We start from the raw sequence: 144,179 nt of genomic DNA on the forward strand, positions 1-144,179 counted from the left end.
AGCTATAGTTCATGAGGGGTGACTTGCATTGGGTGTAGGAACCCGAGCTATAGCTCACTAAAGGTGACTTGCACCGGGTGTAGGAACCCGAGTTATAGTTCACGGAAGGGTGACTTGCATCGGGTGTAGGAACCCGAGCTATAGTTCATGATGCGTGACTTGCGCCGGGTGTAGGAACCCGAGCTATAGTTCACGGAAGGGTGACTTGCACCAGGTGTAGGAACCCGAACTATAGTTCACGAGAGGTGACTTGCACCGGGTGTAGGAACCCGAGCTATAGTGCACGGAAGGTGACTTGCACCCGGTGTAGGAACCCGGGCTATAGTTCATGAGGGGTGACTTGCATCGGGTGTAGGAACCCGAGCTATAGTTCACTAAAGGTGACTTGCACCGGGTGTAGGAACCCGAGCTATAGTTCACCGAAGGGTGACTTGCACCGGGTGTAGGAACCCGAGCTATAGTTCACGATGGGTGACTTGCACCGGGTGTAGGAACCCGAGCTATAGTTCACGGAAGGGTGACTTGCACCGGGTGTAGGAACCCGAGCTATAGTTCACGAGGGGTGACTTGCACCGGGTGTAGGAACCCGAGCTATAGCTCACGAGGGGTGACTTGCATCAGGTGTAAGAACCCGAGCTATAGTGCACAGAGGGTGACTTGCATCGGGTGTAGGAACCCGAGCTATAGTTCACGGATGGTGACTTGCATTAGGTGTAGGAACCCGAGCAATAGTTCACGGATGGTGACTTGCACCGAGTGTAGGAACCCGAGCTATAGTTCACGAGGGGTAACTTGCATCGGGTGTAGGAACCCGAGCTATAGTGCACGGAGGGTGACTTGCACCGGGTGTAGGAACCCGAGCTATAGTGCACGGAGGGTGACTTGCACCGGGTGTAGGAACCCGAGCTATAGTGCACAGAGGGTGACTTGCACCAGGTGTAGGAACCCGAGCTATAGTGCGCAGAGGGTGACTTGCATCGGGTGTAGGAACCCGAGCTATAGTTCACGGATGGTGACTTGCACCGGGTGTAGGAACCCGAGCTGTAGTTCACGAGGGGTGACTTGCATCGGGTGTAGGAACCCGAGCTATAGTTCATGGATGGTGACTTGCACTGGGTGTAGGAACCCGAGCTATAGTTCACGGAAGGGCGACTTGCACCGAGTGTAGGAACCCGAGCTATAGTTCACGTAGGGTGACTTGCACCGGGTGTAGGAGCCCAAGAGCAAGATGAAATTTTGAATTGATGATGAATATTTGGGTATAGGATACCGAGAGCTAGAGGAATTGTCAATTTGATGATGAATGCTCAGGTATAGGATCCCGAGAACAAGATGAAATTTTGAATTGATGATGAATACTCGGGTATAGGATCCCGAGAGCTAGATGATGTTTTGAATTGATGATCTCGGGTATAGGATCCCAAGAGTCGTGCGACCTAATTTGGTCCTGAAGGCAGATGCCCCGGATTCAAAATGAATGCTAAAATTTGGACTAGGGTCAATTGCTGCAGTTTGGAAGCGAAAGACTTGAATAAGACCTGGGCCAGTTGCCCCAGTCTCAGGATAGATGGATCGATTGGTTCCTAAGCCAGTTGCCCCAACCCGTTTTCTTCTTCTTTCTCTCCTTTTTTTTTTTTTTGTAGATGAAACATGGATTGCTTAGACCAGGATGACAAGACAGGCGTGAATGAATGATGCTATGTGGGGGTACATGCATGCAAGATGTTTGATATGACAATGGAACATGGGGATATGCAAGCATGTTGCATGATATAATATGTATGCACTTTCCTGTGTAATACATGAAATGCATGACGATGCATGAACTTTCTTTTTCCAGTGTGCCTCTAATCTTGTCTATGTTGCTTCTGACCCGGTTCCCTCAAAACTTGCCCCAGCTTTATGGATTCATAACTGATCTTGGCCCAATTTCCTTAATGGAGGCGGTCAATTTGGCTCAAATGAAACTCCATCATAGAATCTATCTAGTTGAATGGATTTATAACAGCTCTTGGCCCTGTTTTCCTATTCATCCAGTCTGATAAGAAGGTGCTTGAATAAGTCCCACTGAAACTAAAACTTGTCCCAGATGAGTTTATCTGCCAAGGATCTTGGCCTGGTTGTTAGATTCTTCTTGAATAAGAAGATCTCTAAAGCCTGACATGATTGCCCCAGTTAAATTGACTGATTCTATGTGGATCGTATTTCCTCAACAGGGACCTCCTCTATAAGAAGCACACTAGTGGTTCCGAAACTCTTTGATTATCCATCCCATTGAAATGAGAAATGATTATGCAATTATGACATCAACTTGTGAAATCAAAAGGTCAACCACCCAAAAATATATGTTTTACCATGTTCCAATGCTATTACAAGAAAAATTCATACCAGTATTCAAAAGCCATATGATATTGATGTTAATTTACTGAAATGAATGGCTGATCCTTTCTTCGACTGTCCCAGTTTTATCGATGGCCATCTCTCTTCTTTTGTTTCATCCTACTGTGAAACCATTAGAAATTTCACATATTTAAACGTTGCCTTTAGTTTAGTCAAGTTCAACTCATGTTTTGATCTCAAGATGGTCTTTAAGACTCGGGACGAAATGTAGGCTGAGGGATACAGGTTTTCAGAATAAAAGGGAAACTAAGGCTCAAAAATACCACCCCAAATAATATTTTATGCCCCCAGTTCGAGTTGAGACGTTTTGCAAGATGTTGACCGAACTTGTTATTTAAACAAGCTGCCTACGTACCTTTTCAGGATCAGGTCATTACGTAGTTCAGACTCAGTATTGAGTCTGACAAATCATTAGAGACAACGATGTATACCAATCTGGTCAGGACTTCATTTGGACCGTAATGTAGGCTGGGGGGTTATTGGTTAAAGAAAGAAAGAGTTAAATAGGGCTCAAAATCATTATTTTCATCAAGGGTAATTTGGTCAAGGATCACATGCGTAGTATATCCCTTATTTTCTTTCTCTTTTCTTCTTTCTCTTTCCATTTGCTTTTACTACTCCCTTTTGTTTTTCTCTATGAAGGGATTTTGTCATTTTTGTTTGGACTTCATTTGGGACTGATTTCTTTTAAACTGCCCCAGTGTGGGGTGTGATCCTTTGATGGGTTAATCAATAAATAAATTTTTCAGGCTCAAAAGGGCTTGCAAGAGATTTCTTCTTTGAATTTATTTTAGGTAGCAGAAAAATGGTCTGCCATCATTTCGATAGCCCATTGTTGTCTCATATGACTTGCCAAACGCTAGGAGACCCAACCCAGGTTAACCTTTTGGTGAACTGGCTTTTAAGAAAAGACTAGTTTAACATTCAGGCTTAATTTGGTTAACAATTGGTAAATCAATATTCGGTTCTTTTTTAGGGACAGCTGGTCAGCCAAAGATGGTCATCTATCATTTGATCAAAACATGAATAGTGAATTGACTTGAAATTCTTGGCACAACACATATATTTGGCTGAATTCCTTCGAGATTCTTTATTTCTTCGCAACATCTGTCTTCATAAGGTGAGGAAAATTGTTTTATCTTCTTCTGATTCCACCTCTCGTGTTTGGTTTTCAAAATTAACATCACTTTATAGCTCATGAATATTGGTATTATTATTCTCCTTATCTTTACATGAAACATCAGCAAACAAATTTTTGGTCAACTGAACTCAGGACACAAGTGATATGAGAAAATGCATAATTCAATTTATTGATGAAAGGGAAATTGTCCGAGATAATAGTGTCGACAGACTACTGGAAATTAAAATGACATCATCACATGAAACAAACTGGATAATCAAAAACTTGCCCCTTGTGTACTTTTCCTCCCTTTGGGCTCTTAACGAGAACTCTAGGATCCATAACTTGACATATTCTTTTGCCTGACCTCGGCTCCCAGTCCTTCGTACAACATATTAACCATTTCTTTCCCCGTGATTGGGTAAGGGATCACTTTGGACTCCTGACTGCTTATCATCGAAGGCTATCCATCCAACATCTCTCAATGATTGCACTTTATACTTAAAGGTCCAACATTTTTCAATCGAATGGCCTATTGTCCCAGCGTGATATTTGCATCGAGCATTTGAGTTGTACCACCTTGGGTAAGGGGGTTGTATCAACATTCCTGATGTAGGCGCAACTAAATGCCTTTCGACCAACTGTGGGAATAACTCTGCATAGGTCATCGGGATAGGCTGAATTTCCTTTCTTTTCTTTTCCTTCGGAGGCATCCTTGGTATCTGTAAGTTACGTTGCTCCAAAGTTTGTGAAAGACTGAAGGAATCCATGTGCTATCTTGCACCCCTAGGTACTACGTTACTTGCCCACCTTTCTTTCCTTTCTTCAACCCCTTTCGAAGAACTTTGTCTTGGCCTTATATATTGCACTCCTTTTATTTTGAACGCTTCCTTAACCTGCTTTCTGGTGATCCTCAAGCAAGCCAAATTCTGAGAAATACCTCTGATTTGGTTGTCAACACCTTGGTCTTTGACAAAGTCATCACATAAACAAATTGTTTTTCCTTTTTCCACCCGAGGATGACTCTGTGTTGTCATTTCTTCTTGATCATAAGAGTACCTACTTGCCTTCTTCTCCACATTTCGTAAAGTCTGCTTTTCTGAAGCTATATCATTGTTATACTGAGCGATAAAGGCGCGAGTTAAATCCTCCCATGTGTGGATCTTTACTTGGTTATACCATCTTAGGGCTTCCCCAGTCAAGCTATCTTGGAAACACTGGATAAGCATATCATCATCACCACAATGCGCAACCATCTTCTGTAAGTACATCCCCAAGTGAGCTAGTAGACATTCGGACCCACTAAACATCGTAAAATTTGGGACTTTGAGCTTTGGGGGTAAGATCAAATTCGGCATCAAACAAGAATTGGAAGCATCTGACGAACTAGACATGTTTGCTTTTTGCATAGTTTGCAACTGTTCTTCCCAAACTTCATTCTTATGATTCATTTCTTGACGAGGTATCTGCTCTTTGCCCCTTTCTTCAGCTATTCTCTCTTCTTGAATATCAGGATAGATAAAAGGCGGAACTTGGACATCGCTCACCGGTTGGGGTCTCAAGTCTTGAGTTGCTAGGATAAATGTGTGCAGGCTTAAACCTAGACCTGACAACGACTCCATCGATTGTGGTTTGAATGAAGCCTTGTTTTTAACTGCCCGCTTTGGATGTTGTGTAGTTTTGCTCCACGAGGGGGCTACCTTCTCCATCTGATCCTTAATCTTTTGCACATCTTGATGGACATCTTCATGATTCGGTGCGGGAGAGCTTATCTGACCTACTAGATCCTTCCACATGATTCTAACCCTTTTCTAGGAACTTAAAAAAAAAAATGTATAAGGATCGTTCTGTTTCGCCTGCTTTTGGGAATACTGGATCTTGATTTCACCACCTTGGTACACTAGTTTTACAGAAAAATGGGGATATGATTACCGACTCATTAGATATGACTATGCATGCATGGTTATGAAAGTAAACATGGAATGATTAAGTTATGCAATGGGTGTTTATGCATGGGTGTACCTAGTGCACAAATACATAACAATAGGGATATTAACATGTATGCAACCTATTATGCATGGCTATGCGTGTGAAATTATGCATGAATGCATGGATGCCATGAATGTTCGTGCATGGATGTAACTAGTGCAATTATCCATACAAATAGAGATATGAACATGCATGTGACCTATCGTGCATGATTACGTGTGAAATTATGCATGAATGCATGGATGCAATGTATGTTTGTGCATTGATGTAACTAGTGTAATTACATATACAAATAGAGATATGACCATGCATGTGACCTATCGTGCATGATTACGTGTGAAATTATGCATGAATGCATGGATGCCATGAATGTTTGTGCATGGATGTAACTAGTGCAATTACTCATACAAATAGAGATATGACCATGCATGCGACCTATCGTGCATGATTATGTGTGAAATTATGCATGAATACATGGATGCAATGTAACCTAACTAACTACTTTGTCAGCATTCTAGAAAAAGTTTCACTAATGAGAGATTTCAAGATTAAGATAATCATTGATGGGCCAAAATTTCAATTCAATTCTTCCCTTAATCATTCTTTTCCTTGATGACGGTCCATGTACCTTAGATTCTATGAAGGGTCAAATTATGATCTGAGGTTGGGGTTGACTCAGGTTAGTCAACCCACTGGATTTGTTCACTACGGGCTTATGGACTTTAGCGTGCACTTGGGCCTCAAGTATATTAAAATATGGGCTTCAATATATTTCATGATGGGATCAGGCCTTAATTTTAAAAGGACTTGGGCTTGGATTGTTTAGAAAATATTGGCTCGGATTTTTGGGTAATAAGGCCGAAGCCCATTTTTGAAAATCCGGGTTTGATCCCTTTTGGAAAATCAGGTCTGGGCCAAATTTTTACTTAGGAAAAGGTTGGGCCTATACTTTGTATTTCTCAAAAAAAAATTGGGCCCGAGTTATTTGAAAAGAGTTGGGCCTACCCATATTTTAAAATGCTTGGGCCAAATGCTTCATTTTTGAAAAGGATGGGCCATGGTCTCATTATTGGGCTTTTTCAGAATACTGGCAAAGTAGTATGCATGTCTAAATTGATGTCAAATGTATGATATAATACAAAGTATCTCATAGCTTATATACAACACACTATACATGGAGAAGGATGTGGCTCCTATCCCAACCTAGGGTAGGTACGTATATATAGGGTCCTTCATGACTCTATCCTAGTTAAGGAAGACTATAGACAAGTATGTGTGGGTAAGCTCTAATCCCTATATACAAAGGTTCCCAATCTAACCTCCATCCTCACCCAAAAGGGATTTGGACAAAGTTTAAACTGAGTGGAGTGGTTCGCGGGTCCCCACAAGCCCTGCCACGTGGGGACAAACGCTATTACACTCCTATCTAATCCTAGTAAGGAAAGCTCGGGTATAGAGCGTGAAAGTGTGTGCATTTAAATTTAACCTAATCCCGCTATCCCCACATTTATTCATATGCTATAAAGAATATGGAAACAAGATATCTACCATTAATGTATTTATTCACAAGATATGGAAACATATTATCTGCCATTAACATGTTGATTCTAAAAAATTTGGAAACAAAAAATAAGGAAACAAAATATTTACGACTAGTATACAAAATATCTATAATTAATATGCTTATTCACAATATTTACAATTAATATGCTTATTCAGAATATTTAGAAACAAAATATCTACAATTAATGCTCAACAAATTAGGAAACAAAATATTTTTAATTAATTGAGGTTATTTACAAAATTATGGAAGTAAAATATTTACAATTAAGTAAAGTTATTTACAAATTACAATATTTACAAAATACGGAGTAATTAAAAGATTTATCAAATTAGAACTTGGGATAATTTCTAATTAAATAATGGCTCGACTCTCTAAGTCCCCAGCGGAGTCGCCAAGCTGTCGCGACTGTCCCGGCGAGCGCGTGTGCCCCGGGCGGCGAACTAAAAATTATTTTAATATTTTTAGGAAAAATATGGTGTAGGAGTCGCCACTAACCTTTAGTGCGGTTAGAACACATGATTACTACCCCGTTAGGGGTAGAATCGGTCTACATTACCAGAGTTGGGATCGGGAGTTCGGTTACGCGAGGGGAAGGTACGAGCACCCCCTACGCGCCCGTTCTTACGAACGGTACCTAATTAATTTGAAATTATCCCTAAGTTAATCTAATAATTCTTTAAATTACTCCTTTTTATGAATTTGTAAATACATGTAAAAAAATAAATAAGTAAAATAATAAATAAATAAAGCTAATATATACATATATGTTCCCTCAGAGCTTAGGGTACGTGATGCCCGAAGGCTCATACCCCCGCAATAAAATCATAGAGATACACCCACGCAAAAATAAATACTATAATATAAACATATACATAACATACTAAACACATAATTTAATAATAAACGTAATAATAGTAAACATAATAATAGTGAACGTAGTAATAAGCTAAAATACTACACCTTATAATGGACACTAAAATAATACTACAATATATAATACTAAATATAAACATATAATGTAAACAACGATATCAAACATACCATAGTACATGAAAATAAAAAAAATTACATAATAATAATAATACTAATAATAATAATAATAACAACTATATGCCATATATACTATATGATAATAAATTGCTATAACACCTAATGACTTGCGCTAATAACAAACCAACCTAATAGATAGTAATAATACGCGCATAATAATAATAATAATAATGTAACACATACCATAATAAGACATTGACATCCTATAAATACAATAATAACGACTTGGAAATAATCAAAACCCTAAAGTTAATATTCAATATATACACATATGGAAACAATTAATCCCTAATAAAAATAATAATAATAATAATAATATGGAAACAATTTGAACCCTAAAATAAATGTACGATATATGCACTACTAATTATGGAAATAATTGAAGCCTTACCATTAATATACAATAACAATGTGGAAACAAATTAAACCCTATAATGTACATGCAATATATACAATAATGGAAACTATTACACAAGCAATATTATGGGAAGTAATTTAAACCCTAGAATTAACAAATAACACACGCGACAATAATTATGGAAATAATTTTGAAACCTTACCATTAATATATAGTGACAATATAAGAGACCAATTGAACCCTAAATAAAGCATATGATGAACAAAACCCTAAATATACCATTAAAAACCCTAAATACAACACATAATAGTTTAATCCCTAAATACACAATATATACTAAAGTAAATAACATACCACCATCAATAACATAGTTAATTAAATGCTACAACAAACAATGTGTTAATATACACGCAATTTAGATACAAGGCAATAGACCACTTACCACTGCAAAATAAAAGAAATCCTACAACAATGGGAACAAATCAATTAATAATAAAATATATATATATATATAGACATGGGTATTAAATATGAAAACAATTAAAAATATGGACATGGGTATATATATATATATATATATATATATATATATATATTATCTACAACATAACAATAATAAGGGTAATTCGTAACAATAATTAACAATTATTAAAGAAAAAAAAATACCATGCAATATAAGTAATAATAATAATAATAATACTACACATAACAATATAATATTAATACTAACACAATAATAATATCGTTAAATAATAATATCATAACATCACTGTTGATAATAACACACAAATAATACCATAATATTGCTAATAATAATATACAGAGAATAATAATATTTAATATGATCAATATAAAAGAAAATATATATATATACCTATTAACACTAACAGTAATTAATATATATATATATATATATTTGTATATATATGCATAATATAAAAGAATATATATATATATATATATATATATATATATACATATTAACACTAACAGTGATATATACATAATATAAAAGAAAATATATATCTATATATATATATATATATATATATATATATTAATACTAACAGTAATATATGTGTATATTCCTGTGTGTTGTGTGTACAACAGTGTGTGCAGCGGAAACAGGAGGCAAAGGGAGGACTCACCGGGGGTTCTTGTGTTGCAGGGATGGCCGGAGGACTCAGCTGTGTTGCAGAGCGGAGGAAGCCAAGGGCTGGCCGAGGGTCTGGAGTCGACTGGTCTGAGGATTTCCCGACTGATTGCCTTGGAGAGGCCGGAGACAGCCCCAGCTGGAGCTGTTGCTGGTGTTCTGGTGCGGAGCTGGGAGCAGAGGTTCTCGACGGTTCTGGTTACTGTGGTGGTGGTCGGTGCAACAGGGGAGACTGGTGCCTTGGCCGCGGGGCAGAGCCTGGAGCTGGTTAGTGGTGGAGGGCGACGGCGAGTGCGGAGTGGTGGTGGGTCTGGAGCAGAGGGTGGTTTGCGAGCTCTCGGTTCTGAGGGCGACGGCGAGTGCGAAGTGGTGGTGGGTCTGGAGCCGTGGATGGAGTCGTGGCTGGAGGTTGGCCGAGCTTTGCTGGTGCGGGTGCAGCGGTAGTACCAGCCTTCCTTGCAGGAGGCAAAGGAGGAAGCAGAGGAGACGGAGAGAGGACCTGCAAGTGAAGATGGGCGCTGCTGTGTGCGTGGGCGTGATGATGAGAAAGAAGAAGAAGCAGCGGCTGCAAGTTTTTTTTTTTTTTTTTTTGTGTTTCTTTTTGGCTGTGCGCCCGGCTGTGTTCGCAGCGCAGCCTCCTCCTTCCCAAGACCCCCCTCCCCGGCCTCTTTTATAAAAAAAATCCAAAACCCTAGAGAGCCCCCTTTTTGTTTTTGTTTTTGTTTTTTCTTTCTTTTCATAATACTAAATAATAATAATAATGCTAATAATAATACTAAATAATAAATAACAATAAGAATAAGGAAACTAATAATAAGGAAATAATAATAAAAATAATACCATAATAATAAAATAAAATAATGATAATGATCATAATAAAAATAATAATAATAATAATTATAAAATAATAATAGAAACAATAATAATAGTAAAATAATTTCAAAAAGTAATATTAATAATAGAGAAAATAATAATAATAGATAGATAAATAAGAATAAAAAATAATAATAATAATAATAATAATAGTAATACTAATAATGGTAAAGTAATAATCGTAATAATGATAAAGATACTAATAATAATAATAATAATAATAATAAAGTAAGATAATAAAAATAATTATAATAATAGTAAAAATAATAATGAAGATAATAGAAACAATAATAATAATAATAAAAATAATAATAATAATGATAATAAAGATACTAAAAATAATAACGATAACAAAATAATAATAATCATAATAATAAAGACAATAAAACTACTACTACTAATAATAATAATAAAAATAATATTGGGCCTGGGTAAAAATGGGATGTCTACAGTTATACTATGATGATACTGGTCTCCTGAGCTAGGATTCCCTACATTCTAGACATCATCATCTCTACCTTGAGTCTCTAGCTCCACCTGCACCACATGCTCTTTTGTGCTGCGAATTTCTAGCACCTATTTCTCTTCTTCCTAAGTACGATGTAACATGAATTTCTAATCAAAAATCACATCTCTACTGATCACCACTGTTGGGGATGTGGCTCATATTTTGAGTGGAAGCGCATGCACTGAGAAAGCTTCGTAAAGCGAGGAACAACAGCAAGAGAGGAGGTTGCAGGACGAGGGATAATCGTCAACGATTTAGGCTGTAACCGTTAATGGTTTTAGGTAGAATGCAAGGGACTACTTCTTAGCTTCAAACTATTGATGGTTTGGCCTAAACTTTTGACGGTATTAGTCGACTCAAGTCACATAATTAAAATCGGAATGCCAGTAGATTGGACAAATCGGAGGTTTTTCCTCTAGGGATCACTACAAGGATGGTTTAGATAGGATCTAAGGTTCCAGTACGCTTAGGGTTCATATATAATCAATTTTTTGTTACCCTAATGTAAGCTTCACATTGTTCATGATGAGAATCAAAGTTGCTACTCTCATGGACGTAGGCAAATTACCAAACCACATAAATCTTATGTCTTTTGATTTATGCTTTTGTTCTTCTTATTACTTTGTATTTGCTTCTTTAGTATTGTCCATCACTAAGTGATTGCACTGGTTATTTATTGATTAATTCATAAGTATGTGAAAAGAGAACTTCCACTGTGCATCCATGGACAACAAGTTGTATCAGATTTATTGGTTCACAATGGTTGGGATCTCTTCAATGAAGTTCGATGTTAACAAGTTCAATGGAACTGAAAATTTCAGACTTTGGCAGAGGAGAGTGAAGGACTTGCTAATGTAGCAACAGATGGTGAATGCTCTATATGGAAAGAAGTAGGACAACATGAACAATGCAACTTGGAAGGAGCTAGAAGCAAAGGTTGTGTCCAATATCCGGCATTGTTTAGCCGATGACGTGATGTCTCACGTTATAGATAAGGAATCACTGACTGCGATTTGTCTGAAACTTGAAATCCGGTACATATCCAAGTCGCTTATGAACAAGTTGTATATTAAGAAAAAGCTTTATTGGCTTAAGATGGCAGAGGCTTCAGACATGACTTGGCACATCAATGGATTCAATCAAATCATTAGTGATCTGAAGCGAGTTGATGTTAAGTTTGAGGAAGAGGATAAAGAATTGATGCTGTTGAATTTCCTATCGACGTCTCCTATATATGAAAACCTGGTTACAATGCTAACTTGGGGGAAAGAAACACTGGAGTTGGAAGGCATCACAAGTGCATTGTTAGGGTTCCACCAATTGAAGAAGGCTAGCAATGAGGGTTCATATGTTGAAGGGCTCATGGCGAAGGGGAATTAAGATCGTGGGAGAAGTAACTTTCGAGGTGGATCGAGCAGCCATAGGGCTTGGTCCAAATGCACTAAAAGGAAGGACGTGTGGTGTTTTAAGTGCGGTAAAAGAGGGCACATAAAACCTGAGTGTTCGGAGAAAAGGAAGGGAGTCGCTAAAACTAAAGAAGGTTCATCAAAAACGATGAATGTAGTTAAATGAGACTTTGGGAGCAATGACGATGATATGCTCTCGGTTTCATTGGGGTCAGATGAGTTTGCAGATTCTTGGATCTTGGACTTAGTGTGCTCTTATCATATGACACCCAACAAAGACTGATTCACTATGTACAAATTCATTAGCTCTGGTTCCATTATGATGGGGAACAATGCTACATGCAAAGTGATCGAGATGGGTAATGATAGAATCAAGATGTATGATAGTGTGGTGAGGACGTTGTGTGATATAAGGCACATACCAGAGTTGTGGAAGAATCTGATTTCGTTAGGCACCTTGGATTATAATGGGTTCAGTTACAAATCCGAAGGTGGGGTAATGAAGGTGAGCAAGGGAGTTTTGACCATGATGAAGGGGAAAAGAGTGTTAGGTAATATATACACACTAATGGGTACCACAGTTGTTGGTGGAGCTGCAACCGTAAAATCTGAGTCTGACAATATTGTTCTGTGGCATATGCATTTAGGGCATATAGGTGAGTGTGGAACGAAGGACCTTCACAAGAGAAATGTTCTGAAGGGGGTAAAATTATGTAAAATGGAGTTCCTGCAAGTACTGTGTGCTTAGGAAGTAGAATCGAGTTCAACTCATGACAGTCATGTACAAGACGAAGGGAGTTCTGAACTACATTCATTTGGATGTTTGGGGAACTGTAAGAGTGGCATCACAAGGGGGACATGTGTATTTCATGAGTTTATCAACAATTACTCATGGAAGGTCTGGGTTTACTTCATGCAACACAAGTCGGAGACGTTTGCCAAGTTTAAAATGTGGAAAGCTGAGGTGGAAATTAGACCAAAAGAAAGATCAAGTTCCTTAGGACAGCCAATGGAACTGAGTACACAAACTCAGGTTTCAGGGAGTTCTACGAGCAACATGGCATAAGGAGGCATTTTACAGTACGTCAAATACCAAAAAAAAATGGTGTGGTAGAAAGGATGAACCGAACCCTAGCTGAAAGGGCTCAGTACCTTAGGTTGCATACTGGGCTTGCCATGAGTTTCTGGGCCGAGGCGGTTAGTATGGCTTGTTTCTTGGTAAACAAATCACCACAGGCATCACAAAATGGGAAAGTTGTTGAGCAGGTATGGACAAGTAACAAGGTAGACTACTCTGGATTGTGAGTATTTGGGTGTCCAGCCTATATGCACATTCCTGGTGAGGAGATATCAAAACTTGAGGCGATGTTTAGAAAGTGCATCTTTTAAGGATATCAAAAATTTGTGAGAGGGTTCAAGTTGTGGGATCCAATGGCAAACAAGGTGATGATCAATAGGGGCATGGTTTTCAATGAGAAAACTATGTTACAGCGTACTCCGGAAGAAATGGAGAAAGAAGTGCCAGAAAGTTGCAGCAGCAAAAGCATGCGATTCAGGTGGAGTTGGAGACTCAGGGCAAACATGCAAGGAGTCCTAGCCTGAGAGATTAGTTGGTGGTGTAGGTGCAGTCAGAAACTCAGGGTGGAGATGACAATCTGTTGACTCTATGAGTCCAATCCGGTTTTGATAATGACAAATCACTTGGTATTTGATCTGTGCATTAAGATTGTGAACAGGAACTATATTAAGCATGCACGGAAGCATAACAAGTCATGGAAGCTATGAAGATTAAAGTATACACATCTTGGCAAAATCCCTGGATCTAAAAGAGTCGAAGAATGAAGATGCAAGCCACAATTTCAAGAACGTCATGGGAATGAGTACTTAGACCTAATGTATTTACATTTCATATGATTTAATTTGAGGCTCAACATATACCCTAGAATGACCTTACGACTCATGCATCTTATGAACAACATTAGGGGACATTCATGGATTTAGAAATATTTTTAAAACCCTGGAATATATTTTTTATAAAAGAGCCAAGAAAGAGAGCAAAGCATAATTTTAAACTAGAAAGAAAAAATCCAGGATTTGGTAACTTCGGTAGCTTGAACTCAACGTTCAGTCACCTAAAGAATTTCTTTAGGAGACCGAAGAATAAGTTCAGTCGCCTGAAGAATTAATGGTGAAACACAGAACCTGACCGAGACACCTCAGTAGACTGAACTCAACTTCAGTCGCTTGAACTCGTCACTTCAGTCGCCTGACCCTGTGTCCAGGTTAATTTTTCGAAGCTCTAAAGAACTTCAGTTGCCTGGGCTTTTAACCTTATTCACCTGAACTTGCGGGAAAGTTTAAAAATCTAATTTTTAAATGAAAGAACACGCGAGTTATTTCTTTGATCCAACGGTTAGGATTGATTCTAAGGGTAAGGCACCTATTTGTACATCATCTAAACCCTAGTTCTAAAGCTAAGACTTTTGGAAGAGAAAAGAACAAACCTTTCGTAGAGATTGCACGTTTAGCACAACTTTGAACACACTGCTGAAACATTTGCCTGGAATTTCAGCATTCTTACATCAAATCTGAGCTAAGGCTATCTCGTTTGTCAAGAAGCAATCTAGCTATCATTGTGGAATCAGTTTGGTATTGAGGTTTGGTAAATTGATCTACACGTAGATATTTCTTCTTATAGAGTTCTTCATATAAATTGATTTGCTTGATTGATATATATTTTTCAAAGAACTTCTCATTCCAAAATCTATTGTTAAAATAAGTTGAGTGATTGATAGTGAGTATACTTTCATATAGATTATTTAGATAATCTCACTACTTGATAAAGGGTTCCATCATTGATTAAATAGTTTTGATTCAAGTGTGTATTCAGTTAAAAGATCTATATTTTAGATATATTAAAACACTTAATTAAATATCCTTGGTATTGATAAATATTTATTTTATTAAGGGATATTTTCTTTGGAAAACTTTATACTTAGTTTTTGATCTTTGGAAATCATATTATATATATATATATATATATATATATATATACATAGATTTGGGTATTAAAAAGATTGTGCTGTGATTGAATATTTGAAAGAAATCTTTTTGACTGTAATTGATATAATATTCAAGATAAAGCTTTTGATGAGTTCACATTAGATATTCATGCATTTTCTCAAAGTGAACTAGAACCCAAATTTTCTCCAAAGTTTTTAATTATATCATTACTTGGGAGTTTTGGTAAAAAAGGGAAATTGTGTGTTGAAGCATATTCATTCATTAACAAGTGTATCGTTATTTACATTCTAAGCTTCAAGTTTCATCATATGATTATGTATTAGGAATTTAAATTGTACTCACTAGTTTTGTTAGAAGCAACAGATTTCATTGTCATCACAATTCGGGTAGTGAACCGGGTTTGAGGAGAGAGTTGTGTCTCTTGTAAACAGCGGAGTAGAAGGAAGTGTACCTCTTGGAAGCAGCGGATGTAAGGGAAACTTCATCCCAATTTAGGGAGCATGGATTATAGTGGAATCCTTGAGCGGGTTGCTCAAGGCAAGGATGCAGGCCGGGTTGGCTGAACCTCGTAAAATCACATTTGCCTTCTCTCTTCCCTTATCTTTTTAATTTTCACAACACACTTCATTACTTACATTGCATGTATGTTTGTTGAATAATCTCACACGAACTTGATAATTAATTGTTCAAATTTAGACATAGGGACCAAGTGGTGAATAAGTTTCAAAGAATTTTTAAAATACCCAATTCGGGCCCCCCCCCCCCCCCAAAAAAATGGGATTACACCTAAATCGACATTTGGTATTAGAGCGGGTTTGCATAGAAATCGACATTTGGTATTAGAGCGGGTTTGCATAGACTCAAAAGTTCTTGTGTAAAAAGATCACATGGCACACACTGGTGTAACTCCATTCGGTGAGGGACAATCTTATCTCAGTCCTCCAATATTTTATGGTGGAAATTTTTTGGCTTGAAAACTAAAAATGAGTGTTTTTATAAAATCAATGGACTGGAAGGCCTGGCATGTAATAGTTAAAAGAATTTGTGTGTCTACAAATGAAAATGATACTAGTTTAATACATGCAAATTCAAATGCCATGGATATACTTTATCGTGCTTTAGATTGTAATATTTTTCATGAATTTATGGCATGTACATGTGCAAAAGATATTTAGGAAGAACTTGATAGGAAGTATGGAGAAACCCAGGAGAAAGAAACCACCACTCTGGGAATGTCAAGTTCAAATGATCAAGAGGTGGCAAATTGTAAACAAAATGAGTTAGTTGAGGAGGAGGTATATGTATCTCAGCCTATTTCATATAATGATTCACTTATTGATTCCTGTGATGGTTTTTGTGATAAATCTAATAATAAATCTTATGAAAAATCATGTGATGAATCCTACGTCATATTATGTAATGAATCATGTGTTAAATCATATGTTGATAATTGTAATAATAATTCATGCAGTGTCCCTTGTGACAATATTACTATTGATGCATGCAATAATTCAAATGATGGATAATATGACAATTCCTGTAATGAATCATGTGTGGAATCATATGTTGATAACTCCATTAATAAAGCTTGCAATGATTCATGTGATGTTTATTGTAATAAATTTTATGTTGAATCACGTGTTAAATTGTACCCTGAAAGCATGCCTTCATATGGAGATCTAGAAAAGGCCTTAGTTAAAATGCATAAGCTTCTAACTAGGATATCTAAAAAGAAAATGTGTTTGAAAAATGAAAATGAAAGGATAGTTGAACAATTAGAGGAATTAAAAGATTATCATGCTATTCTAGAAAAGAAAAAAATCATGAAAATTCTGAAGATCACCTATTTAGATAGAAAAATAGATGAACATGCTGAAACAATTTCCAGGGTTACAAGTGAAGATAGTTTAAATAAACCCTTAAAAGTTAAAAGAAATTATATTTCCAAAATGGGTTCGGATGTATCTCAAAAATTTCATAGCTATGCCTCATTAAGTAAGAAGAAAAGAAATAAGCATACTTTCCCACAAATATACAAAACTTGCTTATTATGTAAACTCAAAGGGCATACCCGATATAAGTGTCCATTTAGAGGTGTCTGAGACAAAGATAAGAAAATGACATGGGTAATCAAAAAGGGTTCAAATTGTAATTACATGATCATTTAATTCTTTCTTTGTTTTTAGGACTAGTTATAGGGTAGGTGATGACTAAAAGCTTAAAAATGGTTAGTATCTAAAAAAGTCAAAAGTTAGTATATGCACTTACTATATAAATTTTTAAATACTAAGAATCTTGGAAAAGCAAGCCAATATGATTTCTTATAAGTAATATATCCAATTTGACTACTTAATGAATATATATATCATAATGATTGGGTAAGATATAAAATATTGGTTAAAGCATGCTAACTTCGATTTGTTCAAAGTAAAAGGTTGAAGGATTAACTGTTAAAATATCAGGAACCTAATATCCTTGTAATGAGTAACATAAATCATAATATTGAAGAATAAATCCACTTCCAAATGGATTAAAGCATCATTGTATTCTTATTGCTTAACCCGTGCTTAAATATTAAAACCTTAAGTTAAGCAGATCATGTCCATTGCATAAGACTAAACCTTAGGAAATAAATCATATACTAAGCATCATCTAATCCTAAACTCATCCTTGGAGTCTTAAATGCCTAAATCAATCATCACTCTAGCCACAAGCACTAATAATCATAAATTCCATATCTATCAAGTGCTTATTAAAAGGCATTCTATTATAATCAAATCAGGGGCATTCTCTAAGGGAATCAAATTGTTTATCAAGACATTTTTAATAAATATTCCGTTTGTACTTAAAATGTAAAATTCCCTAATTTTGATTTATAATTAAGTCATTTCCTCTACAAGAAATCTTTACCATACCATGGTCATATCCGGTAAAGATTCATCTATTATAGGGTCGTATCCTTGCTTAAAATTGAAGACATACTTATAAGGTACCATCCAATAATTGGGAAATCAGAAATACCTAAAGATAAATATTCAAAAATTAATATTCTCCTAAAATTGCTCTTTGGCCTATGTAGCTGGATATATTCACTTCCACGAAAATATTTTGAATATTGTCCACACACAATGAATATTCTTCCGAACTTAATGATAATTAAATTGTTAAGAGTGTTTGCAAAATCTCACTTCACGAGCTATCTAACTTCAAGTCAGATCTATTAGAAGATTCTAAATATGTCAAATGGCTAAGCTATATGTTATAGGTTTCAATCTATATGATGATGCAAATGACCAGGAAATCTGTGCATTGAGACCCATAAGAAAAGAAGCAATATAGGCTTGTGACCCTGAAGTAAAATTGTTTATGACTTTTTGGTTCCCTAAGCTAATGCAGGTAAAGTCAAGTATAACTCATTCAAGATCTTAGAACACTCGGCTAAACTGGTGAAGAATGATTACAAGAAAAAGACATTAGAATATGATAAGTGTATTACTGAAGGGGAGTAAATTAACTTGAAAAATACTATGACTCTAAAACATAAGCATAATCACATTTCGAATCATATTTTGTATTTACATCTGGTATCAAATCATGAATGATATGTTTCTTGTGTGATATTTGATACAACATGTTAACCACATGATTTTTGTTTTAAAAACTATACTAAACTAAACTTGTTGCATGCTTGAAAATATTTAGGAGAGCTGAGCTCCATTCCTAAAGAAAGAGAATAAAGAACTCATGTACATTATAGTATCACTTTAGTTGGCCTAAAATATTTTACAATAATTTCTTTTATGGCTTTGAACTAGTAGTGAAATTAATCTTTGATAAGTATAAGCATTTCATTTCATCTACGCAAGTATTTGAATTCATAGGGGGAGCATCTCAAAATAATTTACTATCTTATTGTGCTTACCAATATTTCTTGTGCTTAGATGTGCAGTGAACTTTCTGTAGCATGCACTCAATCATGATGATTCTATTGAATACTCTAAATGAAAAATACATTGCTTTGCCGAAAATTTCTTGAGTTAACCATATGATCTTGTTTTAAAATGCATTGATATAATTAGGATCTGTGTAGTTAGTCTTTCTGGTTATAATTCTTTTCGGAATGTACTTAAAGCAAATATCTATAGTACAACCTGTTTTGAAGATCCAAAAGGTGAGAGATATATACTGGAGTAAATTTTTGATGAGAACTAAAGCGGGGGATATTTTTTATTGCATAATCTACAATGTATATGAGCTTAAATAAATAAAATAAGGGAGAGCTTTTCTGAGCTAGAATAAATATAGTTGCCTAGAAATATAGTAGATGACTTAATTCAGGGGGAGCAACGTCACTTAATATTCATGATTGGTAAAAATTTCAAATTCGACTCACTTGTTCCCACTCAGTATCACCTTAATCAACATTTGGTATCCTCACATGAATCAATTTGAAATTTGACACTCTGTGTATGTTCACAATGCAATTTACATTTCACAACACAGATTTATGCATTAACAAGGGGGATGGTTGAGGTCAAAAGGGGGAGAAGTAAAATTTTTCAAATCTGATGGTTGAATAAGTTCAAAACTTTAAGACTTAAAAGGGGAGAAATATATAAGACTATGTCCACTCATTTATTAATATTGTACACCTTTTTGTTGATGTCAAATGGGGGAGAAGAGTCTGACTTTAGGCAAAAATAAGAATCTGGTTTTAGGCAAAAATGGTTGACAACACTAAATGTGTAAAGGGGGAGAAGAATCAGGTTATGAGAAAAATCAGACTATAGGAGAAGAATCAGGCTAAACAACTTGTATATGAACAGGAGCATATTTCATTTGGAATCAGGCTAAACAACGTGTGTATGAACATGAGCATATTTCATTAGACATGAGCATATTTCACTTACTGAACATTTGATGATTTATTTAAGGGGGAGCCTTATTAGGCGTAACCCATTTTATTCTATATTTTTACTCATGTATTTGTCATCATCAAAAATGGGGAGATTGTTGACTTTATGAGTCCAATCCGGTTTTGATAATGACAAATCACTTGGTATTTGATCTGTGCATTGAGATTGTGAACAGGAACTATATTAAGCATGCACGGAGGGATAAAAAGTCATGGAATCCATGAAGATTAAAGCATACACATCCTAGCAAAATCCATAGATCTAAAAGAGTTGAAGAATGAAGATGCCAGTGACAAGTTCAAGAACGTCATGGGAATGGGTACTTAGAGCTAATGTATTTACATTTCCTATGATTTAATTTGAGGCTCAACATATACCCTAAAATGACCTTACGACTCATGCATCTTATGAACATCATTAGGGGACATTCATGGACTTAGAAATATTTTTAAAACCCTGGAATATATTTTTATAAAATAGCTAAGAAAGAGAGTAAAGTAGAATTTTAAACTAGAAAGAAAAAATCCAGGATTTGGTAACTTCGGTAGCCTGAATTCAACGTTCAGTCGCTCGAAGAATTTCTTCAGGAGACCGAAGATTAAGTTCAGTCGCTTGAAGAATTAATAATGGTGAAACATAGAACCTGGTCTAGACACCTCAGTAGAATGAACTCAACTTCAGTCGCCTGACCCTCAACTCCAGTTGCCTGACCCTATGCCCAAGTTAATTTTTTGAAACTCTAAAGAACGTCAGTCGCCTGGGCTTTTAACCTCAGTCACCTGAACCAGTAGGAAAGTTTAAAAATCTAATTTTTAAATGAAAGAACACGTGAGCTATTTCTTTGATCCAACGGTTAGGATTGATTCTAAGGGTAAGGTACCTATTTATACATCATCTAAACCCTAGTGCTAAAGCTAAGACTTTTGGAAAAGAAGAGAACAAACCTTTTGTAGAGATTGCATGTTTAGCACAACTTTGAACACACTGCTGAAACATTTGCCTAGGATTTCAATGTTTTTACATCGAATCTGAGCTAAGGCTATCTCGTTTGTCAAAAAGCAATCTAGCTATCATTGTGGAATCAGTTTGGTATTGTGGTTTGGTAAATAGATCTACACGTAGATATTTCTTCTCATAGAGTTCTTTATATAAACTGATTTGCTTGATTAATATATATTTTTCAAATAACTTCTCATTCCAAAATCTAATGTTGAAATAAGCTGAGTGATTGATACTAAGTATACTTTCATATAGATTATTTAGATAATCTCACTACTTGATAAAAGGTTTCATCATTGATTAAATAGTTTTGATTCAAGTGTGTATTTAGTTAAAGGATCTATATTTTAGACATATTAAAACACTTGATTAAATATCCTTGGTATTCATAAATATTTATTTTATTGAGGGATATTTTCTTTGGAAAACTTTATATTCAGTTTTTGATATGTGAAAATCATATTCTATATATATATATATATATATATATATATATATATATATATATACATAGATTTGGATATACATAGATTTGGAGATATTACAAAGATCGCGTTGTGATTAAATATTTGAAAGAATGTTTTTTTATTGTGATTGATATAATATTCAAAATAAAGCTTTTGATATGTTCACAATAGATATTCATGCATTTTCGCAAAGTGAACTAGAACCCAAATTTTCTCCAAAGTTTTTAATTATATCATTACTTGGGAGTTTTTGGTAAAAAGGGAAATTGTGTGTTGAAGCATATTCATTCATTAACGAGTGTATCATTATATATATTCTCAGCTTCAAGTTTCATCATATAATTATGTATTATGAATTTTAATTATACTCACTAGCTTTGTTAGAAGCAACTTTGAGTGTTTTACATATTTCATTGTAATCACAGTTCGGGTTGTGAACTGGGTTTGAGGAGAGAGTCGTATCTCTTGTAAGAAGCGAAGGAGGAGGAAGTTGTACCTTTTGTAAGCAGCAGATGTAAGGGAAACTTCAACCCAATTTAAGGAGTAGGGATTATAGTGGAATCCTTGAGCGAGTTGCTCAAGGCGAGGACGTAGGCCGGGTTGGCTGAACCTCGTAAAATCGCGTTTGCCTTCTCTCTTCCGTTATCTTTTTAATTTTCGCAACACACTTCATTACTTACATTGCATGTATGTTTTTTGAATAATCTCACACGAACTTGATAAGTAATTGGTTAAATTTAGACATAGGGACCAAGTGGTTGTTAGCTATACCGGGATACCAAGAGGGGGAATGAATTGGTATTTTTAAAATTTAAGCTCTAGGTCGATCTCCTAACACCAGTATATTCACAACCTTATGGTCAATCTAGTGCAAGAAATGTAAAAGTATACCAGAAAGTAAATACAGCGATTTAAACAAACATACATGCACCAAAAACCAATAAAGCAAGGGTGACAAGCAAAAATGTTATCGAGGTTCGGCCAATTGCCTACGTCCCCGCCTTGGCTAATAAGCACAAGGATTACCACAATAACTTGCTCACTTAAATGGGTGGAGCGACACCAATACAAACCAGGTCAATTACGACAGGGCTAACCTCAACCTTTACACCAATCCTTACCGGGCTGGATTACTGCCCCCTCAAGCCACGCGTGGAATCACTCTAATTTACAATCAAATGGTACAAACAAAAGTGCTTTCACGTAAAGCATATATGTACCCAAATGTGTTCAATCACATACACATCAATAGCATGAATATAGTGTAAGCTCAGTGATGCAAGATTTGTTCAATCAATACTCTACACAGTATAATCAATATCAATCTCAAAAGTATTCCATACAATACAATCAATATGATGCACAAGAGTATTCAACACAAGCAAAGTCTTGCAATCTAGATAAAATATTTCAATAGCACATCAATATTTCAAGTACACTAAACAGATAATCAAACTAGTTCCAAAATGATTTCCTCAATGAAGTAAGCGGCACAATACTAGTTTGAAAGATTACTTGCTTGTTTGAAAAACCTTTGCACACCAAAATAAAAGCTATTGGACACTTGCAATGGGATGCAAATATCTTAAGCTTCTTTGGTTTAATCCCACACAAGATTTATAATGGAGAAATCCGTGGGATAAACCTAGGCTAAGCTTCCAAAGAAATAATCTCAAGCACACACAAAAATGGAGTATTAGCAAGGAACAACAATCACAATAACACAAGAGATATTCTCACAATCTCAGATTTTATCAAAGGGATGTAAGATTGAGATTATTGTGGGCAAAGGGAGATTTTTTTAGTAGAGAGAGTTTTTAGCTTAATCACTTTGCTAATCATACTCTAATTGTGCAAATGGACTCATATTTATAGCCAGGTGAAAAATTATTACCGTTCGGGATATAATGGGCATTATTAAAGAAGTCCCAAAAGATTAAAATCTAATTAGCCCGAAATAACCTTGTTTTACCATGATTAATTTATTTTAACCGGTTGGGGTTTGGATGGCTGAACCTAAGTTCGGTCGCCTGACAAGACACATACCAAAAAGTTATTCAATGTAGTTCGGTTGCCCGAATAGAGCTTTGGTAGCCCGAATCAAAGTCAGTAGCAAAGCTACGTGACTTCGGGTGCCTGGTCAAACGTTCGGTGGCCCGAATCCCTGTGTTCGGTCGCCCGGGGGTATTTTTGAACTAAAAATGTCAGTAGCCCGAGTTGGTGAACAGTCCCTTTCGAGGGTTTCTGGCGCCCAGGGAAGACGTGTGCATTTGGGCTTCGGTCACTCATTGGATGGTCAACATTTTGACTTTCAAGTTCAGGCGCTCGAGGAGTTTTGTACTCCAAACGTTTGGTTGTCCGAGCACTCTTATCTTGCCTAGTTTGTTCAATTTTAAGCACAATTAAAACACACTCATTTATTTTATGCCATCTGTGTGAGCGTTGGAGCCTAGGGTCTTGCTATGGTCTAATTGAGCTTACACTATATCCTGTATACATGATGTGTAGGTGATAAATATACAACCACAGACTAGGTTACTATTACAGACCCATATAAATTATTACAGACCGATATAAATTACAATTACAAATTACAAGTCTTCGCGGTCTTCTTGTTTCTTCAAGTGTCCTTCCTTGGGATATTTATTTGACCCTGCACAAGCACTTGACAATCATCAAATGTCAGTATTTGTCATCATCAAAACCGGGTGCGACCTATAAGGTCAACAGTGGTGAACAAGTTTCAAAGAATTTTTAAAATACCCAATTCACCCCCCCCCCCCTCTTGGGATTACACGTAAATCAACACAATCTTCTAAACACAGGGAGTCCTAGCTCGAATACTAGAAGTCGCGTCATAACATAGTTGTATATAGACCCAGACGTGTCATCAAGCCAACCCCCCATGTACGGTTTTTACGATCTGGTGTCTTATGTGCTTATCACTAGCAGCGAGGATCCTACTACCTTTCAGAAGGTCATGCATAACTAGGAGAAAGGTTGTTGGATAGGCGCCAAGGTGGAGGAGATGGAATCGTTGCATAAGAACCAAACGTGAGACTTATTGTAGCTTCCATCTAGGAAGCAGGTGATTGGATGCAAGTGGATATATAGGAATAAGTTTGAGAAAGGGAAATAGAGAAGTACAAGGCTCGCTTGGTAGCAAAGGGATACTCACAGAGAAACGGAGTAGATTATGATGAAATCTTCGCCCCTATAGTCTGACACACTTCCATCAGGATAGTGTTGGGACTGGTGGTGCAACATAATATGCATCTCGAGCAGATGGACGTAAAAATGGCGTTCCTCCATGGTAATTTGGAGGAGCTGATTTACATGACACAGCCAGAAGGGTTTAGCCAACCTAGACAGGAGCACTTAGTCTGCAAATTGAAGAAGTCATTATACAGGCTAAAGCATTCCCCAAGGCAATGGTACAAGAGGTTTGACGCCTATATGACTCGTATTGGCTCAAGGACGTGTGAGTAAAATTGTTGCGTCTATGTAAGGAGTCTTGTGTATGGGTCTCTCATATTTTTGTTGTTGTATGTTGACATGTTGATTGCTGCTAAAGACATGACCAAGGTAAATTGGTTGAAGACTCAAATAAGAAAAAAGTTTGACATGAAAGACTTGGTTGTAGCTAAGAGGATACTTGGCATGGAGATTCACAGGGACAAAGTAGCAGGGAGACTATGGTTATCTCAGGGTAGCTATAAGGAGAAGGCTCTGGAGAGGTTTAGCATGGCCAATGCGAAGCCAGTGAGCTCGCCTTTGGCAAGTCATTTCATGTCGTCTACCGCCCAATGCCTAAGGACAGACAATGAGATTCGTGAGATGCTAAAGGTCCCCAATGCTAGTGCAATGGGGTGACTAATGTATGCCATGGTGTGTATGAGGCCAAAACCAGCACATGCTATTAGTGTGGTGAGCAAGTTCTTCTCGAATCCAAGTCGACAACACTAGGATGTTGTCAAGTGGATTCTCAGGTACTTGAGGGGCACGACAGGATATGGCATTATGTTTAGCAGACAATAGAGTGTTCCATCAGTGGTAGGGTACGTGGATGCTAACTAAGCAGAAGAACTAGATGGCAAGAGGTCTACTGATTACGCGATTAAATTGCATAATTAGGTATTTTAATTCATGCATTGAGACTTATATTTTTAATTAAATACCTAATTACTCTCAATATTTTAACATTGAGTCCTATTTATAATATTTAGATTTTATTGAGTAATTTATGACTTTTTGGTATTTTTTATCGCATGGCAATTATTGGAAGCTAAAATCAATGCTACTTCGTGATCTGTGTGTAATTCTCTCATTCAAGCTCCGATCAAGCCGATTCAAAATTTTGTGGAAATCTGAGGAAATTATCTACGACCTTTGTGTTTCGATCTTTGAGAGATACAAGCTCTAGGATGGTCAAAAGTGGGTTCGTTTGTTGGGAAATAGGGGGGGGGGGGGGAAAAAGGAAAGAAGAAGCAAAGAAGAAAAGAAAAATAATAAATATATAAATCTTGATTTGACTTGGCCATGCAACTGGGTCCTTCCATTTAGTGCACTGGGTAGGGCTAGGGATCTCTCCCTCTTTATATACTTTTCTCCTTTCTAACACACAGACCCACACCCCTCTTCTCTTACTCTCTACCTTCTCCATTCTCTCCCTCACGCATCCTCTTCCTCTCTAACTGTCTCCTTTCTCTAACTCCCTCTCTTCCCTACTCTTCCCTTCCTTCTCTACAGAACCAGCACCCTCTCCCTCCTTCTCTTCCTGCTTACACTTGGCCCCAGCTCCCTCTCTAATCCTCTTAACTCTCCTCTCCTTCTCTTTATCTTCTCTCCCTCTCCTCTCTCCCTCTTCTTCATCCTCTCTCTCCCTTATTTTCTCCTACCATTGCTGCCTTGCCTCAGCCAAGAACCTAATACTGTAGCTGAATCCGAACACCATCCCATAGTTGCTGCTGCTGCTAGTATTGAAGACCCCCTACGGCCTGCTACTGTTCTCAGAACCATCTGCTGTGTAGAAACCCAAAACTCTCCTCTTACCCTGCTATGAACTCCCTGCAGCACCCGGGCCTCCTTATTGTTGTGTGCTATCCACGTTGTTGCCCTTATGTCCTGCCAACCCGTTATGTTGAAGCTGCAACCCGAGACCTTTATGTGTGCTACTAGAAGCCAATCCGAGACCACTCCCCTTTACACTGCTGAGGCTTCTTCTTGCTGCTATACAGCTGCTTCTCTTCTCCACAGGCCAGCAAAAACTCCCCTCCTCTTTTTTTTTATTATTTCTTTTAAGTAGTTTAAATATTTGTTGAATATTGTTAGTTTATTAGAGTTTTCTTTAAAGTTTTATTTTTTTAATTATTGGTTGGGTGTTTTTATTAAAGTTTATTACTTTCTCGTCCCTTAATTAATATTAGTATTGGATTTACTTTTTTCTTGCGTTAATTGTTTAATTGATCAACGTTTGATTTGTTTTCTTGAAAAAAATAGAAAAATACAAAAAGAAAAAATATCCTCTTTAGAAATTAAATCAATTGGTTTCTTTAAAATTCAAATTTTGTTGAGTTCTATTTAATTTAAGTTAAGTGTAGTTTAATTAAAGTCCGAATTGTTACCGTGTTTCCGGTTATCGTTAATTGTTAAAGAGTTCAATTTTCGTTCTTGGTTGCGTTAAAGTTTAGTTCTTTTTGCGTTCAATTGAGTTTCTTAATTGCATGTTTAAGTTTGTGCGTTAAGTTATCGTTTTTAGTTTTGTCCGAAGTTCAAACGTGGATCTCAATTCTTGCCTGATTAAACGTAGGATTTCTGTTTCTCGTTGTTAAATTCAATGCGTGTTAGGACTTATAGTTTAAATTGCATGTTACTTTAATTCGTTAAAAGAAAATCTCAACATCCTGAAAAACCCGAATTTGAACTGTGTTCAGTGCCCTTTTGTTTCTTATTTTCTGATTGAAATTACGTAAAATTTGAGATTAAACTACATTCTCTGAGGAGACAATCTGGCCTTCGGGCTAAATATTACACAACAGAACTCCTATACTTGGGATAACTTCTGAGCTGCTCATTTTTTGAGTGAGTCATCTACCACAGGGTACGTATTTATCCTTATGGGAGGACCTATTTGTTAGAGGTCTATGGTACAATAGCTCATAACTTTATCTACTACTGAGTCGGAGTACGTGGCAATAGCTGAGGCTATTAAGGAAGCGTTGTGACTTACGAGATTGGTCAAAGAGCTGCGTGTTTAGCAAGGTGGAGTTCGGATGCAATATGATAGTCAGAGTGACATCTACTTGGGGAAGAATCAGGTGTACCATGCGAGGACAAAGCACATAGATGTGTGGCATCACAGGGTCATGGAACTGATTGCTTCAAGAGATATTCTACTTGAGAAAGTTCATATGTCTGACAGTGCGGCTATTATGTTAATGAAACCGATCACAACGGACAAATTCAAGCATTGCTTGGACTTGATCAACGTCTCCAGGTGCTAGACGGGAGATGGTCCCAATCTACTGCCCTGGGTGGAGCAGTGGTTATGCTTTCAGATTTCCTAAGTAGTGAATATTCGCCAAGGTGGAGATTGTTAGGGAAGTGGCTCATATTTTGAGTGGAAATGCATGCACTGGGAAAGCTAAGTGAAACGAGGAACAAGAGCAAAAGAGGAGGCTGCAAGAAAAGGATAATCGTCGACAGTTTTAAGCAGAATGCAAGGAACTACTTCTCAGCTTCAAATCGTCGACGGTTTGGCCTATCCCATCAATGGTTTTAGTCGGTGCAAGTCACGTAATTCAAATCGAGAGGCCAGTAGATTGGGTAAATCAAAAATTTTTCTTCTGGGGATCACTATAGGGATGGTTTAGATAGGATTTAAGGTTCTTGTACGCTTAAGGTTCATATACAATCAATGTTTCGTAACCCTAATGTAAGCTCTACATTGTTCATAGTGAGAATTAGAGTTGCTACTTGCGTGGATGTAGGCAAATTGCTGAACCATGTAAATTTTGTGTCTTTTCACACACTCACGAATTAATCAACAACCAACCAGTACAATCACTTAATGATGAACAATACTAAAGAAGCAAACACTTAATAATGAGAAGAACGAAAGCAGCAATTAAAAAACACAAGATTTACATGGTTTGTCAATTTGCCTACGTCCATGGAAGCAGCAACTCTGATCCTCACTATGAAAAATGTCAAGCTTACATTAGGTATGAACCCTAAGCATACAGGAAACTTAAATCATATCTAAACCATCCCAGTAGCAATCCCTAAAGGAAAAACCTCTGATTTACCCAATCTACTGGCCTCCCAATTTGAATTACGTGACTTGCGCCAACTAAAATAGTCGACGATTTGAAACCAAGAAGTAGTCCCATGCATTCTTCCTGAAATCGTTGACGGTTACAGCCCAAACTGTCGACAATTACAGCCTAAACCGTCGACGATTATCCCTCTTCCTGCATTCTCCTCTCTTGCTCTTGTTCCTCGCTTCACGTAGCTTTCCCGGTGCATGTGTTTCCACTCAAAATATGAGGCACATCCCTAACAATCTCCACCTTGGTGAATATTCATCACTTAGGAAATATGAAAGCATAACTACTGCTCCACCCAAGATAGTAGATTGGGACCATCTCCTTTCTAACACCTAGAGACGTTGATCAAGTCCAAGCAATGCTTGAACTTGTCCATTGTGGTCGGCTTCGTCAGCATATCAGTCGCATTGTTAGACATATGAACCTTCTTAAGTAGAAGTTCTCCTAAAACAATCAGTTTCTTAACCCTATGATACCGCACATCAATGTGTTTTTTCCTCACATGTCAAGCTTCGATCTCTCCTCACTAGAAACGTGCACATAGGCTGGACATCCAAACACTCTCAAACCAGAGTAGTCTACTACACTGCCTGTCCACACCTCCTCTGCCACTTTCTCATCTAGTGTTGCCTTTGGTCATCTATTAATCAAGAAACACGTCATATTAACTTCCTATGCCCAGAAGTTTTTTGCAAGCCATGCATTCAACGTGAGGCACCGAGCTCTTTTAGCAATTGTTTGGTTCATCCTTTCTACCATACCATTCTATTTTGGTGTCTTGTGTACTGTAAAATATCTATTACTATCATGCTACTCGCACAATTCCATGAACCTTGTATATGTGTACTCTGTACCATTGTCAAACTTGAGGCTTTTGATCTTCCTCCAGGTTTAATTTTCCACTTCAGCTTGACTCACTCTAAAAATGAGCAGCACGAAGGCTACCCCAAGTATAGGAGTTTAGTCATGTAATAATTAGTCCAAGGGTCAAATCGTCTCCTTAAGGAATGCAGTTTAATTCCATACTCGTGTAAAAAGATTGCTAAACATGGTTCAAATTCGGTTTATGAGATTTTTGAGATAATTGTGATGCAATTGAAACGACATAAAAACTAAACTATAAACCTAACACACATAAAATTAACAACAAGAAACGGGAAACAAACACAATAAAATAGATGGGAACAAAATTAACTGCGGAAAATAATCCTATGTCTAACCATTCAGATAGGGAATAAAATCTACGTTTGAAATTTTGGACAAAAGCCTAAAAACAAAAACTTTATTACGCAAGTGAAGCATTCAACCACAAATTCACCAATTAACTACTAACTTAAAAAGTTAAACTTAACCCAACAAATATTTAAATCCTAAAGAAAGATTCTAAAGAGAACACACCGAACTTAATAATGAATATTAATCCAAACCAAAATTAATTCCAACAATAATATTAAATAAAAAAAAACCAAACTTTATGAGAAACATAACCCAACAAAATATTTAAATTCAACTAAAGACTTTAAGTATAAAAAAAAAAAACTAAACTTAATAATCCAAAATAACCCAACCAACTTGGAATTCCAACAATGACTTTGAATAAAAATAAAAAGACAAACTGACTTTAATAATTAATAACCCAATCAAAAAAGTTAAATATTACAATGGAGACTTTTAAATAAAACAAAAGTAACAATAATAATTAAACAAGTATTGTCTTGAGAGAGAGAGAGAGAGAGAGAGAGAGAGCAAGAAGATAGGTCGTGGAGATGTGGAGAGAACCCCCCTGATTGCACACGGTCTCCCAGGAAGAAAAGCAAGACGCCTCCTACCAAAATAAAAAACCCTACTTTCAAACATAAATAAATAATAAACTAAAAAGCCCCCAATTTTTGACTTTTCAATGCCTTCAATTAATGCCCAAAAAGCAACCCTACTTGCCAAAATTTAAAGTAATCCTCCAAAAGAATTCTCCCAGGCATAGCTCCTCATTCCAGCGCATGGTTTCTTATCTCTTTGGGCCTTACGTGGTCACATCATGGGCCTTACACATGGGCTTTTCCTTTTGATTCAAAAGCACAAGGCCCGCCCTACACTTTCAAATCCAATTTTGACCTTCCTACAGCCCGTATCTCTTAAAACTCAAAGCATGAAATTTGTAGAGTGTTTTCTTAACTTTCTACAGTATCTTAAATCATCTAAATCGGAGGTCGGATGAGAGAGTTATGCCCAGATTACGAAGCAATATCGAAACTGTCCATAATCGCCCAATTAGTTTCGCTTTGCGCTCAACGCCTCCATTTGCATCATTTTATTCTTTATCCTCCATGAACCCCACATACACGGCTCTTTTAATGAAAAGTTACAGCCCTCACTTGTACGGTTCACTTTGCATGCATGGCCTAGTTTCTCTCACGCATGACCCGCGTACATTTTAATTTCAACTTTAATATCCAAAAATCATCCTACAATAATAAGATACCAAACATCATAAATTATCGAATAAAAACCCAAATATTATAAATTTACCTCACTGTTAAAATATTGAACATAATTTGGCATTTAATTAAAATTATAATCTTTAATATATGAATTTAAACACCTAATTACGCAACTTTGACGCGTAATCACACCCCCCCCCCCCCCCCAAAAACTAATGTTTTGCTAGTTTCTAGCAAATAACATGAATGAAATCCAATGTGGTACCCACAAATAATAATTCCAATGAATATTAAATGAATGCACATGCGACCCAAATATACCATTTCACATACGGGAATATCACCAGATTACACACAAGCTCATTCATACATAATTCACACAACTCTGAAGCAAGTCATTCATGCAAGTTTCATCATTATATAGCCATTAAGAATAGTATACTCACATAAAGTCAACTAGAAGTTACACTTAGAGTTAATGTAGCCGTATGAATTCAAGTATAAATAGGTGAAATCTCGAGACATATGTAATGTGTATAACTCGTTAGATTCAAGATATCCATGGACACCTACAGAACTGTTGTTTTGACTCAGCCTCACTAGTATACCCTCAAAAACACTCAAAAATGATGAGTTCACTCGTCATATGTGAGGAGGAGTGTCATGATCAAACATCCCACATATTGTAAGGAACAAACGCTAAATGTATGGAGTGGACTTGTCGAAAAGGATCCAGCCTATTTGTGAGGTGTCGGGTCCTTCACCCTAACATCTTATCACCTACTCGTCATATCCAACCAAAACCACCCTAAATCAACTTATTCACAAACTAGGCATGAATACATATGAAGCATTAGGTGATTGAAGAATCTTTACATATAGAGAATAAGTGTCGTGTCCTTGAATTTTTGTCGTAGTTGTTTGGATCAGGTATTAATTTTTTTTTTTTTTTTTTTCACCTCATTCTGGTGCAATTCTATTTCTCTTTTTCTTTCTTATGCTTATTCTTCAATTTCTTTCTTTTCATGGTCAGTTAAGACAATCATTACACTTCCTTTATTGTCTTCATATCACTAATGGGAATTAAGCTCGAATAGGAGTTCATGAAATAAGTCTATTTCTAGGGGTGGCTCAGCCTTCAAACATCTTGATTAGGCTACAAGACCTAGGTTTCTATCTCTCCACTAGATGTCACTTCTAGGCTAGCAAGTCAAAAACCGAGACTAGTGTACAAAGAATATCCAAAAAAAAAAGGGGGAAAGTTGAGTTTGATGAACTCTAAATTGACGTCAAAAACTCAAAATAATGATAAATGGCTCAACAATACCTCACAAGGTGTCATAATCGCCACGGACACTCTCTCAGTGCTCATAAGGAACCTTAAGTTCTACAAATCACGTGAATGTGTATTTTCAATCTCATAAGATACCATGTAAATACAAGATTTTATATAACCAGATTAACACGAATGAGCTACTAGTCAACCTTTATGGAGTCACAATTCCTAGTTTAACCATATAAGGAGAAACTACACATAAATAACCTAAGTGTGTAACTCCTAGATTATATGCAAGTATGTAAAGGGTATAAGTCAGTGTTAATCATGGTCTAATCGTCCATATTCAAGAAAAAAAAAATTTATTTTTTCTTTTTTTTGAAATAAAAACTCATCAAATGGAAGTGCACAGTGTCACATGAAAATTCTCACCCCCTCCCCCCCTAAAACTAAGGTGGAACATTGCCCTCAATGTGAAAGCATAGGGGAAATAGAAAAAAAGTACATAGGGGAAGTAGAGTGTACCTGGATGGAGAAGTAATGGAAAATAAAAACTGAAACTAAGGAAAAATGTACCTGAAAATTAACTAAAAATAAAACAAGGTAAAACAAAATGAAAAGAAAGGAAAGAAAAACATCACAGTCTGTCTGGCGGAGGCTCGGGAGGAATTTCATTTGGTGGATGCAGTTTTATAAATTGAACTCCCAGGTCTTCAAATTTGAGTCATCACAATGAATCAATTTTATTACCTGCATAAAAGTTAGCCTCAAATGAGCTAATGTTATTCAAAATACCAAACAATACATGTGCATATTGACTTTCTTGTTTTAACAAGAAAGGATCTTCATTCAACATGCTTTCCAGGAAATTTACTTCTTTAAGAATCGATTTTTGAGGAAAAGTTGTCAGAACAATTACCTTTAATTCTTCAGAAGCATCAACATTAAAATTTTTACATAGTTCCTTGAAAGTTGAACTCTCACCATTCTTCTCAACTTCTTCATCTGGTGCACCAATTACCTTACCGTTGCGGTGATTTGCTTCATCATTGCAATCCTTGACATTCACTACAGTAGGTAATGACGGGTCCATGACTATTATTTGCACTTGAATATCTGGCTAGGATGATGGCTCCTTCAATTCCGAGCTCACTTCCTCTAATTCTTCTTTAGCTTCATCTATCTCAGTTGCAACTTCAGGTGTCAGGACAACTATTTGTCTATCGATGGGTATCTCAAATCGAGAAACTTCTTCTTCACTTCGCAAAGTACTAACAGCCTTCTCTACCTCAAGAGAATCCCCTGAGACATCATGTACCTGTTGATGTTGCTACTGGTATACTTGAGGATTAGACTGAGGTTGTGCCGAAAATTCCTCTTTTTCTAGGGTATTCAATGTCGTGCTCAACTCATTAATGGTACTCCGCAATTCATTCATAGTCTGAGTGTTAATCTGCATAAATTCTTGAAGTGTATTAGCCATCTGTGCTATGCCATCCTCAAAATACGTCGTTGGTGGAACAGGAGCTTCATTAGATTGAAATCTTGGAAGTACGTAGCTCTGATAGATCTGTTGTGGCTAATACTTATGCGGAGAAGCAACTGAATAATATGTCGGCTGCAAAGGAAGTGCATAAGAATGAGGAGATTGCTGAAACTATGAAAAAGATGGATCATATTGATCATTCTCCCATGAGAAATTCAGGTGATTCCTCCATCCCGAATTGTAGGTGTTCAGAATGGCTGATTTGGAGCATTGTTAACTTAATTTGTTGATTGCATCTGATTAGAACTACTCTTCTTTACTAATTCTTCTACCCTCCTTTCCAGTGCAGCAACAAGAGCCTAGAGATCATTCTCTTCTTTGACCTCATATTTACCTCCACCACCGATTGTTCTGAGAGGTTGTGCCCAATCATATCATGTATTCCATTATTTAGCACTTTCAGCTAAGTAGTCAAAGAATGACAGTGCGTGATCCGATTCCTTTCTAAAGAATTCTCCATTACATATATTCTAGACAAACTGTTTGCATTCAAAAGTAAGACTTGTATAGAAAAAATTCGCTAATCTCCAAAATTCGAACCCGTGATGTGGACAGATATTTATCAGATCCTTGAACCTCTCCTAACAAGCCTGGAAGATCTCGCCACCTTTTTGCATAAATTGATTGATCTACTCTTGCAGGTACTGGGTTCTCTAAAAAGAAAAGAATTTGTGTAAGAACTTACATTGCATATTAGTCCAACTATTAATAGAGTTAGGCCTCAATGAGTTAAACCAGATCTTCGCTTTATCCTTCAAAGAAAAAGGAAATAAGTGCAGCTTGATATACTCATCTGTTCCAATAAAGGTGGTGCAAGCCAACTCAAAGTCTGTCAAATGTTGATACGGACTCTCAAATTCTACCCCATGGAATTGGGGTATCACTGACAACACCCCAGGTTTAATCGTGAAATTTGGTGCGTCATGTGGTAAAGTAATGCAAGAAGGTGTGGTGGTGCATATAGGCTACAAAAAATCTATAAGCGTGTGTGGTGCAGGTGCAGTCATATTTATTTATTTATTTATTTTTAAAACTGTTTTTTTCATGAAGAAAATCAAAATAAAAAGGGAAAAACACTAGTTTGAAACTAAATCTTGCATTCCCCAGCAACAATGCCAACAACTTGACTCGCTCTAAAAATTAGCAGCACGAAGGCTATCCCAAGTATAAGAGTTCAGTCGTGTAATAATTAGCCCAAGGGCCAGATCGTCTCCTCAGGGAATACAGTTTAATTCCAAATTCGTGTAAAAAGATTACTAAACATGGTTCAGATTCGATTTTTGAGATTTTTGAGATGTTTGTGATCCAATTGAAACGACATAAAAACAAAACTATAAACCTAACACGCATAAAATTAATGACAAGAAACGGGAAACAAGCACAATAAAATAGATGGTGACAAAATTAACGGCGGAAAATAATTCTACGTCTAACCATTCAGACAGGGAATAAAACATACGTTTAAAATTTCAGACAAAAGCCTAGAAATGAAAATTTTATTACACAAGTGAAGCATTAAACCACAAATTCACCAATTAACTACTAACTTAAAAAGTTAAACTTAACCCAACAAATATTTAAATCCTAAAGAAAGATTCTAAAGAGAACACATCAAACTTAACAATGAATATTAATCCAAACCAAAATTAATTTCAACAATAATATTAACTAAAAAAAAACCAAACTTGATGAGAAAAATAACCCAACGAAATATTTAAATTCAACTAAAGACTTTAAGTAAAACAAAAGGAAAACAAACTAAACTTAATAATCCAAAATAACCCAACCAACTTGGAATTCCAACAATAACTTTGAATAAAAATAAAAAGACAAGCTGACTTTAATAATAATAACCCAATCAAAAAAAATTAAATATTACAATGGAGACTTTTAAATAAAACAAAAGTAACAATAAAATTAAACAATTATTGTCTTAAGAGAGAGAGAGAGAGAGAGAGAGAGAGAGAGAGAGAAGACAATCCTGGAGATGTGGAGAGAACCCCCTGCTGCACACGGCCTCTCAGGAAGAAAAGCAAGACTCCTCCTACCAAAAGAAAAAACTCTACTTTCAAACCTAAAGAAATAATAAATTAAAAAGTCCTCACTTTTTTACTTTTCAATGTCTTCAACTAATGCCCAAAAAGCAACCTTACTTGCCAAAAAATTTAAAGTAATCCTCTAAAAGAATTCTCCCAGGCACGGCTCCTCATTCGAGCACATGGTTTCCTATTTCTTCGTGGGTCTTACGTGGTCTGTTGGCCTTACAAGGTTTAATACTCCATTTTGATGCTAACAAACAAGTAGGACTTAACATGCTTCTGTTGAGCGTTGTGTTTTCTCAGGAATCCATATTGAAAGTACTCATGTAGCATGGATCAAAGTCTGAAGATCATAAGAGCATAATGATTAAAGAAAATCAATATGAGAGCTCAAAGTCTAAGTTAACGAAGAAATATCAAGAGGATTTAAAAAGATAAAAGATCAGATTATTCTGAGAGATCAGAGACTAGCAACAAAGAAAGTTCAGAGTAAAAAAGAATTTTTGAGCACTTAGGACAAGTCCTTTTAAGTACTTTAAATTTATTCAAGTATGAAGTTTTCATTTTGAAACTCATTAGACAAATAGACTTAGAGACCTTAAGATAATAACTTAGAACATGTTTTCAAAGTTAAAACAAATTTATATTCCAAGTAACAATGAGAGAGAAATCAAAAAGTGGCTAGAAAAGAAAATCATTCTATTAACAGACGATTTTCTGTTAATAGACAGACGACTGGTTAAATTAAAGGCTTAAAATTGAAACACAGAAGCATGACAGATGATTGTCAAGGCTCTGACAAACGACTGTCAATGAAAAGTGAGAAAACTGTGTAAGTTTCTCCAGACAACTGTCCAACTTATATGTTACATAAATTGAGAGTTTGATCTTGTTGTGATTGATTGTGATTGTTTCTAAGATTTACATCTTAAAAGAACTAATTCTAAAAGAACAATTTAAAAAAAAAAAAAAACCAATTCACCCCCCTCCCCTCTTGGGAAGTTATTCCTAATTTCAATTGGTATCAGAGCTTAGTTATAGTAAATCCTAACAAGAAACTATAAAAAGATCAAATGGCAAATATTGGAGTAGCACCCTTTGGTGAAGGTCAATCCTCAACTCGTCCACCAATTTTTTATGGACATAATTATACATTTTGGAAAAAGAGAATGCAAATCTATCTCCAACACATGAATTGGAAAGCATGGGAAGTAGTTATGGATGGAGACCTTATTCCCACTAAAATAGTTGATGGAAAACAGATTCCAAAAGAAAAAAGGGATATGATCGATTCAGACTATAAAATGCTTCAAATTAATTCAAGCGCTATAAATGCTTTATATTGTGCCTTAGATGCTAACGAATTTAATAGGGTCATGGCATGCAAGACGGCTAAAGAAATATGGGATAAAATAGAAGTGACATATGAAGGAACTATTGATGTTAGAGACAACAGGATAGACATGTTAACAAGCAAATATGAAGCATTCAAGATGAATTCTGATGAAACAATATCAAGTATGTACACCAGATTTACCCACATAATAAATTCCTTAAGTGCCTTAGGGAAAACTTATACTACCTACGAAATGATCAGAAAAATCCTAAGAGACCTTCCCTCAATATGGGAACCAAAGGCTACAGCTATCACTGAAGGTAGAAACTTTAGACTGCCTCTTTATATGAACTCATAGGTTCACTTCTTACCTATGAAATGACCTTAAAAGAAAGGAATAATGAACCACAGCATAAAAGATCTATTGCACTGAAAGTGTCTAGCCACAACTCTAGTGAAAAGGGAAATGAGACAAGTGACTTAGATCAAGATGAATTAGTATTCATCACCAAGAGACTAGGCAAGTTCTATACAAGAAATAAGAGATTTCCTAGGAAGTTCAATAAAAAGAAACCTAAAAAAGGAGAGACAAGTAGAAAGGAAAATAAAAGTAAGAATGAACCTCTAATATGTTATCATTGCAAGAAACCAGGGCATATCAAACCAAACTGTCCGTTGTTCAAGAAAGACAAGAAGAAAAATAGGGAAACTATGAAAGCTACGTGGGATGATTCAAGCTCTAGCGAGACAGAAAATGAGTCAAGCGGACAAGAGATGGCAAACATATGTTTCATGGCAAATGATGAAGAGATAAACTCCTACTATTCCTCTACAGAATCTCACAATGAGTCATGTGATGAGTTATGTGACAGCTCCTATAAGAAATTGCAAGCTAAGTTGTTTTCTTTGCATAAGAGATTCATAAAAATTTCCAAGATAAATATAACTTTGAAATATCAAAATAAAGAACTAGTGAAGCAACTTGAATCATTCAAAGCTATTGAAGAAGAAAAAAATTCTTGTATTAAGAAGTTGGAAGAAGAAATAAATATAGCAACTCAAGAGTTAGGCAAAACTCATAAAGATAATTTGAATAAAAAGGATCTAGAAGTAAATGAACTCAAAAAGGCAGTATAGGATAAAGAGAACTTTACCAAAGGTAAAAATAATTTAGAAAAGATGATTGGACAGCAAAGGCTACATGGAAATAAAGAAGGGATAGGTTATAATGGTAAGACAAATAAAAAGAACAAGAAATTATACATGGGATACTTTGTCAAGGAGGCCAAGCACTATGCTAGCACTTCATCAAACAACAAGCATGAGCACACCACTTGTTATATGTGTAAGATTAAAGGTCACGTAATGTTCAACTGTCTACTAAAGAGAAAATATGTTAAAATGCAAGGGGAATGGAAATTCAATAATGGAACTAACAACAAAACAAAGAAAATTAAAAGAATTTGGATTCCAAAGACTAACACAAAAAATCCTCCATTGTAGGTATGCTTTAGGACAACACTGTTAACAGATAAATGGTACTTGAACAGCGGGTGCTCAAGGCACATGACTGGTGATAAGACCAAGTTCACTGCATTAAAATGAAAGGATGGAGGATACATCACCTTCGGCGATAATGCCAAAGGTAAAATCATTGGCATCGGTAAAATTGGTAGAGAACATTCACTCATTATAGATAATGTGCTATTAGTAGAAGGATTAAAACATAACCTTTTAAGTATTAGTCAATTAAGTGATAAAGGGTTCGAAATATTCTTTAAGAAAGAAAAATGTGTTATTCAAAATCCTAAGAATAATGAAACCTTATTTATAGCTCATAGGTTAAACAATGTCTATTGAATAAATTTTGAGAACTTGGTAAATCAAAACGTAACTTGTTTGGCAGCAATGAATAAAATAAGTTGGTTATGGCATAGGAAACTAGGATATGCTAGCATGGACCTATTGTCCAAATTATCAAAGAAAAATCTTGTCAAAGGACTACCTAATACAAAATTCATAAAAGACAAGATATGTGATGCATGCCAAAAGGGAAAGCAAGTTAAAAACAAGTTTCAAAAAGAAAAAATACATATGTACAAAAAGACCCCTAGAATTGTTGCACCTAGACCTATTTGGTCCAACTAGAACCTTAAGTTTATGAGGTAAACAATATGCTTTTGTACTAGTGGATCATTATTCAAGATTCACTTGGGTATTATTCCTAGCAAACAAAGATGAAACCTGTGACATGCTTATTACATTGTGTAAGAAATTACAAAATGAAAAGGGCTATAATATAACAAACTCTAGGAGTGATCAAGGCAAGGAATTTAAAAACAAAAATATTGAAAAATTCTGTAATGAATATGGAATAAATCATAATTTTTCTGCACCTAGGACTCCACAACAAAATGGAGTTGTTGAAAGAAAAAATAGAACTCTTCAAGAAATGGCAAGAACAATGTTGAACGAAAATAATTTACCTAAATACTTTTGGGCAGAAGCTGTAAATACAGCATGCTACATTGTAAATAAGGTATCAATAAGATAAAAAATAGACAAAACACCATATGATCTTTGGAAAGGAAGAAAACTTAATATTTCCTACTTTCATGTATTCGGATGCAAATGTTTTATTCTTAATACTAAAGATGATCTAGGAAAATTTGATGCAAAATCTGATGAAGGTATCTTCCTAGGGTACTCTATAAATAGTAAAGCTTATAGGGTTTATAATAAAAGAACATTTACTATTATGGAATCAATACACATAACATTTGATGAATTAAACAATCATGACAATAAAAATGAGAATAATAAAAAAGAAGATACTCCATAAAAAGAAGAAGATCTTGAAATAAAAGAAGAAAACAATAATGATGCTCAAAATGAAAACCATATAGAAAATCTGAAGCTCCCTAAAGAATGGAGATATGATAAAAATCACCCAAAAGAACAAATTCTTGGTGAAACATCAAATGGAATAACCACTAGAGCCTCATTAAAAAATATTTGCAACCATTATGCCTTTTTATCTCAAGATGAACCCAAAAATATCGAAGAAGGCCTAAAAAAATTACTCTTGGATCATAGCTATGCAGGAGGTACTAAATCAATTTGAAAGAAGTCAAGTATGGAAACTTATACCTAAACCCAAAGACAAGTCAATCATAAGAACTAAATGGGTGTTTAGAAATAAAAGGATGAAACTAGAGTAGTTATAAGAAATAAAACTAGACTTGTAGTACGAAGTTACAATCAAGAAGAAGGCATTGATTATGAAGAATCCTTTGCCCCTGTAGCAAGAATGGAAGCTATAAGGATGCTTCTTGCCTATCTAGCCTATAAAGACTTCAAATTATACCAAATGGATGTAAAAAGTGCATTTCTAAATGGCTATATTAATGAAGAAGTTTATGTTAAACAACCTTCAGGTTTTAAAGACTCTAAAAATCCAAATCATGTTTTTAAGCTAACTAAGGCCCTATATGGATTGAAACAAGCTCCTAGAACTTAGTAAGATAAGCTAAGCAAATTTATACTTCAAAATAATTTCTCAAGAGGAAAGATAGATAACACTTTATTTATAAAGACCAAAGGTAATAATATGCTTATAGTACAAATTTATGTTGATGATATTATATTTGGAGCTACTCAAGAAGACTTGTGTAATGAATTTGTTACAATTATGTTAAGAGAGTTTGAAATGAGAATGATGGGAGAATTAAATTACTTTCTAGGTTTGCAAATCAAACAAGTTAAAAATGGAACTTTCATAAATCAAACTAAGTATATTAAAGAAATGTTAAAGAAGTTTGATATGGAAGAAAGTAAACCTATAGGAACTCCCATGAGCACTTCAACTAGTCTAGACAAGGATGAAAAAGGGAAACAAGTTCATATCAAACATTATCGAGGTATGATAAGAAGTTTTCTTTACTTAACAGCAAGTAGACCATATATAATGTTCAGTGTGTGTATGTGTGCTAGGTTCCAATCGGCTCCTAAGGAATCACATCAAACAACAGTAAAACGGATCCTTAGATATTTGCTAAGCACACTAGATTTAGGGTTATGGTATCCAAACGGAACTAATTTCGAAATGATGAGTTATTCAGACGCAGATTATGCAGGATGCAAAAGAGATAAAAAAAGCACTAGTGGGACTTACCACTTTTTAGGACACTCATTAGTTTTATGGTTTTCAAAGAAACAAAATTTCATAGCATTATCTACAGCTGAAGCATAATACATAGCAGCTGGGAGCTGCTGTGCTCAAATTTTATACATGAAGCAACAATTAAGGGATTTCAAAATTCAATATCAAACAATCCTCATAAAATGCGATAATACAAGTGCAATAAATATTTCAAAGAATCCAATATCACATTCAACAACTAAACATATTGATATACGTCATCATTTTTAAAAGATAATGTAGACAAGATAGAAATAGCTCTTGAATTTGTCAATACTCATACTCAATTAGCTGATATATTTACCAAACTATTAGCTGAGGATCAATTTGTATTTATTTGACGAGAATTAGGCATATTACATATAAGAGAAGTTAACTAAAAAGGAAGAAGTTCAGTTGGTCAGAACAGACGACTGCCAGAGCATTGACAGACGACTGGCAGGCTACTATCTGTGTAAAAGACAGTAGACAGACAACTGCCAATGAGCTAGCAGATGACTAGCAGGCTACTGTATGTGGACAAACGACTGTCCAATTAGAGACAGACGACTGTCTCGCGGCGGCTGATGTACTTTTCACTTAAAAGCATGATTTTTAAACCCTACAGACGTCTGTTCATTCGTCTTCCTTCCTTTAAACCATCTTCTCTTCTCTTTCTTCTCAGTTCTTTCTCTCCCAAGCTTCACACAACGATTATCCATCATACCCTACTCCATACATATCTAAGGTTTCAGCTTTTCAAGATGGTTCGTACCAAAACTATGGGAAAGAAGGACAAAGCTTCTTCATCTTCTTCAAAGCCTACAAGCAACAATGACATAGAAAAATTGCTGGTTTCTTCACACGCGAAATCATTGTATCAGAATCACATATCTACAATTGAACCAATGTTCTATAAGATTTTAGATGTTACTTTCTTTGAAGAAAATTTTCCTAAAATTTTAAAAATGTTCAAAGCTATAGGATGGGACAAGTTTATCCTTCATCAAGTAAAAGGGTATTACCCCGATCAGATTAAGATTTTTTATTCTAACTTGGTTAAGAAGGAAGATGGCATTTCTTCTGAGATTTATGGTCAAAGGATTACACTTACCTCACACTCATTACGGAAAATTCTTCATATCAAGCATGGAAATTTTGAGTGTACACCAGTTGAGAAGCATTGGACCATGGAACAAGGATTTTCACCACAAGAATTTCTGCCTCTTGTGATGAATGATGCACCTATGTATTTTGGACATCCTCCACCATACAAGCAGCTTAATCTTCAGGCACAAATTCTGCATAAGATCATTGCATACAATATAATTTTGAGGTCTGGATCCTATGATCATGTGTTATATTTTGATTGCTTTGTTATGTGGTGCTTACTAAAAGGGAAGAAACTAGACTTATCCAGTATTATATTGAAATGGATGGTGATGAAGCTTGAATCTCCAAGAATTGGGCTTCCATACGATGGTATTCTTTCCTTAATCTTTGCCCATTTTCAAGTCCTCTCTCCAGCTTCAAAAATAGTAAAAAGAACCCATTATCATATTTTCTCATCTACTACATTGAAACGAATGGGTTACAAAAAGTATACCAAGGGTTGGATGTTTCTGGGCAATAGACCGGCAAGACCTGCACCTGAAGAAAGGAGTCCAGCTCCTGAAGAAGCTGAAATGCCACCTTGGTTTGTTCCTTTTTATCATAATTATACTAACTTTAGTTCCAAAATGCGAAAAAACTTTACTTCTCTTCAAGATAAACTTTCAACCATTGATGACAAGTATACCTCATTAGACACTCGTATTGCTAAGATAGAGCATCATGTGATTAAAAGAAGAAGAAGAAGAAGAAGAAGAAGAAGAAGAGCTGAAGACAGTGACACTAACTCTGACATATAGACTTTTGTTGGTGTTTTTGCTATTCTGTATGTTACACATTCTGAATGTATTTTGTTTTTGTTGTAAAAAGGGGGAGTACACGTAAGCAAAGACTATAAGTCTTTATATGTATTTGTTTCTAGTTCTGAAACTCTGAACTTTTGCACTGCTTTGTTATCAGTTTGATGTATTATAAGTTCTAATGTTAATGATAACTCTGAAAACTTTGCAAGTTCTAATTTGAGTATGTTAATTGATAGGGGGAGTATTATGAGATATCACTTGAGAATAATCCTTAATCAATTGATGTTAATACATTAACACTGGTATTACATATACTCAAATTGATATTTACCCTTGATCATTATATACTCAAATTATATCTTTTGATTGATGTCAAAGGGGGAGAAGTGTTTAGCAAAATTTGAGCTTGAACTTGAGCATGATTGAATTTGAAGTGAACATGAATGATGGAATGATGTATAATGATGTATGAGCGTGATTGATAAAATTAATATTGATTCTATTAAGATAAAGCTTATTGAAAGGAGGAGTTTTTTTTTAAGGCTCACTCAAAATTTTTGCTTCTTATTTGTCATCATCAAAAAGAAAGAAATTGTTGGCCTTACAAGGTTTAATACCCCATTTTGATGCTAACAAACAAGTAAGACTTAACATGCTTTTGTTGAGTGTTGTGTTTTCTTAGGAATCCATATTAAAAGTACTCACGTAGCATGGATCAAAGTCTAAAGATCATAAGAGCATGATGATTAAAGAAAATCAACATGAGAGCTCAAAGTCTAAGTTAATGAAGAAATATCAAGAGGATTTAAAGAGATGAAAAATCAAATTATTCTGAGAGATCAGAGACTAGCAACAAAGAAAGTTCAAAGCAAAGAAGAACTTTTGAGCACTTAGGACAAGTCCTTGTAAGTACTTTAAGTTTATTCAAGTATGAAGTTTTCATTTTGAAACTCATTAGGCAAATAGACTTAGAGACCTTAAGATAATAACTTGGAATATGTTTTCAAAGTTAAAACAAATTTATATTCCAAGTAACAATGAGAGAGAAATCAAAAAGTGACTAGAAAAGAAAATCATTTAGTTGACAGACGACTGACTAAATTAAAGGCTTAAAATTGAAACACAAAAGCATGATAGACGACTATCAAGGCTCTGACAAATGACTGTCAATGAAAAGTGAGAATACTGTGTAGGTTTCACCAGACGACTATAAAACTTATATGTTACATAAATTGAGAGTTTGATCTTGTTGTGATTGATTGTGATTGTTTATAAGATTTACAACTTAGAAGAACTAATTCTAAAAGAACCATTTAAAAAAAAAAAAAAAAACCAATTCCCCCCCCCCCCCCTTTCTTGGGAAGCTATTCCTAATTTCATGGTCACATCATGGGTACACATGGGCTTTTCCTTTTAATTCAAAAGCACACGGCCTACCCTGCACTTTCAAGCCCAATTTTGACCTCTCTACTGCCTGTATCTCTCAAACTCAAAGCATGAAAGTTGTAGAGCGTTTTCTTAGCTTTCTACAGCATCTTGAATCATCTGAATCGAAGGTCGGATGAGAGAGTTATGCCCAGATTATGAAGGAGTGTCAAAACTGTTGTTGGTCTTACAATGCTTAAAATCTTGTTTTGATGATAACAAATAAGATGAATTTAACATATTTAGTTAAGTAATGATATTTCAAGAATCAAGTATGTGAATACAAAGTCAAATTCTCAAAAGGATCATTCAAAGCTTATGTTCCAAGGAAAGATGATTAAATGAAGCTTAAAGAGTCAAAGTATGGATTTAAAGATGATCTAATAAAGTTTGAAGATTATGAGAACATGGATGTTAAAGAAGACTTGCTAAAAAGCTTAAAGAATATTAAAACTTGAAGACAAGACGGAGCCAAAAAAAGACAAAGCAAGAGAACCTAAAGAAAAGCATGAAGACTTAAGAGCTTAGAATGTCAAAATGTCGTAAGAAGTCTTTATGTATGTACTTCATATTTAAATATCTTATATAAATATGATGAAAGCTCTTCTAAGGTTAATTATGGACTTAGAGACCTTATTTCAAAACCCAAAAAATGTTTTATGAGAAATCAAAGTAAGAGAGCACAAATAATTTTGAAAACTAAAATGAAAATTCTGAAGTTGGTCTGCCTAGACGATTGAGGTGTACCCTTAGAAGTCTGAAGATGCACGTTCAGACGACTAAAGTTTTTCTTCTAACTTCTGAAGAATTTCTGAAGAATTTCTTCAGAAGACCGAAGAATTAGTTCATTCTACTAAAGATTTATTTGTTGAAACACAGAACAGACAGAACACCATCAGAAGACTGAACCTTCAGTTCAGTCGTCTGAGCTGAGACTTCAGAAGTCTGAACCTACAGTTCAGTCATCTGACTCTGTGTCCAAACTATAATTTTCAGTACTTTAAGGAACATCAGAAGATTAAACCCGATAGTTCAGTCATCTGAATACTGCTAACGGTTAGAAATTTTAAATGTTTTAAATTTCAAATAAAGGTTTCTTGAGGCCCAAAATTAATGAAAATTTGGAAGACACTCCAAGTAAACTTGGGCATCACAAAATTACTTTTAGAAGCCTATAAATACATGGTTTTGCAAAACAAATTAAAACCAAGAACAAAAGAATTGAAAAATTTGTTTGTTAGCTGAAAGTTATCTTGCTACTCTCTCTTACTCAACACTTTACACAACTAAATTGCGGAATTTTTGAAGTGCTGATCCATCCTACTTCTAAGTTCTGAGTTGCTAATTCTTATCTAGAATAAACTCGGTGATAAATTCTCTTGTGTTTCATTGTATTTCATATTGATATTTAATATTGAAGTACATTGTGATTGAATTTGTACTAATCTTCTCTCTGTGAGAGTGTCATTGTACGCAGCTATCGTTTCTTGTTTCTTGACGATTCTAGGTTGTTGAATCGTTGACCGAGTATGGGGTATTACTTGGAGAGACGTTGCTCTAGCCTATTGAAGGAGTGATCGAGTGTGCGGTATCACTTGGAGAGGCGTTGCTCTAGCCTACTTAAGGAGTGTTTGAGCATGGGGTATCGCTTGTAACAGGTTTGTTCCGCCCGAAAAGAAACCGCATAGTGGAATCCTTTGGTGGTATTGGCCAAAGGCGAGGACGTAGGCTGGGGATAAGCCAAAACTCGTAAAAAACATGGTGTCACTCTCTTACCTAATTCTTTTTAATTTCCTGCAAATATCAACTGCGTAGATGATTTAAATTTCCTAATCATAAAAACTACGTGGATTAAATTTTAAATAAACTAAAAATTAATTTGTTTTTGGAACTTTCGGAAACCGAAAGAAAGTACGTTGGTTGATCAATATTTATTGCGGAAACCATAAGGGAGTAACTAAAAATTAATTTGTTTTTGGAACTTTCGGAAACAGAAAGAAAGTATGTTGGTTGATCAATATTTATTACGGAAACCATAAGGGAGTACGTTAATTGGTCAACACCCAAAACCTATTAACTGAAAGTTTATTTGAAATCTAAATTTTGGGAAGAGAGTGGATGTTATATTGCTTATCATCTTGAAAGACAAATTTCATTCTCTACAGGGCTTGAATCAAATCCATATATACAGGGCTACAAAAGCTTAAACTTGTATAAGAGCTGGTTTTCATATCTTGATTGAATATTTTGTGATTGATTACGTTGAGTTATTAAAGTGCTGAATCTTGAAAGCATTGCTGGAATCAATCTAACTTGTATATTTTGTTTTGATCATTTTGGTTGTATTGAATTGCTGGAAGAATATCTGAAAATCTACAAAGTATTCAATTTATCATACTTACACTTATTTATAAAGGTTCATAACTTAATTAATTCTCCGTTGAACTTGTGATTATAAACCAATTTTGATTGTGTTGTGTTGAAGTATTGGTTTGTGGATTGATTGTCCAAATAAGGTTTGGTTGTGTGATTGCTAGATTAACAAGACGTTAAGAATTCAAGAAAAGAATTAAAAGAAATTTTAATAATCCAATTCCCCCCCCCCTCTCGGGACAACTCATTAACTTTCAATTGTCCATAATCGTCCAATTAGTTTCGTTTTGAGCTCAACGCCTTCATTTGCATCATTTTATTCTTTATCCTCCATGAACCCCACATACACGGCTCTTTCAATGAAAAGCTATGGCCCTCACATACACGGTTCACTTTGCATGCATGGCCCGATTTCTCTCACGCATGACCCGTGTACATTTTAATTTCAACTTTAATGTCCAAAATCATCCTACAATAATAAGATACCAAACATCCATAAATTATCGAATAAAAATCCAAATATAATAAATTGAACTCACTGTTAAAATATTGAACATAATTTGGCATTTAATTAAAATTATAATCTTTAATGCACAAATTTACACATCTAATTACCCAACTTTGACGCGTAATCACAACTTTCCACAATTTGAACTTGGGAAACGTTTTTGACTTGTGTCATATGAGTACACCCAGACCTTTTGTGAGTAATCCTCAATAAAACTCACGAAGTACATACGTCCACCCCGTGATGTTATCCTTACCGGTCCCTAAACATCCGTATGAATATAGTTAAGAATTCCCTCTGACTTGTATGTGGATGTTTTGAACTACACCCTATCTGTTTTCCAAGCACACAATACCTGCAGAAATTCAACTTGCATGTTTTGACACCCTTCAAGAGATTTCTCTTATGATGTTCCATCATCCCACGCTCACTCATATGCCCTAACCGCATATGCCACAAGATAGTTCTATCTTACTCAAACTCCGCAACTACAGCTCCAACTACAACTATGATACCTAGCAGTGTATTGATACTTTCTAATAATTTTTGCCCCTTCATCACAGTTAAGACACATCTACTCACCTTCATTACCCCACTTGCAAACTCGTAACTAAACTCATTATAGTTTAAAGTGTCCAATGAAATCAAATTCTTCCATAATTTCTGTATATGCCTAGTATCACATAACATTCTCACAACACCATCAAACATTTTAATTATGATATTCCTTATTCCGATAATTTTGTATAAAGCATCATTTCCCATCAGAATAGAACCAGAATTTACCAACCTATAAGTAGTCAACCAATCTTTATTGGGTGTCATGTGATAGAAGCACGCCAAATCTAAGATCGAAGAATCCATGAGACGATTAGAGCCGGATGATACAGAAAGCATATCCTCGTCACTGCTCTATGAGTCTCCTTCTTCCACTGCATTCACAGATTTTGATGAACCCTCTTTATTTTCTGCATTCCCCTTCTTCCTCTCTGGACAATCTGGTTTTATGTGCCCTTTTTTCCCGCATTTAAAACACCTTATGTCCTTCCTCTCCTTGGAATTGGACCGAGACTTATTGTTACTCAGTCCACTCCCAAACTTGCTTTTCCCACATTCTTGGTTATCCTTCACCACAAGCTCTTCACCTTGTGAATTCTCATCACTGGCTTTCTTCCTCTGATGAAAACCCAAAAGAGCACTTGTGATCTCCTCCAATTCGAGAGTTTCCTCTCCCCATATTAGAGTCATAACCAAATTTTCATACATAGGGGACGCACGTAGGGAATTCAGCAGCATCAACGCCTTGTCTTCATGTTCAAACTTCACATTAACTTGCTTCAGATCACTAATGATCTTATTGAACACGTTGATGTGTTGGTTCAGATCTGAACCATCTAACATCTTAAGCTCACACAGTTTATGCTTAAGATATAACTTGTTCGTCAATGACTTGGACATATAACGACTCTCAAGTTTCAGCCAAACTGTCACCAACGATTCCTCATCCATGACGTGATACATCATGTCATCAGCTAGACAAAGCCTAATAGTTGCCACAAACTTCACTTCCAATTCCTTCCAACTCATGTTGTCCATGTCTTCTGGTTGCCTTCCGTATAATGCCTTCACCATACCCTACTGTACTAACAAATCCTTAACCCTCCTTTGCCATAGTTCGAAATTTCTCGATCCATCAAACTTGACAATGTCGAACTTTGCAGAAAAAAATCCCAACTATTGTAATTTATTGCTCTTATACCAAATTTGTTGTGCAAATTAATGCGCAGCAAAAACTCTAGATCGTGTAATGCAGCAACTAACAATGAACAATATGAAAACAGAATTACGCAAATTATAAGGAAAGTAAATAAACAATGACACAAGAATTAACATGGCTCAGTAGAATGCCTACGTCCACGGAAGCATACGACGACTAAAATTTACTATTTATCAAAACTAGGGTTACAACATTGTATTTATGCTAACCTTACACGTACAGAGTGATTAAAAAGTTCCCTAAATACCCTTGTAACAATTCCTAGAGGATTTACCTTTAAATCCCCAACCTATTGATCTTCCCAATTCAAAATTCAAAAAACAACGCCGAACAAAAACGTCGACAGTTTTCTAAAACTATCGACGGTTTCTTACTAAGACTAAAGCGTCGATGTAACTATCGATAGTCTATGCCAAACCATCGACAATTTCTTCCTAAGCCCGAAACCGTCGACTCCCTTATGCAAACAGTTGACGGTTTTCTCCTACAATTCAACTTCCTTGTTATTCCTCAGCATGCTTTCTCTGTACACGTATTTCATTAAAAATGAGTCACATACTACAACAGTTTTTTATGTAAATTCCCCACGTGCCTAATTTCATTTTCTTTTTATGTTTGTAGGTTTGAAGCTAGTGGCCCACTTGATTTTTTACTGCATTTTTTATTTTTTTAATGTATTCTATTTTTTTATCCATGTGTTCAAAAATTTTCCTGTATTTTCTCATTTATTGAATTACTAAATTTTTCCCAATTTGTGTTATATATGCCCCAAACAAAATGAGGTTTCTAAACCTACAATTTATCCAAATCCAATACAACTCCAAATTCAAGGTATCTCCGAACATAGAATTATGTTTGGGGGAGACCTTGAATTTGAATGTAAATATGAATAAAAGGTAATACAAAATTGTATCGAACTTCAATCCAAATTCAAGACCCAAAAAATTTATGCTCACAAACACAATATTCATGTATTTTGAGCAAAACGGTGTCAAATGTCCAAGCTATTCCATTTGAGGAAAGGAAATACCGCCTTTATCCTTAACGAAATAATAATAAAGATTATATTCTCAAAAGCAGTTAATATTGTGAGAGGTCTCCTCTGCTTGGCAAAACTCAAGGGGCTAAAGAATTACAGACAAAAGGCTGAGAGAAGAAAAATAATCGAAATAAAACACATCACTAGACATCAAATTCAATCCTTCACCCACCTAATTCAAGTATTCAAGGCATAATCAAGTACAGCAAATAAGTGCTAATACCGTACACCACCTTCAACTAGTTGTCAAGAGCCAAAAAAGCTTGTAGGAACCACATTACAAAATTTTTACGGTCACTTCCATGCCTAGTTCTACCGAAAGTGCAAAATGGTCGACAGGGAAGCACATATCCTCGAATCTATTTTTGTTTCAGAACGAAAAATTCTATCTTGCATAGGAGGAACAGATAACACGATAAAGGGGAGAGAACCAAATGACTTGGCATCGATGGGTGAACATAGCTACAAAATCTTAGCTTACCAGATATCTGCTTTCTAGAAATCATTGCCTAATAAACAAATAAGTGTATGCAATAGAATGAGTAGCATGCTGATTATTCGCCAACAGCGGAGATTAAGATAACCTGATTTGGTAAGATAGCCTCCCTCGTGGAATTTGAGGGATTTCCTCATAGGTGATTTCCCGTTGCAAGCCAATTGTGAGGACTTCGTAAGATCTTCATAGAAAAAAATATATATATATGCATCGCAACCAAGCTTTTGACAATGAATATTTTCATTTACTTATTCCTATTGTTCCTTCTATGCATCTCAAATTTAAAAGTTGCGGAGTTGAATCTTTTGTGGCTATTGCATTGTCATTCCTTTTCAATGACTACACAATTTTGTGCAATTTATAGTCCATAGTTACTTGCATTTCAGAATGTTTGGTATTATCTTGCTGTTCAATATTGGTGGTTTAAAATGAGAATAAACATCAATTAGAGTTTGAGTTACTGCAGTCGAAAAGACCAGAAATTACATAGTTGAAACAACTAAGAGTCAAGACAAGCATAGTCTAGATAAATTGGGATGATATTGTTTGACTTCATGGAGAGTCCACTTTTGCTACTGCAGATGCATAACTTACACTGCTATCCCTTTTTGTTTTGCATTGGCTGGACTGCTCATAATGAAGGAATTTGATCTTTATCTTTGTTGAACAGTTCCTCAACATCTGACACAATTCAGTCAAAAAAGAAAAGTTATCAACACAACTATCTGGTTCAAAATCAACTGGTCAAAAAAAAAAAAAAAGGAATGAGAATTTACTTTTCTATAAAAGGAAATGAATAAAAGGAAAAAAAAAAAAAGGGAATTTACATGGAGGAAAACACTGATAGGATGGCGGCCGCAAATTGTGTTCTTGTACTTCAATAGGTAGTCTTTGAATGCGTCTGGATCACCTATCTCTATTGTGTCCATTCCCATTTGATCCAAGGCCTCAATGGACTTGTAGACGTGGCCATATTTCTGATCATAGTGCATGTAATTAAACCTACCACAGATAATATGCAAGAAGATTCAAGTTCAGACGGCAGAGTCTTAAGTCAGAAAAAGAGTGCATCGAGTGCCACCCTCCTTCACATGCCAATTGTACACATTGCACTATTTTTTAATTTAAAGATTTAGTAGTGATATATAATTTTATATATATATATATATATATATATATTACAAATAAATACATATATTGGCATGGTTTAGGTACCTGTCAGTTCATGAACATTAAGAACTGAAATCAATAAGGTAACTGGGGATAAAAAACCATATAGAGTGAAACGAATTCAGATTGGATTCTCAGTTCAATTTTGCTTTCAGACATTCTTGAATAGCCCTCATCTCATCATGGTGAAAATGATGAAAGCAATATTAATTCCCGAAATATTTGGAGAATGAATTTCAGGAGGAAAAAGGCTATAATTGAGAAATTGTGAAGGAAATGGAAAGCAAAATTGGTGTTTTCCACAGCAACAAAATAGGAGAATCTTTTCAGGCATTTTGTCTAAGTATTTGATGAAGTAGGGGCTGTAATAGGACGCATCTGCCTGTAAATGCAGTTGGGGAATGATTGCATTGTGGAATGAATGCATTGTGGAATGAGGTTTTGGAGCTTGCTGCTGACTGGGTGGGGGATTTTTCTATTAATTTCCTTCTCATTCTACTACTTCTGAAAGTCAATTCCCTTCTTTTTGGTTATAAGTGAGAACAAAAATCATGACTAGTTTGGCCTTTATTTTATTTTTGCACGGCTGACTACTAAAAAAAAAAAAAAAGGATTCCCCGTCTACCTCCATGCCCAGTGTCTCTTCCAATCCTTTCACATTTCTTGCACATGTTTTTTCCTAGCAACAGAGCCTACAAGTTCCATATTTCTACTTAAATCAAATACCATAAGCACCTGCAAATAACGTAGTATGTTCAGATATCTGTGCAGGGTGCCTTACCAAGCCTTTAAATGCCTTCCTTAGTCTTACAAGTGAGGCATGCTAAGGAGGTGTTCATTTGCACTGAATGGGCTCTAAATAAGGCCGGTTCGATGAATGGGCTTTCAATTAAGAGACCAGTTATGTTTGATTGAACATGTGAATCTTCTCTTAATCCCTCTAGTTTAGTCAACATCCATTCTATTGCTAGGTGGTCCTCCAAAGCAACACGATTGCCTCATCCAATCCTTTCCTCACTGGTAAACTTATCATCACCATACCTGTACACTCAGTGCTGCCATGACACTACAATCGGCTGCCACTGCCTTCACCCACAACCTCCCACGACAGACAAACTCACACAGCGACCATCACCAGATCCAGAACAGGCAAGGAACTCCCACCACTGCTGGCCACCCATCACCTTATTACGTGTGCAGCAGGCAAGAAACTCTGACCATCGCCAGCCACCCATCACCTCCGCACCACAACCACCCATCACAACCTATGACCACCTTCCACAACAGGTGAGGAAGTCATCAATAGATCCAGAACAAATTAATAATGATGTCTCCCCACTGCCTTTGCCCCTCTATTGCAAGCGCTAATTTTTTTTTTATTTTTTTATTTTTTTTTTGCCCATTGATTTGATAAAACTGATATTTGGGAAAATGTTTGATGCACAATATTTGGTGCAAATCCAAGAAATGAATTTTTTTCATTGATTTTATAAAACTGAAATTTAGGGAGATTGTTGATGCACCAGATTTGGTGCAAAAATGAGAGATGATTTCTCCATTGATTTGATAAATTTAAAATTGGTGGAGAGATGAAGTTTTCTTGTATTCTTTTTGTTGACACTTTTTTTTCTGGAGCATCATATAGAAAAACTAAACATTCTTGTAACATTTTCTTTATAAGTTTTGAAAAGCACAAATTAGGTACAAAAAAGTGTTTCGAGTCAAAATTCTCAAAAGTCTTCAAAATCAGTTTTCCAGGGGGGGCTAGTTAAAATTTTACCCTTTTCAGGGCATAAATAAGGTTTTTCTTTTCTTTTATAATGTCTTCCCTATCTCGTAGGAGACGTTTTGTAGATACCTCCTCTACCTCATGCTATAGCATGCTCTCATGTCTCCCTCGTCTCCCATCTCACCGAGCTCTCACATCTCTTGGGGCAATTTTCATAATCATTCTCACAAGGTTGATTTCTCTCTTGTTTTCATTTCTATCTCATAACCATAATCATTCTATGTGGAATAGAATCGCTAACTCTATTATAAAGATAGCAAAAGAGGTTTTATGTAAATCCAGAGGATGATATTCAGGCAATAAAGAAGTTGATGATGAGATGAAGATGTACAAAAAGTCATAAAGACAAAAAGAAACTGGTACATAACATGGCAAGTTGTAGAAATATAGAACATCTTGAAGAGTACAAACAGGCAAGAAAGAAAGGGGAAAAAAAAAACCCTATTATTGAAGCCAAACATAGAACTTATGATACTTTATATGTTAGATTAGATAAAAAGAAAGGAGAAAGAGACATGTATAAACTTGTTAGAGTTAGAAAAAGAAAATGCATAGATTTAGGTAGTATAAAATGTATGAAGGAGGAGAATGATAATGTCTTATCAAAGAAGAAAAAGAGAGGTGGCGGAGATACTTTAATAAGTTGTTTAATGAAAACCGAATTGAAAGCTTGAGCTTGAAAGTGACAAATAAGGAAAAGACTAAAAAATAGGAGATTTGTTCTCAAAATTAGAGTATTTGAACTTAAGATGGTTTTAAGAAAGATGAAAAGTAGAAATCAATAGGACCGGATAACATACCAATTGATGTTTGGAAATGTTTAGGAGATAAAGGAAGCATGGTTTTAAATCACGGTAACGAGTAGCGTAACGTTGGGAAGCGGGAGTAGTGGATGTTACATAACGGGAAGAGGGTGTAACGGCCATGGATTTTTTTGAAGCAAGCACAACCTTGTGCATATTAGCGTATTTGCATGTTTTAAGCTTTTAGCCCTTCTTAGAAAGAGTTTAAGTATATTTTGAATCCTTTAGTTCGAGTAACTAAGTATTTGGTAAGGACAACAAGTTTACATTTGTTTTAAACCACCATTGATAAAAAAATTACGTGTGCGTATTATACTTCTCATTGTTCTTATCTATAATAAATTCTTATGGGTGCTAAATTAATTAACAAAACAAAATACATCATACACTCCATTAATTTATTAGACACATAAGACATACAAATAATACAAATATAAAATAGCTAGAAAAGAAATAAAGTTGAAGTTGAAAAATATAGAACATAAATATCACATTACTAATATTATCAAAATAAAATATTTTCCTAATAAGTTAGTATTTTCAAATTGTTAATTAATGCAGCTATTGTGAGTATTTAAAGAAATAGTAAATTTTGTATCATTGTCATCCTCATAATCTTTTCCCCCTCTTGCCACTTGGTATATTGAGAATGATATATGAAAGAGAGAGAAAAAGACAGAAGAAAAAGTAAAAAAATAAAATAATTTTTTGGTGTAACAGTCCTGTAGCGGCCTTTAAGTAACGGTCACGGTCCGTAACGGCCACTACGACCGTGATTTTTCTTCCCACCGATTACGCAGTGTGTAACTGTATCGGTAACCCAAAAAACTGTTACATAACGGTCACGGCCGTTATTTAAAACCATAAAAGGAAGTATATGGTTAACTAGTCTATTCAATCCTATTATAAAAACCAAGAAAATTTCAAAGGAATGGAGAAAAAGCACGTTGATACCTTTATACAAAAATGAAGGCAATATACAAATTTGTAATAACTATTTTGGAATTAAAATTATGAGTCATACAATGAAACTATAGGAAAGGGTAATTAACCAAAGAAAAAGACTATAAACAAGAGTTGCAGATAATTAATTTAGTTTTATGGCTGGGAGATTGACAACAAAAGTTATTATTTTTAAAGAAGATTAATGGAAAAGAAAAGGGACTTGCAGTAGATATATTGAGGTCATTAAGGACATGTAAGATAAAGTAGTGTTATAACTATAAGAGGGGAATCTAAAGAATTTCCAATCACAATAGGTATGCATCAAGCGTCTACTTTGAGTCCTTATTTTTATGCTCAAGTAATTGATGAACACACTAGGAATATCTAAAAAATGAGATCCCTTGGTGTATGTTGTTTGTAGAAGATATTGCCTAAGAAAATGAAAGTAGGAGTGATGTGGAATCAAAGTTAGAACTTCAAGAACCGTTTTTAGAGCCCAAAGGTTTTAGGATAAGTAGAAATTAGATAAAATATATAAGATGTACTTTTAGTAACATAAGGGGAAGTATTGGAGAGAAGATTAAACTTGATAATCAAGAACTTAATAACACTAGTAGATTTCGATATCTTGGATCTATTATGCGAGAAGAAGGGAAAATTGAAGAAGTATACATAGAGTTAAAGTAGGTTGGGTAAAATGAAGGAGTGTTTCGGGTGTGTTGATAGCATAGAATGCCCTTAAAATTAAAAGGAAAGTTCTTAAAGATAGTTATAAGGTCAGCTATAGCTTATGGATCAGAATGTTGGGCAACTAAGAAATAACATATACAAAGTAAAAGTTGTCGAAATGCAAATGTTAAAGTGGATGAAATTGGAGTAACATTAAAACATAAATTAAGGATCAAACATATATGCAATAAACTAGGCATAGCACCAATTGAACCATGAATATTTTTGAAACCTGAACTGTAAAACACTAATTTTCTTTTGAGAACATGGAGAAGATAATTTTGTTTTGAAGAATCCTAATAACATGCATATTGATTTTATTTTTTTTTATTTTTTTTAAAACATTAAAACACACTATGAAATATTGGACCATGTCAAAACATCCATACTCCGATTTTGAGAATGTAAAATACAAACTCTGATTTTTGAAAGCTCCAAAACACACTAATTTTGAGAATTCAAAACACACTGATTTTTAAGAATCTCAAAGCACACCCACTGATTTTGGCAACATTTAGCACACTTACTGATTTTTTAAAAAACATTTAGAAGACGCACACTGATCTTTTAAGGCATTCAAATGAACATGCTGATTTTTTAAGGCATTCAAATGGAAAAGCTGATTTTGAGGATCAAAGCACATTAACACTCTCACACTAATTCTTTCTAAGCACTAACACATTCTACTCTTTAAGATCCATGACATACACATATGCCCAAATACGCACATACAAATTTACATACACACATACACAAGTTGAAATGCACATACACAAGCTAAAACATATGCATACTCAAAACACACACCATTCACACACCACATGCTTCACAACAACAACAACACAAGATTATGCATACATCAAATGCAAGATTGTGCACACACAACTCAAGGATATGAACACATCATGCACACATCAAACACCAAAAACTAATAAGAACACAAGAAAGAGGAGAGCCTAACCTATGTGCTCATTGTTGGAGAGGGAATAAGAGAATACACAGGATATTTTAGCAAAGAGAGGGGGAATGGGTGGGAGAGAGTGAGAGGGCATCAACCTTAGGGGTTGTGCTTGTGTCCCATTGCCCTAGCTCAAGGGGGCTGTTTATAGGGCTTCAAAAGTGTCTTTTGTGTTGTTACAATCTCATTGGTTAAGGAATAGGGGAGGGACAAATGTCCCCTAAGAACAAAGCCAAAAAGCAAAAATGCAAAAAGTGAAAAAGTGACTGCTTCCAAGACAAATATGTAGGGAAAGCATGGACCTCAATTTACAAAATCAAGCCTAATCAAAACCTAATCTTCCAACGTTGAACCTCAAGCCCTTACACTAAAACAAAATACACACTTCAAACTTCCCTTTAAGGCCCAAGTGAGTCTCAAGTCACCAATTTGAAGCTCAATCGAGTCCTACTTTCCATTAAGGCCCAAGGAGCACCAAGTTCTCAAATTGAAGCCCAATAAAGTATTATCCCTTAAACCAAAGCCTAATTGGATCTTAATTCCAAGATTGAGGCCCAATTGCATTTTAATCTCCCATACCAACCTCTAATTCCATCCCTAACCCTATCCCAATACCTAATTGACACGAAACTCCACCATATTAACCCCTATCTCACCAATTGTCAATTGGCCTAGCCAAACCCACACACATTCCCTAAATTCCATGCGCACTTCCCCATTAATCCATCTCATCTACCTAATTACACTTTCCCATTAATATTCCCTATTTCCGCCATGTGTCTCCATAGGATAGGGCCACTTGGCCAAACCCATGCTTTCCCTACATTTTTGTTTAGGAAGCACTCACTTTTTCTTTTTCTTTTTCTTTTTTTTTTCCCCTTTTTTATTCTTGGCTTTACCCTTGGGGTACATTTTGTCCCTCCCCCATTCCCCAACCAATGAGATTGTAACAAAACAAAAGGCACTTTTAAAGCCATATAAACAGCCCCCCTTGGGCTAGGGCAATGGGACACAAGCACAACCCCCAAGGTTGATGCTCTCTCACTCTCTCCCACTCTTTCCCCTTCTCTTTGCTTAAGTATCCTATATATTCTCTTATTTCCTCTGCAACAACTCCCTTCTCTTGAAGCTCTGACATAGGTTGGGCATTCCTTTTTCTTGTGTCTTAGTAGTTCTTGGTGTTTGATGTGTGCATGAGGTGTTCATAACTTTGTATTGTATGTGCACAATCTTGCATTTGATGCATGCATAATCGTGTTGTTGCTGTTGTGAAGCTTGTGATGCGTAAATGGAGTGTGTTTTGAATATGAGTATGTTAATGTTTTAGCTTTTGTATTGTATGAGTGTATTTGGGCATATGTTCGTTATAGATCTTAAAGGGTAGAATGCATCCATGCTTCAAAAGAAGTAGTGTGAGTACTAATGTGCTTTAATGTTCTAAAAAAATCAGTGTATGTGCTTTAGCATCATCAAAATCAATGTGTTTGTTTGAATGCCTTCAAAAATCAGCATGTTTGTTTGAATGCCTACAAAGATCAATGCATCTTCTAAATGTTTACAAAAAAAAAAAATAGTGTTGAAACCTAAGGTGTAGTCCCAAGAGGGGGGGTGAATTGGGTTATTTAAAATTCCTGAGAGTCTTTTTTATGAGTTCTTGACCTTTTACAATTTTTTTAAAGACTTCTTATATTCTTGTTGATTAGGCAATCCACACAAACATTTACTTCTTCTAGTCAATCCACAACCACAACATACACAACCAATTAATTAATTGTTCAAACCAAACAAACACAATACAAGTAATCAATATATGCTTTGCAATATTTAGCAGCCCTGTATATGAATGTGCAAGTCTTGCAGTTGGCCGTTGAACTGAAAATTAAAATAGCATTCAATCACTCTTTTCAATAACTCAAATTTTAAATAAACCCTTAATTAAAAGAATTTAAGAGTTGATCAACCAACGTAATCTCTTTTGGTTTCCACAATCAATGATAATTAACCCAATCAACTTTAATCTTAGGTTTATTTAATATCCAAGGTTGTTTGTAAGATTAACACATCCACGCAGTTTATATTGTTGCTGGAATTTAAAGAGAATAAAAGAAGAGAATGAGACGGTTTTACAAGGTTCGGCTTACCCCGGCCTACGTCCTCGTCTTAGGTCAACCACCTAAGGATTTCACTATACCTTGTTCCTTCCGGGTGGAACAAAAACCTTTACAACAACCAACCTCTTTTTCAGGAAGAGAAACCTCTCCAAGCAACAATCTATGCTTGGTGCAACGATCCAACTATACCTTGAACCGTCAAAGATCTAGTAGAAAGGAATGGATATCTGCGTACAAAAACACTCTCAAGCACAGAGCAAGTTGTACAAGTTAAATCACTAATTGTACTTCAAAACCAAAACTAAATAGAAAATGTGAACCTCAAGATTTAGAAGTCACCAATGGTTCTTTCTTATTGATATAAAGATTTTAGTTGCAAATCAGAACCAAAGTTTTTTAATCAACCAGCAATTTCGTAGAGTTTCCCCCAGTAAGAGTGTGAGCAAGTATGAGCTTTAGGAGAACTTTAGCGTAGAAAGCGTGTATTGTTTGAGCGTATTTTTTCATTGAGCAAGAGAGGTATTTATAGACTTCTTAAAGAAAAGTTTCCTCATTTAACATGGAGTATTTAGGCAACTTCTCAAAAGATGTTAAATCATAGAATCAATTTTGAAAAACTTCCCGTATAGTTCAAAATTTAAAATTTTTGTAGAGTCAGTCGGCTGACTCACTCAACTGGGTCATTTTTGTACTAGTCAGTTAGCTGGACATGCGGCTGACACCATTTTATCTCTCAAAAATAATTCTGATAAATTGTCAGTCGGCTGGACAGGCGGCTGACATCATTCTGTCTCTCAAAAAATAATTCTGATAAATTGTCAATCGGCTAACTCAATTATGTTCGTAATAGTCAGTAGGCTGGACAGACCAGGGAGTCAGTCGGCTGACTAATCCCTGTTCAAAAATGGTCAGTCAGCTAGACAGATGTTTTTCCATTCATTATGTTTGTTAGTCAGCTAGCCAAACATGGTGTGTTCTGGTCAGTCGACTGACCAGTCCTCTCTTTTCCATTTTTGATTTTTAAACTCTAGTTCATTTGGAAAAACTTAAGTACCACTCTTTCAAAATCATTTTCAAGGGTTTTAGAAGAAATGGTTTCTAAGTCTTCTTATTCTAAAGAGCTTCACATATCTAAATAGTAATGAATTTGAAGTACTTACAAACATTCTTCTAAACATGATCTTCTTAATCACTAAGTCTTGCAGCCTCTTGAGGTTCAGTCTTTACTTCAAGTCCTGCTTAGCCTTTAAGCTCTTCATTTGTCGTTCATTACTTCAATATATTAAAAAGCTTTCACTTGATTGACTTTGATTACCAACTTACTTTCCATGATTAACCATGAGTGTCCTTTTACTTAAACCTGAAATAAAGTCACTCAACAACACAAGTTTAAAACATCCTTCATTTGTTATTATCAAAATAAGATTGAAAAACCCAGTTAGGCCAACAAGTGCAATGTTTTCAAAAACATTGGTTGTATGCTTTAAGATTCTCAAATATCAGTGTGTGCACGCTTTTAGGTTTTCAAAAATCAGTGTGTATGTTTTAAGGTTTTCAAAAAAAAAAAAAAAAATCAGTGTTTTAAAATCAATGTGTATTTTACATTCACAAAATTGGAGTATGGATGCTTTGATATGGTCCAATTCATAGTGTGTTTTAATGGTTTCAAAAATATCAGTACATGTTATTAGGATTTTTTCAAACAAAATCATCTTCTCCATGTTCTCAAAAGAAATCAGTGTTTTACAGTTCAGGTTTCGAAAATGTTCACGCTTGAAAAACTCTGTGTTGGTGTGTGTTGTAGTGTGTCATGAAGGGAAGAAACGCGGCATTTTAGAACATAAGAAATGGAAGAAAAAAAAAAACAGAGAAACAGAAGAGAGAAGAAAAATTAGAGAAGGGGGTGAGGGGTCATGCTTCAAAGAAGGGACAAGTAAAAATTGGAAAGGATGTATGAGAGTGAGAGAGAAGCCAGCTGACGGTTGCAGTGGAATTCGGTGGTCGACGGTGGCAGTGGCCATTGCCACAGAAGCATGGTGATGGCAACAAGCAGAGAGGCTGTATGAGAGTGAGAGAGAGAAGCCACCGCCACTGCCACAGAAGCATGGTGATAGCAACAAGCGAAGAGGCTGTATGAGAGTGAGAGAGAGAAGCCAGCTGACGGTTGCAGTGGAATTCGGTGGCCTTAGGTGGCTTGGCGAACACAGGCTGTGGCCATAGAGGCCTGTGGCTGCATGGTGAGAAAGCAACATAAGAAAAATCTTAAGAAAGAAAAGAAAAAAGAGAGATGGAGAGAGAGAGATGTTGGCCTAACAAGGTTTCATCTCGTTTTGATAATGACAAACCAAGGTATCTGATTGTGCTTTCAAGTGTATTTACAGGTATTATATCTTACAAGCACAATGGACCATATTTACATGTAAAGCCATGAAGAATACAAGCAAAATGAAGAATGGCTATTGAAGAAGAGTTTGGATGAAGATCAATCTAAGACATGAAGACTTAGATAGTATTCCATGTTTATTTTAACACAAGTCTCATGTAAGTACTTCTCAAATTAGTATTTGTTTATGAAGCTCTTAGGATTAATTATTGGACCTAGAGACTTTTTAAATTACATGGAAAATATTTTTAAAAAGTCCAAATATCATTTCAAGACGATACAAATAAGTTTTGGAATCAAAAAGACAAAGAAACTTGATTTTTAGGGTGTTTGGATGACCGAGGCTTATGCTTAATCGAACGAATGCAGGAATCTTAACAAACTGATCTGGCATCAAAGAGTTCGACCATGGCTACCGCCATTGCTAAAGTCTAGACAGTGTTGGTTCGGGCAACCGAACTGAGAATTCAGTCGATCGAACGGATTCAAGCGACCGAACCTAGAGTTTAGTCGACCAAAAGGCTACTGCTTGTTTCAAAATTCATAATTTTAATTGGTTCGGGCGATCGAACTCCCATTTCAATCGACCGAAGCGTGTAATATGTTCTTCGAACAGCGCGATATCTTTCTAATTTTGAAATATATTGTTACCAAAATTTGAAAAAATGGTCAGAATTCAAACCTAGCTATAAAAGGCTAACCCTAATCATGTTAAGGCAACCCTATAGCAAGAAAATACATTGATTTTACATTTGAAAAACTGCTGTGTGCCGTTCCCCTTCTTTGAAAATATTTTTCTGGTTTTATACTTCAAAGTTCAAAGCTTTCAATCCAGAAAACCCAGCAAAACTCTTGAGCTTCGTAGCAAAGATTATTTTGAGAGTATTATAGTATTTTTACATGTACAAATCTGCTCTTTGAGAGAGTTTTTTATTGTACAAAATCTGCTATCGATTTATTTGTGAACTGACGGTTTGGTTGTGAATCGTTGGCAAGCAAGAGGGTTGTTCTTGCGTGAGAGGTGATCCACCTATTGAACAGAGAGAGGTGTCCCACCTACCTATTGAACAGAGAGAGGTGCTCCACCTATTGGACAGAGAGAGGTGCTCCACCTACTGAAAGGAGAGAGGCGACTCAGCCTAGTGAAGGAATGGGGTGCTCCGCCCATACAAAGGGGAGAGGTAACTTCACCTACGTAAAGAAGAGAGGCGTCTCCACCTATTGAAGGAGTTTTTGTAAAGGCATCTCCGCCTACTAAAAGAGAGAGGCATCTCCGCCTAGGAGGGGGGATGGTAAAATCCTCATTGTGGGTTGCACGAGGCAAGGACGTAGGCACGGTTGCCGAATCTTGTAAAAATACTAGTGCCACTCTTTTCCTTTTCTCCTTTACTTTTCACGCATATTTATTTTGAGATATATTTGCTGTGAATGCTATGAATGTTTTACTTGTGAATGCCATGAATTATTTGAATACCTATACTAATCAAACTCTGCTATAACTACGGATTTAAATTAAATTTAATCTGCTGGAATTGCTTTGTATTGATTCATTAATCACTCAAATTCTAGCATCAACTTTTGTGTGGCTGAACATATTGTTATAAATATTAATCTGCTGAAAATATTGTAAATCTTGTGATTTGGTTTCATATTTAGGAATCTCAAAATTGGTATAGTTGTTTGCTGAGAATAGTCCAATGGTGATTAGAATATTTAGATCACTTGGCAAAAACAAATTAAGATATATTGGTTAAGCTTCCGCGCATTAATTTTAAAATACCCAATTCACCCCCCTCTTGGGATTACACCTTAACTTGAGAGAGAGAGAGAGAGAGAGAGAGAGAGAGAGAAGGGATGGTGGTGATGGCCAATGATGGCCAGATTGGGGGTAGCTGCACCCATTGCAGTAAAGGTGGTGCAGCGGCTTGGATAATAGAGAAGAGAAGAGGTAGAAGAGATTGGGTTTTAAGGTTTCATAAAATATCCCCACTTTTCCTATTTTTACCCCTCCGCACACACGGCTATAACCTCACATGTGTCATTTTATTTTTGTTTTATTTCATTATACTACTTATGTTACTTTACAAATACTTGGAAAATCAAAATGGAAAAGGAATTCAAAAAAAAAAAGAGTGAGAGGGCAGTTGCTGTGTTTGCCTTGTATCCTAGTTTGTTAATTTAAAAATTCATCAAGAAAAATATGCTTGGGAATTTTTTTTAAAAAAAGTTATATTATTATTATTATTTTGTTTTAACATAAAAAAGGAGTTTTCTTATTATTATTATTATTATTATTATTATTATTATTATTATTGTTGTTGTTGTTGTTGTTGTTGTTTGAACGTTATTGTTTTCCCTTTCCTTCCTGATAAATAGTAGAAAGAAAATCTTAAAAATTCAAGAAATTTTCATTAAAATTAGAAAATTGTAAAAGTATATATTAAAAAAAACTCCCAAAAAAAAAAATTTATTTTGCCCCTTTGAACCCTTTTTCACTCCATTTCATATTTTTCTTGTCCCTTTTGTGTGATTTTGATTAATTATTCACATGACTAAGTATATTTTACTAGTATGCTTGTGCATGTGTATGTGTGAGTAAGGCTGCAAACAAGCCAAGTCGAGCCGAGCCAAACCGAGTGTTAACTTGTTTAGGCTCGGCTCGATAGACTGAAGGCTCAGCTCAAGCTCGAGCTCAAATTAAAGCAAGCTCAGAAAAGTGGGTTTGAGCTCAGCTCAAAATAAAATTAGAAGACTGGGATTGAGCTTGGGCTCAAATTATTTTACCTTCCCAGAAGCTTGGTATAATCGGTTTGGTTTGATTTTATTACTGATTAAGAAAACTTTCAAACTAAAATAATTTAAATTAAATAGGCCATGGATCAAGGTCCAACATGGACTCCAGAAGCTGATGCATTCTACCAGAATTGGTAAAGCCCAAGTCTGCTGCGGCACTGCCCATTTACACAATCTGAAGAAAGTGTCATTTTATAAAGGTGAGTTGGCTTTCAGTTTTTTTAAATAACCAATGTGGGACAAGAGCCACAAGAGGAGTGTTTGCAGCTACTTGCAAAGAAACAATGCCGCGCTCAAGACCAATTCTCTCTTTCTGTTTCTCTCTCTCTTTCTCAAAGAACCGAGTGGACTCTCTCTGAGTCTTCCAAAATTAATTTCTAATGTACAAGAATCTTGTGTGCAGATCACTAAATTGCCGTCTCCATCAAACTTGAAGTGCAGCAATTGTGCAGAGATTGGTGTGGCAATGCTGGCAACCATATGTGGACAGGGGCGGAGCAGGGAGGCCGAGAGGCTGATGGAGCCGGTGGGCTATAGTGACTGATGGCACACGGCCTGGAGGCAGAAGCTGCATGAGGGCATAGAGAACCCATTAGGATTTCATGTGTGCAAAGTGAAGGAGAGGGAATTTGCTTCTTGTGTACGGACCCTAATCTTAATAAATTGAAAATAACCTCTTTGATGCATTTTTTTTTCCAAATCTGTTCTGGAATGTAGGAGAGGGTTAACAGTTATTTCACAAGATATATTGAAGAGTATCAATAACAATGTGTAAAATGCTGCCCAAACTCCTTTCTTCCCAATCCTGGATATAAAATTATCTCACTAATTATCAGAAGAATTTTCAGTATCTTTTTAGACAAATATTATAATTTTTAATCCTTGAATGGTAAATGGTATCTTTGGTTTGAAGTAATGCAGTAGGAAGTTAATGATTCCAGATCTTCTCCTTTGTCCAACACTGTTTCAGAAGAAGGGAATAGCCCACACCCACCTTTATAAAAAACTTCTATTCTCATTTCAGTCATTATTTTAAGCATGTTATTGGTTTAATTGAAGTTTTAAATAAATTAATAACTAATTTAAACAAGCCTATTAGTCTTAATATTAAGCCTATTAAATGAGTCCATGAACAAGCCTAAGTTGAACTATTAATCGAGCCTAACCAAGCTGCTCACAAGCTGAAACGAGATGAGCCTGTCCGTGTTCAAGCTCAGCTCGTTTATTAAACAAGCCTGAAAATTGGGTTTAAAAATCGCTCATTTATGAAATAAATAAGCCCAAAAAAACTCTTATCGAGTCAAGCTCCCAAGCCGCTCATAAGTGGCTTGGTTCATTTGCAGTCCTATGCGTAAGTAATTGAATGCTTGCATGTGTTTTGAGTATGAATTTTGTATGATTGTATGTTTTGTTTACATACTTATGCATGAGTGTGTGTGCATTAGTCACCAATGATCAGAATTATGTTTATATCAAGGTATGGAAACCCCACTATTAGAATCTGAGGGGGCGGATTATCTAACGAAACCTCCTCTTCAGAGGTTTCATTCAACATCTTGACATGCATGAGAGAGATTGTACTTATGTAGTTAGTTACTTAAATAATCAGAGCTAATTAAATGTCATTTGAGTCAAATTGAAATAATCCAAATTCCACTTAACCCTAACCTCAACCCACACCCTCGTCCCACTCTATAACTTCCTAAAAATACAAACCTCCACTTCTGCCACTAAAATTCTTCTTTTGAAAGCAAAACTAAAAAGCTTGGAAATTGGCTTTTGAGGAAGGGTTTGTACCATACCAAAAACCACACCAGAAGAACACAACCCATCCCTTTTCAAGTCCAACCACAAAATATAGAGATGATTTCCTCCCACCCTTTCCTTATATACCTCTAAATGCCCAAACCACGATGTCTCCTACTATACCCGCCATCCAATCATTATGATCTCCCCATATTTTGCACCAATCATCATCTTCTAAAAATTGGTCTTTTATTGTGGATCTTGACTTTCTAAGAAGAGACTTATTCATCACTAGTACATCCAAAACTCCAAAACCGCCCAACTAATAAGATTCACAATCCCCACATTTTTGGAACTTCCTCACTACCCCCCCCCCCCCCCCAACAAAAGAAATCACCTTTGGATACTTTCACACCTTGGCTACCAAACTAGGTGTTGGAAAATTTTAGTCAAAGTCAACCTTCCACCTTTTGAAAGCAGTTAGCTATTGTTTCCACCCTACAATCTTTTCTCAAACTTGTAAATAAGTATAATTTTAAACACTTATTAAGTTAGATTCAGCATGCAAAATAAATATCTCCATGGAGCTTAATAGTCTAAAAGTGTTGAGGGTAGTTATAGTCTAAGAAGTGTTGTATTAGACAACATAGGGAGACAAAGGAGCTTTGAATGGCTGGACAATAATTTTTTCTCAACTTGGGATGTGATTTCAGGCTTGTATGGCAACACCTTCATTCTCTTGGTGCTATCACATCATATACTTGGATTTCGTGCATGAAAACAGAGAGTGAGATTTGTTTTCCAGCCAATATAGCCACCCTACCAACTTTCTGGAAACTCATATGGCTAGAATCCCCTCATCCATAGAAAACTCAAGAATCAAGTTTCCTATTGTTTGGGCTAAGTTTGAAAAAGTTACAAGAAATTGAATTTGGAGAGACAGTTTTGACAGTGATGACTGGCCAAATCTGGGCCTACCATAAAGCACATCTCTAGCAACCAAACTAGCCAAAATATTTGGTTGTATTAGTAGTTTGCCCCAAGATCATTGTTTTGCAAGCTTCACAACTTGGTCAGCTTGTATTCAGCAGAAAAAAGACCGCAAAGTAGGGTTCATGATATGAGCATTGCCTGACAACTCCCCTCTTGGCCAGTTGATCTGTGAGAATGGGGGCCCACTGGATGGTCTCATCTGCTTCTGCTTTACATATTCTAACTCTCTGAATTCAATGAGGATTAGAAACAATAATATTTTTTTAATTATTTCTTTTTATTTTCTAGAGCCAGTGGGCTTACCCTGTCACTGGAGATGCATGTGTGTAATGGGGCTATTCTGGTCACTTCCAGAGCTATAAGTAGTAATTTTGTGCTCTAACCTTCTGTATGGGTGATTAGGTGGTGTTTTGATTGGAGGTCATTCCTGAAATATTCCTATAATTTTTACCCATTTTCAAATTATTAGAGAAATTTAGACAAATTCCAGATATAGGGCAATGCTTCATGGTATTTAGACCCAAGTGGTCCTCCAGACCTCTATTGGGGTGGTGACATAAGGAAAAGGGACTCATTATCCCTTTAGTTGTTTATCTTGTGCATGGAAGTTTTGGGGAAGACATTGTAATAGGCAATGGAAGCAGGGCTCTTTAAATGGGTATGCAGTTGGGAAAGGGAAACAGTGAATCGAGTGCAGTATATTTGCATTTTGCTTATAATATTATTGTTCTTTGTGGTGCAGAGGTGGATTACATCAGAAACATAAGGTGTACCCTCTTCTATTTAGAGTAGTCAAAAGCCTTAAGTTTAACCTGAATTAAGATTTAATAGAGAAAACATTGAGAGGAAACTAGCAGGGTGGCAGAAAAATTATATCTAAAATGGGGAACCTTAGTCTAATAAGGCAAATGGTCAAATCTCCCTATCTACTTTGTCTCTATTTCCCGTACTTGGCTTGGTGGTAAAAAGATAGGAAGAAGTACAAGAGAAGTTTTTTGGAGTAATGAGAAAAAGAGTTCAAAATATACCTAAAATGGAAAACCTAAGCATTGGGATCATTATTATCCTCCATTGGCATGTTTTTCACCATCATCATCCTCCCTTATCTTCATCATCTCTGTCAGCATCATGACCATCAACATACCCATATTCATCATAGTCATTACTATAATAACCATTAGCAACGTCATTGCCGTCCTCTTCTTCCACCTATAGCAGCAGGAAGACCTCCCTCCTCCCCCCGATTCCTCTACTCGCACTGCACATCTGGCCAACCAGCACCTTGTTTTGCATTCCTGAACCCCATACACTCTACCCCCTCCTCCACACACTAGCCCAAGCCACCATTGCCATCATCCATCACCACACATGGTACTGCATCTAATTTCTGCAACCTATATAACCGAATAAACCACCAGATCAGACCTGCTTCATCCCCTCTTCTTATTTTTTCCTCCTTGAGGTAGTTTTAGATTTTAGGTTTCAGGTTCAAAGGGAAGAGAGAGAGAGAGAGAGAGAGCTGTAGGCATTCAAAAAATTGTCACTGCCAAATTGGCCCAATTAATAAAAGTGTTGGGGCTCATTAAGAAAAAGAATTTTTGGGCTCGCCATTAAAGTGTGGGTCTAACAAACAAATGAGCTCCAATCTAGAAAGATACGTCAACAAGCAGAGAAAACCCTAGCATCCGCTCTTCAGCAGTTCTCTCAAATCAAAGCTGCCTACAATCAACGATGTTGGCACCATACTTTGTTTAGGTGTCAATTCACTAAAAATGTGAGGCCAAAACCCTGATTTTCCTACTCATTTAGCCCCTTGTTTGCGTTTCCGCTCGTTTCTAGCCATTGTCGAATGTCCTTGATGATTCGGGACAGTCCGGAATGGTTGGGAGCAATCTGGGAATATTTAGGGCTTCTAGGCATAAAAATCAAGAAACAATATCTCCCCACCAAATTTTGCTGTTTCAAGGCATTTCTACTCATTTTTTGTAATTTTTTACCGTCTTGGGTGATCCAAAGTGGTCCAAAACAATCCGGAGTTGCCTAGATGGATTTCGGGCTTTTGAATGGAAATCAAGAAAACTCCTATTGTTTAGGGGTTTTCCTCATTTTCATACTATTTTTGGCCTTTCTATATTTTTCTGAATTTTTTGAGTATTTTTCCTAGGCCCCACTATATATACTAAACTAGATACAAAAGGAGAAAAAGACATTTATAAACTTGCTAGAGCTAGAGAAAAAAATGCAAATAATTAGGTGATGTAAAATGTATAAAGGATGAGAATGATAATGTCTTAATTAGGGAAGAAGGAGGTGGTGGAAATACTTTGATAAGTTGTTTAATGAAAACCAAAATGAAATATTAAACTAGGAAGTGACAAATGAGGAGAAGACTAAAAATAAAAGATTTATTCACAAAATTTGAGACCTAGAAGTTGAGATGGCATTAAAAAAGATAAAAAGTGGGAAATCTATAGGACCAGATAGGATACCAATTGAAGTTTGAAAATATTTAAGGGATAAAGGAATTGTTGGTTAACTAATCTATTCAACACTATCATAAAAACCAAGAAAATTCTAGAAAGAATGGAGGAGAAGTACGTTAGTACCTATGTACAAAAACAAAAGGTGATATTCAAAACTATAATAACTATCGTGGAATTAAGATTATGAATCATACAATGAAATTATGGAAAAGGGTAATTGAACATAGAATGAGATTAGAAATGAAGATTTCAGAAAATCAATTTGGTTTTATGCCTAGGAGATCTTCAACAAAAGTTGTTCATCTTTTAAGAAGTTTAATGAAAAATTTAGAGAAAAGAACAAGGACTTGCATATGGTTTCTATTGAACTAGAGAAAGCTTATGATAGACTATCTTGGGAAGTTCTTTGGTGGGTCTTATAAAAGAATGGAGTTTGTAGTAGATAGATGAAGGTTATTAAGGATATGCATGAAGGAGTAGTGATTAGCGTTAGGACTGTAGGAGAGATTTTCCAATCACAATAGGTGTACATCAAGGTTCTACTTTGAGTCCTTATCTTTTTTACTTTAGTAATTGATAAACTAACTAAGAACACCCAAAATGAGATCCCTTGGTGTCTTTTATTTGCAGATGATATCGTGTTGATTGATGATAGTATAAGCGGTGTGGAACCTAAGCTAGAACTTTGGAGAGCCACACAAGAGTCTAAAGGGTTCAGGATAAGTAGGAATAAGACAGAATATATGGAATGTAATTTCAATAATGTAAGGAGTAGTAATGAAGAAAAGATTAAACTTGATAATTAGGAGATTAATAGCACTGATATATTTAGATATCTGGATCCATCATGCAAGCTAAAGGGGAAATTGAAGAAGATGTAGTACATAGAATTAAAGCAACATGAGTAAAATGGAGGAGTACATCATGTGTGTTGTGTGATCATGGAATACCCTTAAAATTAAAATGAAAGTTTTATAAGATGCCGATAAGGCCAGCTATGCTTTATGGTTCCAAATGTTGGGCAACTAAGAAACAATATGTACATAAAAATAAAAATTGTTGAGATGCGAATGTTAAGGTGGATGAGTGGTTTAATATTAAAAGATAAAGTAACAAATGAATATATAAATAATTTAGGCATAGCACCAGTTGAAAACAAGATAAGGGAGAGGCAACTTAGATGGTTTGGACATCTGAAACACAGGCCTAGTAGGGCACTTGTAAGGAGGAGTGAGTTAGTGTGTCTGGCATGAAAAGGAGTAGGAGAAGGCCTAAAATAACTTAGAATGAAGTATTGATGAAGGATTTAATAGCCCTTAATCTAATAGAGGAAAACACTCCTGGAACTTAAGGTTTGTTGTTGTTGTTCCTAAGCCCCACTATATTTTCCTTCATTTTGGTAAATGAAAAATAATAATAATAATCAAATATTGGCTGGCGTGTGAACATGCACACACGCATGCGGACACGCACGCAGCAACCTAAAATGGAACCTTTTTGAATTTTGAGATTTAAAAAAATAAGAATTGAAAAAAATAGGAAAAAGGAAAAAAAAAAATGGTCGCAGAAAAGGCATTGTTCCAATAAAGACTGCCCTGCAATTTTTAAATGATTACCCCTGAAATGGTGTCAGTTACACTGGTTTTTTAAAAAATATAAAGAAATAAAAAATGAAATAAAAACACTAAAGGAGATACCAAAATGGCGCTGTTTTGGGAGAGAGCTACGCAATTTTTTAAAAAATTAATCAAAACAGCACCATTTTGGAGGGACTGCAATTTTTTTTAAACCCAAAATCATGTTGTTTTGGCTTTATTCCCCTTTTCTTCTTCCTCTTTTCTCTTCTCCGCACATGTGAGCCCCCTCCCTGTCTTTTCCGCTTGCTGTCAGCCATTTTTTTCGGCCACCCAAGCCTCCCACGCCACATATAACCCTTTGGCAACCTTCCCTTCAGTGCATGGTCACTTGCCCTGAGTTTCTCCATTCCCCCAAGCTTTCCCAAGCCTGAAATCCCATTAATGCCCAAGCTGCCATGTCTTTCCATGCCCCAGTCCAATCCCTTACCCACCTATTTTTTTATCTTTATTTATTTATTATTATTTACTCTTATTTTATGCATTTTTAACCTAAATATAAGCTTTTTGATTTGGGAGGGGGTTGGCCGAATCCTCTCTCTCTCTCCCTGCATTTCCAGTCTCCCAAAAGCCAGAAGTCAATATTTTCTTCCCACTAAAAGTGAGCATCTCTCGCTCTCTCTCCCTCTCTCTCTCTATTGAAATCTAAAATGAGTATGTGGGTTTGGTAATTTTGTATAAATCCATGTTTGTATGGTATGTATTTTCATGCATGTACATGTGCGTGTATTTTTAACATGTGAGTGTGTGTGTAAATGTCCATGTGAATGTAGGTGAGCATGCATGATGTGGTTATATGTGTATGCATAAGTGTGAGTAAGAGAGTATGCATGCATGCATATGTGCATTTAGGTGTGTAAATGCATGCAAGTTGGCAGTATAGGTATGCGTGTGTATGCATGCATGCATGCATGGTGTGATGTGCATGGCTAAGTGTCACGGTCTGACTATTTTCACACCGTTGTGAAAGGGTCGTGTGGCGCTAGCTAAAGTACTCTTGTTTAACTAACCAGCCTATCGTTTACCAACATTCATCCACGAAACACTTTCATTAGCATTCGATCAAATGGAAGCGGAAACAATGAGCAATCATGAAAGGCATGTATGCAGTAAACATTGAAACTACGTAATTCTTAACACCACCTTCGTTGACATCGTGTATTTAGCGAGGGAGGCAAGTAGGCTAAACATGTTGACAATAGCTAGTGAGTTTTATAATGACTAATGAACACTCACCCTCCCCTAAAGAGGTTTTTATGTAATTATCATCCTCGCACTAGGAAACATCAAAGTGACCGAGGAGTCATACTACCTTATTTGGCATATAAAGACACTACTAGCAGAAATAACCCTACACTAATATTTACATGATGGAAACCCATCCCAAGCACACGAGACAAGCGGTCATAGGCAAGCATAATGTCGTGAACAAGCTTAGCTCATGACATTCTCCCCCACTTATACGGTCTACGTCCTCGTAGAATTTTGCGGTAGTTACACTTCAAGTTTGTCCACGAACGGTTGAATATCTTCTGCAGAAATCCAGTTGATTTCTTTGTCATCAAGGCATTTCCACTTCACTAGGAACTTCTGTCGCTTCTTCCTTGAGGATATGAACTCTCTGTCTACAAGAATCTCTTCAACTTCATGCCTGTCAAGTGGCACTGTCTTCAACTCTGCTCCGTTTGACTGACTTCTGCTCAAATCATCGGTATCGGCGTTGAACGGCTTGAGGCAACTGACATGAAACTGCGGTCTTTTCTCCTGATCAGCCCACTTCTTCATCTGCTTAGAAGCTTTCTCTAGATAGGCTCAGGCAAAATCTGCATTTTGTCTCCATTCTCTAGTGAAGATGTACACCTTGGGACTCTTTCATCTGTACGGCTCGCCCATTGTGTGAGGTAACAACGGCTGCTGACCTGTAACAAGCTCAAAAGTGCTCTTGTTGGTTGTTGAGCTCCTTTGGGCATTGCCACAGAATGGATCCACATCAAGTAGTTGCACGCCATTCTTCTGGTTGTCGTTGACAAAATGGCGCAAATACTCTTTTAGTAGCTCTCTGAATCTCTTCATCTGTCCATCTATCTGTCGGTGAGAACTCGAAGAGATGTCAATATGTGACCTGAATATCCTAAAAAATTTTGTCAAGAAGTTGCCAGTGAACATTAAGTCTCGGTCACGAATAATAACTTGGGGAACACCCCAATGTTTCACAACAGTCACAAGGAACAATTGTGTCATCTCCTTTGCCAAACAGTAAGTTGGTGCGGACATGAAAGTACCATAATTCTTCCGCTCTCCCTTGTCTTGTTGGCAAGTGAGACAAGTTCTGGTATAATCAACGACATCATCCCGTGCGTGCGGCCAATAATACCTCCCCAGTAGTCCTATCATTGGAGTCATTCTCCGCGAATCTTCACATACAAACTATTTCCCCTCAACCTGTCGAACACCTTCCGTAGATGCTCTTCATTTTTCCTCTGAAACAACACCGATGCTCCCAACGGTGCTTTGGAAGGGCGAACACATCCCGCTTCCAATTCATCAAGTTGTTTCCCCAACTCTACTATCTCTGGAGGCGCCATCCGACATGACCCTTTAGCAGGTGGTTTCACTCCTGATAACAACTCGATCTCATGCTCCACAGTCCGTCATGACAGCAATTTGTGAGGTAGCTTATCCGGAAACACCTCCTTGTACTCATCCAACACCACTTGGATGGTCGTAGGCTCCAGCTCTTGGCCTACTTCTTTGTCTACCACCACTGTGGCTAGACGTGTCTGCTCACCCTGACCCAATCCCTCATTGAGTTGTATGGCTAAAAGGGGCTTCCCGTCGTCTCCTTTCGTTGCAACGACTTGCACCATACACGAGTGATCTCCCATTATACATAAGAAACCAACTGAAGGCATCAGCACTGCCCTCTTTCCCTTTAGGAACTCCATTCCTAAAATAACTGGAAGTCATTCAATGGCACCGCTGTGAAATTCGCATGACCTTCCCACTGTCCAAGCTTTACAGTCACTTGCTTAACTACCCCCAAAGTAGGCTAGGCTACAGAGTTAACTGCTTTCATGCGTCCCGTATCCTTCTCTAAGGATAAGTTGAGTCTCCATGCTTCCAACTGCGAAACAAAATTATGAGTAGCCCCCGTATCCACCATAGCGCGAGTACTCTTCCCATTGATCCTCAAGTCCACAAACATTAACCTTTTTGCTTGTGTAACTTTCGATGTTTTTTCCTACTTTTCCAATGCGCTCACCAGCCACACTGAACCTACCCTCGGGACATGATCCTCTTCCTCCTTGCTTTCCACCACTTTTCCCGAAGTGGAAGCTTGTAAGGCATTGAGTAATCTCTTGTGTTGACACTCACTCACTCTATGAGATCCACCACACAAGTAGCACGAAATTTTACTCTTCCCCTTTCCATTGGGTGTGTTAAACCCTTGAGACGACGAAACTTCCTTTGAGGTTGATGATTTAGAGTCAGCTCCCACACTCTTGGGTTTACCTTTCTTGAAAGACTTTCCACTGTTTCCCTCTCCGCCTAACCATTTGGATGAAGCGGTATCATCACCAACGTAATCAATCAAGCGTTCTGCAGCAGCTTGTGCAGTTGACAAGTCTTGAACTCTTTGCCTATGAAGTTCTGTCCTTGCCCATGGTTTCATCCCCTCAAGAAAATAGAATAACTTGTCCTTCTCCGACATATCCCGAATATCCAACATCAAAACAGAAAATTGTTTCACATATTCCCTGATTGATCTTGTATGCTTAAGATCTCTCAGCTTTCTCCTTGCATTATACTCAACATTCTCAGGAAAGAATTGGGCCTTGAGCTCTCTCTTCAAGTCTGTCCAACTATCGATTAGACAGCTTCCATTTTCAATCTCTTGGTACTTGGAACGCCACCACAGTTTGGCATCACCAACCAAGTACATGGTCGCAGTATTCACCTTTGCCTATTCTGAGGTCATCCTCACAACACAAAAGTACTGTTCCACATCAAACAAGAAGTTCTCTAACTCCTTGGCATCACGGGTACCCCCATACATCCTAGGTTCTTGTACCTTGGTCTTGCCAACTCACGGAGTGTTGGAGTTCCTCATAACAAGAACCATCAAATTCACCTTTGCATCCAGATCAGCCATCCGTGACTGCAAAGTTTCAACTATATGGTGAAAGTCCTCTGACATGTCGCCTATCAAACCTACTTGATGTTTTTGTGATCCCATCACTTCATCAACAAGTTCTCTCATCTGTGCCACCTCCACGGCCACAGTGTTGGTTGTTGCCTCAACCTGTGCTTCCAGCACGCTGATCCTCTCAACATTGTTTGGTGTCACGGTCACTTACCAAAGCTTTCCAAATCCCACAACAAAGGTAACCAAATTCTCGTAGCAACTCAACCTTGGCTCTGATACCAAGTGTCACGATCCGACTATTTTCACACCGTTGTGAAAGGGTCGTGCGGCGTTAGCTAAAGCACTCTTGTTTAACTAGCCGGCCCATCATTTACCAACATTCATCCACAAAACACTTTCATTAGCATTCGATCAAATGGCAGCGGAAATGGTAAGCAATCATGAAAGCAGTGGCATGTATGCAGTAAATATTGAAACAACGTAATTCATTAACACCGCCTCCATTGACATCGTGTGTTTAACGAGGGAGGCAAGTAGGCTAAACACGTTGACAATAGCTAGTGAGTTTTACAATGACTAATGAACACTCACCCTCCCATAAAGAGGTTTTTATGTAATTATCATCTTGGCACTAGGAAACATCAAAATGACCGAGAAGTCATACTGCCTTATTTGGCATACAAAGACACTACTAGCAGAAAATAACCCTACACTAGTATTTACATGATGGAAACTCATCCCAAGCACACGAGACAAGCGGTCACAAGCAAACATAATGCCCTGAACAAGCTTAGGTCGTGACACTAAGCATATGGTTGTTCATGAATGCATGTGTGTCGGTGAGTGTATATGTACTCATGCATGTGTGTGGGTGAGTGTATATGTACTCCTACATGTGTGTGTGCACATGCATGTAAGTATGAATGTATATGTGTATATAAATGTGTATGCCTACATATAAGTATGTGCACGATGTGTGCACTTAACACATAGGATAATATGCATGCACGGGTTCATACATATATGCAGGGTTATAAGCATATGTATGTCAGTGTATGCACGCATGCATGAATTTTTGGATCGTTGGATCATTGAATAGGCATACATGTGTAATACATGTGACAAAGTGCATTATTATATAGATATGAGTGCATGTGTGAGGTGTGTAAAGCATGTGCATGTAATGTGAGTATATGCATGTGGATATGCGATTATGCATGTGCATGTGCATGCACAAACATGAGAGGTGCATGTAGGTGCGTGCTTGTGTTCATATGTACGTAGATGGAAGTCCACATGCATCAATGTGTGTGGTTTACATGCATGCATGTATAGATAAAGTGCAATAGTATATAAATACATATGCATGTATGTGAGAACATTTTCGTGCATGTAGGTGTAGAAGTTGATGTGTAGGCGTGCATGGTAGGTTGTCACGGTCCAACTATTTTCACACCGTTGTGAAGGGCCGTGTGGCGCTAGCTAAAGCACTCTTGCTTAACTAGCCAGCCTATCGTTTATCAACATTCATCCACGAAGCACTTTCATTAACATTCATTCAGATAGCAGCGGAAACAATAATCAATTCATGAAAGTCGTGGCAAACAAGCAGTAGTAAACATTGAAGCAAACATAATTCATTAACAAATCCTCCATTGACATGATGTACTTAGCGAGGGAGGCAAGTAGGCTAAGCACGTTGACAATTTCTAGTGAGTTTTACAATGATTGATGAACACTCACCCCCCCCCTAAAGAGGTTTTTATGTAATTATCATCTTGGCACTAGGAAACATCAAAGTGACCGAGGAGTCATACTGCCTTATTTGGCTTACGAAGACTCTACTAGCAGAAAATAACCCTATACTAGTATTTACATGATGGAAACCCATCCCAAGCACACGAGATAAGCGGTCACAGGCAAGCATAATGCTCTGAACAAGCTTAGCTCGTGACATTCTCCCCCACTTATGTGGTCGACGTCCTCGTAGACTTTTTGCGGTAGGTACACTTCAAATTTGTCCACGAACGATTGAATATCTTCCACAAAAATCCAGCTGATTTCTTTGTCATCAAGGCACTTCCACTTCACTAGGAACTTCTGCCGCTTCTTCCTTGAGGATATGAACTTTCTGTCGGCAAGGATCTCTTCAACATCATGTCTGTCAGGTTGCACTGTCTTCAACTCTGCTCTATTGGACTGACTTCTGCTCAAGTCATTGGTGTTGGCGTTGAACGGCTTGAGGCAGTTGACATGAAACTGCGGCCTTCTCCCCTTATCTGCCCACTTCTTCATATGCTTAGAAGCTTTCTCCAGATAGGCTTGGGCAAACTCTGCATTCTGTCTCCCTTCACTGGTGAAGATGTATGCCCTTGGACTCTTTCTTCTGTACAGCTCGCCCACTGTGTGAGGTAACAACAGCAGCTGGCCTGTAACAAGCTCAAAAGGACTCTTGTTGGTTGTTGAGCGCCTTTGGGCGTTGCCACAAAACGGAGCCACATCAAGTAGTTGCACGTCATTCTTCTGGTTGTCGTTGAAAAAATGGCATAAGTACTCATCTAACAGCTCTCTAAATCTCTTCATCTGTCCGTCTGTCTGTCGATGATAACTCGAAGAGATGTCAAGGTGTGACCTGAATATCCTGAAGAACTCTGTTAAGAAGTTGTCAGTGAACATTAAATCTTGGTCACAAATAATAACTTGGGGAACACCCCAATGTTTCACAACAGTCACAAGGAACAATTGTGTCGTCTCCTCTGCCGAACAGTACTTTGGTACAGCTATGAAAGTACCATACTTCTTCCGCTCCTCCTTGTCTTGTTGGCAAGTGAGACAAGTTTTGGTATAATCAACCACATCATCCCGCGTGTGCGGCCCCCAGTAGTCCTGTCATTGGAGTCATTCTCCGCGAATACCCCTCAACGAACTTCCTGCAGTATCTAGTAAGGCCAAGAAAGGAACGCAACTCCTTCATTGTCGTGGGGATCTTCCGTTCTTGAATCATCCTTACCTTCTCCATACCCCTCCGGATACGACCTTGTTCAACCACTTGACCAAAGAATTTGTTGCTCCACCAAGCGAAAGAGAAATTCTCCTTCTTCACATCCAGACTGTTTCCCCTCAGCCTGTCGAACACCTTCCGTAGATGCTCTTCATGTTTCCTCTGAAACAACACCGATGCTCCTAACGGTGCTTTGGAAGGGCGAACACATCCCGCTTCCAATTCATCAAGTTGCTTCCCCAACTCTACCATCTCTCGAGGCGCAATCCGACATGGCCCTTTAGCAGGTGGTTTCACTCCTGATAACAACTCGATCTCATACTCCACAGTCCGTCGTGAAGGCAAATTGTGAGGCAGCTTATCCGGCAACACCTCCTTATCCTCATCCAACACCGCTTGGATGGTCGTAGGCTCCAGCTCTTGGCCTACTTCTTTGTCTACCACCACCATGGCTAGACGTGTCTGCTCACCCTTACCCAATCCTTCATTGAGTTGTATGGCTGAAAGGAACTTCCCGTCGTCTCCTTTCGTTGCAACGACTTGCACCATGCACGAGTGATCTCCCATCAGACACAGGGAACCAGCCGAAGGCATCAGCACTGCCCTCGTCCCCCTTAGGAACTCCATTCCTAGAATAACTAGAAAGTCATCCAATGGCACCGCTGTGAAATTCGCATGACCTTCCCACTGTCCAAGCTTTATCGCCACTTGCTTAGCTACTCCCAGAGTAGGCTGGGCTATAGAGTTAACTGCTTTCATGCGTCCTGTATCCTTCTCTAAGGATAAGTTGAGTCTCCATGCTTCCAACTGCAAAACAAAATTATGAGTAGCCCCCGTATCCACCATAGCGCGGGTACTCTTCCCATTTATCCTCAAGTCCACAAACATTAACCCTTTTGCTCGTGTAACTTTCGGTGTTTTTTCCTGCTTTTCCAATGCGTTCACCAGCCGCACTGAACCCACCCTTGGGGCATCATCCTCTTCCACATCGTCTTCCACTGCCTGTTCTACAATGGAAGCCTATAAGGCATTAAGTGATGCTTTGTGAGGGCACTCAAAAACTCTATGAGGACCTCGACACAAGAAACACTCAAGTTTACTCTTCCCCTTTCCATTGGGTGTGTTTAACCCTTGAGACGACGAAGCTTCTTTTGAGGTTGATGATTTAGAGTCGGCTCCCCCACTCTTGGGTTTGCCATTCTTGAAAGACTCTCCACTGTTTCCCTCTTCGCCAAACCATTTGGACGAAGCGGTCTCATCACCAACGTAGTCTGTCAAGCGTTCTACAGCCGCTTGTGCAGTTGACAAGTCTTGAACCCTTTGTCTATGAAGTTCAGTTCTTGCCCGCGGTTTCATCCCCTTAAGAAAATAGAACAACTTGTCCTTCTCCGACATATCCCGAATATCTAACATTAAAGCAGAAAATTGTTTCACATATTCGCTGATTGACCCCGTATGCTTGAGATCTCTCAGTTTTCTCCTTGCATTATAACATTTTTCGGAAAGAATTGGGCCTTGAGCTCTCTCTTCAAGGCTTCCCAACTATCAATTACACAGCTTCCATTTTCAATTTCTCTGTACTTGGTACGCCACCACAGTTTGGCATCACCAACCAAGTACATGGTCGCAGTATCCACCTTTGCCTGTTCTGAGGCCATCCTCACAACGCGAAAGTACTGTTCCACATCAAACAAGAAGTTCTCTAACTCCTTGGCATCTCGGGCACCCCCATACGTCCTGGGTTCTGGCACCTTGGTCTTGCTAACTCCTAGAGTGTTGGAGTTCCCCATAGCAAGAACCATCACATTCATCTTTGCATCCAAATCTGCTATCCGGGCCTGCAAAGCTTCCACTATGTGGCGAAAGTCCTCTGACAAGTCGCCTAGCAAACCTGTTTGATGTTTTTGTGATCCCATCACCTCATCAACAAGTTCTCTCATCTGGGCCACCTCCGCGGCCATAGTGTTGGTTGTTGTCTCAACCTGTGCTTCCAGCACGCCGATCCTCTTAGCAATGTTTGGTGCCATGGTCACTTACCAAAGCTTCCCAAATCCAACAACAAAGGCAATTGAATTCACGTAGCAACTCAACCTTGGGCTCTCACCAAGTGTCACTGACTTGGCTCTGATACCCGACTATTTTCACACCGTTGTGAAGGGTCGTGCGGTGCTAGCTAAAGCACTCTTGCTTAACTAGCCAGCCTATCGTTTACCAACATTCATCCACGAAGCACTTTCATTAACATTCATTCAGATAGCAGCGGAAACAATAATCAATTCATGAAAGCCATGGCAAACAAGCAGTAAACATTGAAGCAAACGTAATTCATTAACAAATCCTCCGTTGACATGTTGTACTTAGCGAGGGAGGCAAGTAGGCTAAGCACGTTGACAATTGCTAGTGAGTTTTACAATGATTGATGAACACTCACCCTCCCCTAAAGAGGTTTTTATGTAATTATCATCCTGGCACTAGGAAACATCAAAGTGACCGAGGAGTCATACTGCCTTATTTGGCTTACAAAGACTCTACTAGCAGAAAATAACCCTACACTAGTATTTATATGATGGAAACCCATCCCAAGCACACGAGATAAGCGGTCACAGGCAAGCATAATGCTCTGAACAAGCTTAGCTCGTGACATAGGTGCACGTCGTCATGTGCATCGATGCATGGAGGTGTGTATGTAGGTGCATGCATGGGTATGTGATATGCATGTATGAGGTATGAAAGTATGTGTATAAGGTGACTATATGCGTGTACTAAAAAATAAGTATTCATGTGGATATGTGATTATGCATGTTTGTTGCGTGAATGGTTATGTGAATATGCATTTGGATATATGTGGTTATGCATGTGTATGGGTTGGAATGGGTGGACATGCATTGATATGTGCATACATATATATATAATGCATATATGCATGCATGGGTGTGTATGAATTGTACATTGTTGATATAAAATGCACTTATAAAGTATGTGAGCATATGTGCGTAACATGAGCGCATGCATGGATAAAAAATGTATATGCATATGCATATGTGATAATGCATGTGTGTGGTATATGTTTATATGTAGGTGCATGTTATGAGCATGTGACTTTACGTGTATGCATTAATTGCATTTACATGTTGATTAGCTTTTTGATTGTTATCATAAGAAAAAATCCAAAAAAGTGTGCATTATGAGAGCTTATTGTTGTTGGTACTCTTTCATTGTGGTGGTTGGTAAGGAAAATTCAAGAAAAAAAAGAAGAATGCATCATTGGCTATTTAGAGATATGTGTGCATATAAATATATTATTTGGAATTTCACTATTATTGTGATGGTTTTTAAAGAAAATCAAAAAAAAAAAGTTTAATTAATTATGTAGCAACATATGTGTGCACGTGAATATGCTAGAGTTAGCATGTTATTATTGTTATTGTAAGGAAAATGAAAAAAAAAAAAAAAATGCATTGTTGGTTATAACATATGTGTATTTGTGTAGTAGTTATTATGGTTATTATTCAAAAAAATTGAAAATTGCAAACTACCCACAATTTTTCATAATGAACAAAATGCCCCTAAAACTCAAAAATTGTCCAAAAAATTCTCAAAAAAATTCTAGAAATCAAGTGATTATTTTTTAGTCTATTTTGATTAATTTGGTTCATTTTTTTTTATCATTTTGCATGTTTAATTGTTGCATGATCTGTGTTTGCATGTGTGGACATGTGTGCGTCCCTATGATAAAATAAAAGGTAAAGAGGTATTTCATATGGTCATACCTCATAATGTCAATTCTAAGGTAGGTTTATCTAGTAAGACCCCTTCTAGAAATCTTATTAAACATTCCTAAATCATACCACATTTTGTGTTTATTTTGAAATGTTCATAGAATGACAATTTGGGGGTTAATTAAGGGTCATTTGAATCAATTTGAGATAATCAATAGTAATTAGGTACCTTTCATAGAGCAAGCCCATGGGGGGTGCTACAACGTTCCCTTCACATAACTGTACTCCCAGAGCAAGCCCATGGGGGGTGCTACAACGTTCCCTTCACATAACTGTACTCCCAAAGCAAGCTCATAGGGGGTGCTACAACGTTTCCTTCACATAACTGTACTCCCAAACCTAATTCTGGTAAAAGCAAACTGAGACTACTGATTTCTTTGGCCTTAGGATTAGCCTTGAGACCAACTAATGAGTGGTAATTAGGTGAACCAATCTCACATAGGTAAATAACATGTTAGTGGTGAGTCTAGTGACTCAAAAGAAACTCAAATCACAAATTTCTCACCCTCGCCATCCCAGGTCAAGGCGACAGACCCCCTAGTCCGCACCTTGCAACAAATGAAAAAATCAATTAATGCTTGAAGAAAAACAAGTCCCCAAACATTCTTTCACAATCCATCCTTCGTTCAAACATTAGCCCTTCATGATCAAGCTCGTGCCTACAAAGATCAAACACAACATCTTCTCACACACCGTCAAACCCGTGTTCTAGAAGATCCACCACCACTCAATTCAAGAACATGTATAATTCGAGACCTTGAATTAGCAAAAACTTCTAGGAGATAAAATCATAGGAATACTCATTCTTCATTTCAAAAAATACACAAAGATTGTACTTAATCTTTCATTTTAATACAAAACTAAAATATTTGCTCCAAATTTTCTAGTCTTAATTCCCAAGCCATGGAATTTGTGATTATAAATTTATGGCACACCTAGTGGAACATATCTATCTCTCATCCATTTCTCCTTCACAACAACTTCTCAACTTCACACCATCAAATCTAATGGCTTCCATTTAGAATCATGCAACCAAGAATGCCACCATACATTCGGGGCCTCCAAAGGGTACGTTGTAAAAAATATAGAATGTTTATATACTAAACAAAAACAAAAAGGCATAGCATGCAAACATATTTTTTATTCCAAATCAGGTGTAAGAAAAACACGTTAAAAAAAAGGGAAAGAACTTAAAATATTGAAATATGTAATTTTAAACGAAAAAAGTAAGGGTTATTTGAATGCTAGTTATAAAAATACATAATATCAAAAAAAAAAAAAAAAACCCAGAAATTAATTTTCTATAAAAAAAATACTAACTTAAATAAGCCCACTTAAAATTGAGTTTCCTTGCTTCAATAAAGGGAAAATAAGGGGAAAAACAAAAAAAACAAAAAAAAGAATCAAAAATCTATTTTTGTTATTGACAACCAATCTAATAGTGTAAAATCCTGCAACAATCATCAGGGCTTGATAATTGGAAGACCTCTGAAGATCTTGTAGTTATCAAAGACTAATCACCAACATAAGGTCCTTGCTCATTATTGATCACACTTTTCCCGTACTTCATATTGGTACTACAACATATAAAACTAACTAGAACATTGTAGTTATCAAACACTATTTGTCGGCACATCATCATGGTACTACAATATGTAACCCCTCAGTCGACTATTGTAGTTATCAAAGACCACACACTGACATACCATCTTGGCTTGTACTTGGGCTCATTTTCCTCCTACATAGTCTTGATACTACAATATAGAACCCTCATCTGAATTTTGTAGTTATTAATGATGCAGCACCATCAATATTCTTCCTTGGTAGGTTATTCTGCAACATTTTCGGCTCAGCACATCATATTGGCACTACAATATGTAACTGAACTATACGAAATGCAAGCGGAGGAGATTGAACCATGTACCTCTTGGACAAGGAACTTGCAACTTTCTACCGCACCTAATTTTGGTTTGTAGTAGATACCATGGAAAAACATAAAATGGATACATAGATACACACACACACACACACATATATATATATAACTTTTCATTTAATCAAATATTTTCTCACTATATTAAATATTTAATATTAATTCTAATAATAATTTTCAAAATGTTTTAATAATATGAAAAGTAGCACAAAAATTGTTTAGATTCTATTTCTAATTATTTTTATTTTCAATTAACTATTATAATTACAAAGAGTATCTTTGTAATTTATACACACACATTACTGGTTCAACCACTGAGTTGACCCATCAATCTGACTTGTCCAACCAATCCAATGGCTTTGGTTGATCATAGGTCTAATTTTTAGAACCATGGCAGTTACCAAAGATCGATTGCCACTATTGTTGAATTGTAGCTCATGAAATGAGAAGTTCCTAGCAAAATAACTATTCATGAAGGAATTGCCTTTTTTCACCATCAAAGGAATATCCTAATTTCTCAAAAAGGGTAGTTTCAAGGAAAAAAAATTCACAAATTGTGCGACTCAAAGTTATATGAAGGACTAGGTGAGTGATATTTCCAACCCCACCCTTATCATTTGAGTAGCTGGAGTCTGAACAACAAGGGGAAGTAATATTGTGATTTCCAATAAGGACAAAAGCAAATTTGAAATCATCTAGGAATGTGCCTAAACTCCAAAATAGCCATAATGACATATAAAAGACAACGAATTTTCCCTTTATTTTAAGGCAACGTATTACTGAAAAACAAAACTATTGGTGATGATTCCAATCTAAAGATATTCTATAACTTGTTCCTGGGCGAAACAAGACCATATTTGAGAAAGTGAACATTTATTCCACTGTCACATCATCTTTTTTCGTGTATGACCATTTTCCTTATAGTTCGTTCATTTTACAAGTAGTGGTGCACTAGCATGAACTCTCTCCAATCTATCCATGGTGTCATGGTGAGCTCACTTTGTTTTTGGGATTTGAAAGAATTAATAGGAATTCCTGACATTGGAAATTCTTATGATGAGGTGACTTCTAGTTTTGAAGAGATCACGAGTCTTGATGATCTTCCACCGTAAATTTCTTTTATATGTTTAGCACCTTGTTAGGCAGGACTACAAGAGGATGACGATCCCCTTTCTTCTCCTAGTCATTGCATGACTTTCTCTTAATAGATAAGATCATGGTTTCATGGGAGTTTTTCTTGTTATAGTAATCCCTTTGGTGTATATTAGATATGTGCTAATTTTTTGCACCCCAAGGGTTCGTGACGTCTAAACCATCTCAATCTAACCCTTGAGAAAAATGATATATTTGGCATCCTAAGAGCCAATTCTAATGATAATAAAAAGGTATATGTTACCCTGTAGCCACGGTGATTATATTCAAACACAAACTTTTAAAGTTGTTCGAGTGATGGCTCAGGGCACACACATTAGTTTGGCAATATATGTCCTGGTGAGCACTAACAATGGTCTCACTCAAAGCATACCCAATCAGACTTCCTTGGCATTATGTATAATCCAAGGGTACTTTTCTCAGGTTCATTTTATTTTATTTCATTTATTTTATGTTAATTTTTTTATGTATTTTGGAACTTTTTTTACCTTTTACACTGCTGAAATTTGAGAGGAAAAAAAAACCAAAAAATAGAAAATGAATATTTTATGATTATATTATAATTGTTGTTGTTATTATTATTGTTGTTGTTATCATCATCATCATCATCATCATCATCATCATCTTCATCATCATTATCACTAGAACTACTACTACTACCATACTACTTGTATTTATTTTATTTAAATTATTAAAAATTGAGAATTAAAAACCAAAAAAAATTAACTCACAAAATACTAGTTTTTCTTTTCTTTTTCCCTTAACTAATTCATTAGAAGGTCCAAAATAAATAAATATTTTTTCAAAACTGCTAAAATTGAAAAAGATAATTTTGTTTGGGGCGATTCTTCCATTAATTTTTTATTTACATATTTCATGAGTTGATTTTATTAAAACAAAGTCATTGACTCGTTAAAATTACTAAATTTCAAAAAAAGAAAAAAGGATTTTCGTAAATTAAAAAAAAAAATATTGCCTTTTTGGAAAACTCAGGTTTTGTCTTTATTTTATTAACTGCAACATTAAAGTAGCGTAAGAAAGATATTTGAGATTTTCTTAAAAAGAAATATTCATAAACATTCAAAAAATGCAAGATAGAAGACTATTGGACAGAAATACACAAGGGCTTTTCCCTACCCAAGATAGTATTTAGGGTTCTTGTGTGTCGATTTGCTTGCATGTTTATTTCTATTTTTGTGCCCTAATTACTTGAATTGTCTTTGCTCATCCAACCAATATCTCCTACAATTGATCTTTGGAGTGTGTCACACTAGCGACAATCTTCGCTTAAGCTAAAAGGCTTGCACGCTTTCAGAGATTAACTTCGATTATAAGGAAAACCCTAGGAGAACAACTATAAAAGGAGTCTTGATATCTTACGTACACTTTTGACTTCTATCGTTTTATATACATTTTTGAATGTGATTTTCATCTTATTCAATATATTTTTGACAATAACTAATGTTTTGAATCAATCCAACGATATTCTTAAAGAAGGTATGCTACAACTTTCTTAGGGTTTCTTAAGGTCCATGTACTTGGATGGACTACTGAAAAAGTTGCATGGGACTCAATATTAAATGAAAGAGATAATTTGATTGAAAAATAAGGACATTGTGTTTAGTTGGTGAAATCCTTGGTTAATTACTACCATTTGTGGAACAAGTGATGCAGACATTGATACCTTCTCCATGCATAATCATACTCTTGAACTTGGTTTTAATTGCGCAAACCACTCTTCTTTTATAATAAAAGAAGATACATTAGGAGAGAAGAAAGAGATTACAAACTTGAAGAGGACAAACAATCCTCGGGGAGGGGAGTAAGAAAATAAATAAATAAATAAAACTTACGAGTAATTCAAATAAGAAGCCCCCTTTTTAAACCCTTTGAATCATTTCACCATGCACTTCAAACTTGCTAATTCAGAGCCTTTTGTTGAACTTCCTTTAAGCCCCATCCAAGTGAACTTCGTTACCTCCAAGGCCAATAGCCGAAAACCCACCTTAGCCAAGTAAATCTGACACCTCAGATACAGCCACGATGTTCCAACACTTCAGATACAGACACAATGTTCCGACACTTCAGATACAGCCACAATGTTCCAAAATCATCCAAAAGAAAACTCACTATCACTGTTAGACACGTCGCCCCATTTTTCTTCCTTACCCATGCCACTTCTCACATCCATATCTCCCTTCAGAACATTTTTAGAGACACCATAACACACCAAGTACCTTAAGTATGTGTCAAAGAACCTTTTTCATTGTCCCAGCAGAATTACCTCATATGCCCACCTGGCAAGCTTATCATCTCATATTTACTTCCCATCACCCCATTTTTCCTTCTTACCCTTGCTACTTCTCACATCTATATCTCCCTTCAGAATATTTTTAGAGACTCCATAACACACCAAGTACCTTAAGTATGTTTCAAAGAATTTTTTTCATTGTCCCAGCAGAATTACCTCATATGTCCACCTGGCAAGCATAAATCATCTCATATTTACTTCCCTTACCAGTAGACTTGTCTCCTGCATCATCGACATCCCTTTGGCTATCATACACACCCTTCCAGGAACTTTGCGAACCCCTCCCCTCAACTGTCACAAACCAGCAACTGCTGATCAAGCTGTCATCCTCACAGCAGCCCTCTCATACAAAGCGTGCAGGGGCATAAACCAAGATCCCAAGACTAACTGAACCGCTCCTATCCCTTGTTGGTATTTGCCCTACAAGATTCACCCTGTCATCCATCCTGTGTGGCAATGTGGAAGTTCCGTTCCCCCTTTTCTGCAATATGGATATGGCATGTACCCTGTTCAGTGAAGAGGAAAAATCTGGTGATTCCTCCTCCAAATAAGAATTGACTGTAGCAGGGCTATACAAGACCTTCCTAAAATTTGTATTGGGCTGATTGCCTTGATTATGTAGGTAGAAGTTTGAAGACTCAAAACGAGAAACTGTCCCCTCTTGGGAATACACCAATTTCAACAGAAACATTTGACCCTAACCTTCTTTGGGCCCAAACAAAATCACTCTTCTTCTGCTCAAGGTAAGTCTTTCTCTAGCCACTGATCATTGGACCTCTTGATCCCCAACTGAGCTAAATTCTGACCCAGGAGAACCAACTTACCCAACAACAGGCCCCAGTCTAACAAAATTCATCCCAGGCCCAGACCATTCATTGCCAACCCTGCATAACCTCTTGCAAAACCCTAGCTGCATCTGCCACGAGTCACTTGCCATCTCCACTTATCTTATGCCACAAAATCTCACCACATTGCACAGGGATGATCACTCTCCTGCAACAAAACTTCCTTCCATGATCGAGATTCTCACTGACATGTAAAAAATCCTTCTATCATCTGTACCAATTGCCACATCAGCGTCACTCACCATGCAGGGTGGCAGCGCCTCTCACCATACAGCGAAGTTCCTTACCAGAATCCTCCACCAACAGTTGAAACTCTCTCAAAAAACTCCCCCAACCATCATCAAAAACACCTTCTGGACAAGGAATACAGAAGAACTTTTCCTATTCCACCCCAAGCCTAATTCCAAGAATTTTCACTTCCTCATCTAACTAATCACTATCCAATAATCCACCCTCCCAAACCTTATTTTACAAGAACCCCCCCCCCCCCATCTGCGAACCATTGCGCTACAGCCAAAGAAATCCTAGCCCAGCAATTACAAACTGGATTTCTCTTGAACAAAGAAACAAGGCCACTCTTCCCTCTTCTAAGTGCAGATTGAAGGATTTCCCTTCGACCTGGACAGTCCTCCATCAACCACCTTCTCTCATGACAAAGAGTAGCCATGATTGATAAGGAAACAAGAAAAACCAGCAAAGAGCGAGGGCTTCAAGAGGGGAGAAAGGGTGATTTGGAGGTTTGTTGGCAGCAATACTGCTTCACCAGCCTGAGAAAATGGCCTGTTGCCTGTCATTGATGCCAAGAGTTTCCCACATGTTGTATGTAAATCAAACCTAATCAGTTTTTATTAATTTAGGTTTGACCCAGAATTTCATATAAACTTGTCATTAATTAGGTGACTTGACCACACCTAGGTTAAACAGAAGGTTGGTTTCAACTCCATGGAATTTAAAGGAATAGAAACCCTATTTCCACAAATCTTCTCGCAGTCCATCACGCTGTTGGATCTCTAGACCTGCACATTATGGAGTGTGATTACAGGAGCTCCAAAACATTTCTATCATTGACTTCATCATTCCCCATTATTTCAACAATGAGCAGACCAAACAAGAATCTCTGCTTTGTTTCTTGCTGCTTCTAGGGGAAGACTATTCTTTGATCTATTTGGACTCTCAACCTTGGGAGAATTTTACTTCATTGGTTGTGTTTTCTTCTCCTCCCATACTTCAAAGTTAGCACAAAGTGTTCTCCAATGAGGGGAGGACAAAACAGAGGCTGGCAGCCAAATTTTTCAGAATTATGGGATTTTATTGAGATTATTATGTAATTTTGATTTTTGAGGAAATCAAGTAAGGGATTTTAGATATTAGATTTTGGAATAATTTTCTGTTTAGATTTTTATTTTCCTATTGTAGTGTCTTTGTTGCTTATATAAGAGTATGTCGTTAGATATGCAAGGAGTGCATTTAGGAACCGGATTGTGTTGGAGGGCATTTCTTTTGTGTGTAGACATGTGTCCACGCTCCTCTCTCTTCATCTCTGTTTTCTATCCTCCTCCCTATATTGATCCACCTAGATTTTGTTAGCAGGTGCTATTTTTGAAAGGAAGCAGAGAAAAATAACCATCTTTTCCTCCATTGTCAATGATCCAGGGAATTATCAGATGTGGCTCTCTCAATTCTGGTTATCATTTGGAGTCTTTGGAGGTGGCCAACTCATAGATCAACAGATGTGGACTCTTCTACAGAAAGAAACAAAACATAGCTTCAATCCTTATGACCTTTATTTCTTGTTGCATGGATGGAGGAGAACAGGAGAGTGTTTCAAGAGTTAAGAGTTGTGTTGTACTTGGCTCAAAGATAGGAGACTAAGAGTTCAAAATTTCAATATACTGGAAATAGTGAAATAGATAAGCAGTGCATATTAGGCTTAAATGAATTTTGGCCAGTAAATTAGTTATTGACAAGGGTTGGCACACATTGGTGCTTTTCTATAGCCATAAATTTGCTTTTACTGATTAAAAATTGTATAGGTCAATTACCTCCACCATAGAATACAGATTTTCAAATAATAATTTACCAATATTTGTCCTTTTCACAAAGCAATGCCAAAATCACAATAAAGAACTTCTGGTGATAATTGACACATGGCTATAAGTATCTGAAATCTCAGCCCTATTTTACCTTCCTGTATGAGTTTCATAGGGAGAACTGAGAACCTTACATTAATTTTGAAAATAAATGCACCACCAAGACCGTGGCCTGCTGGTAGAGTAGGCGGTGATGGTAGGTCTTAGATTAAGACTGTCAATGCATTCATGGAAAAATAATAATAAATAAAAGAACAAAAAAAAACACACAACTGTATAAACAAATACTCACAATCACAGAAGTTGAAAACTATGAATGAGAGAAGAATGGAAGAACTTGTCATTTCCTTGTACAAAAAGTATGCTTGGTTGATCAAAACTACTAAACAAAAGAATCATGCACTAAGAAAAGTATGCCAATATTGTAATGCTTTAACAACACAAAAAATGAAATTGAATATTAAACCTCCTACATAAATTAAGAAAAATCAACCAATCATGTATGCACAAACTTATAGGAAACGAACAACCAAATCAATGATTAAAGCTAGAAATATAGAATGATATCCAAAATAAAAGAGGGCTACCAGTAAACTATGCATACCGAGATCCCCAGTGACAGAAGTCTGAAGACACTGAAAAGAAGTTTATTGGGTCATCAACATATTTGGCTAGCACCCTTCCATACATTGCTTCTTTTTCTGAATCAAGAGCACCAACCAAAATTGGCACAATTTTTACCGAGTACCTATATTGGACCATAAAGTCAGCCCAATAAAAGACAGGTAGAGAAAATAAGTTTAACATACAACATGGTACAACATGCTTACCCATGAAATACTTTGGCAAGATACGGCAAGTGCATTTCCATGCTATGTTCTTCCTCGTCTACTTGCAGATCCATAGTTTCAAATTTTCCTGTAGCTTTTAGCTCCTCATTGACTAGTTTAACAGTCAAAAAATAAACTGATTTACCAACCACAACATTTTTTATTTTCATTTTTTTCCATGCCAGAAGGAGAGAAAAGAGGAAAAAAGTACCTTCCAAATCAATTGGCAGGTCTCCAATAGGCGTCTTGTAAATTGTGGCACTTGAAAGAGCACATTTGGGAGTGTAGTAGTGATGAGACGGACCAAGAATAAACACCCGTAAACTGATATAAGGGGAAAACATCAAGAAGGGCCAGGAAATTAAAAGCCAGCTAGCCATTTAATTATCAAGAATGCTCAACTACATATTGATTACAAAAAGAACAGCAACCCAACCACCCCCCCCCCCCCCAAAAAAAAAAAAATGAATAATACCTAGCTGAAGCTAAAACAGAAGCCTGTAGTGAATCTAGGTTCACTATAATAGAACAGTCCAGCTTACCAGTACCTTTTTATAAACATGGCTAATGGCACAGACTCCTTGGCTGCTAGAACTGATGACTCATGATTATATAATATGGATCTCTTCACCACCACCACCGCCACCACTCCCCCCACCCCCCACGCATGCTCTGTGGAACCCAAAAAGGCAGAAATGGAGGGCAACCTTGCCCCTGATAATGAGATGCCAGCTCTCTTCAAACATAATTACTGATATTTGTCCAAGACTCCAAGTTTGAAATGACTTCACAGCAACACCCCCCCCCCCCCCTACCCCCAAAACAAAGAGCTATTTTTCACAAGGGAATACTAACACAGCATCCACCACCTACCCAAAAAAAAATTCAGTTGCCATATTTGGCTTCACCACATTGGCTAACTTCAGAATTATTTTAAAATTTTAAAATAAAAAGGAAACATATAATTTTCCTTATCCAGTTCCTAATCCCTTTTTTAGTGCCCCACTGTCTGATAACACAAACCCCACTCCCCCCACCCCTCCCAAAAAAAAATCTATATGCAATCTAACTATAGAAGGATGAAATAAATTTTAATGAATGTAGATACAGCAAATCAACCATTGTAACTAGCCCCAGCATATTCAACATACAAGACACCAATATCCCTCCAAAAAAAAAAAATATTAATAATGCACAAAAGGACGACACATGCAACCCTGCAGACAATCACTGTGATATCCTTGTCTGCATACTAAATGTATGCAAATGCACATGCTGGTTCTCACTGCAGAAAGAAATTAAAATTTCTGCAACTGCTCACCACATGCAAACAAGAATCATCAGGCATAGAATTACACTTTAATAGCTCATTGAACAGAAGCAAATGCATAGCTAATCTTAAATCCAAAATTTGAAGCATAAAAAATTCTATATTAGTGCATAATTATATCTATCTTCAAGTATCTATATTTTTTTTTATAGTAAAAGAAAATTATACTAATGAGAGAAGAATTTACAATAAGGAGAATGAGACCTATCCCGAAGAAAATATGGAGCAAACCATAAAAAAACAACTAAAACCTACAGAAAAAGGAGAAAAAAGCAACAAGCCAGCTCATTCCTCCAATCTCTTTGAATCTCCTGGAAACTATTTCCTCTAAAAAAACCCAAAACCAACGCAACCAAAGTGATGCTAAATACTGGATCTTATCTCAGACCAGCTCCCAAATTAATTTTTTCGAAGAGAATCCCCGTGCATTACATTCCATTCCATTCATATCCCCCATAAAACGGCAAATAAACCACACCTCCATAAGGCTGCCCTATCCTTCCTTCTGCCAAAACCTGTAAAAGAAATGACAAGTAAGTCTTCCACTGATACAGGGCACACCCAACTCTCCCCCATAATACCAAACAGCTTATTCCAAATCCTCCAAGCAAAAGTGCAGTGTAAAAGTAGAAAAGAAGCTGTCTCAGAGTCCTTGAAACAGGGCCCACAAACCTCAGGAGGAAGAGCCTTCAAAGGTCTTCTGATTTGCAACAAGTTGTTAGCATTTATTTTATTAATCACAACCAACCAAATGAAAGCCTTAATTTTTTAGGGAGCCATGACCTTCCAAATTATAGGAAAGAACAGAAATGAAGAATTAGAACAAATCAAGAATTCAAAAACAGATTTGCAAGCATATACTCACCACTGATCCAAGGACCAGGAGTGGACATCCCTCCTCGATGAAAGATTACTTCCGTTCAATAAAGATTACAAAGAAGACAACTCCTCCATCTCCCTATCATTAAGAGATCTCCTAAAATGAAGATTCCAGGATACCAAAGGACTACTCAAAACCCCCAACAGAAAAAGATATGGTTCTGTTGTGCTTAGCACTCAATCGAAAGAGACGAGTGAAAGACGTGGGCAAAGCTACAATACCTAGCCAAGGGCCTTTCTAGAAGCGGATACGTAACCCCCTCCCCACCACAAGTTTAGTGTGAGGGTAAAGGAAGGATAAATCTGAGAAATGGACCTCCACGGACTCCCCAAAGAACATCTTAAATTACTATTATTCTTATCCAACCCAAACTTACTTCTTATAACTCTATGCCAATTAGAAGATTTTTCTAGAAGGACGCGTCATAACCATTTAGCTAAAAGCATGGTGCTTCCAGACACCAACTTACCTAGACACGCCCCTCCCTCCTTCTTAGTCCTACAAACCTCATCCCATCTAAGTAAGGGATCCCTATGAAACCCCATGCCAGACCACAGAAAGTCTCTCGTAATTTTCTCAAGCTTATTGGCAATCTCCATTTGGAATCTTAAAAACAGAGAAAATAAAGTGGGATGAAAGAACAAGCCCGCATTAGAGTAATTCTCCCCCCTGAAGAGAAGAGAGCCCCCTTCCACCCATCTAACCTCTTCGTCATCCTTCCCACCACTGCATTCCAAAACTCTGATGCTCTAGGATTCCCCCCAAAGGAACCCCCCTAAGTAAGTCAAACTCTACTACAGTGACTAATCCCATCAGGCCAATCAGCAGATGTTACTGATGGAAAACATAGTACCTTAAAATCTCAGACAAACAGATAAAGTCAATAAATAGAGAAGGAAAATTATTGAAATATGGGGAACTAATTATGATAAACATTTATAGAATAAGAAGAGAACAGAGGAAAGAAAGAGAGAAATGCGCACATGTTTGTTGGGTCAATGTTGCCAAATGCAAATGCAGCAGCACTACCTGAATATGAATAACCAGCATGTCTGTAGAATGAATACCAATAAAGCACAATGAATTAGCTTCAGAGTGAAGAACTACATTAATGCTGAAAGTGAAACTAGGTCCCTAACTTACGGGGCAATCACGCCTCTCACATCAGGAGATTTAGTCAATCCAGATGCACTGAGCCATTCATCAAGCTCTTCTTCAAGTTCCTCAGCTAACAAATAATAGAAGATAGCAATAAACCATTATGAGGTAAAATAAACACTGTAGGAGCACAAAGATATCATCTTTATTGGGATTAAATTTCCCTGACATAAATCTTGATAATTTACATCTAAAGTTTCAAACTAGTGCTGCTAAAGCTATGTAGTATCTGAAACAATTCCTACACCCAGTCTATAATCATAATACCATAAAAAAAAGAAGATTTATTAAAAAAGAAATGAAAAAAAATTTAAAAAAAAAAAAAAAAACAAGGCATCAACAACAATAACAAACCAAGCCTCAGTCCCGCTAGATGGGGCCAGCTACATCAATCCTTTTCTACCAATTTACACAATCATGGGCATTTCCTCCAACAATTTAAGAGATATTAAATCCTTACTATCTCATTTCACGTTCTTTAAAGTCTACCCCTACCCCTTTGACTACCATTAGCAGTAACTAGCTCACTCCTCCTCATAGGTGCACTATTTGGCCTATATTTCAGATGCCCAAACCATATAGTCAACCCTCCCTTATCTTCTGCAGGCGCTATGCATAATATACCACAAATACATTCATTACTTAATTTTTCTTTTAATGTCATCCCACTCATCCATCTTAGCATTCTCATTTCGGAAACTTTTGCTCTTTGGATATGTTGTTTCTTAGTTACCCAACATTCTGACCCATATAGCATAGTTAATCTTATAGTCGTCTTATAAAAGTTCCCTTTGAATTTTAAGTATATTCTATGATCACAAAACACAATCAAAGCACTTCTATATTTTACCCACCTTGCTTTAATTCTTTGTATAACATCTTCTTCAAGTTCTCTTTCAGCTTGCATTATATACCCAAGGTATCTAAATCTCGTAGTGCTATTAATTTCTTGAACATAAATCTTTTCTTCAATATTCCACCTACAATTATTGAAATTACATTTCATATATTATGTCGTATTTATACCTAAAACCATTGGATTCTAAAGCTTTGCTCCATATTTCTAACTTAGATTCAACTCCAACCCTAGATTCATGACTCCAGACAATATCATCTGCAAACAACATACACCATACATCCTCATTTTGGATACTCGTAATAAGTTCATCCATCACCAATGCAAAAAGATAATAGGTCAAAAGCAAATATTTGATGTACACCTATTGTGATTGGAAATTCCCTAGATTTTCCACTTGTAGCCCTAACGCTAGTCATTAGACTTATTACTCTATCCCACATATCCTTAATTACATCAATGTACCTATTACAAACGCCCTTTTTTCTCTAAAACCCAGCATAGAACTTCTCTAATACCCTATCATAGGATTTTTCTAAGTCAATAAAAAGTTAAAAACCATATGCAAGTCCCTAATCTTTTCTCTAAACTCTTCCATTAATCTTCTTCAAAGGTATATGGCTTCTATAGTCGATCTCCTAAACATAAAACCAAATTGATTTTCTAAGACCCTCATTTCCAACCTTAGTCTTTGCTCATTTACCTTTTTCCACAGTTTTCATTGTATGTCTCGTAAGTTCAATTCCACAATAATTATTACAAATTTGAATATCTCCTATATTTTTGTACAAAGGTATTAAAGTGCTTTTTCTCCATTCATCTGGCTTTTTCTTAGCTTTTATAATTATTTTAAATAAAGATAAGAGGAAGTGTTGACACCCTATTTTGTCTAGGGCCAATTTAACTATAATTGGAACTAATTAAGGGTTAGAAGAGCAATTTAAAAGTCAATAAGAGCTCATGGGCAGATAATCAAAATTTAGTCCTTTCTCCCTACATTACAATGGGCAAATCTTGCATTCAAGGTAATTTGGGACCTTAATTTTATTATTGGACGTTCATTTAATCAAGAAAAGAGGCTTATCCTCATTTTAATTTGAAATTGGACAAGAATTGGGGTAAAAATAGGGCCCAAACACCTCTTTTGGACATGAAAGTAAACTCCTTTTGAGATAAAGGGTATTTTTGGATGAGGGAAAAGAGGGAAGCCCTAGCTTTGCTCTATTTAAAGGGGCTTAGGCTTCAAAGCAACACACACAAGAGGAGGCAAAAGGGGAGCACGTTAATCACAAGGAAAGGGCTGCACACCCAAGCTAGGGAGAGAAAAGAGAAAAGAAGAAAGAGCCTCTAATGAAATCAAGAGGCCAACATGTGAAAACATGGGATTTCTCAACAATTCAAAGTATCAAGATATGGGGTAAGTCTTTTAATCTTGATCTCTCATTAAGATCCTGCGTTTGGTATGTTTAAACTCTGATTAATGGCTAAAGATGATGATCCAATACGCACAAGGAGGTAAGGTTCCTTATAGGTAGGATTTTTAGCTTTGTCTTATTGAAAGTAAGGATTTTTATGGCTTAAAATTTCAATTCTCTCTTGCTCTAAGGCCTTGACTATGTAAAATCAATAATCTTGGGCTGTTTTACAGGCAGAAAACGCCGAAGAAGAGCTCACCGGAGTTTTGTCGGCCGAAAAAAGAGAAGGGAGAGGAAAGTTGGAAAAGGAGTGATGTTTACGTGCATGGGATGTCAAAAGGAAGGGAAAAATGTCAAGCATTAATCTCAGGGTCAGAATAGGCAAAAAACTAGGTAGGAACAGCCCCAAAATGTCCAAAATCTGGTCATCTCCATTGTCATTGGCGGCTGCCATCTAAGTTCATTACAGGCTGTTTTTTTGTCGTTTTTGGTGATTTTTTTTACTTAGAGAAGATTCTTGGGGTTGAAACGAGTCTCAACAAAAAAAGGGCACTCAATTTGTCTTTATTTTTCTTTTCTGTCCTAATTCTAAAAATATTTTCTTCTAGGTTTTTCTTTAACTTTTTGTCTAGTAATTTCAACATTTTGGGATTTTTTGTTGGATATTTTAGACTTATTAAATATTTTATATGGATTTTCCCATGTTTTCTTATGTTTTTAACCTTTGATAAATTTATAAAAATTCATAAAAATCACAGGAAAATTTATTAAAAATTCCAAAATTTTCCAGAAGAGTTCTTATTCTGTTCTTAGGATTTTCCAAGTGTTTTGAATAAGTTTTCATTTTAATTTGAATGCGCAAGTCAAAAAATGTAAAATCCCGAGCCCTCGGTGTCCCATAGTTCTCTGTTTTGTGTGCTATTAAGCATGTGTGAATGTTGGAATGATGAATTTATGCCAAAATGCAGTGGATATGATATTCTTAAATGGTCACTTTGAAGCTTATGTTGATTTGGAATGTATGCATGTTTTCAATAATTTATGTAGTTGTTGTGTTGTGAAGTGATTTAACTAGTCATGGAAACATGTTTGGTTTCTTATCTTATATAAGATTGGATTGAATGTTTGAGAATCGTAAACATAATTAATGAATCCAACGATGGATCCCCAAAGAACATGTTGTTGATCTTCGGGTGGTTCTTGAGGTGAGGGAAGTCTCACAACACTGATAGGTTGCCAGATGGTTGTAAGGTGGAACAATATTTAATGGCATCGTAAATAAATTCACTAAACACTCCTCTTCGATTATAGTATTGTATTACGTCACATGAAAATGATTGTGTATTTAGTATTAGTTTGACATTAAGCATGATACATGTTTTGTATAACTCATGTGACGAAACCATCCCTTCCATTATCATAAAACTTAATTAATGAATCTGACGACGGATCCTCAAGGAACATGTTTTTCATGTTGTTCTTGAAGTGAGGGAAGTCTTACAACACTGACGGGTTGTCCAATGGTTGTAAGGTGGAACAATATTTAAAGGAAAGGTAATCTAACTAAACAAAGATTCAAAGACCGGTATTGATTAATGTTTGAACAATTTGAACTTACCATGGTACCATTCGAAAGGATGCAGGGGGTGCTTAATACCTTCTCCTCACATAACTGAACTCCCGAACGCAACTCTGGAACGTAGATTAGAGACTATTGGCTCCTTGGACCTTAGGATTAGCTAGAGACCAATTAATCAATAGAAATAAGGTGAACTTAACCACACCAAGATAAAAAAGGTTAGTAGCAAATCCATGAACCTATATAGTGTAGGATAAAGACATTTAACATCTTTGGATAGTCATCCGAGTCAAGGCGTCAAATCCTAACTCTCAAGTGTTGACAAAGAGTTTCTTTAAAAAATGAGCTGGAAGAGGCGACCTTTAAGGAAATAAGGGCAAAAGACCAATTTTTAAATGGATCAAGAATGGTGATTACAATTTTCATTCTTTCTCGGGCTAGATAAAGGGAAAAGGAGAAAAAATTTAAGTAGGGTGTTAGATGTGGGCAGTGAGAGAGTCACTAATAACAAATACCAAACCGCTTCCGTTATTACTAACTTTTTCTAGGGTTTGTGCTCAGGAGGATCACTACAGAACAACATTAGAGGGATTGGATTGGAACCTTATAACTAATGATCAAATGTGTTGGTTAGAGGAAGTGAGGGGGGCGGTTTTTGGGATGGAGAGGGATAAGGCTCACAGCCTAAATGACTTTAACATTGCTTTCTTCCAAGATTGTTGGGAAGCAGTAAAGGGCAATCTATTGAAAGTTTTTACTAAGTTCTTCAGAAATGTAATTTTAAGTGAGAGGATTAACTCCTATCTTATACCCTTGGTGCCTAAAAAGTCTAAATCTATTGTTCATTAGTTAAGGATTGAAGACCTATTAGTTTTTTCACTAGCATGCATAAGATTATCACAATTCATACCTAATAGGTTGAATAAGATGCCTATTGATACTATCTCTAGCGCTTAAGGCACTTTTTCTTTTTTTTGGGGGGGGCGGGGGGGAGAAGGTCGTCACATAATGAGGTAGTAGAGGATATTCAAAGGAATAAGAAGAGGGTATTTGTCTTTAAATTGATTTTGAGAAAGCCTATGACAGACTAAGTTGGAAGTCTTTGCTAGAAAGGGTTTTGGCTAGTGTTGGTGTCGTTGGATTAGGGGTTATTTGTCTAATGCATGATTCTCGGTGGCTGTGAATGGTGAACCAAAATCCTAGTTCAGTGCTTCAAGTGGCATTAGACAAAGAGACCCTCTCCCCTCTTTTGTTTGTCCTTGTGGCAGATGTTTTGAGTAGAATGGCGAATTGGGCGGCAAGGAGGGGGTTGGTGAGAGGATTAGAGTTGGAAGAGAGGAAATGGTGGTCTCTCATCTCCAGTTCACTAATAACACCATGTGCTTTCTAGATGACCACAATCTATCTTTCACAAGAATATTAGGTATTCTCTATATTTTCGAGAGGTGTCTAGACTTAAAATTAATATAGGGAAAAGTGGTTTAGTAGTTTTGAATGTGCCCGTTGAGCGTGTTAGGGAATAGGCTACTGAAGTGAGTCGTGGTATTTTGGATTGGCCTTGGACTTACCTAGGAGTCCCTTTGGGGGGTAACCATAGCTATGAATTTTTGGAATCTGGTAGTGGAAAGGGTGACAAAGAGATAAGATGGTTGGAAGGGAGTTCTTTTTTCTCTTGGGGGTTAGAATTATTTTGATTCAGGCATGTATTTCTAGCAGTCGTTATACTTTCTATCTAGTTTTAAGTCTTAAGATTCCAATGGGGAATACTAGCAAGCTTGAGTGGATAATGAGAAACTTTTTGTGGTCTAGTGGAGAGGGTCATAGGTATCATTTAGTGAGTTGGGATGAGGTAAGGAAGGGGGGTTGGGTCTTGGTAAGCTAGTGTCTAAAAGCAATGCTCTTTTAGCTAAATTATTATGGCGCTTACAAGTTACCACTAGAAGAATTGTCCCTCTGGCATAAAGCAATAAGAAGCAAGTTTGGGTTGGATGAGAATGCGGAAGATACCAATGTTAATTTAAGATGTTCTTTGGAGAATCCATGGAGGTCCATTTCTCAAATATATCCTTCATTCAACCCTCATGCTAAACTTGAGGTGCAGTGTGGTTCTGATATCCATTTTTTGGAAAAACCCTCGGCTGGGAATCCTTTTCCACTTCTTTCCCTCGTATCTTTCATCTGAGTTCAAAGCAAAATAGAGCCATATCTTTCTTTGTTGGAGACTTAAGAAACCCTTTTGTTTCCTGGAATCTCCACTTTAGGAGACCTCTTAACGATAGGAGATTGTGTGTATTATTTATTATCTTTATTGGATGGGAGTAAACTTTTTTCGTGGAGGGATATTTGTTCTTGGTCTTTGGATCAGCTGGGAGTGTATTCTTGCAAATATTTTTTTGAATTTTTTATTTTTTTCAACTCTTCATTTCCGCTCTATCCTATCATTTGAAAGGCCAAGGCTCCCCCAAAAATTAAAGCGTTCCCTTTGTTGTTTGTGCTTGATAAGATAAATACTAACAACTTGCTGCAAATTAGGAGACCTTTGAAGGCTCTCTCCTGATGTATGTGTGCTCTATTATAAAAACTCCGAGACAGCTTTTCATCTTCCTTTGCACTAGGAATTTGCATGGAGGATTTGGAAAAAGCTCTTTGGTATTACGGGAAAGAGCTGGGTATGTCTTTCAGTGGAAAATTTGTTAGCCATCTCTTTCTTGGGTGATAGAAGGATGGATCAGCAGCATTATGGAAATGTGGTATTTTTGGGGTTTTATAAAATATGAATGGAGCAAAATGCTCGGATGTTTTCTGGGGAAAAATTACACTGGATGTGTTGGTTTGGGAAAAAATTCAGTACTTAGTCTCACTATGATGTGTTGGTTATGCATTTTCCCAGTGGGGCGGGGGGTGGCGCGGGGAGGGGGACAAATTTTCAGGAGTTACAAAGAGATTGGAGGAACACGCTAACTTGTTGATCTTTTCTCTCGTTGTTGTTTTTAATTATTTATTTCTTGTTTGTCCAGTTTTTCTCGAGAGATGTCTCATTCTCCCTGTTTTACATTCTTTCTCTATCAATGAAAGCTTCTTTTGTTCCAAAAATAAATAAATAAATAATTATATTAAAGACACAATTAACCACATAATTCCATTATCACCATAACATTTCCGAACTTCAATTGGTATGTCATCCGATCTTATAGCATTTCCACTTTTCATATCTTTTAATGCAAGCTTAACTTCATTAACTCTAATTTAAGAATAAAACTCGAATTTTCATATTTTCCCTCATTTTTCAAGTTTAAGTTTAAGCCTTCTACTTGGTTTTCATTAAACAGTTTATTAAAGTAACTTGGTCATCTTTCTTTTACGTCTTCTTCTTTATTCAAGACATTGTCATCCTCATATTTTATAAATTTTACACTACCTAAGTCCTTGCTCTTTCTTTCTCTAGCTCTAGCAAGTTTAAATATGTCTCTTTCCCCTTATTTTGTATCTAATTTAGCATATAAATTATTATATGTTCAACGTTTAGCTTCACTAACAGCCTGTTTTGCATCTTTTCTTGCCATTTTATACTTCTCAAAGTCTTTCATGTTTCTATATTTTTGTCATGTTGTATGCCAAATTTTTTTTGTCTCTACAGCTTTTTGAACACCTTGAGACCACCACCAACTTTCTTCACTAATCGACATTTTCTTCTCTAGATTCACCTAGAATCTCTTTTGCTATCTTTTTAATAGAGCTAGCAATCCTACTCCAAAGAGTGTTTGCATCTACACTATCCCCTCTTGCCCAATCACCCTCTTTGATCATTGTATCTTCAATTTTTATTATATTTTCTCCCTTTAGGTTCTACCACCTATTTCTTTTGCATCGATTCATGTTACCCTTTTTCTTCCATTTTTTAGTGTTCTTCCTTCTTCTTAAAGCATGCATTAATTGTAATAAGATCATATGACATGGAAAAATCTAAAGATAATATCACCAAGCTCATTTTTATCTCCATGTCCATGTCCTTTATACCCTCTCATAACCTTTATTGTCCTTTCCAATGTGAACATTCAAATCAGCTCGTTTGAATATTTTCTGAGTCCTTGACATCCATTGCATAATACTTCATATATCTTCCCAAAATTGTCTTTAAGGTTCTCTGCTAAGCCTAGATGAGGAGCATAAGCTCTAATGAAATTTATTGTCTCTTGACCTAAGACTATCTTGATTTTTATGATTCTATCCTCTACTCTTTTAGCATCTACGACGCCATCTTTTAGGTATTTGTCTAAAATGATCCCAATCCAATTCTTATGTTTTTCTTTTCCAGTGTACCAAAATTTAAATTCTGATTTTTTCAACTTCTCTAGCTTTCTCCCCTAACCACATAGTTTCTTGAAGGCAGATTGCCAACAAGGCAACCTTCTAAAAAGAACACTAAGGAAATTGAAATATCCTAACAAAAAATTACATCAAAGCAGCTCTCCAATCACGTTGAAGAAGACGAGGAAGAAGAAGAAGAAGATAACGAAGGGTTTACTGGATTCGAAATTGAAGACAGACTAGAAAGGCTGAACATTGTAGAAGGAACTCCAGTGGCTGACACACTATTGGAAGCTACAAGAACTCCTAGAGCAAGAAGAGGGGCTAACCCCACAGAATCATCAGGTTGCCTAACAAACTAAATTAGGACAACTATAGGGCACTAAATGCTGCTAACCCAACAGCCTTAGACATGCACATTTTTCATTGATTTGCTGGAGAGTGCCTAAACAGTCGGACAAAGTTTGAGGGCCAGCTCTGCAGGTTCAATGGGGATGGTTTCATTGTTCTTGTCGGTAGCTATGGGAAAAAACAATCAAGTGAGAGGATGCTGAGGGAGATAAACTTTTAGCACAGGTAATAGAATCCTAAAATCACTACATTGCACACACATTAGAGCTGAAGAACATAATGTACATGATTTTGCATGGTCCTACATTATACAACAAAGAAGTGGCTAATGGCATAAACAAAAATGCAAGAAAATAATAATCCAACATAGTCCTACATTATACAACAACATAGTAATCAACAGTACGCGCACACCGTGCACCTAGGCGTGAGGCGCAGTGGGGCGGCAAGGCTAGTGCCTCATCAGGGTTGAGGTGAGGCGACCTTCAAGAGGTGCAGGCAGGCGAACTGAAACTCTGGGCCAGTGAGTCGTGCCTGAGATATCTAACCTTTTAACTTCATTTTTTTCTAACCTTTTAAGAAAGAAAACGTAGCCATACTCGAACCGGACCTAGACCTAGCCCTAGCCCTAGCCCTAGCCCTAGCCCTAGCCCCAGGCAGAGGCTTCGACTCAAACCAGCAGGTCTAGGCTTCATCTTTGAGCCTTTGAACCAACACGAAACCAGCAGTCCAGGCTTTGCCTTCACGTCTTCAAGCCTTCACCAGCAAGAAAGCCATCGCAGGAGCCCTTCGTCTTCAAGGTTCGAGCCTTCAAACCAGCACAATCTTCGTCCTCAGGACTTCGAACCAGCATGAAACACCTTCATCTTCAAGCCTTCGAGTCTTCGAGCCTTCACCAGCAAGAGAACCTTCGCAAGAGCCTTTTGTCTTCGAGGTTCAAGCCTTTGAACCAGCACGACCTTTGTCTTCCAGTCTTCAAGCCTTCCCCAAGCAAGAGAGCCTTCGCCAGAGCTTTAGAACAAGCGAAAGGCTTCGAGCCATTGAGTCGTCATTGCCAGTCTTTGTGATTTGTCAGGCAGGTCTTCTTCTGCTTCAGTATTTTGCTGCTGCTGCTGTTGCCTTCTTCATCTTCAGCTTCTTCTTCTTCTTCTTCTTCTTCTTCAGTTCTTCTTCTGCTTCTTCATTTTTAGTTCTTGTTCTGCTTCTTCTTCTTTTTCTTCAGTTCTTCTGCTGCTGCTGTTGCCTTCTTCATCTTCAGCTTCTTCTTCTTCTTCTTCTTCAGTTCTTCTTCTGCTTCTTCTTTTCTAGTTCCTCTTCTGCTTCTTCTTTTTTACTTCTTCTTCTTCTTCTTCTTCTTCTTCTTCATGTTCCTCAGGGCTCAGTATTTTGCTGCTACCCGCTTGCTGGTGGCTGGCAGGCTGCCCTGCTCTTGGCAAGTTATAGATTAACTTGCATTAAGCCATTATGTTGATGCTTTTGGGCCTTCGGCCTGGCAATTTCACTTCCTTTCTAATTTGAAGCTTGAACTCTTGCATGCGTAATTACTTATGTTGAACTATGTTTGTTTCACTTGGAACTTGGTACTTGTTGTCATAATTTCTATGTGTTTATGTTTTGGTATTGAAACTTGAACTCTTGCATGTGTAATTACTTACGTTGAACTATATTTGTTTCACTTGGAACTTGGCACTTGGTTGTCATAATTTCTATGTGTTTATATTTTGGTATAAAATATTTAGCATTTTAAATTATAACATTACTATTGATATGTTTTCATATATCAATACCCATCAAATAGGCATTGTACACAATTTTAATAATTGTGCACCTCACCTTTGTGAGGCAAGCACCTTCGCCTCGCGCCTCGGCTCCAAGTACCCTTTGTGCCTGAGTGCGCCTTGCAACTTTGACAATATGTACAACAAAGAAGTGGCTAATGGCATGAACAAAAATGCAAGCAAATAATTATTTAAAGAAACTTAAAAGAAAAGAGGCAGTCAGCATTCTTTTTCCTTTTTTGAATAGAATAAGAAATTTTGAATTATACAATTTCATTAATTTTCCTAATCATTTGAACATTCATCAAGTTTGACGGGAGCACTCATTTCCTCACCAAGTACACCAAGTGCAATATTGCATTCGATCTCAACAACTTTGGCAATTTATATGGTTTGTTTCCAATTTCTCTAAGAAATTTAGAATTTACTGCAAACAATCTTCAATTCCTCAAAGAAAGCTTGAATATTTCACAAAAAATCTTACAGCAATTAAATAAGAGTCTAAGAAGGCAGAACTAATTTTCATTCCAAAATGCTGATGGTGCAATGGCAGTTCAATATCCTGCAATATAAGTAAAATATCGCGAAGTACATTCAAGTAACCAATTTCTCGTCTCTATGAGAAAATAGCCGAGACAAAAATAAAGCGCTGCCCCCCACTCACATTGTTGGCATGGGCTATGAATCTCCAGCTACAATCTTTTGATGAAGGCAGATTGGTGGATGGGACTCCAATGGTGGTGACAGAGACAATGCATCAAGAAACCTCTGGCACTGCTAAAATTTTAGAGAGGTGGCGGTGGGAGTTTCGGTGACCAGTGCATGGGACCACTCATGGTCAGATTGAGATAGAATTTTGGGGGGAAGTGCCTTTGGAGCGGTTTTGTTGACCATGGTAGGGAAGGTATCACAAAAACCTTCCAATGATATGATGTCTGAAAACAAGGGGAGCAATTTCAATTTTCTTGTTTTCACTATGGATGTGGTTCAAACATGCTTAGATACCAAATTGATGTTGTATGGTATTGAAAGGAAGGAATAGGGAGAAAGAGGAAAGGAGAAAAGGAACAAGATGTATAAAAAGGAGAGTTGCAGTACATTGGAGGGAGAAAGAAGAGAAACACAAGGAATTTTTCTCATTTCAAATTGACATTTGATCCCAACATACAACTACCAAATGTATTTGTATCCTACAGTAAACAAAATTATACAATTACATTTTAACCCCTAAAAATAAAAAATTTAAAAAGCACACAACAAAGTCTAACATATACATCATAATTTCATATATCTATGCCGAAAAAATGCATCAAAATAAGCAGCCTAAATGGTGATAGTCCTCCATGAATAGACAACCTACCCCACCACTGCCCCCCCAAAGAAAAACAATTACACCAAAAGAAAAAGGATAAAATGTGGCTGAGAATTAACCCATATGAAAGGTTTTAAGTTCCCATACAAGAATATTCTAGTGTCACGGAATAGGGAGCGCAATGAGACGAGAATTTACTTCCATGTTCTGTCAAAGAATATGTTTCCCTTAGAAAGACAAAAGAAAAATCCCTTTGGAGAGGGTCTATTATCATGCAAACCCAAGGGTTACTTCAGGTTCAAGGAATATCTATTCCTAGGAATAGAATGATCTTCATATAAAAATTTGATAGCTTACCGAAAAGAAGTGTTATTGCCACAAGGCAAATGACATTGCAAAAATTTTTTCCTGACCCATTACATGCAATAGACGAGGAATAGTAATTCCCAAATTTCACTATGGAAATGTCTATTTTTATCCTATTCGATGTTTGATGAAATAACACAACCTTTAGTATTGTCATTTGTTATAATGACAACAATTTTGAATTCGAAAGCCATAAAATCCCTATAATATGATCATTCGGCCCATTTTATTTCTATAACGACATTCCGCGAACCAAACATAGCCTAAGTTATTAAGGGGTCTTAAAAGCCAAGGGCAAAACTTCCAAAGCTTTGCTGATAAAAAATGTCAAGCCATTTACAATGATTCATAAGCTTCTACTTACAATTCAAGCTGCACACAAGAATCTATCTCTACTATCCTTGCTGATCTTTTATGGTATCAGGTGCCATCCTTGGTGACTCTTAGGTGCTCAGCTCATAAATTTTTTTACAGGCAAAAGGGGCTAAAGAGCTGTTGTTCATTAGTTGTCCAGGCATTGTTTTGTTCTTTTTTACTTTGTTTTCTTTAATTAGTGGAGGATGTCTCATCCTCTCTATCGTATGTTCTATATTTCTCTTATACATTTCTGTCTATCCGAAAAAAGAAAAAAGGAGTTTCTCGGGAAGAAAGAAGAGAAATACCAGGATTTTCTGATTTCAAATTGATAGCTGATCCAAATATACAACTAGCAAATGTATTTAAACTCTACAGTTAACCAAATCATAATTATAAATTAAACCCTAAACAACAGGTAAAATACACAACAAATGAACTTCAAATTGAAGACACACTAGAAAGGCTGAATGTTGTAGTAGGAACTCTAGTGGCTGAAGCACACTATTGAGAGCTACAAGAACTCCTAGAGCAGGAAGAGGGGCTAACCCCCACAGAATCATCAGTTGCCTAACTAACTAAATTAGGTCTTCCACTATAGGGCACTAAATGCCGCTAACCCAACAACTTTAGGACATGCACATTTTTCATTGAGTTGCTGGAGAGTGCCTAAACAGTCGAACAAAGTTTGAATGTCAACTTCGCAGGTTCAATGGGGGATGGTTTCATTGTTCTTGTCGGCAGCCATGGAAAAAAGCAATCAAGCGCAATGCTGCTGAGGGAAATAAACTTTTATTACAAGTAATTGATTCCTAAAATCACTACATTGCAGACACATTAGAGCTTAAGAACATGATGCACATGATTTCAAATAGTCCTGCATCATACAATAAACAAGTGGCTAATGGCATGAACAAAAAATGCAACCAAATAATTATCCAAAGAAATTTATAAGAAAAGGGGGCAGCCAGCATTTTTTATTTTTTATTTTAATGTAGAAGTAATAAATTTGGAATTATGCAATTTCACTAATTTTCCTAATTATTTGAATATTCATCAAGTTTGATGGGAGAACTCATTGCCTCACCAAGTACACCAAATGCAATATTGCATTCAACCTCAACAGCTTTGGCAATTTATAGGGTTTATTTCCAATTTCTCTAAGAAATTTTGAATTTCTTGCTAACAATCTTCAATTCCTCGCAGTAAGCTTGAACATTTTGCAAAAATCCTCACAAAATACAGAAATTAAATAAGAATCTAAGGGATGGCAGAACTAATTTTCATTCCAAAATGCTGATGGTGTAATGGCAGTCCAATATCCCGCAATAAAAGCAAAATATTGCGAAGTACATTCAAATAACCAATTTCTCGTCTCTAGGAGAAAAAACCCAGACAAAAAGAAAGGGCTTCCCCACTGACATTGTCAGCATGGGCTATGGATCTCAAGCTATAATCTTCCGAGTGAAGGCAGATTGATGGATGGAACTCCAATGGTGGTGGTAGTGAATCAAGAAAACTCTGGCACTGCTAAAATTTTAGAGAGGCAGCGGTGGGAGTTTCTGTGGCCAGTGCATGGGACCACTCGTGGTCAGATTGAGAAAGAATTTTGGGGAAGGGCCTTTCAGGGGGTTTTGTTGACCATGGTAGGAAAGGTGTCACAAAAACATTCCAATGATGTGATATTCGAAAACAAGGGAAACAATTGCAATTTTCTTGCCTTTGCTATGGATGTGGTTCAAACATGCTCTGTCCAAATTGATGTAGAGAGAAAAGAAGAAAGGAGAAAAGAATGAGAGGAATAAAAAGGAAGAGCGTTAGTACATTGGGGGGAGAAAGAAGAGAAACACAAGGATTTTTTCTCATTTCAATTGACATTTGATCCCAGCATACAACTTCCAAATGTATTTGTATCCTACAGTTAACAAAATCATATAATAACATTTTAACCTCAAAAAACAAAAACTAAAAATAAAAAAAAACACACACACACAACAAAGCCTAATCCATGCATCATAATTTCATATATCTATGCCTAAAAATATGCATCAAAATAGGCAGCCTAAATGGTGATAATCCTCCGTGAATAGCAACAACCACCCCCCCCCCCCCCCAAAAAAACAAAGGTTTTGATATCCCATACAAGAATATTCTAGTGTCATTATCAAGGTTCACGGCGTTGGGAGTACAATGAGACAAAAATTTACTTCCATGTTCTATCAAAGAATATGAGACAAGAATTTACTTCCATGTTCTGTCAAAGCATATGTTTCTCTTAGACAAAAGAAAAAACTCTTCAAGGGTCTACTATCATGCAAACCCAAAGGTTACTTTTAATTCATGGAATATCTATTCCTAGGAATAGAATGGTCTTCAGAAAGAGATTTGGTAGGTTACCCAAAAAAAAAATGTTATTGCCACAACAAATGACAATACAAATTTTTTTTCCTAATCCATTACATGCATTAGACAAGGAATGGTTATTCCCAAATTTCACCCTAGAAATGTCTATTTTTATCCTATTCGATGTTTGATGGAATAACACAACCTTTAATTGTCATTTGTTTTAATGATAACATTTTTTTCAATTCGTAAACCATCAAATCCCTATAATATGATCATTCAGCCCATTCTATTTCTATAAAGACATTTTGGGAACCAAATGTAACCTAAGTTATTAATGGGTCTTAAAATCCGAGGGCAAAACTACCAAAGCTTTGTTGGTAATAAATTTCAAGCCATTTACAATTATTCATAAGCTTCTACTTACAATTCGAGCCGCATACAAAAATTTATCTCTACTATCCTTGTTGATATTTAATGGTGTCAGGTGGCATTCTTGGTGACTCTTTGGTGTTCAGCTCATAATCTTTTTTAGAGGAATATCGTTGATCAATAGGCAAAGGGACTAAAGAGCTGCTCTTCATTAGTTGCCCAGGCATTGTTTTCTTATTTCCATTTTGTTTTCTTTAATTAGTGGAGGTCGTCCCATCCTCTCTATTATATTTTCTCTCTTTTCTCTTATATATTTCAGTCTATCCAAAAAAAGTTTATGCCTCTCCCTGTTATTTATTTAAAAAAAAAAAATGCCCAGTCCCCATCACTACTTTACAATCCCAATCCTATTCCACCAAGCATACCATTTCAAACTGTCAAGTTCCTATAGATGGCAATAAAGCATTGGAAAATAGGTAAATGACATCTGCAAATTATTATGCTCTATTTGGATGACAAATAAAAGTTCAAAGTTGAAAGAAATAAACAAAGGGCTTGTTTCACTGGACATGTCAAACATTGCGAAAATTTTGTGAATAAAACCCTTCGTCAATTTTTTTGAAAATATGAGGCTAGAAATGACAATGCACAGAACTATTCCGTAACAGTTTTAAAAAATAAGACACCTTAATAAAATTTCTTTGGAAACTGTTTTCCAAATAAGCAGCCAAATGCAGATTCTGCATCATGTTAATCTTCTCCATCCTTGAAAAAAAAAAAAAAAACAAACAAACAAACAAAAAAAACATGAAACTGCTGCAACCAAAACCAACTCCACCCTATAACGTCAAATTTTAAAAATATAATGTATGGAACACTGTTTAACCTTGCAAATACAACTATTTAGCTAAACCTTTTTTACATTTTCATCAAATTTGACCCTCATTTCCTTTTCTTTTCTTAGTTTTCTCAGCAAAGAAACAGCACGCAAATTTTCCAGTAACAGATTATCTAATTATTTTCAGATAAACCACTTACTTTAGCAATTATACACGATAAACCACTTACATTAGCAATTATACACACTAAAATTGGCAACAACATAGATAGTTGATGTGTGTCCCAAAAGAATTTCAAAATTACAAGTCCAGAACAATTAAAAGCGTTATCCCTCCGTTCGGTTACAAGGAAAGCTGAGGAAAAGAGAGAACACAACAATTCCAGCTTTATGTTGTTTTTATTTAAAAAAAAAATACCGAAGCAAGTACGCAATATGTTGTACCACTCACAGTTAAAAGCTGTATTATTTTTCCTACCTGAGTTTTCTAGGTTTCAGTGAAATTCCAAAATTTTGACGTCTTCGTTCAATTTTTCTCGCATTTTCTCAGCAACCAAGAAGATTCCACAACAAAATTTGTGAATTTTGACTACTTACAGTCGTCTGTGTACCATGACCCTGCATGAGAGGCTCGTCTGACTCTTTCCATCAGAGAATTACAGGGAAAGAAACCCTGGAAGGGGGAATGCCAAATTGCCAATGAAGATGTTCGACAGTCTCAACAAGCAAACCACAGGGAACCAGGAGACAACGCTTCTGCGAAAGTAAAATAAATAATGGAGAGACGAAAACGAGTTTCACATTTTTGTCTTGTTAAGGCACCTCCAATGATTAACGTTTGGTTACCCTAGCAAAACAAAGACCATGACCATGGAGGGGTTTGTGAGGCACACTAACTTTATGGGCAGCTAAGCTTGTCAAAAGCATAGTTAATTTTATAAATTGTTGTTCGCGAATGCACGCCAAAAGCCTCACACAAGCTCGCAAAAATAATCGCGAAACAATGCAAGTATTCAATGATAAACAATACGGGTTATTTTTCACTATCACTATGAAGCTTACATCAACTCAATTTCCTTTTCATCAAGAATTTTCGATTCAAATTCTTTCAATGATGTCTCATTCTTGTTTTTCAAAATTTTAGCAAGAGACTTTTGAATTTTAATGTATTCTAGTTTGAATTTCTCATACGTGGACATGCAATCACTCTCAGATTCACTACAAAATTCACTACAGGAAGTTTCAAAAGATTTATTGCAAGAATCATTGTATGAATCATTTAAAGAAGTAGAAGGAGGTGAATTTACCTCTTCGTCGGTTAAGGCTACAAAGCACTGATTTTCTCCTCCATGACCTTTTAAGCTTGAGTCGCTTGGAGTGATAGCCTTTTCTTGCTTAATTTCACCATACCTCTTTTCGAGTTCCTCCCATATTTCTTTAGCATTTTGACATGCCATAACTTCATGAAGGAAGTTAGCATCTAAAGCATACAATAAAGTGTTCATGGCATCAAAATTTAATTGCATTAAATTCAAGTCATTCTCATTCAACTCATTTTCTAATTTGGGAACTTCAGCAAAATTGACAGTTTTCATAGGCACAACATTTTCCTGAGCAATAACTTTCCAAATCCTCCAATTTAATGTTTTAATAAAAATAGTCATTCTAAATTTACACTCAATGAAATTTTCACCAAAAAACATTGGAAGGTTTATAAATAACATTCCCTCGCAAGATGGGGATGCACCAACTCAAGTCATCGTGATCTTTTACAAAAACGTTTAAGTCTATGTAACGAGACTCTAATACCAATTGCTAGAATTTGTGTAAACCCAATAGGGGGTGAATTGGAAATTTAAAATCTTCCTAGGTTAAATCCTAATCACAAGCAGTATTTCACAACCTAGGGTCACTCTATGCAAATACCAATCACCCAACAATTCAACACTGAGCAGAAGTTATAACAGTTATAGCAAACTCAGTATTTCCCAATTAGATATGCATGCAGAAATTCAAACCAAATAAATCATTCACAATAATTTAAGTGCAAGCATACATATACCGAAAGTAAAGAGATAAGGGAAAGAGAAAGTGACACACGATATGTTATAGGGGTTCGGTCAATACTAACTGCGTCCCTGCCTCTAGCTTGCAAGCCCAAGGATTCCACTAAAGCTCACTTGCAGGTGGAGCAACACCGATTATAACCTCCCTCTTCTTACTAGATAGGGGAAACCCCAGGTCAGATTAACAGGGCTGACTCCAACCTTTACAATCCACTCCCTCATAGGGTAGAGTACACTCTCTTCAGGCCACACCTGGAATACAATAATCAATACAAATTTTGTGTACAATTTATGTGCTTCTTCAATAAGCAAATATGTACTAATACGCACAACACAACCGAAGCACTCACAAATGATAAGTATTTATGCTCAAAGTGAGATTGGTCAAGTTTATATCAGCTCTCAATACTATGTGTATATATGTATGTGCGAGATAGTGACCTCTTTGATACAATATAATATTATAATAGATGAACAATGAAGGAACGTTGAAACCCTAATCAGATATATCAACAAATATATTTTCAGTATTAAGCACAATGGAGATTAGGATCAAGCTTGCAAAAATATATTTTATCAAATAGCACAAGCAAGCCCTTGAATCTGGCAATAAGGATGCCAAGACTCGGAAGCAAGAATAAGTTATTCCCAAATGATATTTATCAATCAAATATAATGGAAATAACTTTAGCTTACTCTCTAAAAAATCAATTTCATATAATGCAAAATGAGAGAGTTGTAAGCTTCAAGAAGATGTATGAAAGCTTCAAGAAGATGTATGAAATGTGCACGACAATCAAAAATCAAACTCTCTTTTAAGTTGCAATTAGTTTGCAACCAAGGAGTATAACAAATGATTCTCCGCAAAAATAGTTTTTCAAATCAAAGTATAAGGAGAATGAGTAGTATGCTTTGAAATATTAAAAGAATTTGAGCAGTAAGAGGAGTATGAGTATAAAAGATTTCAGAGGATTATTTCTAATGATTTTTGCTAATCTTTTGCTAATTAAGACAAATGGGAGAGTATATATAGATATTTATAAAAAATAATTGTTGGGACATGTAGGTCTTTTTGAAAAAGATTAATGAGTTTAATTAATTTTAACATCAGTTAATTGCGGTAAAAAATTGACCAACCCGAGAGGTTCAGTTGCCCAACGCTTAGGGTCGATCGCCCGAACACTCACAATGACTCACAGGCAATTTTTTAGTTCGTTCGACCATGGATATACTCGGTCGGCTGAGCCAAGCGATTTTCCAAAGCTACGTAGTTTTGGTCGTCCGGTTAGTGGTTCAGTTTGCCGAGTCTTGAACTTGGTCGACCAAGGTCAATTTGAACTAACAGTTTGGTCATTTGAGGAAGGTGAGAAAGGTCACATCTTAGCTTTGGTTGACCGTGGCCAATATGTGCAAACTATGTTCGGTCGATTGAGGCTATATCAACATGTTGACTTCTAACATTTTCAGCCAACCGAGGCATTTATAATGCCAAAGGTTTGGTCACCTGAGGCTTAGTCAAACTTTTGACTTTCTGTCTTATGGTTTATTCGGTCAACTGGGCTAATTAATACTAGAAGGGTTCGGTCGATCGGGCTTTTAAATTAGACCAAAAATCTAACATTGGTCAACCGAAGTCTTTGCAAACCCTGTTTTTGACCTTAAGTTATTTTTAAAACCTTTTGTATCATTTTAATATTTATGGAAAAAGGCTTTTCTAATTAGTGTAAGTTGTCCTAAGGTCGTTTGGTTCCCTATGGTCAATCTAAGGTCTCTTTGAGCATAAACCTATCATGTATGTAGTGCATTATTACAATCCATTATTATAGACCCAAAATATAAAACCCAAATACATTTACAATTAAAATTAAATGTCTTCAATTTTCTTACTCGTGTGTCTTTATGGAAGCGCCAAATATATATGATCTTGGAGTTTCTTCTAGCTTTCAAGTCCCTTGATTTTATGTGTGCTAAAAATTAGACCTATTCACATACTTAAACACACATAAGATACTGGTATTCTGTCAACATCAAAATAGAGATTGGACTAAAAAAGTCAACAATCTACTCCCTAGCTTAAGTTATTATCACTTTAACTGAGAGACTAGGGGTATTTATTCAAAACACATGCAACCTAGTAATGCAGGGGAGACATGGCAACTTGGTAGGAGTGGTGCATAAGTAAAGAATTTGTAGTATTGCTTAAGAAACCTAGTATTGCTTAGTGGGAATTGGAAAGTGACCCAAACTCCCACAAAAGTAATTTGTTGGGCCTAGGGCAACTTAGTGGAGATCGGTGCATAGGTCCCTATTTTGTAATGACCCAAAAATTATACCATTTTTTTTTCTTCTTACCTATTTACTCTAATACCCCTGAATTATCTGTTATAACCTCCCAGGCTCCAAGTGAGCACTAAGGAAACCCCGCTCATATTACATACCTAAGCAGTGGAAAACATAAAAACATACATCCATATTTACAATACCAGAATCCAGTTTTCCCCAACATATAATTACATAAATACTCATCATCCCAGTATCATATACCCAAAACTCCTGGTTACTACTTAAAAATACAACCACCTATTAAAACTTACCCTATTGATAAGGTAGTGTACTCGCCCTCTCTATCTACGAGCCTGATCCGCTCGCCTAACTGGATCACCTAAAAATATTAAATCACTAGGATGAGACAATGCTCAATGAGAGGAAATATGTTATTACTAGTGTGTGGTAACTGAACTTACAAACATTTTATATTGATAGATAATTGAAACTAAATTTAGTTGGCAAAACATTTCATAATACATCGTATACTCATATAGTTTCAAAATACAATTGACATCTTTGAGTACTATTTATTCATAATTCTAGTACTATAGAATATCTGTTGTTGTTTTATAAATCTATACACATAAAAGCAATTGTGATAATACCCTGGAAAACTATACATCATGATTTAACCTCTACCACTCCTCAGCCCGGCCCTTACACAAACTTCGTGGCATGGTAGCTGGTAAACTGCACTCCACCAATCCTCAGCCCGGCCCTGACACAAATTTCGTGGCACGGTAGCTGGTAAACTTATCTGATATAGCAACGGTACCGTGCTTTGCTGATAACTGATCTAATTCATCAGGGTCTAATACTGTATATATGTATTATCTTACTGTTTCATCATTATTTCAAAATAACCATAACACTATCAATCTAATCTGAAATATTGAAATATCTGACTGAAATATCTAACTGAATAATTTGTAATATCTAATTGAATAATCTGTAATGTCTGAGTGTTATGGTTTTGGAAATCATGGAATTTTGTAAAGGCTGTAAAATATCTATCTGTAAAATATATGTCTATATATATATACACTGTAATTTTATAATTCTGTAAAATCTGATAATACATAATTCTGTGCATAAATTCTAATAAGTCATGGTATTTTGAAAGACTGTATAAACTCTATACTAAACAAATATCTACTTAGGCCACACAACTAATAAAACACATGTTCTGAAATCCATGAAGCTATATAATCAATATTCTATACTTTGTTAAACAAATACCATATTTTACTAATAATATTTCTGAATTTCCTAGCATAGCATATTTCCCTTACCTAACTGGTTGGGAGACTCGCCTCCAACTCTATTTTCACGCTCACGGTGCACTATCCTTAAAATCATAAAATAACACATTTATACAATTTTCTCAGTAAATCACTGAATTCTCTAAAAAATCATTTCACTCTTATTTCCTAAATCAGCCTATTCACAATTTCTTAAACTTTAATATACTTGGCTATAGGAAAAATATCTGCTGGGGTCCTCAACCCATGCCTGCAGGGTCCTAAAAACATCCTAATCCTAAAAATATAACACCCTAATTTTATTCCACAAAATACCAGTATATACCCTCACAACACAAAATCCGAACTCAGATAAAACTGGTAATACTGGAAATACCTAAAAATCCACTTACCTTGATTTTAAGATGGTTCCCAAACTTCCCAAATAGAATTTTTGCTCCAGTTAGGTTGTAGAGAATCTCCCCAAGATCACTATGGTGGCTTTTGATCATCAAACTGGGGAGAGACGGAGCCGGATTTGTAGAGAGAAGTGAGAGAAATCAAGTTAGAGAGAAAGAAAATGGATAAAATGAATTTTTTTTGCTGAAAATCGGTTTTGGGGCTATATATAGAGTGTTGTCCACGTGGCCTCGTCGACGAGCCACAACACCTCATCGACAAGTCCAAGAAGGGAGTTTGTCGACGAACACCTAACTCTCGTCGATGAATTTCAAGCTCCGAAAACAGCCCTTCGGTAAACTCTCTTCGACGAGACACACATCCACATCGATGAGACCAAGAAGACTGTCCCCTTTAAAAAATTTCCTTTTCCTCTCATTTATTTATTATTTAATTCCCATAATTATCCGAGTTACTACATGATATCCTTAGAGAACTAAGGCAACTTGGTATAGATTAACGAGTGGCTCAATTTATGTTGTATAATGATCAGATATAGGATGCACAACGGAATAAAACACAACAAGCAATTCAAACACAACTAGTAAACGAGACACAATAAGAACAACAATACGAGAATTAACATGGTTTGGCAAAGCCTACATCCACGGAAGTAATCGACACAATAATTTCACTAAGAAATATGGAAGTACACAATACACTTCACAATGATCTCTCTCTTTTGTCAATACACGCCTAGAAATATAAATAAGACTTCCTCGGAGGTTTCCCTCCAATTACCTAACCACCCCATCCATATTCAAAATTTGAATTTCTTCTCGTAGCCCAGGCACACTCGTCGATGAGCACATGGGACTCGTTAATGAATCAAAGTTGTACACTCATTGACTAGTACGACCACTCATTAACGAGCCTCTTTTTATGCTCTCGGTATATCAGAAAAACCTGCAAGTTTGTACCTTTCAGTCTCTACTCATCGATGAGTACAGGACACTCGTTGACGAGTCTTTTGCTGCTAGCACAAGAAGACTTCCAACATATTTTTCTTTCTTTATTTATGAGCCCAAACAAGTACAAGAGCCACACATACAAATACAACAATCTCTACCTTGGTGATTATACAACCCTTAGGAGAACCCGAAAAACATATCTGACTACCCCATCATGAACCTGGAACGTTTGGTTGGGTTTATCTCCCTTCTATTACTTTGATACATGGACCAAGTCCAAGCAACACCACTTGAACTTACCAATGGCAGCTTTTGCTTCTACCATAAACCCCTACACAGTTGTAGATGCAACACCCGAAGACTGCACCCTTGGCTTTCAATAAGACCTTCCCATAACAGTAAACACAAAAGTTGCACCAAGTCTTATATCACCAAAACCCTCTACATAGTCTTCAACAAAACTAGCAACTGAAGGTCCACTCTGTTGCCTGCTGAAACACCCCATTACACAATCATGAAGGACCTTACACATATCCCGGACATCACAGCTCGTCCTTGGGTACCGAGCGGTAAACATTCCATATTGATTCTCCACAAAACCCCTTTGATACAGCAAATGAAGTCTCCCTACGGTTTCATCCATAAAACCACCCTAAGGTGACATCAATCTCCTTGTAGCTCTATCCAATCAAATCAGCAAACCAAGACTCATCTTGGTCGTACCCAACACATTCATTTCAAAGCCTTTCAACAAAGTTCCCAACTGATTATCCTTAGTTAAAGCATTTCCAGCCAATAACAAGTCATTCACACACAATAGATACGTCACTTCATACATCACTATCACCCTCTTCCCAATTGGAAGCCTCACCAATTTATACCTGAGTGGTGGTCTAATAGTGCACATAGGCTTACTGTGACTCTACTGGTCTCCTAAGCTGAAACTCTATGCAATATGACCAATTTCATTTTTTCCCCGAGTCTGTTGCTCCACATGCATCACATGCCCATTTATCCGTGATACTATTGACCCAAGATAGAACTCCCCGCATTTCTACCCTGAGTCCCTAACTCCACCTAAATAACATGATTTTTGCTGCCGCAGTTTTCTGGCATTTGTTTCTTTTTCTTTACCTGAGTACGTTGCCCCATGACTTATTCACCAAAATTCATGTCCTCGATCACCCCTTTGTTTGCCACTGGATCACCCAACTTGTACCCACCTTTCTTATACCCCACAAAGATGTAATGTTCGGACATAACACTAAGCCTAGATCCTCCATCACTAAAATAGTGCACTAGTGGACATCCACTCATAATCGAGTAGTTTACCATAAAACCTACCCACAATTCACCTGCAACTTTTCCATATAGCAATGCCTTTGGCAATCGGTCACACAAGAAATGCGTCATACTCACTAACTTCACAAAGAAGTACCCTGCAAGCCTTGCATATGACTCGCCCTGCTCACAAAACTTCTTGAACGAAACCAGTGTACTATATCCCAATGTTTGACCTAAGGATTTCTTTTCTGATCTAGTACTTTACCACTCCACCTCAACCACAAGTTTAACCTGGATCAACATCAGGCTTATGCCACATGAGATAAACCAAGACCTTCTATGATACACCCACAAAAAATATATGTCTATCCTTTGATACTATCATCATCGGTCCCCAAACATTTGAATACATGTAGTTACCCATATGCTTCAACTTCATATGCCACAAGGCATTTGATTCAAATTCAAAAGCTATAGCTCCACCTACAACCGTAACACCCTGCAGTATATAGATATTTCCCACTATCTTTTCTCCTTTCATCACTATCGAGTCACCTTCACACATTTTCATTTCTTCTTTTCCAGACTTGTAACAAAATCCATTACAGTCTAAAGTACCCAATAAAATAACATTCTTTCATAGACCCTCTACATGCCTTACATCATATATAGTTCTTACAACACCATTACACATTTTTATTTTGACATCTCCAATACCACGTATTTTGCATGAAATATTATTTCCCATCAAAACACAGCTAGTATTAATTGGCTTGTAGGTGTCAAATCATTTTCTATTTGCTATCATATGATAAGAGCATCCAATATCTAGAATCTAAGACTCATCTGTGGGGCACTCCGAACCTGATGTAACACATAACATATCTCCATCACTGCATTCTGAATCTCCTTCTACTACATTTTTAGATTTTGATGAACCTTACTGATTTTCAAAATTCCCTTTCTTCCACTCCGGATATTCCGGTCTTATGTACCCAATTTCATCGCACTTAAAGCATTTCACGTCCTTATTCTTCTTCTTGGACTGCAACCGAGATTTGCTTTGGGTCTTACGCCTCCCATGTTCTTGGTTCCTTTTCACAACAAGTCCTTCACCATGTGAAGTTTCATCTCTAATCATTTTTCTTTTATGAAAACCAAGCAATGCACTTGTTACCTCTTCAAAATTCAGACTATCCTTGCCCCATGTAAGAGTGGTAACCAAGTTCTTATAAATTTGAGACATAGGTAGGGAATTTAATAACATCAAAACTTTATCTTCCTCTTCGAACTTTACATCAGCTCACGCCAAATCACTCACAATTTGATTAAAAGTGTTGATATACTGGTTCAAATCAGAACTTTCAACCATCTTAAGCCAATACAACCTTTGGTTAAGAAAAAGTTTATCCGATAAGGACTTAGACATATACTGGTGTTGGCCTCACAAGGCTTAGTATCTTATTTTGATGATAACAAACTAAAAGAACTTAACATATTTGTTAAGTGATGATATTTCAGGACACAAGGATTATTGAAAGCTTATACTCCAAAGAAAAAAAGATCTCATAAAGCTTATATTATTAAGGCATGGATTCAAAGATGATTTGATGAAGCTTAAAGTGAATTGAAGTTGGAAGTCAAAATAGACTCAAGAGATGAAAAATCATGAAGACTTAAGTGCTTAGAATGTCAAAGTCTTAAGAAGTCTTTATGTAAGTACTTCAAGCAATTTCAATATGGATACATGAAACTCTTAGGTTAATTACTTGGACCTATATACCTTTTAAAATACTTAAAAAATATTTTTATAAGGTCAAAAATTATTTCAAAATGGTTAAAAATTATTTTTTGCATGAAAAACACCAAAACAAGATTTTTCAAATTCTATTATTTTTTTATATCTGCATTGATGAGTATTTTTCTCTATCAAACACTCCTTATATTAAATATTGTTCAACATAAAAGTCGTGAGATTTTATCTTAACTTTTTGTTGGTACCAAGAACGTCTAATTTAAAGTTATGTAGAAAAAGTTATGACTAAAATATTGAAAAGTGGTCAAAGTTGTCAAGCGGCTAACCTTGCCTGTTCAGGCGACTAAACAGCAGACAGAATCACTTCGGGTGACTGGCCCTGTGAGTCCAAGCGTCTGACCCTATACTAACTTCAAAAATATGCTGAAATTTAAAGTTTAGGCGATTGACCCCTTGAGTTCAGGCGCCAGAACCTTCAAAATTCAAATTTTAACAGTTAAGAAACTTTCCAAAAGAGATTTCTTGACCACCAAACTTTGTGAAAACTTGGAGAATACTCCAAACAACTTGAGTAACATGAAAAATACTCTTTAAACTCTATACATACATGATTAACCCCAAGGATCAAATATACCAACAACCTACAAGCAGGAAATTAATCAAATTCTTTCTACTCTTCAAAGCTACCTTGCCTATACTCTTGTTGAATTACTTGCTGCGATTTTGTTGAGAAAAACTCATGGGTCTTTGCATTTTTACCGAGTTATTCAAACCTAAGAAAGAACCCCGGTGATATATATACTTGAGCTTCATTTTTTATATTGTGATTTTGATTGAAGTATATAGATTTCATTTGTACTAATCTACTCTTTGAGAGTGTCATTGCACACCAAATTGTTTCTTATTTCTCTTGTAGTTTTTGACGGTTCAAGGTTGGTTGAATCGTTGTACCAAACGTGGGGAATCGCTTGGAGGGGGGGCTCCACCCTAAAGGAGGGATTGTAATGGTTTGTTCCGCCCATAAAGGAAAGCTATAGTGGAATCCTTAGGTGGTCTTACCAAAGGCGAGGACATAGGTTGGATATAAGCCGAACCTCGTAAAAAACTCGGTCTCACTCTCTTTCCCTAAACACTCTTTGCTTTTCTACACATATATAATTGCGGGTCGTTTATTTCAATTCTATAAATTGTGTGGATTAGATATTAAATAAACCAAAAATTAATTTGACTTTGGGATTGCGAGAACCAAACGGGAGTACGTTGGTTGATCAATACTTTTTGCGAAAACCATAAGGGAGTACATTGATTGATTAACACCAAAAAATCATTAATAAAAAGTTTATTTAAAATATGAGTTTTGGAAAAGTGTTGGAATTTTCAATTGTGCTTCATTAAAATAGGGCTTTTATCAAACTCTACTTTAAGTTACTCAATCGCTGAATCTTGGAAGCTTTGCTTAATTTATTCTTTAGTGTGAATCTTGTTTTGGTTATCTTGTTGAGAGGATTGAATTATTCAAAAGGTGAAAGTATTTCATTTTGAATTATTGGTTTGTGTTGATTGAATCAATTTATTGGTTGGGTGTTAATTGACATTGTTGCAAGATCAAGTTGATTTACTCTTTCTTAAAGTTTTAAAAGTGAATATTGATTTCTAGGTGATATTGTAATTCAAATCATCCTTGTTTGAGTACTAAACTTACAGTAAGTTGTGAATCTATAAAAGGAGTTAAAAGAAACTTTTAAAACCCAATTCACCTCCTCTTGGGGCTACACCCTACTTTTCAATTGGTATTAAAGCGAGGTTGTAGTGAAACTTAACCTAGAAGCTACACAAAGATCTCAATGGCACACCTAGGCATAGCTCCCTTTGCTGAGGGTCAATGCTCATATAGACCTCTCTTTTGCGGAGTCAATTATACTTTTTGGAAACAATAAATGGGGATATACTTGCAAACCATGGATTGGAAAGCTTGGAAAGTTGTCACACATAGTGTAACATCTTGCCTATTTTACCGTAATTATTATTTTTTTCCTCATATACATAAATGTCATTCTTGATAATAACCTTGATACCAATTTAGCAAATCAACCCGAACCCATGGGTGACGGGCACCTGATATACATAACGGACACCTAAACAACGGAAAACATAGATTACATTCACAACAAATAGTACCAGAGTTTTACTACAATCCATAACATTTCTATAAATACAAATATACAACCCCCAAAAGACCAAAAGGGAAAAAAAAACTAGGATCATAATCCAAAAACCCTCTGACCCTAGCTCAGTAACTCACCCTCCTATCGGGGTAGTATGAATTGCCTCTACTGAAGCAGAGCTTGGTCCACTCATTTATCCGGATTCCCTGAAATGTTTTGTAAGTTGGGGTGAGACACCTCTTAGTAAGGGAAATCTAATATCAGTTATGTGGCGGTATGAGTATATTCGTACTATAATAGATAAACAATACATAACACATGTCTGGATAAAAACTGGTGATATAATATTGGATAAAATATACATAATCATGATCATGTTAAATCATACTGAATTTCAATTATTATAAAATCATCAGTTATAATTGATAGTACTGAAATATTACCCAGGATGGATAGTTAGCTGATGTCATGTATTACTCCCCATGACTGGGTTGTGCAGCCCGAAAGCGGGACTTGACAATGGTTGGCTAACCACTACTAAGTCAAATGTGTCTGTAAGTATGATGGGTCCGCCCCACCCTGGTCCGGACTACCAAGGGGACGTCTACAACACTACACTAAAACCACATCGACTATCCATCTCCCACACTCTTTATTGGCAAGTGTGGTAACACTAATCTGAACTAAACTGAATAGCTACGATATTGAGCCCTGAATACTGATCTAAATTAAACCATCCAGGTTCTGATAACATATAGTATGTTTACATATACCAATTTAACATGAAATTATATTGATAGCATTTTTCTGAATTCAGACATATCATACATAATCACAGCCTTGCACCGAATTGTAACGCCCTGACTCCCTAAGTGGCCCGGAGTGCTACTAATCTATTCATTTACCTGATAATCCACATTCTAATATCATTCATAGTACGGACAACATAACTATAATCTTCCAACAAATATAATACCAAAGTTTTCTAAATCTATCTACACACCATAATAAACCATGATTCCACCTGTATTCACATATATACATATCTCCAAAACATAACCTTTACTTCCAGTATTCACAAACACCAGTATGTTTCACAACCACCCATTTCTCAGAAGACTTAAAACATAAAACATAAATCATAAAAATATTTACATCCCAAAATATTATCAAAATTATACCATTTTCCTCAAAAGTGCTATAACAGCTCGAGCTCTCTAAGCTCAATCTCGTGGAGGTCCTAAAAAAAAAATAAGTTTATATAAAAATAAGTTTATATTCGGGTGAGACACATCTCAGTAAGGGAAGAAACAATATATTAAAACAGTGTGTGGCCAACATGAGATTTGTATATAACACATTATTCATCATTTACAAATCAATAACATAATTTCTAAGATCATTTTTTGATCCTATTCAAACACATGCAAGATATTTTACCCACAATATTACCTAAGGATAGGGGTGATCACTCGCCCATACAAGTAGTACCCCTTTGCTCTGATACATTAGGCAAGCCAAAGGTCACAACTAAAGCATACTAGGGCACTCACCTTACTCAGTAAGCCCTCAAGTGATAAATTATTCTCGTACTTACACAGTTTATAAAAAAGTTTATCGGTAAAGGCTTCCAAGAATAGGGAAATCTACTTGCCCATACAAGTAGTTTCCCTCTACCCTAGCACGTTATGTAGCCTACTGCAACACATGATACAACCAGAGCACTCACCTTTCTAGCAAGCCCTTAGGCGAAGAGTTTGTCTTGCCCAAACATAACATATTCTACTAGTATAAATACTGATAATACCATTATACATTATTTTGTTTGTCATTATTCTACATTTCTTAACTGTTCATGTTTCCATCTTTTACTTTTCATTTCATTTCACTCTACGTGGCTCTTTCCCATTTTACATTATTCACATTTCATATTTCATTTCCATTTCATTCATTTCCATTTTCATTTCATTTCATTTCATACCCAGCATCTTTCAGCTGTTTTACCCAACATTTTTTAGCTGTTTTATATAGTTGCATAAACACTCACATGCAACATATTTCATATAACATTTTCATACTTAGTTCATTTCTTGTATATCATGCATCTCATACATATAACATATTTCCACACAGCATTCCTATTTACTCATGTCATATTATTTAGCAGTAAAATTCACACATACACACACACACACACACACACACACACACACACACACACACACATATATATATATATATATAATATTTCCTATAAAATAAGTCAACCCACATTTATCATTTTCGGGAGTCTTCCCATAAGAACTCCACGGTTAAGCATGCTTGGCTTGGAGTAATCCTGGGATGAGTGACATTCTAGGAAGTTTTATCAGGAAGTGTGTGAGTGAGGAGAAAAACACACTGAAAAGGACATGCGTTGGTCTGTGGGGCAAGTCATTAGCCGGATAAGGCCTGCCCCCCTCTTGTCTGGTCCAAGTGGAAGAGAAGAGATGCAATGCTCCCTGACAAACTCAGGTCGGGGCATTACAAAATGGTATCAGAGTCATTACCCAGCCGGAAGTGTGATGAGATTCACATCGCCTGGGTTTGGAAACGTGGGTTCGCAATGAGGACGTTGCGTTCTGTAAGTGGGGAAGAATGTAATACTCTATGGAAAAAAAAAGACTTAAAAGGATTAGATGTTACTGCCCATATCAACAAGGTACACCTTTCTTTTCTAGAGCCTTCCCATAAGAACTCCACGGTTAAGCTTGCTTGGCTTAGAGTAATCTTGGGTGGGTGACCCTCTGGGAAGTTTTCTCAGGAAGTGTGTGAGTGAAAACAAAAATACACTGAAAAGGACACGTGTTGGTCTGTGGGGCCAGTCATTTGTTGCAATATTTATTCACTCATATCTTATTTGCTGAATACAAAGATTATCTATTTTGCAATCCAAGCATATAAATATCAATGTGAGTGAGATATTCTGCTGATTGATATTCTTGAGGCTTGCTTGAGATTCTGTGTTAACACGTTTGATTGAATATTTTGAAATACATAGATTGTTGTTGATACTCTCACGTACACATTACACTAATAGAAAATACCTTTGAGAGTTGAACTATTTAGATCACGCTGAGCTTACATTTTAAATCATCTGTGGTGTATGTGATTGAACGCATTTGGGTACAAATCTTCTTTACGTGAAAGTACTTTTATATTGTACCATTTGATTGTACATCTGAGTGATTCCAGGCGTGGCCTGAGGGGGCGGTAATCCAGCCCGATAAGGATTGGTGTAAAGGTTGAGGTCAGCTCTGTGCTAATTGACTTGGTTTGTATAGGTGCCGCTCCACCCATTTAAGTAAGCAAATTATTGTGATAATCCTTGTGCTAGTTAGTCAAGGCGGGGACGTAGGTAGTTGGCCGAACCTCGATAACATATCTGCGTGTCACCCCTTTTTACTGCTTTCTGGTACTCGTGTGATTGATTAAACTGCTTTATTTAATTTCTGATACATTTATATTACTTGCACTAGATCGACCATAGGGTTGTGAACATACTGTTGTTAGGTGGAATACCTAGACGTTAAATTTTAAAAATACCAATTCACCCCCCTCTTGGGATCACGGTAAAGCTAACAATTGGTATCAAAGCCACGTAGCATAGACTAGTTGTTATTTTGCAAAAAGATCACATATAGCTCATAGCTCTGTGGCCTCTTTCCCTGAGGGACCATCTTCCACACGACATCCTATTTTCAGTGGTGTTAATTACACCTTCTGGAAATAGATGATGCGCATTTACCTTTAGAATACTGATTGGAAGGTGTGGAGGATTGTCTCTAAGGGAAACTATGTCCCTATGAAAACTGAGGGTGCAGCTAGGGTTCCTAAAACTGAGGATGAATATGATGATGATGATATGAAAGTTGTTAGTCTTAATGCCACTACCATGAATATTTTATACTGTAGTCTTGATGTAAATGAATTTAAGAGGGTTATGGCATGTTCTATTGCAAAAGAAATATGGGATAAGTTAGAGGTCACATATGAGGGTACTAGAGATGTGAAGATAGTAGAATAGATATGTTGACCAGTGAGTATGAGGCCTTTAGGATGAATGTAGGTGAGTCCATTCAGAGCGTGTACACTAGATTCACACACATTATAAACTCACTGCATGCATTAGGAAAGACCTATCCCACATATGAGATGATTAGGAAGATCCTTAGAGGCTTACCTCCTATTTGGGAAGCCAAGGCTACGACCATTGTTGAGGGTAGAGACCTTAAGGCCATGACCTTAGATGAATTGATGGGTTCCTTGATTACTTACGAATTGTCCATATATGAAAGACTTAATGAGCATAATAGGTCTAAGAAAGTGACTGCACTGAAAGCATCTAATAACACATCTAGTGAGTGCATTGAGTCTGACATTGATGATGAAATGGCCATGCTAACCAGAAAGTTTAGCAGATTTTTTAGGAAGAACAGGAAGCCATTTAAAAAATATAGAGACTCTACTAATGAGAAGGGAGAGTCCAACAAAGGAAAATAAAAATCAAATGCTCCTACGTGCTATAACTGCAACAAGGTGGGGCATACCAAACCCGACTGCTCACTACTGAAAAAGGAGCCTAAGAAAAAGAAGAAAGCCATGAAGGCTGGGACTTCATGGGACCAATTCAGCAGCAGCGACTCAGATTCAGATCATAATGACACGGAGGTCGCTAATCTATGCTTGATGGCACATGAGGATGAGGTATTATCTTATTGTTCATCATCTTCTTATTATTCATCTGATGATTGTGATTCTGACAGCATGCCTACATTTAGAGAATTACAGCTTGAATATATTCGTGTTTCAAAATTGCTAGGCAAAATGACCAAAGAGAATAATGATTTGAAAAAGAAATATGCATATTGGTCAAAATTATTTAATATGGCAAAAACCTCTCATGCCTCTATTTTAAAATAAAAGGATGCTACTACTGTTGAACTTGAGAGGAAATTGAAGGATAGCTCCAAAATCATTTTTGAATTCACTAAGGGCAAATAAAATTTTGAAAAATTACTTGGTGCCCAAAGAAACTCCTTAAGTAAAGAGGGTCTTGGTTTTAATGGTATTGAAAATGTTAGACGACCTAATCTTTACTTAGGACACTTTACACGTGAGTCAAAATCTCATATTCCTCCTAAAGAACCTAAGTGTAAGTTAAAATATTTTATATGTAAACAGGTTGGTCACATTCAATTTGATTGTCCACTTAGGAATAAGCATGCTAGAATTAGGAAGGTATGGGTAGTTAAGGGAGATCCTGCTACTAACCCTCGTGGACCCAATAAAATTTAGGGACCAGCATCAGTCACATAGCTTATTTTGTAGGTATGCCTAAGATCATCCTCCTCCAAGGACCGGTGGTACTTAGATAGTAGATGCTTACAACACATGACCAGCAACAAAGGAAAATTCACTTCAATTGTTCCTAAGGATGGAGGCTATGTGACATTTGGCGACAATGCCAAAGGACGCATCATCAGGGTAGGTAAGGTTGGTAAAGATTCCTCTCCTACTATTGATAATGTTTTGTTGGTGGATGGACTGAAACATAATATACTTAGCATAAGTCAATTGTGTGACATAGGATATAAAGTATCGTTTGAAAATGACAAATGCATAGTAGAAAATAAAACAGACCATAAATTGCTTTTTACTGTTGATAGACATAAAAATGTCTATACTACCTCACTTGATAATTTAGCTTCACAACAAGTAACATGTTTTTCTGCTATAAATGAAGTTAGTTGGTTGTGACATAGGCGTTTAGGACATGCTAGCATGGATTTACTGTCTAGACTTGTTAGAAAAGAATTGGTTAAAGGTTTGCCTAAAATATCTTTTGTAAATGATAAAATCTGTGATGCATATCAAATGAGTAAGCAAACAAAATCTAATTTTAAGAAAAAGAAATTCATATCTACTACTAGACCTTTGGAAATGCTTCACCTAGATCTATTTTGACCTAATTCTGTGTAAAGTCTTGGTGGTAAATCTTATGTTTTTGTAATTGTAGATGACTTTTCTAGATTCACATGGATATTGTTTATTACACATAAAAATGAATCATGTGAACAATTCACCAAACTTTGTAGGAGAATTCAGAATGAAAAAGGATATAAAATCACTCATATAAGAAGTGATAGAGGCACAGAATTCAAAAATGAAAGCATAGAAAAATATTGTGACTTAGAAGGCATATCACATAACTTCTTTGTACCTAGGACACCTCAACAAAATGGTGTAGTAGAAAGAAAGAATAGGTCACTGCAAGAAATGGGTAGAACTATGTTGAATCAGCATAACTTACCTAAATATTTTTGGGTCGAGACCATTAATACTGCATGCTATGTTATGAATAGGGTGTTGATTAGACCATCAATTAATAAAACCCCTTATGAATTATGCAACAATTATAAGCCTAATATCTCCTATTTTCATGTGTTTGGTTGTAAATGCTTTGTACTTAGAGATAATGAACATCTAGGAAAGTTTGATTCCAAATCTAATGAAGGTATTTTCCTAAGATATGCATTAAATAGCAAAGTATATAGGGTTTTCAATAAAAGAACTTTAATTGTCATTGAATCTATTCATGTTGTGTTTGATGAGTCTAATCCATTTTCTAATAAATTTGATGAAGATGATATTGATATTAGAAAATGCTTAGAGAAAATGTCTATTGAAAACAATGCAAGTGAAAATCAAGAAGCAAATGAAAAATCACAAGAAGAAAATGAAAATGGAAATTAGGAGTTGCCTAGAGTTTGGAAATATATAAAAAGCCATCCTTTAGGCCAAATCATAGGTGAACTATCTCGTGGCGTAGCCACAAGATCCTCCCTAAGAAATATAGTGAATCATTCCACTTTCTTATCCCAAGAAAAACCTAAAAATATTAAAGAAGCCATAGAAGATGAGTCTTGGGTGATGTCCATGCAAGAAGAGCTTAATCAATTTGAAAGAAGCAAAGTGTTGACCTTAGTTCCTAGGCCTAATGAGCACACTATCATTGGAACTAAATGGGTATATAGAAATAAGAAAGATGAGAATAGGGTAGTAACTAGGAATAAAACTAGATTAGTTGCCCAAGGGTATAACCAACAGGAAAGGATTGACTTTGATGAAACATATGTTCCTGTTGCTAGATTAGAATCCATTCATACGTTACTTGCCTTTGCCGCTTTTAAAAATTTTAAATTGTTTCAAATGGATGTTAAAAGCACTTTTCTAAATGGCTACATTAATGAAGAGGTATACGTAGATCAACCACCCGGCTTTGAAAATCTTAAATATTCTAATCATGTTTACCGATTATCTAAAGCCATGTATGGATTGAAATAAGCTCCTAGAGCTTGGTATGAGAGGCTTAGTGGTTTTCTACTAGAAAATGGATTTACCTGTGGCAAGATTGACGCTACACTCTTCATCAAATCCAAAAATGATGATATGTTCCTTGTTCAAATTTATGTGGACGATATCATTTTTGGAGCAACTAATGATGAGTTGAGTAATGAGTTTGCCAAATACATGTAAAGTGAATTTGAAATGAGCATGATGGGTGAACTTAGTTTCTTCTTAGGGCTATAGATTAAGCAAGCTAATCATGGAACTTTCATATGCCAATCTAAATACATTAGGGACTTGCTAAAGAAATTTAAAATGGAAGATTGTAAAATTCTTGGTACACCTATGAACTCTTCCATTAAGCTAGATAGAGATGAGCAAGGAATCCCTATTGACATAAAATTGTATCGTGGCATGATTGGGAGCCTCCTCTGTCTCATTGCTAGTAGGTCTGATACTATGTTTAGTGTGTGTATGTGTGCTAGATTTTAGGCTACCCCTAAGGAATCTCACTTAAAAGCTGTCAAACGAATCCTTAGATATCTAGTTGGGGCTACTGAATTAGGATTGTGGTACCCTAAGCATACTATCTTTGAGATTGTTAGTTACGCTGATGCTGACTTTATCAGTAGTAAGGTTGATAGAAAAAGCACCAGCGGCACTTGTCATTATTTAGAACAATCTCTTGTTTCTTGGTTCTCCAAGAAACAAAACTCAGTTGCCTTATCCACATCCGAAGCTGAATATATTGTGTTAGCTTTACCGTGATCCCAAGAGGGGGGGGGTGAATTGGTATTTTTAAATTTTACCTCCTAGGTATTCCTTTCTAACAACAGTATGTTCACAAGCCTAGGGTCAATCTAATGCGATTAATGTAAATATACCTGAAATTAAATAAGGCAGTTTAAACAATCATATAAGCACTAGAAAGCAGTAAAGAGAGGATGACACAGAGATATGTTATCGAGGTTCGGCCAACTGCCTACGTCCCCGCCTTGGCTAACCAGCACAAGGATTATCACAATACCTTGCTCACTTAAACGGGTGGAGCAGCACCTATACAAACCAGGTCAAATTACCACAGGGCTGACCTCAACCTTTACACCAATCCTTACTGGGCTGGATTACTGCCCCCTCAGGCCACTCCTGGAATCTCTCAGATATACAATCAAAGGTACAATACAAGAGTGCTTTCACGTAAAGCAGATTTGTACCACAAATGCGCACAAACACAAACACCACAGATGATTTAAAATGTAAGCTCTGTGTGGTCTAAATATGTCAACTCTCAACAATGTTTTCTATTTGTGTAGCAAGTACGTGAGAGAGTGTCAATAATAATCTGTGTACTACGCAATATTCAGTCAAGAGTGTTCACATAGAACATCAAACAAGCCTCAATATTATCAATCAATAGAATGCGTATATGCTTGGATTGCAAAAAGGATAATCTTTGTTTTCGGCAAATGATATATATACTTGTATAAATAATACCACAAAGATTGATATATCACACACACGAATATCTTTTCACAAATATATCAATATGAGCACCACAAGATATTCGGTAATGTTTGAAAGTATTTTTGCAATCTCCAAACAAAGACGAACTTCCTAAGATATTGCAATGAGAATGCAATACTTGGGATGTCACAACAAGTCTTTCTTAGGGTAGGCTTATTGGCAAAGCCTCCTAAGAAAACTTAGGTTATGCTCTCAAAAATCGATTCAAATATGCAACAATATGGAGAGCTAACCTTTAAGTAAAAAGTACTCAATACACTTACAAATGATTTAGATGAATGAAAAGTGTAAGCTTGAGTAGGTTTCAAAAGAAGTGTGAGTAATGAGAGGCAAAAATGAGTATTTTGGCTTGAGAGAAATTTTGTCAATCTTTTTGCTATTCCATGCTTAAATCACCAAATGAAGGAGTATATATAGACATACTAAAAATTTTGACCATTGGGGACTTATTAGGGATTTTTGGAAAAGATTAATGACACTTAAGATAATTTAACCCTGTTTAAAAAATTATTAACCGCGGTAAAAATAGGAGCAACTCGAGAGGTTCGGTCGACCAAAAGTGTTTCGGTCGACCGGGACTCAAGTAGCTCGGTCGACCGGGGGCATTTTGAACTGAGTGGTCGATCGATCGGGAAAGGGCGATTTTCAAAAATACCGAGGTTCGGTCGGCCGGGGCCTTTTTGAACTACAGGGCTCGGTCGACCAGGTAGATGTTGTACAAATATGGTCGATCGACCGGGAGGTCAAAAAGTTGACTCGGAGGTGGTTCGGTCGACCGAGGTCAAATGACCTATAAGGGCTCGGTCGACCGGGCCTGGGTCAAATAGTTGACTCGAACCGGTTTCGGTCGACCGGGCCAAAATGAACTGAGTTGGCCGGTCGACCGAAAGTGCACCAAATGTGCATTTCGGTCCCTTCTTGCAACATTCAAACCCTATTCAAGTGCCTATTACATACAAGTGCAAAAGTGAGTGTCCTAAGGTCACTTGGGTCCAATTTGGAAACACCGAAAAACTCCGGTGTCGGTCGACCGAACCCTAAGGTCTTTCTATGGTTCGGTTTGAGCTTGAAAATTAAATCATGCATGTGATGTGTGTGAGCTTATTACAAACCAAAAACCCTTATTACAGACAAATTTCATTTAAAAACTATTACAATTAAGAGTATGAAATTGTCTTCAAGTCTTTAAGCTTTTCACGTGCCACTGAAGATATGCTAATATGAACCTGCACATGAACTAGATATTTATTAAATACAATTGTATTTGTCATTATCAAAACCAGGGTGTGACCTATAAGGTCAACATATTGCGGCTGGGAGTTGTTGTGTCCAAACTCTTTATATGAAACAACAACTTGTGGATTTTGGATTACACTATGAAACAATACCGATTAAATGTGATAATACTAGTGCAATCAACATCTCTAAAAATCCTCTCTCACATTCACGAACTAAACACATTGAGATTAGACATCATTTTCTTCGTGATCATGTGCAAAAAGGAGATGTGGCTCTTGAATTTGTATGCACTAATGAACAGTGGGCCGACGTATTCACTAAACCACTACCTGAGGATAGATTCATACAAATTAGACGTGAGTTAGGCTTAATGCATAGTAGAGAAGCTTCCTAAACTTAAATGTCTTATAACTTGCATAAATTTAGGGGGAGCTATCTCATGGGAACTTTCCAAGTCTTAGCAATTGATACTAATGATTAACTAATCTTCTTGCTTTAGACTTTGTGAAAGTCAATTATTGATTGTGTGCATAATTTATACTTCTATTGCATGATTATATTGATTATCACCTGTGATGCACAAATTGTCCATTTAATGATCATCTTGAACGTATATATTTGAGTATTGGACCATAATGAACTGTTTGAGTAGTTGTGGATAAATTGTTAGGAAATTTAAACTCAAACAAGTTACAATTATACAGGATGTCTTTTGGAAAGTCCGATTTACAAACGACACTTTGTTGAAATTTTTTCTAAATCTTTCCAAAATTCTTCTTGTATAACTGTAATATTTACCCATTACCTAGGATTTTAATTCAAATGACCCTTTTTGCTGTTGCCAAAAGGGGGAGATGGAAATAGGCAAAAATAATGGGTAAAAAGGACTTATGCTTTAAAAAAATAAAAATAAATTGGATGCATATTGTGAGGGGGAGCCTTCTTAGGCTTAACCCTATATTTTTGCTGGTCATATTTGTCATCATAAAAAAGGGGGAGAATGTTGACCTTATAGGTCACGCCCGGTTTTGATAATGACAAATACTCATGTATTTAATGAATATCTAGTTCATGTGTAGGTCTATATTAGTAGATACATTGATGACACGTGAAAGCTTAAGGCTTGAAAACCAATTCATGTTTTTCAGTTGTAATATATATTCAGTGGTGAAATTTGTCTGTAATAGTAATTAGGACATCTGGTTTGTAATAATCACACACAACACATGCATGGTTTATTATGTAAGTTCAAACCAAATACGAACTAAAAGTGACCGTAGAAAGACCTTAGGTTTTATCCTTCGGTCGACCGACACCGGACTTTTTCGGTGTCCTCAAAATTGGACGTCAAGTGACCTTAGGATACTCACCTTTGCACTTGCATGTATTAGGCACTTGAATAGGGTTTGTATGTTTCAAGACAGAATTGAAATGCACACATTGTGCACTTTCGGTCGACCGACCTTGGCAATTCATTCTGCCCCGGTCGACCGAAACAGACCTTGGTCAACAGTTGACCAAGGTCCTGGTCGACCGAACCTGTGTAGTTCAAAATCCCCCGATCGACCGAAACCCCCTGAGGTCAACAATTTGACCATCTAGTTGACCAAGCCAATTTTTTACTCCAAATACCTGATCGACCAAGGGTTCTCAGAAAAAATCCCAACGGTCTAGCTGATCGAACCAGCCAGTTCAAAATGGCTTGATCGACCGAACCTCGGAGAAATGGGAAATCGCCCACTTTCAATCGACCAAGCCCTCAGTTCAAAAACCTCCTGGTCGACCGAACCATATGAATTTTGGTCAACCGAAAAGGTTCTGGTCAACCGGACCTCTCGAGTTGCCCTGATTTTTATCTCGGTTAAATATTTTTTAAATAGGTTTAAAACATTTAAAATATCATTAAAATTTTCTAATAATTCCTAATAGGTCCCCAACGACCAAAAATCATGGGGTGTCTATATATACCCCTTCATTTGGGAAAATTAAATAGTTGATTAAGCAAACAAATTCAAAATTTTTCTCTCAAGCAAAATATCCTCTACTACTCATATTCTTTCTACAAACACTCTAACTTACCTTCAAAAGTTACTAAGTCATCTATAAGTGTTCTTGAGTGTTTAAATCAGAAGGTTTGCTCTCTCATTGTTGTGAGATTGATTCATTTTTATTGAGAGCCAAACCAAAAGGATTCTTAGGGGACTTGGTTAATAAGTTCATCCTAAGAAGACTTTATTAGATCTTCTGAGATTGCATATTCGTTGCAACATCTTGAGAAGCTCTTATTTTCTTTTGGTTGCGAAATATTTTCAAAATCATTCACAAATATCTATTGTGCTTTATCTTGAAAACCATTTGAAGAGATATTTGTTTTTGAGGTGAAATATCTTTTTTGCAATATTTATTCACTCATATCTTATTTGCTGAATACAAAGATTATCTATTTTGCAATCCAAGCTTATACATATTCATGTGAGTGAGATATTCTGCTGATTTATATTCTTGAGGCTTGCTTGAGATTCTGTGTTAACACGTTTGATTGAATATTTTGAAATACACAGATTGTTGTTGATACTCTCATGTACACATTACACTGATAGAAAATATCTTTGAGAGTTGAACTATTTAGACCATGCTAAGCTTACATTTTAAATCATTTGTGGTGTATGTGATTGAACGCATTTGGGTACAAATCTTTACGTGAAAGCACTTTTATCTATGTTAATTGACCTGGTTTGTATAGGTGCCGCTTCACCCGTTTAAGTGAGCAAATTATTGTGATAATCCTTGTGCTAGTTAGCCAAGGCGGGGACGTAGGCAGTTGGCCGAGCCTCGATAACATATCTGTGTGTCACCCCTTTTTACTGCTTTCTGGTGCTCGTGTGATTGATTAAACTACTTTATTTAATTTCTGATACATTTATATTACTTGCACTAGATTGACCATAGGGTTGTGAACATACTGCTGTTAGGTGGAATACCTAGGGGTTAAATTTTAAAAATACCAATTCACCCCCCTCTTGGGATCACGGTAAAGCTAACACAAATATTACATCGAACCCATGCATGTCCAACACTATCAAGTCAGCTAACAAGACTTTCCACAGAATATCATCTGGACAGCCTCAGAACACTCTACCACACCTCACTTCTGACCTTGTCGGTGTAGTTACTAACATTTCGGTGTCTAACAACTATGTTTCTACCCCACATAATCTAATACACCTCATAGACACAAACGAGTGTGTGGCTCCTGAATCAAATAATATAATAACTTTAAATGAAAGCATGTTAATCATGCCTGTCACCACATCACCCGGTGTCAAAGCGTAAACTCTCGCCAGAGCCGTATTCCTCTGTTAACCTCCACGGGGAGCCTGATAAACTCCCCGAGTAGGTCTGAGAGTAGGAGCAACTCCAGCCTGATCCTGACAATCTCTTATCGTATACCCTGTCTCCCCGCTTTGGTAGCAGATGCCTCGCCTGGCACGACGCTCTCCCGGGTGTTTCTTTCCACAAATCTAACAGGCTGGGTATGACTACGTACCCTGAATCCCACGACTCCCCAACTCATACTTTTGATCCTTATAGTAGCCACCTTTCTTCCATGAACCTTGACTAGATGCCTACTGGAAACCTGAAGGTGTGGATCTCTTTTTCTATTTCTGTTTTTCAACATCCATCCGCTCTTTGGCTTCTGGCATAGCTGCTCTGTCTACCAGCTTAGCAAAGTCCTGCAGTTTCACTATTGCCACTTGCTTATATAATTCTCACCTCAGGCCTCTTTCAAACTATCTTGCTTTCTTCATCTTGTCTTGGATAATGTACAGAGCGAAGCGAGATAATTCAATGAACCTTACTGTGTACTGCTGCATCATCTGCTGTCCCTACTTCAGATTTAGGAACTCCACTACCTTAGCTTCTCTAGACGAGGCCAGAAAGTATCTGTCGAAAAATATTTCTTTGAATCGGTCCCATGTCATTTAAATAGGAACTAACCTCTGCTGCTCCAAGAGTTTCACTGCCGCCCACCATCTATCGACCTCTTCTGTCAATTTATACATGGCAAATAGAACCCTCTGCTCATCTGTACATTGCAACACTGCCAACACCTTTTCAATCTCCCGCATCCAGTTTTCAGCGACTGCAGGATCAGTTCCTCTTGATAAAGCTGGAGGATTCATCTTTGTAAACTTCTCAATCGTACATCCGTGGCCTGCAGATGGACCTTTTTGCTCCCTAGAGCTTCTGGAAATTTCAACCATAATTTGCTGAGCCACGCTGCATAATACTACGTCTGAGTTGCCACCAGCTGCACCCGAGGGTCCAACACCCTCACTACCACTTACATGTGCACTACCAGGGTTCATCCTGAAAAGACAATAAACTTGGCTTTAGGACCCTATTACCATAACATATCCAACACCTTTCATCTAACTAGAATATCATATCCTTAATTAATTTATCATCCCTACTCTTAATTCAAGGTTCAATCCTACAACCTAGACACTCAACCCGACAATAGTTTGCTATGACTTTCCTGAAATCATCACCCCAGGAAAGACACATAAACCATCGCAGAAGTCCTACATCCAGACTGAAAGAAAAAACCTCAAATTCCTTTATCCTATACTCTGGTATTGTTTCCGCTGCATTCTAGAGTCTACAAACCTAGCAACTTAGGCTTTGATACCAAATTGTAATGACCAGCCTATTTTACCATAATTATTTTTTTTCCTCACATACATAAATATCATTCTTAATAATAACCATGATACTAATATAGAAAAATCAACCTGAACCCCATGGGTGCCAGGGATGCACTGAAAATACACTGCGAACACCTAAACAACGGAAAACATAGATTACATTCACAACAAATTGTACTAGAGTTTTACTACAATCCATAACATTTCTATAAATATAAATATACAACCTCCAAAAGACCAAAAGGGAAAAAAACTAGGATCATAATCCAAAAACCCTCTGACCCTAGCTCAGTAACTCACCTTCCTACTAGGGTAGTATGAATTGCCTCTACTGACGCGGAGCTCAGTCCGCCCATTTATCTAGATTTCCTAAAATGTTTTGTAAGTTGCGGTAAGATACCTCTCAGTAAGGGAAATAAACTAATATCAGTGTGTGGCGATATGAGTATATTCGTACTATAATAGATAAACAATACATAACACATGTCTGGATAAAAATATAATACTGGATAAAATATACAAAATCATGATCATGTTAAATCATACTGAATTTCAGTTATTATAAAATCATTTGTTATAACTGATAGTATTGAAATATTACCTAGGATGGATAGCTAGCTGATGTCATGTATTACCCCCCACGATTGGATTGTGTAGCCCGAAGGCGGGACTTGACAATGGTTCGACCACTGCCAAGTCAAATGTGTCTGTAAGTACGATGGACCCGCCCCACCCTGGTCCAGACTGCCAGGGGGATGTCTACAACACTACACTGAAACCACATCGACTATCCATCTCCCACACTCTTTATTGGCAAGTGTGGTAGCACTAATCTAAATCGAACTGAATAGCTACGGTACCGAGCCCTGAATACTGATCTAAACTAAACCATCTGGGTTCTGATAACATATAGTATGTTTACATATACTGATTTAACATGAAACTAGATTGATAACATTTTTTCAAATTTTGGCATATCATACATAATCACGGCCTTGCATCGAATAACATACATAATTATGGCCTTGCACCGACTATCAATCACGACCATGTGTCGAGCATATTATAACATAAGAAAATGAAATTTGTATTGTTTATCATAAAATCCTGAAACCATAATTTTGTGCATTATTTATGATTTTCCTGAAAAAAAACTATTGTAAATATAGTTCTATTAAAAATCTAACATAACATAATATTCGTAAAATGATACTCATGCCACATAGATTTAAATAGTATTAAAACTGAATAACTTAGCTAAATATATTTCTAATTAAACATTTTAAAACCGTTTTTCTATTTAACAGCAGTATTCGCAAATATTCTGATATAACATACATAATTACTATAAATACATGCTGTTTTAAAATAATAAATTTTCATAAAATAAACTGACGTAATTTATCCCCTTACTTGACTATTGAGAAACCCACAAATCTAACTAAATTTGCACCTGTGGTGTTCCTATCTTAACACCCTGAAATTCACATTTTCCCAACAAATTCCAGTATTATTTCACCTAACACATTTCCTTCAGTCCAGAAACACCATATACCTTATAAAACTTAAAATAATTAACTTACCCAAATTTTGGGATGGTGCCCAAGTTGGCCTAACCAACGATCTACTCCTACAGATATGAAGAGAAATTTTTCAGGAGTAGCGTGGCGACTTTAGATCGTTGAATTGGCATGAAATGAAACCAAATTTCTAGAGAGAATGAGAAGGAGACGAAGTTAGAGAGAGAGAGAGAGAGAGAGAGAGAGAGATAGATATATAGAGATAGAGAGAGAGACAGAGAGAAAGAGAGAGAAATTCTTCATGTTCCTCTCACAGAAAGTGATTTTTGGCCTTTTATAGAGTGCCTATCCACGTGGCCTTGTCGACGAGCCATGTCACTTTGTCAACGATTCCAAGAAGGAATTTCGTTGACGAGCGCTTACCCCTTGTCGAAGAAATTCAGGCCCTGGGAAATTGTCTCTTGGTAAGTTCTCGTCGATGAGGCGCATGTCCACGTTGACAAGCCCAAGAAATCTGTTCATCAACGAACGCGCTGCGTTTGTTGACGAGACCCTGCTAAATTCCCCCTTTAAAATTTCCTTTCTTTCCTCTCCTTTATTATTTAATTGATATAATTCACCGGGTCTCTATGCATAGTGACCTTGCCCCTTCCAAAAATATAGATAACAAAGAAATACCTAAAGTGTAAAGACCCGAACTAGGAAAATAAGGAAATTTATTAAGAAAAAGAGAAAGGGGATTTCAGCAGGCTTCGTCAATGAGGTCCATGTTCTCATTCACGAAGGCCCTCATGTGACTCGTTGCCGAAATTCAAAGCTTCATCGATGAAGAGATCTAAAACATCTGAAAAATATCAGGCTTAGGGTAGGTCGACGAGGCCTTTCTTTCGTTGACGAATGATTATGTGGTTTGTTGATGAAGGCATCATTTCATCGACGAATTTGACCAGGTCAAAGGGTCTATAAATAGATTTTCAATTGCTTCATTGTTAAGAAATCAAAATATCTCTCCCTCTCTCTTGAGAACCTGCACCCACACACTCTCTTTCTCTTCGATCTTTTGCCGATCGTTGCCCGTTTCAACGATTGGAAGTTACCATGAGGATTAGGGGGCAAACATCTACAAGTCTAGCAAAGTGGATTCTTGATTTTTGGAAAAAGTTAGGATTTGGTTTTTGAGCATCTCGGGTGATTTTTAGGAAATAGGTAAGGGGATTAAGTTAAGTTAGCTTTTTTATGAATTTGAACCGTACGAAATGTTTTGGGAGTGAGTATATTTATGTTTTTAGTTTATGTTTCAAAAACCGACCGTTCAAGAGACTCATTTTTCAAACCTAGGATATATGTTATTCTATTTTAAGTACAAATGAATAGTGGGAAGCCTGGTTTTATATTTTAAACCGTATATGCTATGTTTTCTAGGTTGCCTACGGGTTGTGTTCAAAATATAGGACATTGTGTGGCAGGTGAATGATATGTATGTATTATTTTATAACCAAAATGATGAATGTTTGTAAGATACTAGAATTGTTTGTGATAATGTAGGGAGCTTTACATGTATGATGGCCACGAGGGCCGAGCTTTATATGATGGCCACGAGGGCCAAGTTAAATATATGGTGGCTGCAAGGGCCTACGTTTTACTATGACAGGTTTTATATGAAATGGATATGAAATATGATTTTTATATTACTTAAATTGCATGATATGCTTTAGGAACCCTGAGGACCCTTATGTTGTGAGCACGATACCGTTGCTAGAGATTATGTAGGTGGCCGTGTGTGCCTACACTATACTACGAGAGTGGTGTGGGTGGTTTTAGCCCATTAGCCTTGATAGAGGGTGTACCTTCCTTGGAAGCCCGGACTTTCAGGATGTGGTAAGGCAATCAGAACCATGCAAGCAAGTTACGGATGTTTGCATAGTCGGAGTTAGATGCAGATGTATGTTTGACTTGGTATGGGTTGATCACCCCAAGCTTTGTCCAGCCTTCAGGCCGCACAACCCTGACCACGAGGGTTTTTACATGGCGTTTAGTCCCAGGAATTGTCTTCTATGCATATTTGTAGATTTATGTAAATGTTGTTATGTAATTATGAACTATTAATATTAGGAAAATGAGACAAGTATTTCCAAGTGTATAAAGATAGTACCATGTAAGATAGCTATTTTCAGTTAAATGAAGAATGAATGTTTTTTGTAAACACTAAAGCATGCTACCCACACACTAACATTAATTTGATCATCCTTACTGAGAAGTGTCTCACCCCAATATACAAATCATCTTTTCAAGAAATAACAGGTATCATGCTTAGTAGGATTGAAAGGGGGTGAAAGTTAGAATAGTATTTTTGTGAAGATTTGTATGATCTCAGGTGTATGTAAATTATGTTGTAACTCTCTGGACTTGTATGATGGTCGTATGGACCAAACTAGTTGTCCTTTTTAGGTCGGATTGTAATATGGATGTTTGGAAACCTTTATGTATGAAAGGAACATAGTACTCTGGTAATTTATGTTTGGAGAATGTTTCATTACTTCCACTGCATTTATTATGATAAATATGGTATTAGGTACACAAACGTCGCTAAAGTAGCACCTTGGGCCCACTTGGCGGGTTGGGGCGTTGCAGATGGTATCAGATCCTAGGTTTGCTAGGTTCTGCGGACTTAGACGGTTAAGGATTACCAGAGTAGGATTACCAGAGTATAGGTTGATATGAGAAGAGGATAAGAGTTAGTAAGTTGGGTGGGTTTAGTCTCGAGGCTTGGAGGCGGATTTCTTTTGACGGTCTTCTGTCCTTTTCCTAGAATGATGATTTCAGGAAAACCACAATAAATCCATCGATGGTTTAGTTTCTAGGTTGAAGGACTAGAGTTCATAAATTTAGGTTGGGAATGATAGGTTGGAAAAGTATGTATGTAGTGTTAGCGTCATGATTAGGGACCGATACCTTGGCAGTTTTGTAGTAGAAATGTACAAGTGATTCCTTTAATTGCAAATTTGTATGTTTTAACTATTAGTCATTCCATACTTACATCAACCTTGATAAATGTGGAATTTCTAAGTTGGTTTCTATCCTATATTTAGGTTGGATCATAGGGGAAAGGAGGTCATGACTAGAGAGGACAATCATGTGAATACCTCTAGTGAAGATGATGTTGAGGCCTTGGTCGTGTTGCGTAGTATAGCACAACAAGCTAAGAAAGAATCTTGAAGGGATTCTCGAGAGCAGGGTCAGCTAGTGGCTGATAGAGGCTGCACATTCCAACAGTTTTTTTCGAACGAGTCCGCCAATATTCTCGGGAGGACCAAACCCGATTGCGGCGAAAGACTGGATTCAGGAGATGGAGGAACTGTTGGGTGTGTTGGAATGCACAGAGGAGTAAAAGTGAGGTTTGCCACATTTAAACTAGTGGGAGAGGCAAAGGGATGGTGGAGATCGGCTAAGCTAGTAGAGGAATAGCGGCCAAGGTATGCATCTATTACTTGGAGCTGTTTTAGGGAAGTCTTTTTCAGCAGATATTTCCCCATTGCCACTATAGAGGTGAAGGCGAAGGAGTTTCTATATCTGAAATAGGGGTCCATGTCTATGTACTAGTTGTATGCTACCAGGTTCATGGAGCTGTCTCACTTCAATCCACATAAAGTCCTCAATGAGCCGAAGAAGGCTTGGATGTTTGAGAGGGGTTTGAGGTAGGGGATTCTATTATAGGTGGTAGCGTTACTGACACAAAGTTTCATCGAGCTAGTGGACAGAGCCATGGCAGTCGAGACTAGCATTTAAGAGGGGGAGAGAGAGCAGCAAGCCAGAAGAAAAGGCCTTTGTCTCAAGGGGTTTCAGTCTAGCTCTAGCCAGAGTACGTGGAAGCGACCTGATAATTTTACAAGCTAACGATAGGAGATAGAATCACGAGCTCCTCCGGGGAGTTCTCAGAGTGCCACTTGTCCCAAATGCCATAAAAAGCATTGGGGTGAGTGTAAGGTTGGAACAGCTGTCTGCTATCGGTGCGGTGTAGCATGGAATCAGGTGTGGGACTATCATGCGACAGTGAATTACACACCTCAGCAACAGCTGTATGGGAGAGGGAGTCAGGCACCCCAAGGTGGTCACTAGGGGAACACCGCCCAAGCGCGGTGTATTCTATGACACCGGGTGACGCTGGGCACGTAGGGGATGTAGTTGAAGGTATTATTTATATACTTTCCAATAAAGTTGTTGT

At 36.7% G+C, this 144,179-nt stretch overlaps 2 protein-coding genes and 1 non-coding gene across 3 annotated transcripts; 1 reads left to right on the forward strand and 2 right to left on the reverse strand.

The window, feature by feature from the left end:
• Positions 1 to 33,989: 33,989 nt before the first annotated feature.
• Positions 33,990 to 49,821, reverse strand: LOC131158530 (uncharacterized). Its single transcript, XM_058113400.1, has 4 exons — positions 49,522 to 49,821; positions 49,226 to 49,365; positions 48,772 to 48,799; positions 33,990 to 34,187 (listed from the first exon to the last, which is right to left on the reverse strand). Exons 1-4 carry the CDS (start codon positions 49,819 to 49,821, stop codon positions 33,990 to 33,992), a joined length of 666 nt encoding a protein of 221 aa, XP_057969383.1.
• Positions 34,953 to 35,058, forward strand: LOC131159046 (small nucleolar RNA R71). The gene has a single exon (XR_009137661.1). It is a non-coding gene; the product is annotated as a small nucleolar RNA R71 (small nucleolar RNA).
• A 2,027-nt stretch (positions 49,822 to 51,848) lies between the features above and the next one.
• Positions 51,849 to 112,305, reverse strand: LOC131157291 (uncharacterized). The gene is made up of 8 exons (XM_058111332.1): positions 111,964 to 112,305; positions 95,480 to 95,564; positions 95,320 to 95,388; positions 92,338 to 92,450; positions 92,127 to 92,238; positions 91,901 to 92,044; positions 52,329 to 52,503; positions 51,849 to 52,182 (listed from the first exon to the last, which is right to left on the reverse strand). The coding sequence occupies exons 1-8, from the start codon at positions 112,013 to 112,015 to the stop codon at positions 52,054 to 52,056; spliced, it is 879 nt and encodes a 292-aa protein (XP_057967315.1). The 5' UTR covers positions 112,016 to 112,305; the 3' UTR covers positions 51,849 to 52,053.
• Between the last annotated feature and the right edge of the window lie 31,874 nt (positions 112,306 to 144,179).

This window comes from Malania oleifera, chromosome 6 (assembly GCF_029873635.1).
Source record: "Malania oleifera isolate guangnan ecotype guangnan chromosome 6, ASM2987363v1, whole genome shotgun sequence".
Classification (NCBI taxonomy): domain Eukaryota; kingdom Viridiplantae; phylum Streptophyta; class Magnoliopsida; order Santalales; family Ximeniaceae; genus Malania; species Malania oleifera.

Excerpts from the sequence above, each read along its gene's own strand:
- LOC131157291 (XM_058111332.1), bottom strand. The coding sequence starts at position 112,015 with ATGGAAAGAGTCAGACGAGCCTCTCATGCAGGGTCATGGTACACAGAC. Across the intron at positions 95,389-95,479 it reads GTGAGAGGCGTGATTGCCCC|ACATGCTGGTTATTCATATT; the intron begins GTAAGTTAGGGA and ends TTCATTCTACAG. Across the intron at positions 92,239-92,337 it reads CCTGCCAATTGATTTGGAAG|TCAATGAGGAGCTAAAAGCT; the intron begins GTACTTTTTTCC and ends CTGTTAAACTAG.
- LOC131158530 (XM_058113400.1), bottom strand. The coding sequence starts at position 49,821 with ATGGTGAAGGCATTATACGGAAGGCAACCAGAAGACATGGACAACATG. Across the intron at positions 49,366-49,521 it reads TCATTAGTGATCTGAAGCAA|AGGAAGAAAGCCAGTGATGA; the intron begins GTTAATGTGAAG and ends GGTTTTCATCAG. Across the intron at positions 48,800-49,225 it reads AAGGAGAGGAAGGACATAAG|TTACGAGTTTGCAAGTGGGG; the intron begins GTGTTTTAAATG and ends TAATGAGTTTAG.